This window comes from Canis lupus, chromosome 5 (genome assembly GCF_011100685.1).
Source record: "Canis lupus familiaris isolate Mischka breed German Shepherd chromosome 5, alternate assembly UU_Cfam_GSD_1.0, whole genome shotgun sequence".
NCBI lineage: Eukaryota > Metazoa > Chordata > Mammalia > Carnivora > Canidae > Canis > Canis lupus.
The window spans coordinates 43,529,288-43,640,859 of record NC_049226.1 but is presented as its reverse complement, the minus strand read 5'-3'; the positions used below and the strand labels follow the sequence as shown (position 1 = coordinate 43,640,859).

Here is a 111,572-nt window from a genome sequence, read left to right as displayed (position 1 = left end):
CCAGAATTGCTTTGGAAACACAATATATGGTAGATTCAACTTATCTTCATCACTTCAATGAAATGTTCATTTTCAAAAATGCTCTTTAAAACTCCTGTGGGGTTTTTTAAATTTCCATTTTGTTTCTTTTGTTTTGTTAAGCACTGGAAATCCTCATTTAGCAAAGAAATTGCAAAAAAGCTCATAGAACTACAAATATACCTGCTGTTGCAAGTAGGTGAACTAAACTTTCTTATTTTATTTTCCCTTTAAGATCTTGGATTAAGGTCAAACAACCAGGAGTTATCATTTCAGATCTACCCCATGCCAACTGTGTGACTTTGGGCAATCACTGGAGTTTCAGGTGTTCTCTCCTTGTCCTATTTTCTGTAACAGGGATTCTGACCTTGGTGTACCTTGCTAAAAGACTTGATTACCTGACCCTTTCTGCTTCCTTCAATACTTTCTTCACTTCACTCCACAGACACTACAAGCCATGACCTTTTTCTTTGACCACTCATTCTCAGCCTCTTTGTCTGCTTTCCCCTAGTGTCTCTGTCACATAAACATTGGAGACCCCAAAGCTCAGGCCTTCATTTCTCCTTTGGTGATGTCATCAATTCTTGTGGCTTTAAGTACTATCTATCTACACATCATGAAAACAGATTAGTCTGGCCTCTACCCTGAACTCCAGACTCACTCAACAGTCTGACATCCATTTGTATGTCCTCATGACCTATAACACCCAAATGAGATGATATGTTAAGCCTTCTGCTCTCACAGATATCCCTATCTCAGTAAATAGTATTGACATTTTTCAAGTGCTCACAAATCTAGGTATTATCCTTGACTCTTTTTGTTGCTGTTCTCATTCTTCATGTCTACTCTATCCGGAAATCCTATCCACCCTACCTTCAAAATATATCCAGAAATTAAATCACTTCTTACTACCTCAATTTGATCACCCTAGTTCAATCACTATTACCCCTTGCTTGGGTTATTGCAAAAGTCTCCTAAAGTCTATCTTCAACAGCACAATTGTATGTACCTAAAAGATCCTGCTAAAACAATACTTGTCTGTTTAAAACCTGGAACAGCTTCCTATCCCACAAGCAATAGCAGTGTAAGTCACTATGGTGACCTATGAGGCCCTACCTAGTTTACCACTGTCTGTCTCACTGGCCACCCAGTAAGTACCTCACGGCCTCTGCTCTTGCTATTCCTTCTTCCTGGAATGCTCTTCTCTAAGACTGTTGCAATGCTCATGAACACACTACCTTTAAGCCTTCCCTAGTCACTCTATCTAAAATTGCAACCCTCCAACCACAGCCCATACTTCCTACTCCTTTGCTTTTCCTTTGTCAAAACACTCATCACTATCTAAAATCAAGTATGCTGCATATTTTAGACATTAATCTGTTCACTCTCACCTACTACAATTAAAGATCCAGGAGGGCAGGAATTTTGTCTGCTTTTTCTTACCATAAATCTTTAATGCTTAGAAGAGTGCCTGCCACATAGTGGGGTGCTCCACAAATGTTTCTTGAAAGAATGAATGAATAAACAATGGTCCAATCTATTAATTCCATCTGCTTCATATGAGAAGGAGATCAATATTGCATGAAGGTATCCAATAGCTTTCAGACCTCAATGTATTTTCTGAGGCCCTATCATAACACTCTATTATTTTATCACTATCATTGTTGCTTCTCTGCCACTGAGTTAATTGATGAGAAAGCAATCATATGATATAAACAGAAGCATTTTTCTTTTCAACTGTGCAGTTTTCTTTTCCTTAGATCATTTCAACATGACAGGTTTTCCAACCACCTTTTTTACTTTTGACCAAAACCGTTACTTCAAAGGGATGATATGGTGGAGTTAACAATACTTCAGTACTCAAACAATATCTTTCAATTCTTCAAGAGGAAATGTTTTGAGCCACCGTGCTAATTAGATAGCTCTCTGGCTGATAACCAGGGCCAGGTGAATTACATAATGTATTAAAGAAAATGAGCAAACGGGGACTTCACCTTACAGAACATTAATTAAATAGCTTACTCAGAAAAACAACAGCTGAATTCTAAAAGACTGGGCATTCCCATAGTTGATAGGAACTTTGGCTTAAGGAAATGTCACTAAATTCTACCTAAAATAGCCAAGTAGAGATATTGCATAGAATGTGCTTATTTACTTGTTGTTTCAAATGTTTCAAATGTTGCCATCTAATTGTGTTTCAATTTAGAAAATCTTCATTTTCTAAATGAAGCTGCGGGTTGGTTTGGTGATATGTGCAGGGGGCAATTCCTACTTTCCTGACTCCTAGTCCAGATCTCTTACAACCTACACCAAATTGGCTGTTTAGAAATGGACCAGTGGTTCTCACTCACCTAAACATTAGAATCACCTGGAAAAAAATTACCAAAGCCTGCTCACCATGTCAGCCTCATTGATATTTTTTCATGTGGGTATTTTATGCATTGCTAGGGTTGAGAACCATCCATTTAATTGTTCCTCCTTGTGAAAAGAAACTTTTTGCCTTTGTTCACTATTTTTTAGCAGCAATTCTTCCATCACCTTCTCTTCTCAGAGACAACTGATGTGGATCAGTGGAAGCCCTTCCCCCTCACTCTACCCCATCTACAAACTTATGTTCACCTATCTTCTCCCCTTAGCTCCATAAAACAAAAGAGGTACACATTTTCCCTGTCAGGCTAACGTCTCCACCTGGTACTGGACTCTTCCCCTCATCTTGTGCCACCTTAGGGACACAAGGTGGACATCTTGTGCCACCTTTACATATCATATTTATTGTGTTCCCATTTACCAGTATCTGTCTCATAGTAAATATGATAGAGACTTCTAATTGTCTATTCAACATCTATTCTCACATTCTTACTTAACAGAGCTCCTCTAGCAATGAAGCAACAAGGCATCCCATTAAAAGATATTTTCTAGCCTCCTTTGCCATGAGGTGTGGCCATGTGACTGACTGAGTTCCACTCAATGAAATATACATAGAAGCTGTTAGAAGGATTTCCAGGAAGTTTTTTTAAAGAGGGAGTCAGACAAATGGATAAATCTTTTCCCCTCCTCTCTCCCCTCTTCCTCCTTCCTGACTGGAAATTGGGCATGATAGCTAGAGCTCCAGCAGCCATGTGGGACCATAAGGTGTCCTGGAGATAGAAGCTATGCACTGGGGATAGTGGAGCATAAAGATGGAAGAAGGCCATGTCCCAGATGATTTTGAGGAGCTTCCCTGGAGCACCTATCTCTTACTTTTAAGATGAGACTACTATTTTTATTTATTTGTTTAAAGATTTATTTAATCTCTACACTGAACATGGGGCTCAAACTCATGACCTCAAGGTCAAAAGTTCATGCTCCTCTGACTCAACGAGCCAAGTGCTCCAAGAATAATACTTTTAAATCACTGTTTAAATCACTGCTCGTCCTGCTATCTGTATCTGAATTAATCAAAATGAATGCAATAGGCCATCAGAAATTATTTTTTCAAAGAATGGATAGAGTACACCCTTATGGTGGTCATATATTGTCTCCCCACCTTCCCTTTTCTAAAAACTACCCCTTTCCTTCTCCACATGTTTCTTTGGTGTCACCCTGGTCAGCTGCAGTTGACTGTAGGAATGAGCTAGGGGCAGATGGAGCTAGGCAGGGAAAGAGCTCCCATAAATCTGTGGGCTCCTATAAATCCCAAGGACACTGGAGAGGTCCCAGAGTCAGGCTTCTACCCATCCCAAGGAAACAGAGATAAGACAATAAAAACAAAAATAAATAAATAAATTAGGCTCCCTAGCTCCAAAATACTAGAGAGTACCTCCCTTTGATGGTTAGCAAGCAATCACACAGATTCACCAGACCCCAAAAAAGCCATATGTCAATTACTCGAGACAGAACAAAGAAATCGAGGCAGAACAAAGAAATCTCAAGGCTGTGGGCTCCCTGGCTAGGTTCTCAATAAAAGGCCAGCCAAAAAGCCCTCAGTGGCAACCCTGTCCAGACCCCTCTCACTTTTTTTTTATAAATTTATTTTTTATTGGTGTTCAATTTGCCAACATATAGAATAACACCCAGTACTCATCCCATCAAGTGCCCCCCTCAGTGCCCGTCACCCAGTCACCCCCACCCCCCACCCACCTCCCTTTCTACCACCCCTTGTTCGTTTCCCAGAGTCTCTCATGTTCTGTCTCCCTTTCTGATATTTCCCACTCATTTTCTCTCCTTTCCCCTTTATTCCCTTTCACTATTTTTTATATTCCCCAAATAAATGAGACCATATAATGTTTGTCCTTCTCCAATTGACTTACTTCACTCAGCATAATACCCTCCAGTTCCATCCACGTCGAAGCAAATGGTGGGTATTTGTCGTTTCTAATGGCTGAGTAATATTCCATTGTATCATAGACTACATCTTCTTTATCCATTCATCTTTCGATGGACACCAAGGCTCCTTCTACAGTTTGGCTATTGTGGACATTGCTGCTAGAAACATCGGGGTGCAGGTGTCCTGGCGTTTCACTGCATCTGTATCTTTGGGGTAAATCCCCAGCAGTGCAATTGCTGGGTTGTCCCCTCTCACTTCTTAGAACTTTCTCTGTATCTTTGCTTAATAAACTTCTATCACTTTACTTATTCTCCGTTGTCCGCAAGATTCATTCTTCGACTCCATGAGACAAAAACTTAGCTCTCCCATATCAATGTGAGGTATCCTCATCCAATGTGGATGAGTCCTGCCCCAGGACTTGCCTCTGGTCATAACAATTGGGCTAGAGGTGCAACCTTGTCCTAAGCTGGGCCAAAGTCTCTCCCCAGGAGTTTTAGAAAAAAGAGACTCTCTTCAGTGACAGAATTTTAGATGCAAAGTTTAGAAGCTGTTGTCAATCATATTCTTCTCCATGTGACCAGAATAAAAGGAGGATGGTCTGCAAACATAGAGTGAAAAGAATAAACATGAGCAGAAAAGGCCAAAGAGGAGAAATGGAATGAGAATGCTAAATGCACCTGTATCCTTGGTCTTAATTATTAATAAAGTTCAATCACTTTCATGATTTACAGTATATGAAAAACCTTTATCATACAGTTTTTTGCTTAAGCTTCTTAAATTGCATTTATTTATGATTGAGAGTCCTATTATAGGGACACCAGGGTGGCTTAGCAGTTGAGTGTCTGACTTTGGCCAGGGCGTGATCCGGAGTCCTGGGATGGAGTTCTCTCTGCCTGTATCTCTGCCTCTCTCTCTATCTGTATCTCATAAATAAATAAATAAATAAATAAATATTTTTAAAAAAAGAGAGTCCTATTATAATCCCTTAGAATAAGAAAGAAAAAAGCTTTCTATTTTGCTCCCAGAATCTGTATCACTTTCTTTTAATAATGATTAGCAATGATGGTGTTTGTTTTATCGTGTACACTAATTTACCTCATATGAATAGGGACTATAACACAAAGATATATTTGATGTTATTTTCAGTAAATTACTGGAGTTAAATATCAAGCCATCCTGACAATTTCTCCCTACTTCAATTTCTTTGCAATTACAGAGAGCTTGGCAATAAATGCTTTTCAGCTGAAAGAAAACAACATAAATTTTAAAAGCCTGTGAAGGACCACTAGCTTTCATTATCAACTCATTGTGGGTCCTATTTGGAAGACTAAAATAGAAACCAAATTCTAATGTTTTTCTTTTTATAAATGCATATAATTATTATCTTTCCATCTCAATAATTCTGCCTGTATAAAGATATTGCACGTTATCTAAGAAGAGAAAAATCCCTTTAAATTACATGAATGAGCTTTAGAATGTAAGTATGGCTAGCCAAAATGTTCAAGTGAAGTGATGCAAATTTCTTTTCCTATGCCAACATAAACAAAAATCTTTTGCACAGAACGAAATTTTATGTGGTAAAACGTGTAAAAGAGAAAGCAGTTTATCTGTGTTTGCACAGGAATCAGGTAACTTTGTCATAAACTGGGGAAAAAATGACTTGAGTGTCACCTCCCACGTCTCCTGGTGTGAACAAGCTTAAAGGCTACTAGTTGCCATAACCTTTAGCACATACACTTGACAAACTAAATCTCAGTGCACAAATTGAAAAAAAGTATCTACTATAAATGAGTTCTACAAATTTATACTGGGCTCTTCTCATGCCTTATTTACCTTCCCAGCCTCTTGTCAGGCATTATAATCTCCATCTTATAGCTGAGGAGACTGAGTCAGAGAGATGTTGCATCTCTTACCTAGCTTCTGAAATAGGTCACCTCAGTCCCACCATGTCCCTCACTGTGTCCTACTGTGAATTCCTCATGGTATGGGAGTTGCTGCTTAAATTGTTCTTTAAATTAACATTTGCATGCAAGGCTGGAATCTTATTCTTGGTAATAATAATATGTACAGCACCAAGAATATAGCAATTACACCAAGAATAAAAGTCAGCAGGTATTTGTGAAAAGAGGAATTACATAGGGCACACCTGTAAAATAGTTACAGCTTTGGTAATAACAATCATTTAAAATCTAGGCTTGACCACCAAATGCATCACATGATCCTGAATTGAATCCCATACCAAGAGTAAGTAAGAGGGGAGATTTTCTGTCGAGATTATTATTAGAACAGTCAACAAAATAGTAATACAAACTGGATTGTTTTTAAAATGCTGTATTGATGTTAAATTTCCTGCATTTGATATCTGTAATGTGAATGCTTAAAAATGTATCTTTATCTATATGAACACATATTGTAGTATAGCTAAAAGACAATAATATATGCAAACAACTTCTCTTAGATGGCTTAGTAAAGAAATTTTGACAAACATGCTTCCAGATATGGAATGAATAAATCATGGGAATAAAAGGCACAGCACAGGGAATATAATCAGCGATGTAATAGAGTTGTATGGAAACACATAGTAGCTTCACTTGCGGTGACCATAGCATAAAGCACAGAGAAGGTGAATTACTATATTGTATACCTGAAACTAATGTAACATTCTGTGTCAACTATATTCAGATAATTTTTTTTTTAAAGAGAGAGAAATTTTATCAAAAGAAAGAAGAGGGAAGGAGAGAGGGAGAAAACAGTGATAAAATATTAAAAATAAACTGGTAAAAGATATAGGAATTCTTTGTATGTATTGTTTTCATGATTTTTCTGTTTGAAGTTATTTCTAAATATAAGGTTAATAAAAAAAAAAAAAAAAAAGAGTACTAGGTTTCAACCTAGAGTCCTGAGTACAGGTTCAGGTTTCCCATTAGGCACCTGAGTGGCATCTGTTTTTCACATAACCTCTCTGGACCATGTAAAACACAGAAGTTCTGTGTTAAATGTGGGTTGGCATTCCATTATAGGAAATAGCTCATGCATTCCCCTACATTGAGTAGTTTTGACTTTTTCACTATTACTAACAATGTCACAATGAGCAGCTATATACATGCTTCCTTGTGCTCATGTACAAGCTTGTTCTAGAGCTAATCCACATCTATCAATGGGAATAAATTCAAGAATATAAGAATGAGTGGGGGGAAAAGCACACTGCAGAAGGATACATTAATATGATTCCATTTATAAAATTTTTCAGACATTAAAATACATCATAAAAGTATAAATCATACACTGGGTTGATACACACCAACTTCACCATACAGCTTACCTAGAGGGGAGGGCAGAAAGAGAGAGAAGAGTAGGGCAGGCTTTAGTTGTATCTATAATGTTTTATTTCTAAAAGACAGACAGAAGGCAGGCAGGGAGGAAAAGGGAAAGAGAGAGGAAAGGAGGAAGGAAGGGAGATACAGAGGGAGAAACAGAGAGTGTAATAAAAGGGTTCAGCTAAAGAATCTCTCAGTCTCTTCCAGGTCTAATGATCTATATTCAAAGTTAGATTTGTTACCTTAACAAACATTATCAACTTTAGCCTGCTTATGAGTGTGTGTAGACATAATTTAACAGAATTCAGTAAACACATATTGAGAAAATACTTTATGCAAGGCATTGAGCTACCTACCAGGTAGTCAGAAATAAATAAAACTTAGTTTGGCATGTTTTGAAGGAAAAAAAAACCTCTGATATTGTATTAAAGAAAAAATGTTGGTTAATCATTTCCTTAAGATAATAGAACTTAAGCAACAATTAAAGGTCAAAAAGAATAAGGGTGTGAGGGGAAGGGCAGGCATTGGAGAAATGTCCAATTTCTGCTTGTCCTTCCTGCCCAAGGAAGTTACAGCCCAAAAGAAAACACGTTATTTACACATTAAAATTGACTGGTCATTCATTAATAACTACAACTGAAAGGCATGTTTTGAAATAGCAGAAAAACACAAGCAAAGAAAAAATATTTTTGATCCAGGACTGGTATCACTTAACGTAAAATGAAGGGGAAATTTGGTAATTATCCCCTGAATTTCTGTAACTTGATAACCAAACTGGATAGTTCAAGCAAAAAGTGCACCTACACTGATGTGCACATATGATTACAGTGAAACATATTTACCTATTTCTGAGAGTCACCTTATGTAGAAATGAACAGGAGTTTATCCATCAGGTCTCTTTGGGTACTAAAGAGTAGAAAACCTGACTCAATCGAACTTAAATGAAAATGGAAATTTATTGGATCAAGTAACTCAAAAGTTCAGGGGTAGATTTAACGTCAAGTACACTCTGACCCAGGTGCTAAGGCAATAGCATCAAGTCTCAGTTTCTCCCAATCTCTTAGCTTGTCTTTCCATAATGTTGATTTTATTTTTAGGCTTCATGCAGTAGCCACAACAACTCCAGACTCAGGTCACTCTTACTGCTAGCAGCCCCAGGGAAAAAGAGATGGTCTCAGCTGAGTAGTTCCTACATAAATTCCAATAGTGTGTTTGGCATTACATGCATCACGTGTGTATCTCTAAACCAATCACTATTGCCCAGGAATGCAATGCTCTTATTGGCCATGCCAAGTCACATGCCCACCAGAGGAGCTGAGGGGTTAGCTTTACTATCAGCACATATAGGGGACGAGGGGCACTCAAGGAACACTTCTCATACTTTAATGAGCATTAAATTGCCAGGGGAGCTATTAAAATACAGATTCTAATTCAGTAGTTCTGGAGTAGGCCCACAGAGTCTGCATCTACAACAACCTGGCCATATAAAACTCCTAAGGAATGTGCTAAACGGCTATAAGAATTGCAAGTGTAGTTAGCTGCAGGCTGGACCAGCCACCTAAACTAAGGGCCCTGTGCAAAATGAAAATGTGGGGCCCTTGGGATGCCTGGGTGGGTCAGTGGTTGAGCGTCTGCCTTCAGCTCAGGGCATGATCCCAGGTCAAGTCCCTGGGATCTTGAGTCCCTTGATCCCTTGATCTCAGGATCAAGTCCCACTTGGGGCTCCCTGCAAAGAGCCTGCGTCTTCCTCTGCCTATGTCTCTGCCTCTCATGAATAAATGAGTAAAATCTTAAAAAAAAGAAAGAAAGAAGAAAGAAAGAAAGAAAGAAAGAAAGAAAGAAAGAAAGAAAGAAAGGGAAAGAAAGAAAGAAAGAAAGAAAGAAAGAAAGAAAGAAAGAAAGAAAGAAAGAAGAAAGAAAGAAAGAAAGAAAGAAAGAAAGAAAGAAAGAAAGAAAGAAAGAAAGAAAGAAAGAAAATAAATGTGGGGCCTCTTATTTAAAAATTATTAAGAATTCCTAGAAGTCAATAGCAAAAATTAAACTAAGCACAGGTCTTTATTCAGTATGTGGCCTGTACAACTGTACAGGTCACACACCCATAAAGCCAGCCTTATTTGCACACTTCTGTTTTGATGAGTTTGAGGCTAGAGTGGGATTGCTGTGAATAGTAGGGGAGGGGTTGAGGCAGATCTTGTGATCTTCTCCGCTGTTCTTCCAAACAGATGTAGCCTCATCTCTGTATAAATGTTGAGCCTCTATTTTAAAACCATCTCCCTGAAGGAACACCAGTTGTTAGCCTATTTGTGGAACCCATATATCTCATTAGAAGAGCCCTGAATGCTTACCACATCCTTAATTTCCTTTCTCTACAACAGTGCCTGGGATAATGTTTTATAAATATCTATAAACTGAGCCAATAATTTTAGTAATAGTTAACACTTGGCACTATTAGACATTTAAATGGTAGCATCACACCGTGGTTTTAATTTGCTTTTCTCTGATGACTAATGAGGTAGAACTCCTTGTGTATTTTTGGCCTTGCAAATATCTTCTATATTAGTTAGCCAGGACTGTTATAACAAAGTACTACAGACTAGGTGGCTTAAACAACAGAAACTTATTGTCTCACAATTCTAGAGGCTAGAAGTGCAAAATCAAGGTGTCAATAGGGTTAGTTTCTTCTGAGGTCTCTCTCTTTGATTTGTAGCTGATGTCTGGTTCTCCCTGTTTTTACATCGTCTTCCCTCTGTGTGTGTCTGTGTTCCAATCTCCTCTTTTTATAAGGACACCAGTCATAATGGATCAGGGCCCATCCTAATGACCTCATTTGAACTTAATTACTTCTTCAAAGATTCTATATCCAAATACAGTCATATTCTGTGGTAATAGTGATTAAGAATTCAACATATCAATGGGAGGGCACAATTCAGCCCATAACACCCTTTTGTAGAAATGTCTTTCAAGTCTCTTGCCCATTTTTCTTTTGAGTTGTTTGCTGCTAGGAGCTTTTTACACATTCTGGATTTTGTCCTATTAACCCTCTTTTCTCTCTGGACTCCAGGTGGATGTATGTTAAACCTCTTTATTGTATCCCATATGTCCTTTACCTACATCTTTGATCTTTCCCTGCTTCAGTCAGAATATTTTATTCTGACCTACATTCCAATTTGCTTATTTTCTCTTTAGCCACATCTAATCTACTATTAAATCAATCCATTTAGTACTTACTTCGTATTTTTCAGTTCTAGAACGTCCACTTGATTTTTAGTTTTTAGCTCTCAGCCAAAATTCTCCATCTTGTCATTTAATCTCTTAAACATATTCTCCTAGTTATTTTTATTTTTTTAAGATTTTATTTATTTATGAGAGAGAGAGAGAGAGAGAGAGAGAGAGAGAGGTAGAGACACAGGCAGAGGGAGAAGCAGACTCCATGCAGGGAACCTAACATGGGACTCGATCCCAGGTCTCCAGGATCAGGCCCTGGGCTGAAGGCAGCACTAAACCACTGAGCCACCCGGGCTGCCCCTACCAGTTATTTTAAAATCATGTCTATAAGCTCCAATATTAAATAAAATAAAAACAAAAACTCCAATATTCGTATCTCCCTTGGCTCCCGTTTCCATTTTCTTTCTTATTTGGGTCAATCATTATATCTGTAAGCTTTGTTATTCTTTATTGAGTTCTAAACATTGTACATGAAGAATCACATGGCTCTCTAAAAGGCTGGAATACACACACCTAGGGACAAGTAAATCTTAAAAATATTTTTTTGGGGGCACCTGGGTGGCTCAGTTGGTTAAGCATCTGACTTCAGTTCGTGACCTCAGGATCCTGGGATAGGCCAGCTTTGGACTCCCTGCTCAGCAGGGAACCTGCTTCTTCCTCTCCCCATCCCTGTCCCCACGCATCCCGCTGGCATGTGCTGGCATGTTCTCTCTCAAATAAATAAATAAAATCTTTAAAACAAAAAATAGGGGCACCTGGGTGGCTCAGTGCGTGAGCATCTACCTTCGGCTCAAATCGTGATCCTGGGGTCCTGGGATCAAGTCCTGCATCAGGCTCACTGCAAGGAGCCTGCTTCTCCCCTTGCCTATATCTCTGCCTCTCTGTGTCTCTCATGAGTAAATAAATAAACTCTTAAAAAATTCTTTAGAGCATTACTGCTTTATTTTTTTATATTTTATTTAAGTTCAATTTGCCAACATATAGTATAACACCCAGTGCTCATCCCATCAAGTGCCTTCCTTAATGCCCATCAACCAGTTACCCCATTCCCCCACCCACCTCCCCTTCTGCAACCTTTATTTGTCTCCCAGAGTTAGAGTCTCTCATGGTTTGTCTTCCTCTCTAATTTTTCCCCACTCAGTTTCCCTCTTTTCCCTTATAGTCCCTTTCACTATTCCACATGAGTGGAACCATATCCTGATTGTCTTTCTCCAATTGACTTACTTATTTACTTACTTACTATCACTCAGCATAATACCCTCCAGTTCCATCTACATTGAGGCAAATGGTAGACATTCATCCTTTCTGATGGCTAATACTCCATTGTATGTATATATACCACATCTTCTTTATTCATTCATCTGGACATCCATTCATCGAAGGACATCATGGCTCCTTTTACAGTTTGGCTATTGTGGACATTGCTGCTGTGAACATTGGGGTGCAGGAGTCCCATTGTTTCACTACATCTGTAGAGAATTACTGCTTTAAAAACACTCATTTTCCACAACACCTCAGCCAAATCTGTATATATTTTAAATTATATAATAAACTTCATCATGAAGTTGGGCTTCAGATGTAAGTATAGCCAGCAGCATGAGCACTCTCTGTGAGCAGCCTGATGTGACAACTCTGCCTAATGGCAGTTTGGAGACTTTTTTTGTGGGGAGTGTGTGTGTTTGAAGAAATGGACAAATTTGACCAAGTTTAGAATTGGAATAGTTGGAATAATTTCAGTGGGCTGTGGACTATAAGGATAGTCTTTGGTTGTCTGTGCTGGAACATGGGATAGTTTAAGGCAGGGGAAATACTGGCTTGATGTGTGGGAATTAGGTAAAATTACATGTTTGTAGATACAAGCTTTGGATTATTTGGTGTTATGCACTGAATGTTTATCATCTTCCTCAAATCCATATATTGAAGCCCTAACCCCAGTGTGATGGTGTTTGGAAAATAATTAGATTTAGATTAAGTCAGAAAGGTGGGATCCTCATGATGGAATGAGTGCCCTCGTAAGAAGAGGAAGAGAAAGAGAGATTTCTCTCCACACACATGTACTGAGGAAAGGCCATGTGAGCACACAGTGAGAAGCCAGGAAGAGAGTTCTCACCAGGACTGGAATCTGCTGACACTTTGATCTTAAACTTCCAATCCTCTTGAACTCTGAGAAATAAATGTCTGGTTTTTTAGCCAGCTAGCCTGTGGTATTTTTGTTATAGCAGCCTGAGCTGATGAAGGCAGTTGGCTTTTACATGAAAGGAGTTTTTAGGCAAGGTGTTTACTATTTCAGGAATCAGTTCATTATGGGAGGGGCAGTCTCTCTTGGGGCCCTCAGGTCCCCAAATGTCAAAGCATCATAAGATACAGAAAATGAAAAGCAGATTAATACAGACAGACAGAAGTCCCCAGAAGCTGAAGCAGTAGAGAGAAGTTGAGAGAGAAGGAAATAGAATCTGAAATTTCTTTTTTTTCAGACCCAAGTTTATTGAAAGAATAACTTATATTTCTTGACTATTTCTCATTTATTCCTCACCAACTACAATTTGATTTTTTCCCTTACCTAAAATCTAAAAAAATTCCTTTCATGCAGATAACTGACTTCCTTGATGCCAAATCAATTGATACTTGATTATATCACAGCAGGTGATATAAATGATCACCTTCTTCTTTCCCCTTGCCTTCCACAGGTAGGCAGGTTTTGCTTGCCTTGGTACTCTTTTTGTACCTTATGGAAATTTTGATCAAGCACCCTAAAATTTCATCACACGCATTTGCTTATGTATATACTCACTCTATTAAAATGTAAGTTGCCTAACTATGAGTTTCTATCCTTTATGTTTACAACTGCTTCTCTTTTTTTAATGTTTAGAAGCTAACACAGACTAAGTTCCCAATTAAACTTTTACAAACAAATTTAATGACTAGAGGTATTCCTTTGAAGCAGAACTTAACATTTTGGACTGTTCCTTCCCTTCTTAAGCTAGCTCCTTCCTCAGTTTCCATGGCCTTATTCTCTGCCCCTACCTCTCACTGCTTCTTGTCTATCTCATATTTCATATCCTTTACTTCAAAAAATTATTTATTTGAGGGGAGGAGGGGCAGAGGGAGAAGGAAAGGATCCTCAGACTCCCCAGTGAGCATGGAGCCAGATGCTGGGTTCAATCCCAGAATCTCGAGATCATGACCTGAGGTGAAATCAAGAGTTGGACAATTGGGATGCCTAAGTAGCTCAGTGGTTGAGCGCCTGCCATTAGCCCAGGTTGTGATCCTGGAGTCCCAGGATCAAGTCCCACATGGGGCTCCCTGCATGGAGCCTGCTTCTCTCTCTGCCTATGTCTCTGCCTCTCTTTCTGTGTCTCTCATGAATAAATTTTATTTATGAAAAAAAAAAAAGAGTTGGACAATTAACCAACTGAGCCACCCACGCAGCCCATATTTTCACACCTTTTAAAAGCTGGTGTTCCTAAGGGTCCCAAGAACTTTATAAAACTTCCCTGGATGATCTCATATACTTTCATGTTTTCAATTACTACCTTCATGCTGATGCCTTTAATATCTTAAGCCTTAAATAGATGTATCTTCAACGTTTCAGGCTTACATAGCCAGCTGCCTACTAGACATGCTTCATACCCCCAAACTGCCTCAAACTCATCATGTCCAAAGTGGAACTCATCATCCTCTTTACCAGAAATGATGCTCCTCAGGTTTCTTTATCTCCCAAGCCATCCTAGACTCATTCTTTTCTGTAACATACCATAATCTCCAGGTCAAACCTTAGAGTATGTCCCTAAATGTCTCTTAATTCCATCCTCTCCGCATCTTTCTGCCCCATTTGCAGAGTACTCACTCTCCTTCCTCCAAGTCATTCTCCTCTCTATCTTAAAACTTAGTGACTTAAAAAGAGGATTGGGTCAACGTTTTCAGCCCCTCAAAAGCTCTCTATATCCTTCGAGATAATTATCCTTACCTAATCATAAAATGCTCTTCGTTTATCCTCTCCCTGGAAGACCCTTCCCATCTTATCAATCTGCAAGTCTCCTGTCCATATAATCCTCCAATCAACTTTAATGAGTGCTTTTCATGTGCAAAACACTGGGACCTGTCTCCCGATTGCACAAGATGGCCACTTTCATAGAATTTATCAGGCTCTATTGTGATTACTTATTTATAGGTCTCTTTTTTCCTCTGCTTTACTGAGGTATAATTGAGAAATAAAATGAGAAGATATTTAAAGTATACAACATGATGATTTGATATAAATATGCATTGTGAAAGGATCCCCCCACCATCAAGTTAATTAATACATATATCTTCTCATACATTTATCTTTTTGTGTAAGAACCTTTAAGTTTGCTCTCTAATCAAATTTCAGTGTGTCTCTTATTTGTTTCCTGTGAGTTTATCATAATCCTCAACCTATATCAGGCATTTCACAAATTGTTACTAATGAAATGAATAGCTGAATCTTTCATGGGTCCTCACAAAGGACAAATGAGTATCTTCCCAATCTGACTCACCCTATATTTCAGCTCATTTCCCAGTACTCTATCCCATGAATCTTGTTTCACAGAAATTACTCTAACCTTCCCAAGCTCAACCTGCACTTTGACTCATTTTTTTAAAGATTTTATTTATTTATTCATGAGAGACACAAAAAGAGAGAGAGAGGCAGAGACATAGGTAGAGAGAGAAGCAGGCTCCATTCAGGGAGCCTAATGTGGGACTCCATCCCAGGACTCCAGGACCACACCCCAGGCCGAAGGCAGGTGCTCAACCGCTGATCCACTCAGGCATCCCAACTCCTTACTCTAACCATACTATTCCACACTCCTTGGACCTGCAAAGTTCCTATTCATTCTTCTAGACCCATTTCAAGTGTTACATCATGTGCAACTCTATTTTTGATCCCTTCAGAATAAGTTAGATACTCTTCTGATTATTCCCATAGCAATGCATACATTCTAAAACTTACTCTTACACATATGTTGTGGGTTTTAAAAAATATATCTTTATATCTGTTTTCTTCACCAAAATGAGAAGACTACTGAGGAGGGCACTTGATGGGATGAGCACTGGATGTTATATTATATGTTGGCAAATTGAACTTAAATAAAAACAAATGTAAAAAAATATATCAGAAAGGGAAAAAATGAGAAAAAACTGAGGACATGAAATGTCTACATATTAGTAATTGGCACTGTAAACCAAATGAGTGGTTGAATGGCTAAACAAATGTTTAAATATAGACTTTAGGGAGGCTAAATTGGCAAAAGAGTAATTAGGAGTAAAATACAAAGACAATGGGGATGCTGGGGCGGCACTGTCAGTTAAGTGTCAGACTATTGGTTTCATCTCAGGTTGTGATCTCAGGATTATGAGATCAAGCCCAGTGTTAGACTCTGCACTGAGCTCAGAGCCTGCTTGAGATTCTCTCTCCTTCTCCTTCTGCCCTTCCAACTCATACTCTCTTTTTCCCTCTCAAATAAATAAATATTTTAAAAAATACAAAGACAATCGAGAGCTGAACTATGCTCTAGTATTGATAGAAATACTAAGAATATCAAGGTGGCAAGGTTAAAAGGATTTAACATTCAAGCAAAATTAAGGAGAAAGAACAAACACGGGCAGCCCAGGCGGCTCCACAGTTTTCGTTTAGTGCAGTTTAGTGCCGCCTTCAGCCCAGGGTGTGATCCTGGAGACCGGGGATCAAGTCCCACGTCTGGCTCCCTGCATAGAGCCCTGCTTCTCTCTCTACCTGTGTCTCTGCCTCTCTTTCTGTGTGTGTCTCTAGGGAATAAATAAATAAATAATCTTTAAAAAAAAAAAAAAAAGAACAAACAAAATTATTCTAGGTCAATTTTATTCAGTTATGCACCTCTGAAAATCTGAAGAAAGTTAAGGGCATTCACTCCTTTTAAAATGCACATATGCAGGGATCCTGGGTGGCTCAGCAGTTTAGCACCTGCCTTCCACCCAGGTCATGATCCTGGGGTCCTGGGATCAAGTCCTGGGGTCCTGGGATCAAGTCCTACGTTGGGCTGTCTGCAGGAAGCTTGCTTCTCCCTCTGCCTGTGTCTCTCATGAATAAATAAATAAGTAATCTCTTAAAAATGCATATATGCTCATTCACAAACTTTTTTGCACGTGAAATCAGGAGATACCCTTCCTAAACACCCCCCCGCCCCCGAAGTCCACACACAGCTACTCTAAAGTTGTGAGATTAGATAGATGGTTTGGAGGATGGTGACAAAATTAACCCTCTCCAAACACTTTGAGAGATAGCTGGTTTAGAGGAGTGGAGGGAAGTTGGGTTTTGAGAATACACAAGACCTTAGAGTGTGCATGGTTTTGACACCTTCGAGGAGACCTTTGGGGAGCATGTATAGTTTCTAAGAATGCTGAAGCATATTTGAATCCTGAGGCACTGCTATATAAGCAAGTCACTTAGAAGTTAGTCCAACCGAGCACCTCGCAAATAAAACTTAAATTCTTTATACACTTCCCCTAACAAAGTGAAAAAGATCAGCTTTGGAATGGGTAGATGCAAAAGAAAGTCATGACTTTAAAGGATAATTTAAATTATGAATCCAAACAAGGATTTCTTTATGAGAAAATTAGTAGATACATTCCTTCATCTTGAATATCAAGATTTACTGTGTTGAGTTTGAAATGCTATTGGGCTGCGGAGGCAGGGATGCTCATTAGATAGTTGAAATAATTATTGGAAAAGAAACTGAAATTAAGATATGGATTTGAGAGTCATTCCTGCTGAGAAGTGAATTTCACGTACCTATGTATGATATTACTAAGTATGATAAGTAGAATTCTGCAATGGCCCCATGATTCCTGCTCCCTCGTATTCACACTTTTGTGTAATCCTCTCTCCTTGGGTGGAGCTAGCAACCTATTTCTAACCAATAAAACATGGTAGAGATGATAGGCTATCGTTCCTATAATTATGTTACTTTATATGGCAAATGTGAAAATATTTTGCAGATATAATTAAGGTCCCAAATAAGTTAACTTTGAGTTAATCAAAAGGGAAATTATTTTGGATGAACCTGACCTTAGATAAGCCTTTTCAAAGAGAGACTGCAGCCCTTCCTGAGTTCAAAGAAATCCTCTCCTGCTGGCCTTGAAGAAGCAAGCCATCATGAGTTCTATCACTATATGGAAATGAATTCTGCCAACAACTCTAAGCTTGGAAGAAGACCCCAAGACTCAAATTATACCACAGCCCTGGTCAACACTTTGTAGCCTCTGAACCCTTGAGCAGAGAACTCGGCTGAGGTGTACCTAGACTCTCACTCACCACAACTGTAAGGCAATAAATATCTATTGTTTTAAACTGTTACATCGGTGGCAATTTGTGATGCAACAGTAGAATACTAACACTCCAAGGGAAGAAGAATATGGAGAGAACCAAAGAGGGCTAAAAAAAATTCTGACACATATACCTACATTTGAATGTCTAGGAAAAGAAACAGGGACAGTAGTGGGTATTAAAAGGGGGTGGTTGCTTTAGGTTGGGCTGCTATAATAAGAATATTGAAGACTGGGTGGCTTAATCATTTATTTCTCACAATTCCAGAGGCTGGAAGTTTGATATCAGGGTACCAGCGTTATCAGATGCTAGTAAGAGTCTTCTTGGTTTCATCACAGTATGAGAGAGCTTGGTCTCTTCAACCCTTTATAAGGGTACTAATCCCCACCCTGGAGGCCTCATCCCAACCTAATTACTTCTCAAAACCCCACCTCCAAATATGATCACATTGGGGATTAAAGGTTCAACATATGAATCTGGGGTGGGGAAACCCAAACATACCATCCATAGCAGGTGGAGACTTCTAGATAATAATATAGCAGCTGACACAAGAAGCTGTCTTTAACTCCAAACACACAGAAATTTGAAATATTTTTTTAATTGTTTAAAATACAGGGCCAAGGGGCGCCTGAGTGGCTCAGTCAGTTAAGTGCCCAACTCTTGATTTCAGCTCAAGTCATGATCTCAGGGTCATGAGATCAAACCCCACAACAGGCTCCATATTCAGCATGGAGCCTGCTTGGGATTTCCTCTCCCTCTCCTTCCGTGCCACCCTCCCCACCTCCCAATACCCCACTCATGCATATATACTCTCTCTCTTTCCCTCTAAAAGAAAATAAAATAGGGACTTAATCAAGATTAAAAACTTCTAAAAAAAAAAAAAACTTCTGCAAAGCAAACGAAACAGTCAACAAAACTAAAAGACAATGTACAGAATGGGAGAAGATATTTGCAAATGACATATAGAAAAGGGGCTAGGATCCAAGATCCATAAAGAACTTACCAAACTCAACACCCAAGAAACAAACTATCCACTCATGAAATGGGAAGAAGATATAAACAGACATTTCTCCAAAGAAGACCCACACGTAGCCAACAAGGACATGAAAAAATGTTCCACACCACTTGCCATCAGGGAAATACAAATCAAAAGCACAAGGAGATACCATCTCACACCAGTGAGAATGGCTAAAATTAACAAGACAGGAAACAACAAATGTTGGCGAGGATGTGGAAAAGGGGAACCTTCTTGCACTGTTGGTGGAAATGCAAGCTGGTGTAGCCACTCCGGAAAACAGTGTGGAGGTTCCTCAAGAAGTTAAAAATACAGCTACCCTATGACCTAGCAATTGCACTACTGGGTATTTACCTCAAAGATACAGATGTAATGAAACAACGGCACACTTGCACCCCAATGTTTATAGCAGCCATGTCCACAATAGCCAAACTGTGGAAGGAGCCAAGATGTCCTTCGACAAATGAAAACAAGATGTGAGATAGATAGATAGATAGATAGATAGATAGATAGATATAGAGATATAAAAAGATAAAAACTTTTAAAAACAATGAGGTAGAGAATATATTGAGAGAAAACAGCACTACATTGCTGGTGGGAAAGTGCATTAGTGCAACTTCTATGGAGGCCTATTTGGCTTATCTAAAAAAATTATAAATGCACATACCCTTCAACTTAACAACTCTTCTAGTAATTTGAACTTGAGATATCCTTACACATGAAATTGTGGAAAACAATTTAGGTACAGAGATTTTTCACAACCGTATTGTTTGTACCAACTTCCATTTGTATGGAATCAATTGTATAAATGAAATACAATGCTATGATAAATGATGTATATGATATATATCACAATGGAATATTACTCAGCCATCAGAAAGGATGAATACCTACCATTTACTTCGACATGGATGGACCTGGAGGGTATTATGCTGAGTGAAATAAGTCAATCAGAGAAAGACAATCATCATATGATTTCACTCATATGTGGAATATAAAAAATAGTGAAAGGGACTATAAGGGAAAGGAGGGAAACTGAGTGGGGAAAATTAGAGAGGAAGATAAATTGTGAGAGACTCCTAATTCTGGGAAATAAACAAAAGGTTGCAGAAGGGGAGGTAGATGGAGGAATGGGATAACTGGGAGATGGGTACTAAGGAGGGCACTTGATGAGATGAGCACTGGGTGTTATATGTTGGCAAATTGAATTTAAATAAAATATTTTAAAAGATAAAGGAAAATAGCATAACAACATAACATAACATAAATATAGAGCCAAACCAAAAGCAGGAAAGCACAGCCCCAACTGGCAAGAAATGAAGTGAGGCCAAAAGTAAAAGCATTAAGTAAGAGTTAAAATTCTTACTCAGTTCACAGGGTAAAGGAGATACTTATAAGAACTTTGGGATGAGAGTTTTACTACTCTGAGGAGGGTAAGTGGACAGCTTCAGACCCATGTTTGACGGAAAGCTTGAATAATCCTGTGGAAGACACAAGGCTGTCCTGTTAGTGAAAATGAGACAAGGAAAACTCTACCAAACTAACCATTACGACAATTAATACAAATTCGTAGAAGAATTAGAAGTGAAGATACAAAAGACTTCATTATATTTACTATTAAACTATTAAAAAAAGATAAACTATGATAGCTAATAAGATAAACTATGGCAAAAGGTTATTAGAATACTTTATCAAAGTAAGATCAGTACAAAGAAATCATTAGTGTCCCTTGGTTTCAGCAATATCCAATTGGAAAACACAGCCAAAAGATTTCATTTATAATAGCAAAAAACAACTAAGTAAGTTAGAATCAATGTAGTAACACCAGGCGTGTATATAGAAAATTTTAAGTAGAAATTATCTATAAAAAAACTATAGCATATGTATAGTTTGAAATTTTAAAATACAGAAAGAATGAAATATTATTTTAAAATTCCCTCCCACTCTTCCCTAACCACTCAACTTCCTTCTCCAGGGGCAACCATTCTTATTTTCTTATGCATTCTTTTGGAGATATCCTAGGCATACATAGGCAAATATATATTTTTGCTATTTTTTTGCAAAATGTCAGCATAGTAGAATGCTTGGCACTCCACTTTTCTTCACTTATCAATATATCTGGGGATAACTTCATACTCAGACATAGGAAACTGCCTAATTCTTTTTAAGTGTAGCATTGTATTTCATTTATACAATTGATTCTAGGGATCCCTGGGTGGCGCAGTGGTTTGGCGCCTGCCTTTGGCCCAGGGCGCGATCGTGGAGACCCGGGATCGAATCCCACATCGGGCTCCCGGTACATGGAGCCTGCTTCTCCCTCTGCCTATGTCTCTGCCTCTCTCTCTCTCTCTCTGTGACTATCATAAATAAATAAAAATTTAAAAAAAATTAAAAAAAAACAATTGATTCTATACAAATGGAAGTTGGTACAAACAATACAGTTGTGAAAAATCTCTGTACCTAAATTGTTTTCCACAATTTCATGTGTAAGGATATCTCAAGTTCAAATTACTAGAAGAGTTGTTAAGTTGGAGGGTATGTGCATTTATAATTTTGATAAATAACCAAATAGGCCTCCATAGAAGTTGCACTAATGCACTTTCCCACCAGCAATGTAGTGCTGTTTTCTCTCAATATATTCTCTACCTCATTGTTTTTAAAAAGTTTTTATCTTTGTCAATATGACAGGTGAAATGGTCTCATGCAAGTGGCAACCACAAAGAGATACCAGTTCACATACACTAGGATCTAGACTATAATCAGACAGATTATAAATTTCGGCAAAGAATCTTCATACACTGCTGATGGTAGACATTTTAAATGATCCAGCCACCTTAGAAAACACTTTGGCAGTTTCTCAAAAATTTAAACAATAGAGTTACTATTTGATCCAGAAATTTTGTCTCTAAAAATAAATAATTTTTTAAATAATTTAATATTTTAATATAATTTAATATTTTTAAAATAATTTTATCTCTAAAAATAATAATTTTTTTCATTTTTAAAAAATAAAGTTTATTAGATCATAACGTTGTCTGAATTTACCACCTTTGTCAAAAGTCAACTCAAAGCTTCCAATGTAGTCTATAATTCCTTAATCAAAGTCAGCAACTTAGGGACAGCTTCAGCATCTACAGTCGACCTTTCACTAGCCAGGCAAACTTCCCGAAATAATCGTAGTGATTGAGTCATCTTCTCAAATTCTCTTGCTTTTCTATGTCCCTTTTGAATAACCTCCTCTGGAAGATTAGCAAGCCTTGCTGCATTAAAGCCATAGCTTTTAGGACAAGCTCCCTTAATGAATACACCCAAGAAAAATGAAAACATATATCCCCACAAAAAAAAAAATTGTATAGGAAGGCTCATAGCAGCATCATTCCACCAAAAGATATAAACAACCAAGATGTCCGTCAGCTGATGAATGGATAAACAAAATGTAGTGTATCATTACAATAGTATTATTCAACCATAAAAAGGAATAAAGAAATACTACATTTCTACTAGATTGTAGAAATACTAGGAATAAAGAAAAACTACAACACAGATGAACTTTAAAAACATTATGCTAAGTAAAAGAGGCCAGTCACAAAAGACCACATTTGATTCTATTTATATGAAATCTCCAAAATAGGCAAATCCAGAGACACAGTAGATAAGTGGTTGCCCGGGGTCAGGAGGGATGCAGGGGTTGGAGGGGATAACTAAAGGTTACAGCATTTCTTTTGGAAGGTGATGAAAACAGTCTAAAGTTCATTGTGGTGATAGTTGCACAACTCTGTAAATACACTAAAACCACTGAATTATACACTTTAAATGATTAAATTATATGGTACATGAAATATCTGAATGTATCTCAAGTTGTTACAAAAAATGGTCTCATCGCAGTTTTAATATGTATTGTTATTATTAAGTGTGAAGTTGAGCATCTATATATTTATTTGCCTTTCAGATATTTTCTTCTGTGAAGTGTCTATTTATATCCATTACTGGCTTTCTATTCATTTTTTTGTTTACCAATTTATAGTTCTTTGTACATTTTAGCTACATTGAGATGCTTTACAGATGCAAAAAAATAGAAAATTGGTGTGATAGGCAGAAAAATAGCCCCCCAACCAAAAACAAAAACAAAAACAGAAAACAAAACAACAACAACAAAAAACCACCTACATTCTAGTCCTCAGAACCTGTGACTAGATTAGGTTAATGGCAAAAAAAAATTAAGGCTCCAGGTGGAATTAAGGTTGTTAATGGGCTGACCTTGAGAGAGGGAGATTATCCAGGCAAGTCCAATGTAATTATAGCATCCTTAAAGGTGAAAGAGGGAAGCAGAAGATGGAGGTTAGAGTGATACAATGTGAAAAACACTTGACTGGCCATTGCTATCTTTATGTGGGAGGGAGTCATGAGCTGAGGAAAGCAAGTAGACTATAGAAGCTGGAAAGGCAAGGAAATGGATTCTGCCTTAGAGTCTCCAGAAAAGAATGTGGCCCTGTCAACAATGTTTTAGCTCAGTAAGACCCATTTCGGACTTTTGACCTCCAGAGCTATAAAAATTTGTGTTGTTTTAAGCCACCAAGCATGTAGTAATTCATTGCAAAGCAATAGGAAAGTAATACAATTGAATAATATAAATCCTGAAAAGAATGAGGAGAAACAGCTTCATGTATCACTCAATGTGAATGGCAACTGGTACAGACAGTTTTGGAAAATAATATTTTAGGACTTGGTGCAAGTATAACCCAGCACTTCTATTTCTGGGTATACACCTCAGAGAAACATCCAAATACATGCACAAGAGACATATACAAGGATGTTTATTCATTGGGGTATTATTTGTGGTAGCAAGGAGTTGGAGGGAATCTAAAAGCCCATTAGTATGAGAATGGATGTAGAAATTTGGGTTATGCTTTTGATGGAATACCATGCAGCAAGCTGAAACAATGAACCAAAACTACTAACAACATGGATTGATCATAATTTTATTTCTCTTTAAAACATGCTTAAAGAGGGGGGATCCCCGGGCGGCTCAGTGGTTTAGCACCTGCCTTCGGCCCAGGGCATGATCCTGGAGTCCTGGGATCGAGTCCCACATCGGGCTCCCTACATGGAGCCTGCTTCTCCCTCTGCCTGTATCTCTGCCTCTCTCTCTCTCTTTCTCTGTGTCTCTCATGAATAAATAAATAAAATCTTTTAAAAAACCCAACATGTTTAAAGAAGAATAAAATTCTCTTTAAAACATTTAAGGAGAAAATTAAAATTTTAAATTTATAAAATAATACTATTCATTTAAATTTTAAAATATAAAAATGTTAGATATTTATCACAGATTCATATGTACATAAACACTAGGAATATGGAGTGGAAAGACTATATAAATGGGAACATCAATGGGGTGGGAGGGAGGATAGATCTGGAAATGGAGGTTAAGGGATGAAAAAAGAAGACAAAACAAGAAGTTAAAAGGGGATGTAAACCAGTCTCCCAAAAAGAAGAAAGAAGAAAAGAAAGAAAGAAAGAAAGAAAGAAAGAAAGAAAGAAAGAAAGAAAGAGGATTTAAATAAAATCAGAATGAAAGAGTAGATGTTGCAGCTGATACCAAAGAAATACAAAGGATTGTCAGACTATTATGAACAATTATATGCCAAAATCAGACAAAAGAAATAGATACATTCCTAGAGACATACAACCTAACAATACTGAATCACGAACCAATAGAAAATCTGAACAGACTGATTACTAGTAAGGAGAGTATGCCAGTAATCAAAAACCTGCCAACAAAGAGAAGTCTGGGATCAGCTGGTTTCACTGGTGAATTGTAACAAGTATTTATAAAGAACTAATGCCAGTCTTCAAACTCTTCCAGAAAATAGGAGAGGAAGCAGCACTGTCAAAACTCATTTTATGAGGCTAGAATTACCCTGATACCAAAATCAGACAAGGTCACTACAAGAAAATAAAATTACAGGCCAATATCCCTGATGAACATGGATGTAAAAATCCTCAAAACACTAGCAAACTAAATTCAACAATACATTAAAAGGACACCAATCAAGTTAGATTTATTCCAGGGATATGTGAATGGTTCAACATCTATGAATCAATCTATGTGATACACTACATTAACAAAATGAAGGATAAAAATCAGATGATAATTTCTCAATAGATTTGGGAAAAACATTTGACAAAATTCAAGATCTATTCGTGATAAAAAAAATAAACCTCTCAACAAAGTGGGTATAGAGGGAACATATCTCAACATAATAAAGGCCAATATATGACAAGCCCACAACTAATATCATACTCAATAATGAAAAGTAAAACCAACTTTACTCCTGAGTAAACAAAGGAAACAAAGCCAATAACTCAAAAAGATGTCTGCACCCCCATATTCACTGAAGCATTATTTATAATAGCCAAGATACAGAATCGCCAAGATATAGAAGCAAACTAAATGTCCATTGATGGATAAATGGTTAAAGTTGTGGTATATACACACATCCCAGAGTATTATTAAGTCACTTACAACATGGATGGATCTTGAGGGCATTATGCTAAGAAATAAGTCAGATAGAAAGACAAATTCTGTACGATCTCACTTAAATGTGAAATCTAAAAAACAAATACTGAACTCATAGCTACAGAGAACAGATTGCTAGTTGCCAGAAGCAGGGAGTGGGTGGTGGGTGAAATGAGTGAAGGGGTCAAGGGTATGAACTTCCAGTTATAAAATAAATATGTCCTAAGAATATAATAATAGCACAGACACTATAGTTAATCATACCGTACTATATATTTGAAGATTGCTAAGAGAGTAAATCTTAGAAGTTCTCCTCACAAGAAAAACAAATTTGCAACTATATGTGATGATAGATATTAACTAGACTTATTGTGGTGATCATTTTGCAATATATACATATATTTAAGCATTATCTTATACATCTAAAGTAAATATAATGTTATATGTCAATTATATATCTGAAAGTGCCGAATCCTAACCATTAGACCACCAGGGAGCAATTATAAATCTGAATAAAAAATTATAAACATGCACTTTCCCTGCTGCTGAAATTCTATTTCCAAAATCCTATGAAACAGCCACACATGTTCATAAACATATATGTAAGCTACATAAAGAGTGTTTCTTGCAATATCATGTGTAATAGAAAACTACAAATAAAATGTCCATTAGAATGGAAATAGTTCATGAATTGTGGCTTATATGTACTATAGATGAAATTAAATTGTTTAAGAAAAGTATGAGGTAAACTTATACACCTTGACGTGGAAAGAACTCTAGGATGAATAATGGTAATAAAGGAACAATACACATTCTATAGTCCCAAATACACTCACGCAAATAAAGGTGTATCTTTGATAATACAGTGAACAGAAGGTGGTGTAGAGATTAGAAATTGTTAACGTAGACCCCAAAGTTGTGTTTGCTTAAAACTTTGCATAAATTGAAAAAACGGTAAGCATCACTCTCAAAGTATGGGTGTAGGGGACTGATGGAGATGATGAAAGAACTCAAACCTCCCTAAACCAAAGGGTGACAATTGTTGAATTTGTGATGGAGGTGGGGAACAAAGGGATTGTTCATATTGTTTTTCACTCTTTTGTATTCTTAAATCTTAACCAAAAGGGGGGGGGGGCTGATGCAGTAAAAGGGGGGAGTAGGACTTTATTTTTTTTTAAGATTTTATTTATTCATGAGACACACACACACACACACACACACACACACACACACACACACACAGAGGCAGAGACACAGGCAGAGGGAGAAGCAGGGTCCATGCAGAGAGCCCGACATGGAACTCGATCCCGGGTCTCTAGGATCACGCCCTGGGCTGAAGGTGGCGCTAAACCACTGAGCCACCCGGACTGCCCAGGAGTAGGCCTTTAAAAGACAACTGCATGCTGTGTACTTCATACACTAACAATTATACTCAATACAATTCTGTACATCTAGGACAAGGTCACCAAATGTTTTCTATAAAGGACATGATAGCAAATGTTTTTAGCCTTGGTAGATCACATAACTTTTACAATCTCTAATATTTTAGTTTGGTAAACTAAAATATTAAATGGGCAAAGAAGCACAATTAATGTGATTCATAAGTAGGAGAAAAATCAGACAATAGAAATAAACCTAGAAATAGCAGAGATGACAGAAATAGAAGACAAAGACTTTACACAGCTATTATAAATGTAATCTAAGATTTAAATAAGAGATTTGGAAACTATAAAAAACAATCAAATGGGACCTGGAGCTGATAAATATTTTAACACCTTATATGAAACTAATTGGATGCATTTAAAAGATTTGACATTGAAGATAAAAGAGCAATAAACTTGAAAGACGTAGCAATAGAAACTATCCAAACTAAAAAAAGAGAGAGAGAAAAAAAGCTGAGGGAAAAAAAAGAACAAAGCCTCAGTGAACAATATGAAGCACTCTAAAATTGTATAATTAGAATCTAGAAGTGGGGACAAAAGAAATACTTGAAGAAATAATGTCTAAAAAACTTTCCAAAGTCAGCAGAAACTAAGAAAAAAAAAAGCAAAAAACAACCAAATAAACAAAAAAACCCACATTTCTAACAGCTCAACAAACACCAAGCAGAATAAACACAAAGGAAACCACACAAAAGCACATCAAAATATAATGCTGAAAATCAGTGATAAGAAGATCTTGAAGAGGTTGACAGAAAGAAAGACATTACATACAAGAGAACAAGATGAGAGTTCCATTGACTTCTCATCAGAAACAATGCAAGCCAGAAGACTGTGGAATAATATCTTTACTGTGCTAGGGAGAAGAAACCTGTCACTTCATATACAGTAAAAAATTTCTTCAGAAATGAAGATGAAATAAAACCATTTTTAGACAAAAACTGAGAAAATTTGTCACCAACATATCTGCATTATAGAAAATGTTAAAGGAATTTTTTTAGGCACAAGTGAAATGATACCTCATGGAAACTTTGATCTATACAAAGGAATGAAGGGTGCTAGTAATCATAGATATGTGGGAAATGTAGAAAACTCTTGTTTTCTATTTTTAAATTTCTTTTAAAAGATTAATAGTTAAAACAAGAGTAGTAACAATATGTTGTGGGTTTATATTATCTATGAAAGTCAAATGTACAGTGAAATAGCACAGAGGATATGAAAATAGAAGTGTATTGTAAAGTTCTTCAATTATATACCATTTGAAGATACACTGAGACAAACTGATAATACATATTTCATAAAAACTAACAGACATATGAAAAGATGTTTGTAGTGAAGGATATACAGTTTATAATAATGAGACCATTTCTCATCTATTAGATTGATAAAAATTACAGAAGATAGATAGCATTCACTATTAGTGATAATGTGTGCTAGTAGGAGGTGAATTGCTACAGTTTGAATAAAAATCTAGCATTATCCATTAAAGTGAAAAAGCTCATGCTCTTTGACTCAACAAACCATATGTGAGATTCTATTACAAATAGACTTCTAATACAAACAGAATCTATCTATTCTATTACAAATAAAATTTCCAAATATCTGTATATGTATATGTATAAAAATATTTTTATTTTGGTGAATATATTATATTTTGTTTGGGGGGAAAAGTAAAAAACAAACCCTGAAGACCTATAAATAAGAGAATAGTAACTAAATCTTAGTACATACATAATATGGAAAATTGTAGCTATTGAAAACATAATTAGATCAATCATGTATGTTATGGAATGAAGTTTATGCCATGTGGAAAAGAAAAATAAAACAAGGATAGATGAATAATAGTATGGCTCAGTTTTTGTTTCAATGTAGGGAGAAAAAGCGTGTTGTGTTTTTATACACCAATAAAGGCATGAAGAAAAATGTGGAAAGATTCTCACAAGACTATTACTTTTGGAGAAGAGATTGGGGGGGGGAGAGCAAATTATTAAAATTTGGTATTACTCTGTTGTGTTTGACTTGCAGAAAAGGACACTTAATCGAGATTCTTCCTGTCTCAGTTTTAGCAGAGATCCTATCAAAATAAAAAACCCTAGCACATGGCCCAGCAGATCAGATCAGTGACTTCTGGCATCTCGCATGTTTCTCCTTTCCAAAGGGGAGCCTTCTCTGGTCCTGTTCTACCATTTTACATTATGGGAGGAGTGTGGGGGATAGATAACATGTGTTTTGGGATTACAAGCAGAGGATTCATATCCCAGTAGGTAGCCACTGGTGTTCACTACCCAGAGAGCTTGGCTCTGAGTTGAATGCAGTGAGAGGACAGGATTTTTGCTATCTCACTTGGGAAATTAGAGACTATCTTCTATATATGGGAAGCACAGAGCAAAGGCATATTTGGAGCCTCAAATAATGAAATGCAGAAGAGAATGTTAATGCTCACTAAGCATCCATGTTCTAGAGTATTCTTTGTTAGGCTTTCATCAAGGAGCTCTATAACTAGCCAACTAACTAATGGAAAATATGTTTGGTTTTATGTAGAAATATTTGTAAGAAATTTGTTCTTTATGTGAAACACTCTCTTTTCTATAAAACACTTTCTCTTGGGTCATGAAGTCCTGCCTCTGATGAAGGATTACAAGCCATTATATTATGGAAACGGTTAATCCTCTACCTCATGTGTTTCTTAGATTTAGCTATTGAGAATAGCAGAGCCAGATTGTGAAACAAGTTTATATTGTGTGGAACCCCGTGGTCGTCAGTGTTTTAAATTTGCCTCATGTCTCACTTTACTCTTTAACCTTTATTTTAATTTAATAAGGCCTATGGCAACCTCGAAACCTCTTGAATATACATCGCTCTTATCCAAGACATGGCATTTTCCATGTGGTTTGTTCATCTGTAAACAACATCTGTCCTTGATAAATGCCAGTTATAGAAAAATAACAACTCTGTATTTTAAGAATCTTTGGGGATTAGTAATAATCTAAGAATCTGACAATATAGTATTTTATATAAGTCTTTCAACATATGACACTACAAGTATGTTTAGGAGCTATACTGGTATCTTATAAGTGTAACACTTTGGATAGATGAATAATTAAGTGAAAACTTTTAGAAATGAAACTTTTGCAAAGTGAAGCAGCAAGGATGAATAATTAATCTTGGATTCTGACTCCTTATTAAAGCAAAAGATTAAAAAATATGTCAAGACTTTCTTACCAAGTTTAACTGGTGCCAGCATTTGTCCAGTGCACTAAATCCCTCTGTTGGCAACCATCTCTTATTACTTATTCTGACAAATGACACACCATTGTCATAGCACCTTGTGAGTTAAGTATTTTTGGGGCTTTTGGTAACAACAATGAAATAAAACAGACATGTAAAGGAATGGAAAAGTACCAGAAATGGAAACTGAACTAGTATTTCCTAGAAAAGTCTTTGTCACTGACACTGTGGTTATTCACTTAATTGAGGTTTTGATTGCAAGTACATTCATCTAGCTACAGCTTTACAGAGGCCATTTCACACCCATAGACTGAATAATCATACTAGGTTGATATTTTGATTTGTATGTTAGGCTCTTGCTTCATTAGGTATTCTCCACTATTTAGAGCTTATTCTCAGAAACACAGAAGCAATTTTTTTTTTCTAACTACACAGGCAGCTGCTGACAATAGACATGCTTCTACTAGGGAAACTCCCAGATATTAAAAGAAAGAGGAGGAGGAAAGGAAGAGAAAGGAGAAAGAAAATATAAAGGCCTCTATAGTCTATCAAATAAAGAACTGTTTTTAAAATATGGGATGGTTAGATTCCCTATGGAAGGGTCACTGGCTTGCTAAGGAAAACTACATATAATTTTCCAACTACTTTTCTTTTAACTTGAAAGTTTTGAAGATTCAACATCACCTATAAATTTGGTTGACCAAAGAGAGTTAGATCTCTCTAGAACAAGTCAGTTTGGTTCAATAAATATTTGTTGAGTACCTGCCATGTGCCACTCATTGTGCCAGGTGCTGGAGATAAAAGAAAGCAAAACAGATGTGGTCCGCACTCATGGAACTTACAATACAGGGAGGGAGCATGAAGGATGAGAGAACTGCTGTTATCAAAACTATTAGCACAAACCTTCCCTCAAAATTTAACCCTAACTGAATGATATACTGATGGACTCAGATGATAACTTCTCTAATAATATTTATATAAGAACGGTCGTCTTGTTTATTTTCATCTAAGGAAGAGAATAACTAGGGCCATCATTGTTACCTGCATTTATTATATTCTTATAATTGTTTTTTGTTTGCTTAATAATCAGATTCAAGTCCTTTCTCCAGTACTTTCATCTATTCTCTTAAAGAAAATAGTTCAGGGTGCATTTGGAACACTATCCTGTATCTGACTTAGGAACACTATTCCTGTAACATGCTGGTATTGAAATGTTATAGATTGTGCACTCCTTAAGGGAAAAAGGGATTTGAGAATACATTGCCAATATATGTTTAGCTGTTTTTACGCTTCTTTATAAAATTTATATGTACATAAATAAATATGTGTTGCAAATATATACTTACTATATATAGTAAGATGTACACAAAAATATAAACTTTAAAATGAGATAAAGAGTACAATACATTTTGGAATAATTTATTAACTAAATAAAAGCCTTTATTTTTTACTAAAAAATATTGAAAAAGTAAGCCAATTCATGAATTGTACAAGCTTACTATTAACATTTGGCTGCCATAATTTTATTATTTCTGATATTGATTAGTGGTCCTTCCAGAAACTGCCACATTTTCCTATTTTTTAACAAATGGGTTTAACATTTGCTGAACTATTCTACTGAAACATTGAAATAAGATAGCAAATAGTTTCCAAGGTTTTTAAGCATTTATTTTTGTAGGTGACAAACATATAATTTTACCAACCCACCCCACCCACACCCAATAATGGTAACATTTTGAAATATTTGTTTTCAAATGTTCTCTTCCTAGCACTTTCTCACTCAGTGTTAAAATGTTTTCTTTACCTTGAAGTGACAGTGATTTTTTTTCAGAAAAAATCTTTTCAGTAACATACTGAGAGATGCACAACATTACAGAAAAGTTCAGCAAATTTACAATATTTGCCTTTTTTGGTGAAAAAGATAACAAAAAATAACTCACTTTTAACAAAGATAACTCTTTGACTTTGTTGCAAATGATTTTCACAATCATCACCATCTCACTGCACAGTTACGTTAAGCTTCTGTAATTTAAAAATCTTATTTTTATCAAATTATTTATGGAGACAAATTGCCAGAGTATGTAAACTACAATACGTCACATTCTCATAAAAGCAATCTGGCGTATGTTGCTGATTCTAAGACGCACATTTTAAAATATTTAACATATCCAAAAATTGAAAGTCTTACTGCCTAATGCCCAAACAGTATGTAGATGTGGTTGGTTCTGTGCATGCTCAACAAACTTGGGTTTGTTTTAGCCGGCTGGAAAAATATCCCAGAGGCAATATTGGGACACTCTTAAGAAAAGCTGCCTATTAGGGGTCCCCGGATGGCTCAGTGGTTGAGCGCCTGCATTCGGCCCAGGGCATGATCCTGGGGTCCTGGAATCGAGTTCCGCCTGGGGCTCCCCGCAAGGAACCTGCTTCTCCCTCTTCCTGTGTCTCTGCCTCTCTCTCTGTGTCTCTCATGAATAAATAAATTAAATCTTAAAAAAAGAAAAGAAATGCTGGCTATTAAAACTCTTAATGTCACTGAGGATGATACTGGGTGAAACAAAAAAGTGATCGGGAGTGTTGGACTCGTGAATGTATCTGAAGAATATTTTAACCGATTTATTCTATTTCCTTTTGTGAATGAATAAGTGTTAGATAATAATTGTGTTTCTAAATAAACTAAAAGGTACTTTCAATAAATGACATTTTCATCTTAAGTATATGAAGTGATAAGAATGCACCTGTCGGGATGCCTGGGTGGCTCAGCCGTTGAGCATCTCCCTTCGGCTCAGGGCGTGATCCTGGGGTTCCGGAATCGAGTCCCACGTCGGGCTCCCTGCATGGAGCCTGCTTCTCCCTCTGCCTGTGTCTCTGCCTCTCTCTCAGTGTCCCTCATGAATAAATAAATAAAATCTTAAGAAAAAAAAGAATGCTCATGTCAAAGTTCATGTGACTGCTCTTATTTCTTACTGGTACATAGAAAATGGTACGTCGTACAGTCAATGAACTCCTAGATTCAATGAAATAGTGTCGTAAGCTAAGGCACTGCTGTCAGCCCCCTCTGCATTTGGTGCAGTTTTCCCTCTTCCCTCAGAACTCCACTTACAAAGCCTCTTGAACCTGGGACCGCTCGGGGTCGGTGTCACGTCATCTATTAAACGTCCATTTCTTGGAGCCGCCCCTAACCCTGACCACGGCGCTAGTGTCTCGGCCCCGCGGCGGGAGCGCGTGGTGAGAGCCGGCACCGCGGAGCGCGCAGGGGGAGAACGTGCGAGCGAAGTTCTCGCCCGAACACACGCGTCTCCGGGGTGGCCGCGCACGCCGAGGCCCGGGACGGGTCGCGCTGGTCGTACCCGCGCCAGTCCAGTCGCTCCTCGCCCAGGGCTGCCCCCCGCACCCCCCCCCCCCGGCCGCCCTGGTGCAGGGCGAAGGCAGGTGCGGAGCCGTGACTCACCTTGCGGGAGGAGCCGCTGGAAGCCCCCGGGGCGCACGGGCGCCCGCAGCTTGGAGCGCGGCCAGGGAGGGACCCGCGGGGCGGGCGCGGGCGAGGCTGGGCGCCGGCCGCTGGAGCGCGCAGCCGGGGGTCGCCGCCGCGTCCCCTCGCCCTGCCCCGCCTCGGGGTCGCCCGCACCGGAGGGCGCGCGCTGGCAGCGGGAAGTCGGCGGCGCCGGGGGCGAGCGCGACACGTGCCCGGGAGCGCGGGGCCCGGGGATGCGCGCCTGCCCAAGCCGCCGCCCGGGGACCCGCGACGCGCAGTGAGTGACCGGGGGCTCAGGGGGGCGGGGGCACCGGTGACCCCGGGACCTGGCCCTGGCCGGGGGTCTACGCGCCCGGGCTTCTGTGCTCCTCTTCCCCCGGAGGCTGGGGCAGGAGGGGGGTGCGGTTGCTCTTCTTACCGAGGTCCTCGCTCTCTGGGTGCTCATGTGCCCTTGCGGGTGCCAGGTTGGAGTTTGGCCGATTGAAGGGGGAGAGAGACTCAGACTGAGCCTCCCGGGCGCTCCCTGGGGCAGGACGCAGGATGGAGGGTGCGTGGGGCAGGCAGGGCTGGCTCTGGGGAAGGGCTGAGGACATCACTGGGGTCCAGTGCTGGTCCGGGCCCTCAGGCGTGACTGGGGAGAGAAAACAGGCCTTCTCTGACTTGGATTTCCAGAAGTCTCAGTCTCGCCTGGGGAGTGTACTGTTCCATTATCAGCAGCACTTTCCTGTGTCCTCTGTAGACAAACCCAGAGTCCCTACCTGGCCAGTTAGTTATGCTAGTGGAATGTTCTGGGGCAGGCCGACTGGCTAGCCGCTGGCCGGATTCCATTTTCTCGCGGATGAGATGTCTTTAGGAAGGCGCTTCCCACTTGGTTAAAGGGCAGTACATATAAGCACTGTAAGAGATTAAGTATCTGCATGAGTAGATGGGCATCTTAAACATAGTGACCTAGAAGAATGCAAAAAGACTTTTCCCAGGTATGTCTGGAGAACAGGACAAAATTAATCTTTATCCCTTCACTCTGGATAATTGTTATAGTCCTTCACAGTGTATATCCTGTGTGTATAAAAGCCTTTGTTGAGCCTCCACTCTATACCTGGACTTTGGGTATATATTGTTATGAGATATAAATCTTTGAAAAGCTGAACAAGTTGTTATTAGTATTCTCGTTTTACAGATACGGAAATTTTCACACTTTTACAGAGCTGGTAAGTTACAGATTTCTGGCTCCAACTTCTGTGTTTCTTATCTTTGCTCATAAAATTCCACTTGGACAAACATTATATTCTCATTTCCCATTAATTAGAAACGGTACAGTGCGCTATTTCTCTGTCCAACGTATAACCAAGGGGGCCTTAGTGGCAAAGAGCTGACACTCTCCTCCGCCATGGTAATGTAAAATCCTCAGCCATTACCAGCACTTTGTTAGTCAGGAAAGGCTCTGCAACATTCTTTTTTGATATGCCTTGTTTCTTGAATGTCATGATGATTATGTGGGATGGTCAATTCCCAAATTTTGGTAAGCTCTGAATCCTGTGTTAGAATGAGTTCTAGGCTGAAAAAAACTCTAAAGCATATGTAGGATTTTTATGGAAGAAGGATCCTCTTAGTAGATGTTGTGCATCATTTCTCAAATGTGGAATTATTTATGTATTACTAAACCTGCTTTGTTCTCTGCCAAGTTATCTATCATCTTTGTAAATACACTAACAGCATTCCTCTTAACTTCTATGTGTAAATTTGTGCAGACCAACGTAAAAAGAAAGCCAAATCCCGCCCCCCAAAAAAAAAGAAAGAAAAGAAAAGAAAGCCAAATCCCAAAGAGAGCTTGTCCAGTGCCCTTTGCTCTTGGAATCTTGTGGTGGTCTTTGTTAATGGTAACAATGATTTTTTTTAAATACAAATACGTATTGAATAGCTATGTGTCCAAGACATTGTGCTGGTCACTGTAGTGAATATAAAAAAAAAAGTAAGACACAGTTCTTGTCCTCAAGAAATTAAAACTGTTTGGGAAGACAATAATTATGAGAACACTTAGTATGTCAAGGATAATAGTTGGCATAAAGTCACCTGTTATAAAGGAGGTATGGGATCTAGTTTTTTTAAAATCTAGTTTTAATTAAATTAATCTTTTAGTGATGAGCCAGAAAAATAGGCAAAGAGAAGTAAAAAAGCAGGACTATCCTTGAAAAGTAAGTGATATTATCCTTTTCCTTATAATAATAATAGCTGATAGTATTTATTGAGTTCTTGCTATATATCAGGCCTCTGATAAGAGCTTCTTATTACCCCCATAAGAATTCCGTGAGGGAGGTGTTATTTTTATTCTCATTTTACAGATGAGGAAACTCAAGTATGAAAAGTGGTTCTAATTTACCTAATTCTGAATTTACTTCTGGCTTTTCTGTATTATCTTGGTCAGCTTGCAGATTTTCATATGTATGGAATTGAGATACCAATAGTTACTTTATGTAGCAGATGACCAAATATTAACAACTCAACTATATGCTCTGTGTTGTGATAAATTGCTAAGTAAATGCCTATAAAGATGATTAAGATTAGAATCTTAATTTACATCTCTTTTACAGTGCTATGCAGAGGAAGAGATAAACATTGAGTAAAACATCAGGCACATATATTGAGCCATGGGGTTGTTTGTGTAGAGACTTCAACTGAATTCTTCATTTATATAAGAAATCTTGAGGAAGATTGTGGGATAATGATCACTAGTCTTAGTTCACGACCCCTCATTATCTTTAGTTGTGAAATTCCTAAAAAAATCCCCAAAGTAATTATAATATGCTTTAATATTTGTCATGCCTCATAGCACTTTATGAAACAACTAGGTGATTGATATTGCAAGGTGAAGCAAAACTTGCCAGGATTTCACAATACCCAAGATTCAGAGATAAACTCCCCACTCATGCCACTGTCCACAGATAGACTTTAAGATTGAGGATGTTCAAAGAGAGATCCTTCCAATAAACTAAGGAAGAAAATTTTAGTGAAAGAGATATAATTTTCTCAGTAAATATCAATTACCATTCTTCAAACAAGGAAAAGAGGCTTTGAAATGTGAAGTTACTTGCGACAGTGACACAGATAGAAGTGGAGGAAACAGGATGGCACACAGGTCCTCAGGCCCTAGACACCATGCTCTTTCCAGTACATTATCCTTCCCAGAAGTAAATGGCTTATGTTATTTATAGCTCTATAAGAATTCAGAAAATGAAAATAGAGAAGGTGTTTGATTGTTAAAACTTAATTGAACAAGTGCTATGAAAATTGTCGACTTGTAGAGCTAATCCAAGAAAGAAAAAAGGAAACATAACAACACCACTTGATTTGAAAGTACCTTGTTTCTTCGAGACTCCATCCATGTCCTGTTTCTCTTTTACTTCTTTTTTTGTAGTTCTCTTGTGGGAATGTTTGTTCAGTTTATAAGATAATTCATACTACAACTGATTCAAGGGTCAACTGATTAGGGATAAGATTCCCTAATGCATTTTGAATGTAATTTGTTTACATGCAACTTTTCAAAACCTGTCTATTACATCCAGTGTGATATACCTGAAATGGAAATAAAAGCAAATAGAATTGACAAAAGGACATTTCAGAAAAATATAAAAGAAAGGAGAAAAGTGTAAGCGAACTTTTAAGAAAAGTGATGAAATGGGGTGCCTGGGTTGCTCAGTTGGTTGAGCGTCCAACTCTTGATCTTGGTTCAGGTCTTGGTCTTGGGGTTGAGAGTTCAAGTTCCACATTGGGCTCCACACTGGGCATGGAGCCTGCTTAAGAAAAAAGAAAGAGGATCCCTAGGTGGCGCAGCGGTTTGGCGCCTGCCTTTGGCCTAGGGCGTGATCCTGGAGACCCAAGATCGAATCCCACATCGGGCTCCCGGTGCATGGAGCCTGCTTCTCCCTCTGCCTGTGTCTCTGCCTCTCTCTCTCTCTCTCTCTCTCTCTCTCTCTGTGACTATCATAAATAAATAAAAATTTAAAAAAAAAGAAAAAAGAAAAAAGAAAGAAAAATAAAATGATAAAGAGGTCATAAAGAGGGAAAGAAGACCCTCCAATAGAATTTTTTTTAAGTACCAAAACATGATTTCAAGCAAGAAAAGAATATTCCTATGTATGTTAACACATATAACTTAAGACTACAAATACTTACCAGTGAGATGAGAAAAAAAATCAAGAAAGCTTCAGCAGGTGTGTAAGAAAGGAAAACAGGTGTCTGTCCTGTCCATTTTGGCTCACATAAAGGGAGTTGGTACTATTGCATAGAAAGAAGAAAGAGCAGAAAGGGTTGAGATGATGTTACTTTCCTTGCCTGTCACACCACCTAACATGACATCACGGAGAGGCTGATTTGATAATCAGGGCCTACCAGGCCAGGATTTGTCCATGTTATGGCTTGTGAGATTTTTCACCAAATGATAGACTCAGAAGGAAAAAGGAAATAATGCTTCAGTCAGGATACTGTTCTTTTTTTATGACTTAGCTCATAAAAAGTTATGGAGAAGAAGGTTGGCTCCAATGGCTAAGTTGCAAATTAATTACTTGGTGGATTTGATTATCCTTTTCTATCCTCATAGTAGAATAGATCATTAGAGGTGGTTATATGTTGTATATATACAGTTTTTGTGTTTGTTTCATTCTCTTTTGAGAGAGGGAAGAGGGTATCAGAAATAATGATTCAAACTTCTGAAGATTAAAGCATCAGGCATCATAATTGCTTTACTAGTGTATATCACAAAGGTTGTATGTAATGTGCATTGTGTTTGGAATATAGTATGAGATCAACAAACTGTAGCGTTAGTATTAATGGTAAAATTAGCATTAGCACTATTTTTAGTATTATGCTGCTCCTGTTGCTACCGATCAGAAGCAGTCTCACGTACTAGAAGTAATGTTGGATTAGAAATCACAAAGCCTATGTTCTGATCTGGATTCTGCTCTTAATGACATTTGGCAAGGCCCGTCTTTTCTCTGAGCCTCTATTTATCCATCTGTAAAATGGGGAAGGTAGAAGAGATGACCTCCAAAGTGTTGTGTTTATACTGAACTGCTACCAGTAAGACATGTCTGTAAGCAGCTTTGCCAACAGAAGGGAAGGTTTTTATACTCTGCCTCATGGAGTCAAGTGGGTAAGTAAGAGCATTCATTTGTAAGACAGCCAGCCTTGATGCACATCTAGAACAATCACTTGATTGTTCTGCAGTGGCCCAGATTCAAATGTCAGCTGTTGAAAGGAGAAGACAGCAGTAGGACCAGGGCAATTAATAGCTAACTTTTGCAGTTCGCAGTTCCTTCCTCCTTTGATTTATTAAATTATTTGATAGCTAGAGTTAAGAATAAAGATAGCCTAACATATGATTTTTTTTTACCTCCCTTAACAAAACATATAATTCCAGTACAGTAAAAGTCATAAGTGATTTAAAAAAGAAATGCAAAAGCAGGACCCAGAAGGGAAGCTAGCCTCAGTGGAGTGACTACTTCGTTCTAGGTACTCTCATGGGTCCATGACACTATCATATTAATCTTATCAATAACTTTGTCTTGGTCTGTGTTACTGTGCCCATTGGAAGAAATGGCACACATTAGGACTGAGATTCACTAGTCTTTTTCTTTTCCATAATACCACATTGTCCCTTGAACTTAACACGGTGCTACAGGAGAGAAGTAATTTGGAAGTAGATAGTGTTCCTGCCTGAATGAAATTATCACTGTGGTAAAGATTTTTCCTTGCCTAGTAAAATATGATTTTGCAGTAGTGCATATTTTGTGTTTCTTCCTGAAGTAGTGGGGAAAGAGACTCACTGAAGGGTAATTCTGCCTTCCTGCTAGTTGTTATTTTTCTGGCTGGTCCTTGCCCCCCTCACTGAGACATTGTTTTTACTATCTGAAACTTTCATCATTTAAGTGATGAGTCAGTGACATAGCATAGCATACTCTTTGATTTTCTGATTCAGGATAGAGTTGTAGTTTTAATTTTCAATATCAACTCTCCAGGCAGACTATCTGAAAGATGTTTACAGTTGATAGGAGGTTTCATTTTATTGGAAGATACCTCATTTACTTGAAAGTCATTGGGGTTCTGAGTTTCTTATAAAAGGAGAAAGTATTCTATAGGGTATTCAGAGAAAATGAGCAAGTTCATGTTTGGATGAATGTACTATATATAAGCTCAACTTTATCCTCTATTTTGCCTATTTAATATATAGGTGTGTGTGTGTATTTCATACCTATGTATATTTCATATATATCTCTTATATGCATATTTCCTATGTATTTTATATGTACATATTTCATATGTACATATTTCATATTCATATACTTACAAATTCTTATAATAATTAATTAAGTATTTTGGTATTAAATATGTTACTTATTTGGAAAATATCATAGCTCCATAGATTGCAGTGGATATTGAAAGATACCCTGTAGATAGCCCTTGTAGTCAGGAAGCAGAAACTTATTTAATCCCTGTGTATGGGGCAGCCTGGTGGCTCAGCAGTTTGAGCGCCTGCCTTTGGAGAGCGCTGATCCTGGAGTTCTGGGATCGAGTCCCGCCTTATGATCCCTGCATGGAACTTGCTTCTCCCTCTGCCACACTCTGCCTCTCTCTCTCTCTCTCTCTCTCTCTGTCTATCATGAATAAATAAATAAAGTCTTTTTTAAAAATCCCTGTGTAACTGTTCCTTAATAATTCAGTTATCTTCTAGTTGAATTCATCATTTCCTTTATGCCAAAATATTCCAAATTTTAATGAAGCAATTAAAGTAGTGGTAATAGGGCAGCCCGGGTGGCTCAACGGTTTAGCACCGCCTTCAGCCCAGGATGTGATCCTGGAGACCCGGGATCGAGTCCCACGTCGGGCTCCCTGCATGGAGCCTGCTTGTCCCTCTGCCTGTGTCTCTGCCTCTCTCTCTTCTCTGTGTGTCTCTCATGAATAAATAAATAAAATCTTTAAAAAAATAAAGTAGTGGTAATAAAGAAAAGCTTACTATTAATGATGTCAACCACAATGTGGCAGAATCAGATTTTTTTATAATAAATTTATTTTTATTGGTGTTCAATTTACCAACATACAGAATAACACCCAGTGCTCATCCCGTCAAGTGCCCCCCTCAGTGCCCGTCATCCATTCACCCCTACCCCCGCCCTTCTCCCCTTCCACCACCCCTAGTTCGTTTCCCAGAGTTAGGAGTCTTTATGTTCTGTCTCCCTTTCTGATATTTCCCACACATGGCAGAATCAGATTTAATGTAGTTATAATGTAGTTACCTTAAATGAGAAATAAAATAGGTGAGCACAGAAAATAAATTTTGTGCAGTTCAGCACATACCTACAATGTACCATAAATTGTGACCTCTGCTCCTAAGAAATTTGGCAGCAAATGGAGGAGACAGGCAGATACCTAAATAAATTAGTCTTACTTAATAGTCAAGTACTAAGATATGAGGATGCCAGGATGCCATGAAGGAGGCTTCAGTCTGACCTAAAGATAAGTAAGGCTTCCTAAGGTTTGATGACTTTTTTCTTTTTTTTTTTTAATTTATTTTTTATTGGTGTTCAATTTACTAACATACAGAATAACCCCCAGTGCCCGTCACCCATTCACTCCCACCCCCCGCCCTCCTCCCCTTCTACCACCCCTAGTTTGTTTCCCAGAGTTAGCAGTCTTTATGATGACTTTTTTCCTTCTCTACTACTATAGCTGTAGTCCACATCATCATCTCTTACTGGGTGTCTGTGATTGCTTCCTAACTGGTCTGCTTGCTTCCACTCTGGTCCCCCTACACAAAGCCAAGACTAACTTTTTTGTTTGTTTTTTGCCTTTACATGTATATATTTAAGATAATTCATATCTTGTGACACCCCCAATTAAAACTCAGTTAAATGAATAAATAAAACCTTCAGTTAAACATCAGTGGTTTCCTATAGATTTGAGAGTAAAATCCCACCTCCCTTCTATGGCAAACAAGCCCATGGTAGATCTGGCTCCTAGATTCTTCTCCATTTCATGTCCTACCATTTTCCTCACAGTCACTTCCCAGGGTCAGTCACCCTGACCTTTTTTCTATGCCTCACCCATAGCCAGCTTGTTCCTCTGCCTCTAGGTTTCATTCTAAGTCTTCATTTGACCTGTGCCAGTCTCAGCTCAAGTTTTATCTCCTAGAAATACCTTCATTGACCAGCTTCTCTCCTCCCCAGGCTTTATGTCCCCTTAGCTTCTCTTATGCTTTTCTTTTATTGTTGTCTGAATTTGTTATTTCTTTGTTTTCTGTCTCCCTATTCCAGAATGTTGGTTCCATGAGAGCTGAAACCCTGTCTACTCTATCCCTAGCCCCTGGCACATAGCAACTGCTTAATATATATTGGTTGAATGAATGGCTGAATAAAATTTTCTGAGCTGAGTTGGGATGGATGAGTAGGACTTAGCCATTCTAAGAACAGTGGAAAAGTAGAGAATAGAATCGGCAAAGTTACAGAAGCATGCGTTTGCATGAGATGTGCAGGGAAACTGTTACTAGACAGTAGAGTGTCAGCAGAGAGTATGTGACTCACTATGTGAGGTAGATGTGGTTGGGGTACCTGGGTGGCTCAGTGGTTGAACATCTGCCTTTGGCTCAGGTCATGATCCTGGGATTCTGGAATGGAGTCTCACATCAGGCTCCCCACAGAGAGCCTGCTTCTCCCTCTGCCTATGTCTCTGCCTCTCTCTCTCTCTCTGTGTCTCTCATGATAAATAAATAAAATCTTTAAAAAAAATAAACAGGTAGATGCAGTTGGTAATAAAAGCAGGAATTAGCTCACGGAGGTCGTTATATGCCATGACCTTGAACTGTATGGTTTAGAGAAAGGAAAACTGTCAGATTTTGATTTAGATCAGTGTTTCTCAAATATTTTTAATCAAGAGACACAAGAAATACATTTTATATTTTCTGTAAACTAAGAACCACCCTTAGATTCTAGAGGCTGCTACATTCATTAGCTCATGGCCCCCTTCCTCCATTTTCAAAGCCAGCAGTGGCAGATCTAGTCTTTCTCATATCACAGCTCTCTGAGGGACATTTTTGCCTCCCTTATCCACTTTTAAGGACTCACTTGATTAGACTGGGCCCATTTAGAGAATATGGGATAACTTCCCCATGTCAGATCCTTAGCTGTAATGGCATCTCCAAGATCCCTTTGTCATGTAATGTAATATATTCACAGGTTCTAGGGATTAGGGCATGGACATCTTTGGTGGGCCACTATTCTGCCTACCATGGAGATGTTGTTGTGTTTTTTTTAAGATTTTATTAATTTATTAATGAGATATATATACACAGAGAGGCAGAGACAGGCAGAGGGAGAAGTAGGCTTCATGCAGGAAGCCCGGTGTGGGACTTGATCCCAGGACTCTGGGATCACACCCTGAGCCAAAGGCAGATGCCCAACCACTGGGCAACCCAGGCGTCCCAGCCATGTGGTTGTTTATAGGGAGTTTTTTATAGCTCATATTCCTTCCTCCCTTTTCCCCCCTTTATTTTAATGAACACTTATTAAGTACTCTTTCCTAGTGCTGGCATACAGCAGTGGGCAAGATAGCCAGTTTTCCTACTTTCATGGTGGCTTAAATTCTAGCCCAAAGATAGAGGACAAACAAGTAGTCAAGTAAATAAACACAGTAATTACATCTGTTCCATGAAGGCAATAGATAAGGTGATGAGTAGAAAGTAGCTGGGCAAGACCACTTTGGCTAGGTGGTCAGGGAGGGGCTCTCTGAGGAAGTGACACATGATCTGAGGTCTGAAGTGTTTAAGTCAGCCAGCTGCTAAGAAACAGAGGAAGAGGATTCTAGCAGAGGAAATGGAAAGTGCAGAGTCTCAGAGCAGCAAAAGATATGTCTTATTCAAGGAACAGTCTGAAAGCCAGTGCAAATGGAGCAGAGTAAGCAAGGCAGAAAAAGTAGAGCAAATGATGGTGGCAAGACAGGAGAAGTGAGGCCATGCAGTGCCTGAGAGATCATGTGCGGTAAGGATTTTGGATTTTAATCTAACAACAATGGACATATTGAAGAACTTTAAATAGTGATGGTATGAAACAGGTAATGTAATCTGATTTATACTTCTAAAAGATAGTCACTATGTGAAAATGACTTAGAAAGGGGTAAGGATGGTTTGGAGAGACAGACTGAGGGAGTCCTGTAGCCGTCTCGGGAAGAGATGACAGTCTTTTGAACTAGAGTGAGCATAGTAGGAATGGGGAGAAGCAGATCGATCTGTGATATATTTTGGAGGCAAAATTGATGGGACTTAGTGATGGTTTTGTTGTAGGGGATAAGAAAGAGAGTGGAATCAAAGATGACTTGTAGGTTTTTTTTTTTTTTTTGACTTGTAGGTTTTTGAGCAACTTCAATTAATTGCTGAAATTTAAAAAAACTAGGGGAAGAATCAATAAGGGGAAGGGAGACCAAGAGTTCCAACAGAACATGTGAATATTGAGCACTCTATCAGAACATGTAATGCAAGGGGACAGGTTGGAGCACAAAGCGATGTCTGAGTTGAAGATATGCACCTGGGAGTCATTAGCATACAAATAATTTCTAAAGCCAGGTGACCAGATGAGATCCTCTGGGGAGGGAGTAGAAATTAAAAAAAAAAAAAAATGTCTTGAGTGAGCGGACATCCTTCCAGAGTAGAAAGTTAGGAGGAGAAGGAGGAGCAACCAGCAAAGACTATTGAAAAGGTGCTAAATTTTTTGGAGCTTTCCTGAATAATGACTAGGCTAGAGGGAGAAGAGTCAAAGAAGCAAGTGGGCACATTTCTGTATATCCACTAGAGTAGTACTATTGTACCTCTAGCACTTACCATTGTACCTGGCGCAGGAAAGGTGGCCTATTGAATGAATAAGTGAGTTTTTTTGAGAATGGTCAGTGTGCTCTGGCATATCTCTAGGTATGAGAGTAGGAGGTGAACATTTGCATTGTCTGGTTCCCAGTAGCCTAACATCACAGAACTTTCCAGCCTACTTTATGGATTTTTGGCCCACCTTTAATAGAATCTAGACAATTTCCTAATATGTAGTAGAGCCATTCTTTAGGTTTAAATTTGAAAACAATCAGAAATCACCAAATTGCATTTTCTGAAGTATTCAAGATAGAAATACTTAGTAAAATGAATAAGTAATGAATAAAGAAGCAAATAAACAAGTAAAATTGAACTTCTAGAAGATTCCAGCAACTCCGTTTCTTATGACCAAAGAGATCAATCTTTTACTAAGTTCTAGGAGAGAGTTATGAGCCACTTTTTGGAAGAAAAAAAAAAGGCTTTATTGATTTGGCAGAGAGAGTCAGAGGGCGCAAGCAGGGAGAGCAGCAGAGGGAGAAGGAGAAGTTGGCTCCCCACTGAACAGGAGGCCTGACTCAGGGGCTCCATCTCAGGATCCTGGAAACATGACCTGAGCCAAAGGCAGATACTTAACCAACTGAGCCACCCAGGCGCCCCATGGACTGCTGTTTAATCTCCTGTTACTTCTAGAACCATGCAAATAGATTAGAAATTCTCATTACTCTTGGGATTCAACACTTACGCTTGAGTATGATAATGTAGCCCTGTCTGGAAGAAAAAAATTTTGTTTGCAACTGAGACTTAGAAGGTTAAGTAACTTGCCCACAGTCTCAAAGTTCTTTTTTATTTTTATTATTTTATTTTATTTTTTTAGGGATGGGGCAGAGGGAGAGGAAGAGAGAGAATCTTTTTTTTTTTTTTTTTTTTTTTTTTTGAGAATCTTAAGCAGGCTCCACACCCAACACGGGGCTCAGTCTCATAACCCTGAGATCATGACCTGAGCTAAAATCCAGAGGCAGATGCTCAACCTTAAAGGCCTGAGCCACTCAGGCACCCCACAGTCTCAAAGTTCTTAAACCCAGTTCTAAAGGACACCAAAGGCTGGGTCTCTTCTCTCACCCTTTGCTGACTCCAAGAAGCTTAAGTGAATGGGGGTTAGAACTGGCTAAGATTTTTAATTTACTAGTTTTAAAGGTATACTTCATTAAAAAAAAAATCTTAACAATATAGAGAAATTAAAGGGGCATTTTAAGCCCTTCTGGATGATGTTGGTTCTGGTATTTTCTGAATGTATTTAACATGGATGAATTTGTCTTCTTTTACAAGGAAAATACAGAGGTATATTCCAGAGTTGACTGTTCATGGCACATACAGTTGGAGGATGCTCATTGGCACTTATTTTTATCATTGTGTTATTGTTGGTTAAAGCAAATATAGGTAAGATTTCTATAATTGAATCTGTAGAAGGATTTGTGGTTTAAATTCTCGGTTACGGATGAAATAATGTGTTTATGAGAATCGTTCTGGTAGTCTTTTGTAGTCAATCTTCTCTCATTTTAAATGGGTAAGTCTGGTTCCATTATCTATAACTACAATGCATTTTCTTTAATTTATGCTGATTAATGTACAAGTCCAATCATGCAATTTCTCTTTAAAAAGTGGCTAGGTAACCACAAAACTGGAATTATGAATGAATGTTTTACTAAAATGAAAAATGATAGTGCTTTTTAACAGAGGATATTGGTGGGTGAATCCAACTATGCTAAAAATAATAATGGCTGACATTTTCCTTGCCTTTTCTTTATGGGAGCTTACTTTTTTACTTTCTAACTCATTACAATCAGTGAAAATCAAAGCAGGGAAAAAACATAGAATAGAATGGGAGAGGAGAAAAAGAGAGAGGGAGAGGGGCTTAGTTTTAGTTCTGAAAATAAAAAAGAATTTTTTATAAAAATGAATTTTTAGCATTTCCTTTATTTGATTTAAATAACTTTTTAACTAATTCCTGTTTAGGGTAGTTAATTAAAGCAATCTTGTAATTACAAAAAAAAAAAAAAAAAGACGTTCAGTGGAGGCTTTCTATCACATCTGAAAACTCAGGGTAAATCTATAGTTCTGAGATTCATTGGCAGTACCACCCCAAAACCTGTTCATTTCTGAATAGTTGTCATATTTATTTATATAAAAACTCCTAGTGAGTAAGAATGACCTCTCTTTTAATGAGTTTAATATGGTATGGTATCTGGCAATAAATAAGTAAATAAATAAATAAATAAACAAACAAACTTTTAAAAAGAAGGATACATTCATGTAATGTCATATTAGCTATATCGGGTTATGGTTCATCTAGCCCAGGGTCTTGCATCTTGAAGGAATACCAAAATGTGGCATGGAGGACCTCATTTTCATCCTTGATGCCAACCACAAATATACCAGAGCTACTGAATATTTTCTTTTGTTATAAAATAATGTTATAGATCATACATACTTTATATCACTAATATAGCAAGAGAAAGTATTAGTCCTAAATTGACCCCTAGGAGTATGTAATAACCTTTTAAACTGTCGTTTGTTTTGTATGTTTCCTTTTTGGTCTGTGTATTGAAATAAGCCTTATAAATCAGAAATGGGGATGGAAGCAAATGTGATTAATGTGGGAAGTACTTTTCAATAATTTGGTGAATAATTTCTATATAGGAGAGATTGGTTTTCTCCTGGTCCTCTGTTCCTGAATGTCTTCCAACCCTATTTTCTCAGCACTTTTAGTCTTACTGATTTGAGAACGATGCATCTTTTATTTAAAATACAGTTAGACTTTAATATGTGAGCCTTCTGTTCTCATTGTGCATCACCAATACAGCCAGAGCAAGGTGGGTTATTTATTTTTCCACAATTTGTTGGGATTAATTTTATCTTGCTCTTGATAATAACGCAAACCCACCATTTTGAAATGGATTTCTTATGTGCTGACTTGTGTCTTATTGCAGATGCATGCAAGAGAGGAGATGTGACTGTGGAGCCTTCTCATGTAATTTCACTTGGATCAGCTGTCAATATTTCATGCTCTTTGAAGCCCGAACAAGGCTGCTCACAATATCCCAGTTTTAACATGTTAATCCTCTACAAATTTAACAGAAGAATCAATTTTCTGCATGGTCACTTCCTCAGTTCTCAAGTCACAGGTCTTCCTCTGGGTACAACAGTGTTTCTCTGCAAATTGGCCTGTAGCAAAAACAAGGAATTACGAATATGTGGGGCAGAGATCTCAGTTGGTGGTGAGCATTCCATTCTGAACTTTTTAAAAACTAGTCATCTTTTGGTATTTGTCATGTGTTAGACAGAAGTCCAAATATAGGGTAGTGTTCTTTCTTCTCCTGCCATATGAATATATTTTATCTTAATAGCAATATGAGTACCTCAATGTGAGAAATCCAGAAATCAGTAGAATTGGGATCTCATTTAGAAGTGTTCTCTCTCTCTGCCCTGCCCCCCACCAGTTGTTTTTGTTTGTGTGTGTGTGTATGTGTGTGTGTGTGTGTGTGCCCATTAAGAGCAAGAACCTATTGTGCTTAGACTCTAGTGGCAGGAAGGAGAATCTCTGGAGCTGAATCTTCATGCCTTCTAGATTTGTGAGAATTTGTTCAAAGCTACAATCTCCTAAAAAGAAGAAAGAGATACATTTTTTGACTTATGAAGCCCAGGTTGGACTTTATACAAGGCTGAGCACTTCTTTCCCTAATTTAATCCTTACATCCACATTCACTCCTGACCACTGGTTATCATACTTAGCAGAAGTTAAAAAAGAACTCTTGGCACACTGTCTTTTCTTGAGTTTTCTAGAAAGCTCTATGAGGCAGAACTGATATGCTCATGCCATCAACAGAAAATATAGCTGGTTGCTTGGTTGCTAGGGACATTCCCAGAATAAAAACATATGGGAATACAATGACAAAGAAAGAAGAATTCAACTATCATTGGTCAAAGTGCACCCATCAGGGATCAACTCTCCTCCATGCCGGCTTACACTGCTGGTCTTTCCAGGCAGCTGCTGGAAGTAAGAATTAAGACATCAGGGATCCCTGGGTGGCGCAGCGGTTTGGTGCCTGCCTTCGGCCCAGGGCGCGATCCTGGAGACCCGGGATCGAATCCCACGTCAGGCTCCTGGTGCATGGAGCCTGCTTCTCCCTCTGCCTGTGTCTCTGCCTCATTCTCTCTCTCTCTGTGTGACTATCACAAATAAATAAAAATTAAAAAAAAAAGACATCAGAGTCGATATCTATGGCATGAACCACAGTGCCCAGAGTGAGCCAGCAGTCCACCTGCCTAAAGCTTGTAGCCAGCAGCCTAAACCTGTAGACTTGAAGGCCCAGCCAGGCAAGCCAGTGAGCATGCAGGGGCTCTGAGTCATCCCAGGTTCTGTGCCCCCATGGTTCCAGAGAACCTCTGGAGTGGGGAGAGTAGGAGGAATTGCTACAGCAGGCTGACTGACCAAGATGTCAGGATTGTCAGAGCCCCTGATATGAAGACACTGATACAGAGCTCAATGAGACTCTTTTCAGGAAAGTTGGAAACCACTTTTCTGTAACCTATAAGAATATGGTTGGTGCTGAGCAATCTTGCTGGAGAGCCACCAGAAGCACTGAGCAGAACACCAAACAAACAGCCAAAGAATCAGTGGAGGCTAACGAGACAGAAACCAGGTCCAGGCCTCCTCTCCCAGTTGTAGCCTCTTATTTATACCGCTTATGGATCATGTACTCTCAGCTCTGCCTGCCAGGGATGTCCTAAAAGGAATGTGGGCTTTGAAGCCCAGCCCTGTGACCTAACAGTGTACTGTTAGGCAGTTTCAATTCTCTGAGCCCCAGTTTCTTTCTCTGTGTTATGAAGATACTAACATCTACTTCATAAGATGGTTGTAGTGATTAGATGACACCTGGTATGCATAGTACTTAATCTCATACCAAACACGAAGAAGGAGCTGAGGTGATAAGCTCTAGGGTGGAAGTTTCATCCAGCTTGACTCTTCTTCCTGTGTGCATCATGTTGTGTAGGTGAATCCATTTCCCTTAAAAGAAAGTACAAGAAAGTGATAGACAAATGAAAATTTATCTAAAAAGCACCATTGGTCCTCACCTCTTTTGTCTTCAGAATACCTGAATGTTATACCCACGTAATTTACCATCTTAGTAGATAAATATTATGTATTTTTATTAGATATTCCCAGTCCTGTGATGTCCAGTTGCAGGTGTTCACAGTTCTGCTGTTTTCTACATATTAGGCCTTGGAAGTCAGTATCCTTGCACATGCCCTTAGCCATCCCATTCTATTTCCTACCTTTTCTCAGGTGTGTTAGAGTGCTGCAACCCCTTTTCACTTTTAAGGTTTTCCACCCAGTGGGGCACCTGAGTGGCTCATTTGGTTAAGCGTTAACTCTTGATATAGGCTCAGGTTTTAATCTCAGGGTCATGAGTTCAAGCCCCACGTTGGGCTCTGCATTGGATGTGCAGCCTACTTAAAAAATTTTTTTTCATATAGAGTATGCAGATGCATTCGTGACAGTTTGCAGCATCAGAAGACCTAGGGAGATGGTTAAGAGGATTTGTTATGGTGCAGCTCAGTTGGGTGGTACTGCTGGAATGTTGCTTATACAGTGTTCTCAAATGGTAACCACACCATCAAATGGCTGCTTTTTGAGCAAGTTTAGCACTTTGAGGTGAAGGACTGACTGGAAGCAACACTTATTTCTGATAATGGCTAGTCATTCCAAGAAAAGACACAATGAATTTTGGTTTCACCTAGTATAGTAAGCTTATTCCTATCTAGTGAGGGAGTAAACAGCCCCTCTTCCTTTTTATGATAAGTGGTTCCATAAGTGCCATTGTATATCCTGAGAATGCTATCATAAAGCTGGCTGGTTTTTCAGAACTGGAAATGGGTAATTTAGCCTTTTCTCCCCAGCACCTTCCTAGGCTTGGGCTGTTCTGCCACCAAGACCTCATTTAAGTTGTGTAGTAACTAAGCAATCAGTGCTCTAGCTTAAGCTCACAGGATTTGTCCACAAACTACTAAGAAAATCAAGGCAATAAATGAAAGACAGTGGGTCCTTGCTTGGTTGTTTTCAATATATGCTTGATTGCTGATGTTTCTGAAAGTTGTTTTTCTAAGACAATTTAATTTCCCATAGTAAGTAGGGCTTTTAAAAACAACAGCAGCCATGGGGCACCTGGGTGGCTCAGTCATTTGGGCATCCAGATCTTGATTTTGGCTCAGGTCATGATCTTGGGGTCATGGGATTGAGCCCCACATCAGGCTCCATGTGGAGCCTGCTTGGGAGTCTCTCTCCCTCTTCCTTTGTCCCTCTCCTCATTGTGCTCTCTAAAACATCCCAAAATATTAACAACCATAATACTTATAACAGTTTATTATATCGCAAGCTATTTTAACTTTCAGAGTCTTTGATTTCTGTCCTTTTTTTCTTGGTGTCAGTTATTATATACTTATATTGAAGAGAATGAAGATTGGTTTCCCCTGGGACAGGTTGTCTCTGCCAAAAACAAGTCCTGGATTGAAGTAGACACCTTGATTTCATGGTATGGGGACCTCATGTTGGGAAAGTTGACTTGATTTTTGAATAAAAGCTGTGCTCTTTTAAGATTTTATGTATTTATTCATGAGACACAGAGAGAGGCAGAAACATAGGCAGAGGGAGAAGCAGGCTCCCTGTGGAGAGCCTGTTACAGACTCAATCCCAGGACCCCAGGATCACAACCTGAGTCAAAGGCAGACTCATCCACGGAGCCATCCAGGTGCCTCTGTACTCTTTAAAATGAGTCTCTGCAAACTTTTAGGAGTAAAGGTATGAGTGAGAACTGTTTTCATTACTTAAAGGGGCCACATGCTCTATATCTCATTTGGTCATCAAAAGACCCTATGAAGGGTTAAGGTAATGATGGTGGTTTGAAAGCATGTATTTACATTGATCCCCCATGAAATTAATCTGTCAAGATTGAAATCTGTCAAGATGCAATATAGAAAGTTTTCTAGAGGTATAAATCCTAAAGGACAAAAGGAATTGGAGGGGAGACATATCAACAAACTTTTGGAAGCTAGAAAATAGGTAGACCAGTGATAATTGACTCAGGCAGCAGCTGGCAGTAGGAAACATCATGATGCAACATGATTGAATGTAGAACCTCCCAACCCAGAACGACTCGGAAATTGGTGATAACATGTCCTTCTGGGAGTGAGGGTAAGAATGGGAATAAAAATGAGCTATTTTAATTGAAAATCTATTTGAAAAACATATTCTCAGATCTCTTTCCCAATTCCATGTAGCTAAACATTCATTCTCCACTACTTTAGCATAAGACTGGAGGCTTAGCATGAAAGGATCACTAAACTATTTCCAACCAGTTCAGCTGAGATTGGTAGTACCATGCTGGAAAACAGGGATTAAAGGAACATTGACGTTCAGCTCCCTTCAGTCCTGTACCCTCCTCTACTCAAGTTAGAACATCCTTTTCTGGGAAATCTCAGATGAACTGAGAAAGAATAGTGGGAACAAAGAAAAGATTCTACAATCTTCTAAAAATTAAAAACAATGGTTCAAGAATCAGAACAATGGGCAGCCCCGGTGGTGCAGCGGTTTAGCACTGCCTGCAGCCCAGGGCGTGATCCTGGAGACCCTGGATCGAGTCCCACGTTAGGCTCTCTGTATGATGCCTGCTTCTCCCTCTGCCTGTGTCTCTGCCCCCCTCTCTCTCTCTCTCTCTGTCTCTCTGTCTCTATGAATAAATAAATAAAAATCTTTAAAAAAAAAAAGAATCAGACAGCATCAGGTTTTTCAATAACACCCTAGAATGTAGAAGACAACAGAGCCTCCAAAATCCTGGATGAAAATTCTTTTCAATTCAGAATTCAATACTCAGCCAAAGTATCAGTCACGTGTGAGGGTAGAATAAAGACATTTTTAATCATGTTCAAAATATTTCTTCCCCGTACCCGTTTCCAGGGAACTACTGAAGGATATACCCCACCAACACAAATAATTAAATCAGGGGAGAAGAAAGAATTGGATTTAAGAAACAAGAAGTCTAACACTGGAAAGTGAAGGAATTTCCATAATATTAAGGACTGGCAGTAACAGCTGTGTACCAGGCACAGGAGCAAACCTATCTTATTGGGCAGTTCCCAAGGCCCCAAGAAAGAGGTCTCAGGAAAATGAAATAGCATTTTAATATGTTGAACAGTGATTCAGATAACTGGCTTGAGAGTTTGGAATTATATTAGTAACAAGAAAACTCATAGAAAAACCAGACAGTTTTGTGTTGGCTCTGAGATAAACAGAAAGTACAGAAAGTAAGAAGTTAATGTAGTAGTCTAAGTGGATCAATCATAAGGAGTTACGTATACAGATATTATACAGTGTATATATAAACTTAACTAGGCTCAAAATATTTGCTTCTCTGTACCCTTTCCTGGGGAACTGTATACAGTGTATACAGAGTATGTATGTGTGTGTATATATATGTGTGTGTGTATATATATATATTTCATATGTATTTCAATATAAGATAAACATATTTCATATGTATGTGAAAAATTCTGTTCTTTCAGAAAATGAAAATTTATTATTCCACTAAACAAAACCATATGAGCTACATATTATCATATGCACTTTATAGATGAGGAAACTGAACCTGTGAAAAGTTAACCTGCCCACTACCACAGAGTGGGCAATTGTGTCCAGGTTTGTGATGTTGGCTAAGGACCAAAAAAAAAAAGTCATTTGTTCCATCAATTACAGCTTTTTTTTTTCTTTTCTTTTTTTTTTTTTTTTGGTGTAGACAACATCTGGGGCTTTAGTAGTATACTTGTTTAATCTCACCCAAAGGAAGCATCTCTTACATGTGAGTCTCAGTATTAGAGTAGAATGAGATGAATGAATAACAGAATATTTTCTCTTACCTCCATGTAATCTGAGAAACTCATAGCTTTGGGTTTACCTTTGACTATAAAATGGCTTAATTTACAAATATACACTTTTGGTAAAGGGACCTTGCCTGCCTTGTCCACCTTTGTATATCCATGGTTAGCACTATGCCCAGCCCATGGGAGGTACTCAGTGTCCATGTACATAAAGAATTAGTTCATAAATGTTTATGAAGTGTTCCAAGTGATGCTGCAGAAATTAGATTTTTCTGGTACAGCCTAGAAGGGCATGCTTAGGGCCAGTGGATGGAATTGGCTGTAAATATCAAGCCTATGGAAAGAAAGAGACCCTAATCTTTAGAGATATCTAATATTTGAATGGACTCTAAATCAGTAAGCTCATCATCACCAGTGGTAATAGATCTAGCACTGGATGTTCAGTTGTCAGGGACAATGGTGGAATGTGGTAGTAAAAGGCTTGGACTCAAGTCAGCCATGCCTGGGCAGGAGCTCTGACTCTGTCACTTCACAGTTTTGTAATTGGGGACAAGATACTGAACCTCTAAGTCTTAGGTTTCTCTTTGGTAAATTGAGGATAATAGTGATGGAGCTGCTCCAATGTCTAATTGAGAAAAACCTCATATAATGCATAGGACTTGGCGCGTAGTGTTTGATCCATATTCACTGTTGTTATTAGAAGATGTTCATGCCTTGGAAGCAAATTTGAACTTGACGGAATCTAGACGTAGGGGAAGTATTGTTATTTTATTGCCAAATAATAACAATGCAATTGTGATATCAACTGTGCTTTGCACTTTCTTTTTAAAGTTGTTCCAGAACAACCTCAAAACTTATCTTGTATACAGAAGGGAGCACATGGGACTGTGACCTGCATCTGGGACAGAGGACGAGACACCCATCTATATACTGCATATACTTTACAGTGAGTGAGAGATTGTATTTTTGCAGCTGTTTTGTAGGTGTTATCTTAGACTACACTTAGAAATATCTAATAGTTTTATTTTTACCAGAGAGAAGAAGCAATAGACACCTCTAGATAATTAGGTACTTAAAAAGAAAAAGTTTTGTTTTATCATTTCATCTAAAGTGTGAACTGAGGTCTTGGGTCTGAGATCTAACTTGGAATTCTCTTCAGGGCATCCAAGGCCCATGATATGGATGTTCTTCCTTGCTCTAATAGAGTTAAACTGGCTGCATTATATCCCTTCTCTGTTTTGCAGTTGCAGACTCTTGGGGTCATAATATATAAATAGACTCATCCTTGTGGTAGCTTTCCATTAGCTTTGGAGGAGTTTCTTTTTAAAGCACCTTTGCCTAACCTGAAACTCCACACAAAGGAGAGTCTGGGAGAGCCTGTTCCCTGGAGTTGATCCCATAATCTCATCCAGAGATCCAGCTTGTTTGCACTATGCCTAAGTGAGCAGGAAATGAGGGAAAGGAAGTGGACCCCAGGGTTCCAGTCTGTACTAGAAGCTGGCACTCTGTACAGAAAATGCCTCGATGGCCATGGGTCCTTTGGATAACAATTAGATCTGCCCTGAGGAGACAGGATGCTAGCCAGGGTTTTGGGAATTTAGGCAGTATATGTATGGCTACTTAGCTATATGAACATCAAAAAGGCTCAATCCTACCAAAAAAGGGTAGATGGGGGGGGGGGGGAAGGAGAGAAGGGAGAAAATATGGTCCTATTTATAAGCATATAATACAAATATTTCCATAGTGTATCCTCTAGTAATAAGACTGACCTTAACAAAATGTCTAGAATTTTAAATATTTGATTATTCTATTCTTCTGTAATAGAAGGAGCAAGTAGCTCATAAAGTATCATGCTAAACACAATTATCTTTTATTTACAGGTTAAATGGACCAAAAAATTTAACTTGGTGGAAGCAATGTGATCATTATTGTGACCATTTGGACCTTGGAGTCAACCTAACACCTGAATTGCCTGAATCCAGCTACACAGCCCAGGTTACTGCTATCAATAGCCTTGGAAGTGCTTCTTCACTCCCATCCACATTTACCTTCTTGGATATAGGTACATGTTATTTCACTTTTTGTAGGTGTCGTTCATTGGTACATGAACATTATCTTTAAAATCACTCGAATATTCTATGTGTGATTGTTTCAAGAGGGACAGTGGCACAAAGAATAGATATTACTTTGATGCAAGGAAAAGGGTGCAAATCCTAGAGCTTTATAGAGATGATCATACAAAATGGAATAGTCAGCATTATTCTCCCTGTTGGAGAAAAAAGAACCCAGTCCCATGGAGGCACTAGCTGCCAGTGATACCATTCGACTGAGGAAAGTGTCCTGCAAGGTTATTCATGAAGTTCAGTGTAAGCACTTCTCAGCAGAGGCATCTTCTTACCTCTACAGTTAATGCCACTGCTCTGAGATAGGCTACATGTGGGCCTGCTGGGCCAGAGCAGAGGTGCCAACTATCAATAGGGTGTGTCAAGGTACAAATGCATCTTGCTTTGAGAATACCTACTTCCATTCCTCTCATCACCTTGGGAGCTGGAGTGAACCAGTTCCGGCACATTTCTGAGCAAATATAATTAGCCCAGTTGAATCAGACACCAATCTCAAGCATCCTCAAGTTCTGAGCATCCCAGGTAGGATTGGGCTTCTGGCCTGCCTCAAGTTCTGGCCTTTCACTGTGTGTGTCTCTTCTTTCTTCCCACAACACCTCTTTGCGCGCATACTGCTATGAGTCTGGACATAGGCATTTACTATACCGTCTCCTGTCATACTTCTCCCCAACTTCTGTTCCATTTCTTTACATTGACTATTCCTCCTAGAAAGAATATTCCTCTTATTCTTTTCCTCTGCTCCTCTCTCCCTTCTGTATTTTTCCTGCTAGCATTTCTTCTCTGAGAGGTGATTCACTACTAGCCACCTCTGCCTTCTCAGCCATCAGAACTCTCAGGTTTGGCACATTGGTTTTCTTTATACGTTGGATTAAGTGCAGTTCACACTATTACTAATGTTGGAAGTAATTTATTTGGTAAAAATGAGGGTAGGTTAAGGAGAATTATTTAAATTACTTAGTAGTAAATCAAACTTTTTCTTCTCTGTAAAAGCCAGGGGTTTCTCTTTTATATATTTCACCAACTTTGGTGGTCACATATCTTAGAAATGCATTTTGTTCAATTCTTTCTAGCTCATGTAAAAATAAATGTTATTTCTGATTGGGGAGCCTGAATCACACTTTTTTTGTTTGTCCTGATTACCAGTGAGGCCTCTCCCTCCATGGGACATCAGATTCAAATGTGTAAATGCTTCTGTGAACAAATGTATCCTTCAGTGGAGAGATGAGGGGCTGGTGCTGCTTAATCGACTCAGATATCGCCCCAACAGCAGCAAGTCCTGGAAAATGGTAATGGTTTTTAGAGTTAAGGGGAAAACTAGGGAGGGGCTCTTAATATCACTGCACAGATCTCTGTCTTTTCATGCCACCAATGTATGTGATTTAAGAATAGTTAGTCCAAAAGTACACACTTGAGATAGATCAGATAGACATATACATTTTTATTTATTAAGAAATATCTTGAATTTTGATCATTGATTCTGAAATTTTTTAAGCCACAGGCTTCTGTAAACCTGAAATATTAATATTAATTAATATATTGTAATATTTAATATTAATATTAAAATATTAATTTTCTGCAATTTATTTCTAGTAAAGGATTCGTTTCACCTTGCTATGCTACCCCTCCCTCTGCATTACTTTTTAGTAGTTTTTTAACATATTAGAAAGAGGAGTATTAGGGAATGTGCATAGAGGCTTATATGGAATTGAATATTCCAAAGATAAAGACCCACACTTTGATCTAATATTAGACATCAATTTTTTTACAATTAAATTTTAAGATTATAATTTCTGCTAGTATTTTTGTAAAACATAGTGGCTTATAATAGCAAAAAATAAGTTTCACATATAGCTGAAACTCAGGAGAATTATAGTAATTAATTTTTTAATACAATTAAAGTTTTCTTTTTGAGGCCAGTTCTATGTCTATGTTAAAACATTTACACATTATAATTGTGACCAAATAAAAATAATCTCTAGAAAATTCTCCAAGGCTTTTCTGAAAATTGGTAATTTTTTTTTGAAAATTGGTATTTTTTAGCCTTTACTCATTTTTCAGCTGGTTTTAGGATCTCTCTTGGGGCCTTTAGAGATGAGTTCTTAGTCCCCAGAGTTTGTTTTTATTGAGAAGCTGATTCAGATAATGTCATGTGTTCAGTAACCCTGTCATTGATCTTTCTTCTCAATGAATGACAGATCTCAAAAAATAGAAAGGAATAAGTTATCCACTCAAGTTTCTTACCTATGTGTGTCAAAATCCTTTAATTTAATATTAATAGACCACCTTAAAAATTTTATCTGATTCAAGGTCCATGCTACAAATGCAAAAGGAAGATATGATGTACTGGATCTGAAACCATTTACAGAGTATGAATTTCAGATATCCTCTAAGCTACACCTACATAAAGGTATTTGGAGTGATTGGAGTGAATCGTTGAGAACACAAACACCAGAAGAAGGTATGTGTATTAAAGAGGAGAGTGAGGGATCCCTGGGTGGCGCAGCGGTTTGGCGCCTGCCTTTGGCCCAGGGCACGATCCTGGAGACCCGGGATCGAATCCCACGTCGGGCTCCCTGCATGGAGCCTGCTTCTCCCTCTGCCTGTGTCTCTGCCTCTCTGTCTCTCTCTCTCTGTGTGACTATCATGAATAAATAAATAAAATCAAAAAAAATAAAAAAATAAAAAAAAAATAAAGAGGAGAGTGAGAGGAGTGGAAGGAGAGGTAGGAGGGGGAGAGGAAGATATAGGGATTTCTTTGGATCAGGATCTCTAAAATACTGGTACTGAATCAACAAGTTCAGTACCAATAACTAACTAGTAAACGAGTGCATTGCTAACAAGTAAATGTACTCTTACTAACATTAGCGTTAACTAACAGGTAAATGAGTACATTAATTAACAAACTAATTTTTACATCAGTTTAAGTACTGTAATTGTCCAGGGTGAAGTGTTTATATTGCTAGGAAATTTTTAACATTATGTAAGTCCTACTCCTGCTTGCCACATGTTGTCATGTTGGTCGCAAGTTGATGCTTCAGTAATGTTTGATTATAACTTTATTTCTATTTCACTTCCTATCTCAGGAACTCTCTCATTCCACAAAACCATAACCAGTAATTTTATTCCTTTATAGTTAAAACTTGATACATTTTACCTTTTGGAGTCTATGAAAATTAAAAGCTTGAAAGAAGGTAGACTCTGGAGATATAACATTTTAAATAAAATTTAACATCCAGCAATCATCTCTCCTCCAAATATTATGGCACTGCACTGCATCATGCCTTTGATACTTACTGCTCAAATGATGGCCACCAGACTGCCGATAGCTATGGAAAGGATGTCAAATATAGTTCTCAGTCTGATGGGCTTTTCTTTCTGACAATTATAGGGAAGACAACTTACTAAGGTATAACCAAACATTTTATTGGAGCAAAATTACCCATATGAACTCTGTGTCAATATTGGCAGATCTTTGGATACACAAGAAGTAGCCATCTGAATATTAATTTTTAAAAGCACTCATTTAGTGACATACTATAATGTTTCTTAATCTATAAATTTAGCTCAGAAGAAAAATTATTGTAGTATAATCCATTGTTTTATTATGTGACTATTTTGAGGTATTAATGTGAGAAAATCTAAATATTTATTTATAAAACTTACAGATATATGTGCCTATTAGTCTCATAATAAGTTACATTCATTTTCTGTGAGCTGCTAATGGACTTTGACTGCTGATGACACTTATCAGTGATACTCCAATGACTGACTTTCAAGGACCCAAGGGCCTATTAATAAGATATAACATCTAATATATGTTATAGAATAATTGTATATTCTTCCTTTCTTATATTAACTGCATTTCTTTATTTTTAAAAACTATTTTAAAATAAATCCATCCAATACATTATAATTTATTCCTTCTCATTTTATCATACAAATCTCTTAAACTAATGTTGAGCCACTTGCTCTCTGTTTCAATATTTGTCATTTTTATAATCCAGAGCTTACTCTTTTTATTCTTTTATTATACATAGTCAAAGTAATGTATTTCTTTAAATACTTCATGGATTAGATTTTGTGCATATGTCTACAGATAAAATTTTTGAAAGTGGGCCATATTTTATGTCCAAGGCCAAGGTAGTAAATAGGCTGAGAAGTTTTCAGGTTCTGTCACATGAGGCTTAAATCTATAAACCAGGGAAGCTCTGAGCTTGTGAATTCTTGTAATTCTCACTAACATTTAATAATGACCGGTTTGGAGATGTGTGAAAAAGTTTTTTTTTTTTTAAATGTCTATCTCTTGACTTAAAAAGACTTCAAGGTAGGACAATAACTTTCTCATAGCCCCTAAGATAAACCACTATCGTAACAATGAATGCAGTACTAATTAGGGTTGTGAACTCATGGACAGTTATGAATTGAACCAAGGAACTGGCTCATTCAGAGTACTCACAGGCGTTTGTGAGGAAACCCATCCTCTGAGACACCACCTTTACCAAGCTCTGTGGGCTTCCTTTCAATGTCTGCATCTCCCTTGTCTGTGTTTGATCTTTCTGTGGGTTGATGCAAGACCTCTTCCCTCTTACTTTGAGTGGCATGGTTTTTGACCCTTACCGCTGTTTCTGTCATCAGTTTCTTTATGAAACACCAACTGATGTCAGCCAAAAAGGTGTGAATTTTTTTTAGCACTTCTTCCTTTACAACCCTTGAATGCGTACTCATATGTAACTTGGCATTTAAAAAAAATCACTAGTAAGCTTTTTTTTTTTTTTTTTTTTTTTTAGTTTTTAAAACTGTGAATGACTTTACGATAGAGCTCTTTGCAGCCTTTGCTGCTCAAAACTGAGAGCAATGTTATCTCCTGGTGGATTGGGCACAGTTATTTAGATCATATCAGCAGAGAATGAAGGCTTTATTTACTCCATATGGCCCTTTCCTATGTCATTAGATTCAACTCCTGTCATGGTCCTCCATGAAAAACACTTTTTAAATGGCCGCTAAGTATGGAGTAGGAAGGAACAAACTGCTTTCCTCTGTTTAGGGGGACAGCCCCTTCTTTGATATCTGTCAGAAGCAAGCCTGATACTGGGAACTGAGTAACCATATTTTGACTGTAGTGGAAAAACATTCTTGAGTTTGGGCTGCATGGCACCCAGACATGCCTGAGAATATGCCAAGGTGTTGGGGGAAGTTGATTCCCTCACCACTCAGAACACCCAGGAGGAGACTCCAAAATAAAGATGAACAAGCCATTTCTTAGAGCTATAATATGAATTAGGTGTTTCTGTCTGTTCATTCCCCATTTTTTAAAGTCTTATTTACATGTTTATGGAAAATTTAATAAAAGAAATGCTACATCCTCAAACTTATGCCGGAGCAGTAAAAGAGTAGTCCTCCCCCATCATAGGTGATGGCATGGGTGATTGGTTAGAGACCCCCAAAGAGGATGCAGACCAGTTGTAGCCACCTCTTCTCACATTGAGAAACTAGGCAATTCATTCATTCATTCATTCATTCATTCATTCATAATTCTGAAATATTGCTAAAATGGGTTAATTTAAATGAATAGAAAACACTGACCCATGGTAAGCACTCAGTAAATTTAGTTGTTGTTTCTTCATTTGGAAAATGAAGTTCTGAGAGCTGAAGGAGATTGTTCAAGGTTCTAGAACTAGTAAGCAGAGAAGCCAGGTTTTGAACACTGGTCTGTCTGTTAATCACATAGCCCAAGCTCTTTGCTCTGTACCCCAGTTACCTGGCTCTGAGAAGGCCAATTAAATACTAGAGGTTATTTTACCATTTTAGTTAGCAAGTACTTCATAACAATCTAGCTCGCGGGTCAGCAAACATTTTCTGTAAAGGTCCAGACAGTAAATATTGTCTGCTTTGCAGACCATATCTCTATCATAAGTACTAAAATTTCCTATTCTAGTGTACAAGCAGCCATTGATAGTATATAAATACATAGACAAACTATGTTCCAATAAAACCTTATTTATGGGCACTGAAATTTGAATTTTTTGTAATTTTCATATATCATGAAAAAATATTCTTTTATCTGTTTTCAGCCATTTAAAAATGTAAAAACCACTGTTAGTCTACAGGCTGTACCAAAACAGGGAGCAGATTTGGCCCTCAGGCCAGAATTTGCTGACTCCTAAGCTAGCAAAACTTGAAAATATCATATTTGTGTCTTTCTGCCTAAGGCTTAAGAAAATGAGAATGAAAGATTCTTAGCCTTCAAAAGAGAATTACATGCAAACATTTTCATTAGAAGGAAAATGTTAGGTTTGAAACCCAATGACAGGCCCTGCTCTCCTTTCTTCTTTTGGTGCCCTCTAAGCCCAATCCTTATCCTGGAAGAAGTCAATGTCTGGGCTCAATTATTTGATAAGATGGTGATTATCCCAATAAGAAGAAATGCTTTCCATGAAGCCTTCCAAACAAAAACAGATGAAAAAATATGCTCCTCTGGATGATCTTAGAGGAAAGTGTGTATCAGGAACTATGCCAGGTGCTGGGATACAGTGAAAAACAATCAGATCCTCAGACTCAGGGGCTTATCATCTATATTGAAACATTAGGGGAAGATTCCTGGAGGATACAATACCAAGAAGAAATTTGGAGTTTCAAGAGAATCTTGTGGCCTTCCCTTACCTGGAACATATGGCTTCCATGATCATTGCAGTAGAAGGGAGCTATTTCCTCCTTGAAGTACTAGATTCTTTTGAATTCTGTGAAATCTCATATTCCTGGATTTTATTCTGCTCTATTGGCCAGAATTGCTGGTAATTTTTCTCTTCTCAGTATCAGTCCTTATGGCTTTACCCAGGGCTTCCTTCTTTTCTGAGATGACCTTATCCAGAATTTGTGCTCCGGTATCCTGTTCCATATCTTCACCAAGATATCAACAGGCATTCTGAACCCCACATAGCCTAGACAAGAACTTTTTTCTCCAAAACAAAATGTCTCTAAAATACTTCAGTTTCAATATTTTCTATTTCAGTAAACACTGTCACCATCTTCCTACTTACTGAAGTCAAAAATTGAGAAATTTTCCTTAAATTCTCTTTTAAAAACATTCTCCTTTCCCCCCATTCCCCTATATCAGCACTTGACTCTCCTAAACATATTCAAAATCTGTTCATTCCTTCTGTTGCCACTATGATTATCCTAGTTTAAGCTACTTTCTACTTACAAAGGATAACAACAAAATGAACAGTTATGAACACACCATTCAACTTAAATACTATAACATTACCAATATATTCTTACCCTTGTCATGCCTCCCCAGAGGTAACTATTATCCTGTACATTTATCAGTACTTTTCTCATAGCTTTCAGAAATGTATCTATCTTTAAACAATTATTGGTTTTGGTTGTTTTTGAGCTTAATTAAAATTATATACTGTATATGTAACTTGCATTTTTCCCATCACCACTCTGGCACAATGCCTCCATTAATTTTAGTATAGGCGAAACATTCCTGCTTCTGTTGAGAAACAAGGTCTTCACTTGTGACCTGGATATTAAAAATGTTAAAAAGTTGGGTTGCCTGGGTGGTTCAGTTGCTTCAGTGTCCGACACTTGATTTCCAATCAGGTCATTATCTCAGGGTCATGAGATTGAGCCTCACATTAGGCTCCACATTAATCAGAGAGTCTGCTTGGTATTCTTTCCCTTTCCCTCTGCCCCTCCCTGGCTGTCTCTCAAATAAATAAATAAATCTTTTTAAAAAAAATGCTAAAAGGTTATGTTTCTTAAAAAAAAAAAAAAAAGGAGAGAGTCTTCATCTATATAAAAGGCTGCTGAGAAGTCCAATAACATAAGAATAAAGAAGTAACTATTAGACTTGGCAACACAAACTTCACTGCCAACCAGAGGCAGTGTCAGTAGAATGATGGGAAGACACTCTTAGGTGCTAAAGGTTGAGAGTGAGTGTGAGGTGAGGGTCAGTGACGGTTCACCTCTTCAAGAAGTTCTGTGAAGGAGAGCAGAGATGCAGGGCAGTAGCTGAAGCAGGATGAGGTATCAGGAAATGCTTTGCCTGGTTTTGTTTTTAGGATCAGAGGAAATATAGTATATTTTCAAGGTAATGATAAAGTCCCAGCAGAGAGGGAGAAATTAATGACACAGGAGAAGTGGGGGAGAAGTCCTTGATAAAGCAAGAAAATGAGATCCAGCATTCAGGTTAAGGGGTTGAAATATGATGGAAGTAGGGGTGCTATGTTTGGGAATTAATTAAAAATTTGGAGGTTTTCATGGTGGAAAGATGAGAGAATCCCTGTCTGATTACTTCCTTTTGCTCAGTGAAGTATGAAACAAGAACAGCAACTGAAGAGAAACATATCATTAGAAGTAGATACGTGGAAGGATTGACGGTACCAGCTCCAGGGCAGAAACAACCTATGGATGGTGGCCCTTCACATCATGACTAAAAAGAGTGGACAGAAAAAGGTGAAAAGAGAGAGTGAACCAAGTTTTAAATATTATTAATCAAGAAGGAAGAGGAATGTAGGAGTCTGTATAGGGCTTCCCATGCAGGCATAGCAGGTCAAAATGTCTCAATGTAAAACTTGTTTAACCAAGTAGATACCTGTAAGATCTGTTTGAATCAAATTGTTTAAAACTAGATTTTAGATAAATGTGTCATCCCCAAAAAGTGCACATCAAGGAACCAAGGCAGTGAATAACTTATCTCTGCCTTGCCATGCTGGGAGCATGACTTGGACCAAAAAAATTCTCGTGTGTTTCATTTAGTCCACTGCCTGAAACCTCCCAAGATAATATCTTTCCATATTCTCTTTGTGTTAAATTCTCCATTTTCACTGTTCTTGGAAATCTTTATACTCCTCCTTACTGCCTGCAAAAACTTCTCTCTTTTTGAGGGATTGCTTTTCACCTGCGATTCAGTTGCTGTTGTCCACGTTCCTGCACTTGCCTTGGCTTCAGATATGGATGCTCATTTCAGAAGCACATTGGTTGGCTCTGATTTGTTTGCCACACATACTGTTGCACAGAATCACAGAATCTTGGGCTTTTAGAATCGAAAGCACACTCAAGGTCATTTAGGCGAATCTCCTGCTTAATTTAGTATCTTTGCTTTTTTTCCCACACTGGTGACTCTATCCAACCCTATAGTTTCCCCATTTATTATATAGGAGGTAATTTCATCTCAGGAGACCTGACTTCCATTTCTCAATATTTGTATTTTTAATAATTTGTACCCACTTGCTTTGGATTCACTTGGATATCGGCCTTTGACTTTCCTTTTCTGGCCTACCTATAATAGTTTTACCTGCCTTTGTTAGATAACACTGAGGTTAGAACTTCAAGTGATTTTGTGTCAGTTGAATATCAAACATACTCTTTAATATCAGCTCTTATGTTGCTTTTAAGCAGCAGTGTTTGACACCCCTGGTCATGAAATTTTACGCTTTGAAACTCACACAGATTCAACTAATGATTTCTCTCCCATAGAGGCTAACACTGCAGGTGGGCACCATTAAAATTTCAGTTTCACTTGCAATTTTTCCTTTGAAGAGATTGTGATTCTAGAATTCAATTCTTAGCTCTGTAGTAATCTGGTAGGTTATAGATCTTTAATGAGGCAATGAATGTTCCTTTAAATTTCTTGCCAACATGTAATTAACTGGAGACATTAGCACTAACAGGTCAGCTGGCTTTGCCATTGAGCACACCCAAGTTTCCAAATCCTGATTACGTAATCAATGTCTGGATAATCTAGTTTGCTCAGATCTTTGCTCAATGTAGTGAACTGTAATAGAAGAGCAGGATCTTTGGAAACAGTGAAACCTGGGTTCAGCCCCTGGCTTTACCATTTACCAGCTCCACGTGTTCTGTAGATCATTTATCCTTCATCAGGCTCCTTGTCCTCAGCTCTAAAACAGGTGTAGTCACATGCACTTCCTGCATTGTGTGAGGATTAAGTAAGATAATGTACAGTATTTTAAAGTGTCCAAATATTTTCTGGCACATAGTACGTGGTTGATAATGGTCAGGTCCCTTTTCCTTCTCTTGCCTATGCTTTTTTTCCCTTTTGCATCTGGACTAGAGGGAAAAAAGTCATAGTCTTGATTTCTGGGTCACTATTCATAATCCTGAAGCAGCATGGAAAGCATTTTCAGAATGTCTTAGGTCCTCACTGCAAGGGTAGAAGCTATCACTAGTGGGAAGAGAAGGGAAGAAAATAAGTGAATATTTAGAAAAAAAAAAAAAACAGAAAGGGAAGAGAGTGAGAGAGGCAGGAAAAGGAAGTGACAAAGGAAGAGAGTAGAACATGAAAGGGAACCTGTTGGGGGTAGAAGTGTTGTAGAGAAATTTTAAGCTTTCTCAGAGCCAGGTAATTGCAAAGTGCAGAGCAAAGAGCTCGGGCTCTGGGATGAAACAGACTAGTGTTCAAAACCTGGCTTCTCCACTTTTAGTTCTGGAGCCTTGAACAAGCTCCTTTAGTTCTCAGCACTTCATTTTCCAAATGAAGAAAATAGCAACAGCTAAATTTACTGAGTGCTTACCATGGATCAGGATTCTTCTAGTCATTTAATTCTCACAACAGCTCCATGTAACAGAGAACTATGACACTCATTCAACAGATGAGGAAACTGGCTTAAGGACATGGTTAACATTTGTTCAAGATTGCAGAGCTGGGATTTGCCCATATAGTCCTGCTCTGGCGCTCACTCTTTAACTACTGCTCTTGACCTGTGTATGTCACAAGGTTGAGGAAGACATGGATGTAACTGTGAGTGGGCCCCCATAGGACCTGCACATATTATGTGTGGGTGCATGTGCTCCCTTCCTTTCCCTCTTTCTCTTCTCCTCTCTCTAACTTCTTGTCCTCTGCTTTCCCAGTGAGACTTAATGTTCTGGAAACTTCCATCTGGTTAAATGGAACTTGCCACTCCAGAAGGAACCTCTGTGTAGCCTCATCTCAATACACTCTAAGTGTCAGTGATAAACAAGTTACATTTATCACTGTTTTTCAGTGGCTGCTTCTATAGATTCCACCCCTGTCTGTAAATCAAAACAAATCTGATAATGGGAGAAATAAAACTATTTCACCCACTTACACGTGCACACAAACTCTCTCTTACACACAGGAGCTGATTATTCAGTTTCTTTTCAAGTCTATTTGATTGACTTTTTCAAATTAAAGTAGGTCGTATTTGACCATTGTCTTATAGATTGGTGGTCATTCCTTCTGTCAGTTCAGCCTGTGTTTTTGCATCAAGTAGCTAATATTGTCTGAATTTTCCATTTGTTCATTCATCACCTAACAAAGAGTTATCGGGAGCCTGTTACATTCTAGGCACTGTGTAGGTATGAAGGATATATTAAGATATATGAGATAGGTTTTCCTTTCAAGTAGATCATTGCCTAATGATCATAAAACCAAATAATTATGCCACAACATGATAAGTTCAGGAATAGATGTGAACACAGAGATTATCATTTGTTTTTTGCCTTTTTTACAGGATCAAAAAATGTGCTCCTTGTGATTTATGTTATCTTTCTGCTGAGAATTTTTTCTGCATTCCAACAAAAAAGAAATAACCACACATACCTTCTTTGAGTTATTTTATTAATACATATTTTAAGGGCAAGTTAGGAATCTAATTTCCTCCTCATCATTTTTTAAAATTTGTTTTTAAGTAACCTTGATTTTTCTATGACCAACAATATACATGTTCACTGTTTGACAGAAAGAAAACAATACTGGGGTACAAAGAAAATTAAAATTGTCCTAAATCCTACTCTCCTAGAATTATTTATTAAATAAGTAATTGACTTTGAAAGGTCTTATATTGTGCATATATATATATATATATCTGTGTGTGTGTGTGTATATATATATATATATTTTTTTTTCCCCTTCAAAACAGAACCTACAGGTACATTAGATGTCTGGTACATGAAAAAGCACATTGATTACAGTAGACAACAGATTTCTCTTTTCTGGAAGGTAAGTCTTCAGTGTCAATGTAAAATTTAAGAGAATTATATACTTGTTTGTGTTTTTTTGTCTTTGTTTTTATTGAGATATAATTGATATATAAAAAGAATTATATATTTGAACAATGTTTCAAGGCCAAAAATTAAGTTTTATTTCCATAATGGCTTTATATGAGGCTTCAGAGACTTGGTTGGAGCTCATTTTCTTACCAATATCCTCCTGACACTTGATTCGATGCCATTGACCTCTGCCAAAGAAGGGTGAGAGCTCTGAGTTCTGTCCCACACACAGCTATGTCTTTTCCTCATCCACTTCCATCCCTTCCCACCTCCAGGCATGTCCATCCTCTGACCCCACTGCATCATTTCTTCGGGCTCTTGCCCCTCCCAGCCACCCTTATGTCCCCTACCTACAAACTGCCCAGCAGTGACCATACCACCTTTTACTTATTCACTTTTTTGGGAAATTAAAGATGGGAAGTCTGTGTATATGGATATTCAGAAATATATTTTCTATAGTCACCAAAAAGGGAGAGGGTAGAAGGAAGGCTGCTCTGCCTCAAGAACTCAAGTAATAGTAGAAAATATTATGAACAGAAGGGAAAACAGCTCTTCCTCAGGAATAGCAGTAAAACAGTAGTCACTTGAACAACCTTCCAGAAAACGATGAGGCCTAATGTTATTACAGGATGTGAGAGTTTCACAAAATGCTGAAATCTGGTGTGGTTGTTTCACTTAATCCTTTAAAAACCCTGTGAGGTAAGTACTAGGTATCCCCATTTAACAAATGGAAAAACTAACGGTCAGAGAGAGGAGGATGTTCTTCCCACAGTCACCCAGCTACATAGTGCAGAATTGAGACTAAAACCCCATCCAGAATTCTTTCTGCTACATCGTGACTCATCTTTATGAAAAGAAAATACTATTTGAACTCCTGATTGACATGCTCATGATAAAAGGTTTTCAGGTGAGCTGTACTCCTTTTTACTTCTCCAAGCCTGCATTCCTCTTCCAGTTAAGGGTAAATCAACAGTTTTGCAATTATGAAGCTGATGAGCATGAAACCCCAACAGTCAGAGAAATGAATATAAAGTCCTCTGATGGGGTTAGCATGATAGATTTTGATAATTGCAATCTTCTTCAGTTTTAAGAAATGAGCCAGGCAAGAAATGAGCTCTTTCTCCCTCTTTTCCTTTCTCTCTCACATGCACACAAAATGTCTGGTATGAGACTACTATAAATAGCTTAGTGAGTCATAATCAAGCTCTTCACTTTGAAACTAAAACTGCAGCTTAAGATTTATTTTAAAATAAAGCCTTGTTTAAGAGCAAGATAATTCTCAAAGCAAGACATTTAGAGCAGCCATAATTTGTGAATATTATAGAAGAACCCAGCTTAGTTCCTGGCTGTTGGTTTTCATTTTCACAAGTAAGCAACTGGTCAAAACCAAAATTCCTCCTTCCATAAAGATTCCGTCTCCCAAAATGTCCTCAGCAGTGATCTGAAAAAATATATTGTTTTCATTCCAATAAACATTTGTTAGCCACAGGTAAGGCTCAGCCAAGGTGCATATGCAAATTCTTCTCTGGTTCTCATTTTAATCTTGTCCCTAATCCTCAAAAAGCCTAAATTCTAAAGTGAGGTCTTGGAATTCAAAAAGACTTTAACTCTCTTCTAGTCTATCCTTCCTGTCATAAACATTGCTCCCACTCCAGCCAGGACAGATGGATACCTCTGGTGGGACCATCTGGGACAGAGAGAATTCTCACTTTGTAAGCAATCCATGCTATGGTGAGCATCTCTTACTGTTAGAAAATTTTCCCTTTTGGGGCACCTGGGAAAGGTGCTCAGTTAAGCTGCTGACTCTTGATTTTGACTCAAGTCACAATCTCAGCATTCTGGGATCAAGCCCTGCATTGCACTCCATGCTCAGTGGGGAGTCGGCTTGAGGATTCTCCCCTCATCCCTCTGTCTCTCCTCCAACTTGCGTGATTGCTCACAAGCGCTCGTTCTCTCTCAAATCAATAAATAAAACTCTAAAAAAAAAAAAAAAGAAACAAAGAAAGTTTTCCCTTTTGCAGAGTCAGAATTATGAGTGCTTTGGACCAGAACTGGCTTAAGATCCTAAAAATGTAAATACTAGAAACTTCTACAAATTGGCACCTGATGGTGATCAAGACAGGGCATCTTCAAAACCTTAGAATCTCCTGAGTCCAGCCTGAGAATCTCCTTAAGGAGTGTTGGATCTAGTCTTCAGTTTTGCAGGTCTGATACAGGAGTAAGTCTTTTCCTGCAAAACCCTGGGTTTCTTTAGTGGCTTCAAGTAGGCCACTCACCTGGCAGTGAGACTGAAAGACTGACCAGAACTACTGAGACAAGCAGGCCTGCTTTGGACCACAGAACTACAGAGCCCAAGAGCTAGAGGGAATGTAAGCAGCATGCAGTCCTACCTCATGTTACAAACACAGACACAGGTCTAGGGAGCTGAGTGATTTCAGAGAAAGGATTTCAGGTACTATGATGCTTGCTGCTGGCAGAAATCACTGCCCTTCTGTCTGGAACCCTTCCTGTCCCACTCATCCAACTGAGGATTTCTTATGCTACTCTAAGGCAGGCGTGGGAATTTGTTGGGATGGTGCCATGACATAGGGACTCATCTGAATGTCAGACTAGAAAGAAATACTGCAGCCAGATCAGGTGCTTTGTGGTGGGACCAAAATCAGACCTCAGGAAAGAAAGCAAAGACGTATGTGTGGTGGTTTGTTGGTTTTTTTTGTTTGTTTTCACTTTGATCAATACTGGGAAACCCAATGAGAGGGACACCCTGCCACTGCAGAGAGGGGGATTTCAGGTCTTAGCACCAAGTAAAACCCCATTAGTCTATGAATAAAGTGAGAACATGTTTCTCCTGCAGCTGGGGAAATGTGAGATAACCTTTCATTTTTGTAGGATGTTTACATCAGAAGAGAGTAATTGGTGCTAAATGGAATCAGGACACCTTGAAGGAACAAGGTGTGGATGTAGGTGAGTGTGAGTATGCATGTTAGTGATGTGTGTGCATGTGCATTGTAGATGTGTGTGAGTACAATGGATAAGTGTGAATGTGTGTGTGAATGAGTGTGAGTTTTTAATATGTGTGTGGGGTTAGAGTATGAGTGTGGGTATGTAAATATACATGTCAGTGTGGGTGCATGTAGGTAAGTGCCTTAGTCCATTTGGCTGCTATAACAAAATACCACAGACTGGGTGGCTTATAAACAATAGGAATCTGTTTCTCACAGTTCTGGAGGCTAGAAGTCCAAGACCAGGTGTCATCAACGTTAGGTGAGGGGCCTTTTCTGGGCTGCAGACTTTTTTTTTTTTTTAATTTATTCATGATAGTCACACACACACAGAGAGAGAGAGAGAGAGAGAGAGAGGCAGAGACACAGGCAGAGGGAGAAGCAGGCTCCATGCACCAGGAGCCTGACGTGGGATTTGATCCCGGGTCTCCAGGATCGCGCCCTGGGCCAAAGGCAGGCGCCAAACCGCTGCGCCACCCAGGGATCCCGCTGCAGACTTCTTATTGTATCCTCACGTGGCAGAAGAGGCTAGTGAGCTCCTTATAAGGGCACTAATCCTATTCATTAAGCCTCCACCCTTCATGATCTAATCACCTCCCAGAGGCCTTACCTCCTAATACCATCACACTGGGCATTAGGACTCCAGCATATATGTGAATCTTGGACACAAACACACATTCAGACTATCGCAGTGAATATGAGTGTGTGGAAGGTGTGTGTGTGGGGGTATGAGTGTGGGTGTGTTTGTGAATGTGTGTGTGTGTATGAATGTGAGTGTGGGAATGTGTTGAAGATGAAGGAAACCTGTGCTTTCTTGTTCTGGTTCTTACCTACTTCAGGTTTCTCTCAAAAAGGTTTCTTCTGAAAGTTCTGTTTCCTAAAAAATATTTTGTATAATTTCTTGCCATAGCTATTTTTAAAACAAAAATTCTTTCTATATTTAAGCCAAAAAGTACAATTTAATCTATGAAATAAAACAAAAACACCTAGGTATTGTTAAAACAATAAATGCAATAATAAGTAGAAAGTGTTGCCCTGTAATGAACAGCCTCAGCGTCGTGTTAGAGCCTTTCACGGGGGCTTTTAGCATCCTCTCTCTCACATCCCCTGTATCTTCCTTTTGTGCAAAGTCTCATATGTTTCCTTTGCTTCGATTAAGCATTTCAACCCGTGATTCCAATACACCTTTCTTCCAGTTAACACATGTATTCTTTAAGAAGAAAATCACCTGATAGACAGTATATGAAAAGATATGACAAAGGGTTAAAACCACATTAACCTTTCCAGTTTCCTCTGTTAATTTTTTAATCATGGCAGATCATAAACTTTCGAAATTGTGGTTGAGGCCATGGATCGAGAAGAGATATATGTGTTTGTAAATGAAGGCAACTCCACTTTATTTATTTATTCATTCATTGATTTATTTCAACAAACATATTCAAGCCTCTCTTTAATACTGGACACTGTGCTGCATGCCAGGGATATGGAAGCGAATAAGACAAATGCAGTCCTCAGGTGCTTGAGCTCATAGACCAGCAGAAGGACAAAATGGGTCTGATTAGGGCGTTCAGGTGTTAAGGAATTTAAGATTCAGCTGGGGGAAAAATGATCAGGGTCAACCAGTAGAGCAGGGGAATGGGTGAGGAATCACAGAAGACGTCTTGAAAGGTAATGCTAGAACTGACCCCAGAAGAACAAATTAGTTGGGACAAAGATGGGAGAACATTTGGCAGGAAACTGGGGACTGTGGATTCAGCATATGAAGGATCACTATAGAAATATAAAACACACCTCAAATGAGAGCCTCATCTATAAGTTGAAATTTTCTTGCAGCTACTTTTAAAAATAAAAAAGAAACAGGCGGAATTAATTTTAATAATATATTTTATTTAGCCCAAGTATGTATGGAATGTTATCATTTCAACATGTAATCAATATTTACAAATTATTGATTAGCTATTTTACATTCTCCTTATCCTACTAAATCTTTGAAAACTAATGTGTCTACTAAGTGCCAGTGGGTATGGTGGCTAAGAGCTCACCCTCAGAGAGCAATACATCTTAGTCACAGTTCAAGAGCACCAAGGCTATGTGCGGCTGGTGGCTCCCTACTGTAATGAACAGCGCCCCTGTGGGGCCTTCACAAGCAGCAGGGAAGAGTGTTAGGCAAACTTGATTCCAAAAGTGGGGGAAAGATTCGGTGGGTTTTAATCATTTGCTAAATGAAGTAACTCATTCGGATAAACAGCTACCCTCAAACCACAGAAGGCTAAAAGAAAGAGAAAGTAACAAGACCCGTACACCAGTTTACAGCAGAGCCTCAAAAGAAGCTTCTTTAGTACATTTCCTTTGTCTTTTTCTCCCTGTATCTCTCTATGTTGTATGAAGAATTTTCCAATCCATATCACATTGCACTGAGGGGTTGTGTCCTTTGGCCTCCTCATATGAAAGAAATCCTGTAAACGAGGGAAAGTATTGTTTGTAATCTGATTTATATTGATGTAGAACAAAGATCTTTCATAAATCCACAGGGAAGATTGGTTATCAGGAGCCTGAGGCCTTTATATGATTAGAGGAAGCATCCAATCTCAAAAAATGATATTTAAATACAAAAGCAGCAAATGGGAAGCTTTTGATAGTTTTGTTGTAATATTCAGCTCTGTCTCCTTCCCTTTCCCAACAGGCTGGCACAGCATTTCTGAAGGCATTTTTGGAAAGAATGGGGTTGTTTTGCCTTGCTTACTAGTCGTACATATTATACTAACTGTAATGTAGGGAATTTCAGTTGAGTAACAGAATGTGGTCAATGATGAAGATAAAGTGGGTAGCAGAGCATTAACAAGATAGAAAACAGATGGAAGGGAGGTTCAAGTTTTGCTCTAACAAATTTTCTATTATTTTGCTGTTTTTCTGCTGCAAAGCAAGGTAGAAATCATTATGTCAGGATAATTAACATGAGGTATTAGTATCAATTAAATAAGTTCAGGGTAGCAAAACACCTGCAGGTATCTACTGAGCACTAACACAGATGAAATTCAGAGTTCATCCTCTAGGTAGAGCTGTGCTACTTGGGTTCAAGTTGCAGCTTCACCACTTACTGGCTGTGTGTTCTTAAGCAAGGTGCTTATCCTCTCTGTGCCTTCCTTTCCTTACAAATAAAGTGCAGATAGTAATAGCGTACACCACCTGAGGTTGTTGCAAAGATTAATGAGAGAATCATGAAAAGTGTTGGCTGAGTCACTAGGAGGCAAACATTGTACAGGACTCTGAGACACAAAGATGGGCTGATAGACAAGTGGGAGGACAGATCCACAGATGGATCATTTCAATACAGCGATTTTAAAAACTTCCAGATGAGCTTGTCTTTTGAGCTGCTCCCTCACTTTGGACTGGGGTTGCTGAAAGCAATCATGAGTTCTGAAATCAAGGTACCTAGGCTTACCTCACAAATTATATGTCCTTTGTAATCAACTGTATGACATCGATGAGACTTCCATACAGACCCATGGTGGGAGCCGAGTCAAGATGGCCTGTCTTTCCATACACTGGTAGAAGAGTCATATGAATACAATGGGAAAAGTGCCAACTATGAAGATTTTTATATTTGAGTAACAGAGAGCAGGAAACTCATCAAGTGTCTGACATCTACCATATCCCAAGTACTCGTTGAAACCGTTGCCTCCCTCAACCCATTGTATCTTCCTGTAAGTCTGTGCCGTACATAGAATTATCTCATTTTACAGATAAGTAAATTGAGCCTCAGAGAAGTAAAATAATTTGCCCAAAGTCACAGAGCTACTATGTGGTGGAGCAGGAAAGCAAAGGATCTGCTCTAATAAAACTAACCTCATCCCCCCAAAAGTCTGTGACATATTCGAATTCCCCAGCTTTCAAAGAGGTCTTGATTATAACTTCTCTTATTTGATGTAGGCTTAGCTCTGACATACTGGTGTGTGTTTGCTTGTTTGCATCGGGGGAGTTCAGAATAAAATATCAGTTTATGACAAGTACAGTAGCTTTTTCTTTAAGTCCTAAGAAGAAATGATTTGTCAATTCACAGAAACACCCTTCTTCCCATATACTTAAAAACAAAACAGGGGTGTCAGGCTGACTTTGTTGGTGGAGCATGAGGCTCTTGATCTCAGACTTGTGAGTCTGAGCCCCATGTTGGGTCTAAGATTACCTAAAAAAATAAAATAAAATCTTAAAAACAAAACACAGAGGTCTTGCATTCTAAGATGGACCAGACTTTTGTTCTGTCATGGATATATTCACCAGGTAATTTTTGGTGCTGAAAGCCTTTTCAGCCACTAGAACTCTCACAATAGTTTTATAAGGCAGCAGGCTACATTCCCGCTTCTCTCATAAACCTAAGTCAGAAAAGCTAAGTTTATTAAGTTTAGATCATTTCTCACACACAGAGGAAAAAAAAAAACTGAAGGAGGCAATAAGACAGCTTTTCCTGTTTAGCACACTCTTACCAGTAGGAGAGGGTGACAATGACAGGAACACTGGCTTGACACCCCTTTCAGCACTGCCCATAAAGGTACAAGAAGTACCAGGACACCACACACATCCCGGACATTGCCTTCCTCTCTCATGCCCACCAGGGGGCACACTAAGATCTCACCTTACTTTTCTGTGGGGATTAATTGAGTCAGTTTCTTAACCTTTCCAAGCTCCCTCAGGTCAAGGAGATATGAGGACTAAATGCGACAATAGATGTAAAGCTTCTGGCTCATGATATGTTCCAATAAGTGATAGTTTCTCCCTATCTCCCACCCAAATATGTAAACATTAGAGCAAAAGTAAGTTCATCTGAAAAGACCCAGCTGGCTCTTCAGGTGACAGTTTTGGGTTCAAAGCCAGAGACCCAAGGCCTGTTGATTCTGGGAACAAAGAATTCTGGATCTCCACCATCCCAAAATTGCTGACCTGATGTCTTCTGTTGATGCTCCACATTAAAATGTACCACAACCTCACAATTAGACAAGCTGCTTTCCAACTTTGGGCCAGAAGGGTAACTGGGGATTCCAGCATGAAACATAGTGTCCTGTGGTGACCAGTTCATTGTCTCAGGCTTGCCAACATAAGGAGTAGCACATCAGAGGAGAGGGATTGCTAGTCTAAAAGTCAGGAGCCCTGGATTCCACTCTCAGCTCCTCCATCTATTCCTTGAGTGGCCTTAAGTATGTCATTTCATGTCCTGGACTTATTTCCTATTGATAGAATGAAATGTTGAATTAATTACTAATCCTTAAAAAAATAAAAAATAAAAAATAAAAAATAAATAAATAAAAAAAAATAATTACTAATCCTTCCTGGCTCTGTAGTTTTGTGATGATATTCCATTACATCAGGGCCAAATATAATCCAGATATATGCATTATTTGCAAATTTTATATTGCTATTTTTTTAAAACCAAATTAAACTTTTCAGTTGCTTCAGGAGACTACGTGCCAGCTGGAAAAATACCTACTTCCCTATTGTCTTATTAGGTTTTTTGTTCCATGGACCATGTTGGACAAGTGAGGCCCATTTTCAAATTGGTGAAAGAGACCAATTGCCTGAGAGATGTTAATGTTTATCCCAAAACTTGAGCCTGATATTTTATACAAGCATAATTCATGGGATACCATATTTATTTCTCTAATTACCTTAACTCCACCATTACCTTCTCAATGAGATTTTCAACTCTAAAATATGGGATATTGAAGGGGAGATGTAAGGGTTTAGGCCCAGGCCTTTCACTACCCTCTAGGAACCTTTACTCATCTTTCAGATCCACATCTTTCTTTACAAGATGACTGTAGTGTGTAGTGCATGGACCTCAGTTAGATTTCCACAGCAGTCATGAGGCAAGTTCATTGACTCTTCCTGTAAGATGATTTGACATTTCCCTCTTCTTTCAGTGCTCTACCATAGGATTAAATGAGATTGCTGAGATGTCTATGATGGACAATGAAAGGAAGGTAGTAAGAGCTGATTTACAAGGTGTTATTTTTCAATTAGAGCTCTGGTCCTTCAGTTGTCAGAGTAAGACTGAAGCCCCTTGGGTTCCTGACAAGACTGAGGAACTTTGTGAGCTTAGTTAACTCTTGAGGAGTGCCTTAGGGAAGGGTGCATGATGTGGAGGTGAAATAATAGTCCTACCTCTGAACCTACAGAGGAGACAGGGAAGGATAGAGAGTTGAGGGAATGGTCTTCTCCAGCCAGCTTTTGCTTTAATTTATCCTGCTTTACTCCTGTGACAAAGGACTTGTTTATTAATAACAGTTCAGAACATCACAATTTCAAAAGCAGTCACTTACTTTAATCCACACAACAGGCCTACAAGATTGACTGTGATGGACAATGAAAATGCTAACTTTCTTGGTTCCTGCCAGAAAACAAAGGTGTCTTCTAGGGAAAGGCTGAAAGTGCACCCAAAAGAGCTCTCAGCAACATGACATTCACCCGGTGCATTGACCATGGTTTAAGATCCAGTCCTGGACTTTGTGGATCCAGAAGGGCACCCAGGGTAGGACCTGCTTTAATCAAGTTCCCAGAGACTGAAATATAAAAAGCTAGATGTTCATGGATTAATTTACAATGAGGAATGCAGCTGTTGGGCTACCCAGAAGGCTTGAGTCAGCAGATAGGAACATTCTTTCTCAGCATGCTAATTATTTCAGAAGCCAAATTATCATCAGTAGGCCAATTTATTCACTTAAAGTGAAAAATACAAATTTTAAGTGAACCAGATGTTCATGTTACCCCAGCCTCTCCTGACAGATAAATACACAGGAAACCAAATTATTAAAAGAATGCTTAAGGGGTAGGAACCAGAGAAAGGGGCATTTGCCAGTCCTAATATGTGTCTTTTAGCACCTGAACCCATAGAAGGAATAGCCTTGCCAAGAAAACCATCATGCTTAAGTCTAGTGAACTCAACCTCTCTCTCCATGCACTAAGCATGGATAGGCACTGCCCGCGCTGCACTTGGTGGCTCTTCATATTCATTGCTTCTGTTTCCCATGGTCCTTATCCAAACAGGGTTATAATACAAATAATTAGTTTTCTGCTTACTTTCTGGGATTGCTCCCAAATGATCTCAATTGGAATTTTTGCAATTTCAAAACTCATTAGCCACACATTTATAAACAGTGTCTTACTTTCCTAGCACAGATGGTTAATCCAGTTCACTAAGTGTGAATTTTACTAGTTTAGCTCTTGAAAATCTCATTTTTGATTTAATGAGCAGCATTACACTTTCTATATAAAAAGTTGTGTGTGTGTGTGTTTCACAGATTTAAAAATGGAGATTCAGAGGGGCTGAGTACCTTGCTCTGGATCACACAGCTAGTGATGATTAGTATAGGTGGAACTGAAACCCAGATCATTGGAATTCAGATTCCACTCTTGTTCCATTGGATGTACTTGAGTTTTCTACTATTAGGAAGTTTCATTTTGAAGCAAGAAAAGAAACTCAATGTGTTTTTAAGAATTAGCTTTTAAAAATATAAATTCACTTTTCCCCCTAAATGGTAAGTTTGGGTGGAGACGTAGAGATACGCAGCGGAGAAGATGATAAGATGTAAATAAAAAGGTCACTCATATGTAACCTGCTGTTGCGGAGGCCATCAGGTTCAGCCACAAAGCATCCAGTGACCTTGTCTGGGAGTACACAAGTAAGTGGATATGTTTTGTTGCAGAATATGAGTATGTCCAAGGCAAGAGGAAAAATCCTCCACTATCGAGTGACCTTGCAGGAGGTGGCAGGGGTGAAAGTCACACTACAGAACATCACAGAACACACCTCCTGGACCTGGGTCATTCCCAGAACTGGGAATTGGGTTGTGACTGTGTCTGCAGCTAACTCAAAAGGCAGTACCCTGCCTACTTATATTAACATAACGGACCTGTGTGGGGCAGGTAAGTACCAACTTTCCTTTCATATTACCTATGGGAAACTGTTTCTTACTTATCTCTCATGTCCCACAGGCTCAGCTTAGGGCCTGGCATAAATAGCATAGGAGTTTCAACTTTGGAGCTGACAGCCTACAGGAATTCTTTTGCACTTAGAGTATGAGTGGCCTTAGACAAGTGAATTAACACCTCTGAGCTTCAATTTCTCCCTCTCTAAAGTAGGAATTATATTATCTGTCTTGCAGGTCATTGTGAGATTAAATACAGAGACTAACATAGCAGGTGCTTAAAAATGTTATTAAGAAAATGTTAGTTACATTAAATTGAACACTAATGTCTAGCTAATTTTTCTAGGTGTAAAACTACTATGTGATGTCAAGATCTAGGAAACATTCTGCTCTTATAGTCAAAACATTTTATTTTATTTTTTTAATTTATTTTTTATTGGTGTTTAATTTGCCAACATATAGAATCACACCCAGTGCTCACCCCATCAAGTGCCCCCCTCAGTGCCCATCACCCAGTCACCCCCACCCCCCGCCCACCTCCCTTTCTACCACCCCTTCCTTGTTTGTTTCCCAGAGTTAGGAGTCTCTCATGTTCTGTCTCCCTTTCTGATATTTCCCACTAATTTTCTCTCCTTCCCCCTTTATTCCCTTTCACTATTATTTATATTCCCCAAATGAATGAGAACATATAATGTTTGTCCTTCTCTGATGGACTTATTTCACTCAGAATAATACCCTCCAGTTCCATCCATGTCGAAGCAAATGGTGGGTATTTGTCATTTCTAATGGGTGAGTAATATTCCATTGTATACATAGACCACATCTTCTTTATCCATTCATCTTTCGATGGACACCGAGGCTCCTTCCACAGCAAAACATATTTTAAAACCAATAATACTAAAATGAAATTCTGGCTGTAATTAAACTACAGTAAAAATTTTCTATACTACAGCACTTTATTACACAAATGTAGACATTTATCAAATTATCTATATTGAAATCTCCCAGCTAGTGATACACATTTTAGAGTTGCATGCTTAGAAAACTCATTTTTCAAGATAAAAGCCTATGATTAGTCAATAAAATGGATATAAATGCTGTTTCTCAATGTCAAGATCATTGGCCTAACTTTTCCAAAAATATCTAATAAAACTATAATTAAATCCTTTTTTAAAATTCGGTGGAACATTTTATCTACATATGAGCCTAGCAATCATCATTTGAAAGAAGCTTCTACCCAAATATGATTATTTTATATACACTGTTAAATTCTAGTTATATATCTTTTCAGTCATATATTCCATAAACATAGAGATGATAGAGTAGATAAAAAATAACTAAAAGAAAGTACAAGTAAATATTAATGTAACTTCTAATTGGTATATGAGTTAGGAATTGCTCTTAGGAGTAAGGGTTGCTCTTACTAGAGGCCTGACTACAGTGGCTTATTAATTCTCTCACATAAAAGAAGTCCAGAGGTATACAGTTCAGGGCTGGTGTGACAGCTTGGTGACATCATTAGGATTCCAAACTCCTTCTTTCTGTTTCCTCTGCCAAACTGGCTTCTATCCTCAAGATGGAAATGGTCGAAGATGGCTGCCAGAGCTCTATCTACTTCCTTCTAGGAAAAGGAGGAGAGAAGGGCCCACCCCTCACCCTTGAGGAGCTTTGCTCCAGGTCACACAACACATTTATGGTCATTGTCTCTAACTGGTCATCTGGTCACACCTAGCTGCAAAGGAGGCTTAGAAATATATTTCAGGCAGCAATGTTCCCTTGCTAAAAAAGGACAAAATGTTTGGTAGGCAAGTGGTAATTTCTGCCTATTTTTGGTAGGTATGTAGGGCAGAAACGTGAAAAGATGAATTAGTTGGGGGGGGGGGGGCGGAGAAAGCTCAAACTCTATGCATAGTTAAATAAAAATGTTAAAAACACCATAAACAAAGCTTTAGAAGTGTAAATAGCAATTTAAGAAAAGTATATGTCACATTTTTTGGCCAAAGGAGATGGATTATCTATCTACTTTTTCAAATAAATAAGAGATTGGAGCCATGAACAAGCAACTCAAAAACTAAATAGAAGAGTAGCAATAAAGATATGAAAATATGCGTAGCCTAACTAGCAATCAGTCAGATGCAAATCTTGAGAAAACATGAGAAACCAAATCAGACTGAGAAAGAGTAAGTAGAATTAGTATAACCCATGTGGGTGTGTAGGGAAAAGATATGCTGTACCCTGCTGGTGGGTATGTAAATTGGTATAACTTTCTGGAGACGATTTGGCCATATGTAACAAACTTTAAATACTAATGTATCTTTGACCAAAAATTTTATCATTATGAATGTATCCTCAGTAAATGGTAAGTGCTTAGAAGTGTAGGCGCAAAGATGATCGTGGAAAATTTTGAAATAGTGAAACACTATGAACAACCTAAATGTAAAATAATAGAGAGACTGGTTTAATATATCATGACTCTCACCTGCCTTAACCGCACACTAGCATTAAAGCCATGTTGTAGCTATGCTTTTATTGACAAGGAGTGATGTACATAATAAGTGAAAAGATAGGCTTTCAATAGTATATATGGGATGATGCTGTTTAAAATATGTATTTACATGAGTACCCATTTTTTGCCTGATAAAAAATCTAGTAGAATGTATGTAGAAATGTTAATAGAGACCATGACTGCATCATGGGATTACAAGTGATTTTCCTTCCCTTTTGTGCTTTATATTTTTATAATTTTTCTTCTGTGGCTAAGTTCTGCATATATAGTTTTTAAAGTGAATTCTGTGGAGGAAATTGAACTCTTACCACTATTTAGTATCCTGCTATTGTTAAAATGTAGTATTTCAGAATACCTTACTTCTTCAAATGTCACTGCAGATGGGTCTTGAAACTATAAACTTTATGAATTTTCTGAGTCTGTGCTTTATTTGGATTTGGTAACAACTTCTTAAAATGACACATTCATTATGTTAGAGCTAGCCGCTTCTTTATTCATTCAACAGTTATTTACTGAGGATATACTACATAAGGCAGCTAGCATCCAGCAATAGGTTAGAAGTACTGTTGAGGTCCTCCAGTTATATTTAGTCACATGAGAGGGACAGACATAAATGAGTAAACTGTGGTGCAGTATAAGTGTGAGATTAGAGGGATGCCCAGGTAATTCTAGGAACAGACAAAAGATGAAGCATGGGCTTGAAGGATGCCAGGGAGGGAGGCAATATGTGACTGGGGTATGAAGAGACAAGTTGGTGGGAGCCAGGTGAGGGAGTGGAGATATGTGGGCATGAGGGTTTGCTTTAAAGTGAGATCTGAGCAAGCATGGAAGTTGGGGAAAAGAATTGGGTAGAGAAGAATTTAGAGATAAAGGGGACAGAGGGCTAGTTAGTGGAATGAGGACCTCATGGAATGAGGTCCATGGGAAGTGGGAAGATGATGGAAACCAATGGCAAAGAAAGAGGAAACCTGTTCTTCCCAGATTGGACAGGTGTTGCATAAGGATAAGACTCAATAAGAATGAACATGTAGAGGAGGTAAGATAGGACAGTACTTGAACTGAGCTGTAACTAAGAGGGTCCTGGTCCTGGAAATCTTGGAATATCAAGGGTCTGTTGTCTCTTCTAAGACCGCATCTGAACCACCCAATACAACTACCCAATACTCTTTGTATCCCAGAGTGACATGGAGGACACATTGGCAAATTACACAGTCCCATCCTTGAGTACTTTTGTCTCACCCATATTCTGAATGATCTGTAGGAATAGCATACCATGATTTTGTCTTTGTCTCTTTGAGTATATGTTCACACTACTCACATATATAGCTTTCCTTTTAGGAAGGAAAAATAGCACCTCCCTCCACCCCTGGGGGGGCGCAGAATTATGTTGATTTTGAGGAAGTAGGGACAACTTTGTCATAAAAAGCACCTGCCACAGCATTGCCTATAAAGAAGCATAAGAATGATTTTGTTGATTTACAATGAAAATTGAATGTGTGCTAAACCCATCGGTCAACAAGTAAAAACGTATTTAATATTTCAGACCAGTCCCTGTGCTCAAGAATTCTTGAAACCACACGGAGAGTCAGAAGCCAAAACAATCATAAACAGAGACCCACACAGATGTCAGAGACTGAGGCCTCAGGAGGTGAAATAACCTAGACAAGACCACACATCCAATTAGTGGCAGAGCTGGACTGAAAAACCAAGCCACCTGTCTCTTAGGTGGACACTTATTCTAAATACCTTATGAATTTCATAACTCTGCTCAGAGGCTCTCAGGGAAAAAGGAGATGGGAATGACTGAGCTAAAGAAATAATTTTCAAAGGTGATAGAAATAAGGTGAGTTGTTAGCAGAGTTCTAAAGGAGAGTATGTGCCCTGAAAATTCAGGCTGGTTCCTGGTAAATATGATGACTGATGACTCAGGCAGGGCAATGCCAAGTTGATTTGCTTGGCTAATTTCTCTTTCCAGAGAAAGCAGTGGTCAGAAGGGTTCTTTGGCTATTTTAGTCCATCACCTGGCAAAGTGTACTGGAACCTATAGGTGCTCAATAAATATTTACTTAATGAATGCATTTCATTCTCAAAAAAAAAAAATCTTATGGCATAGCCAGGACATACAATTCCAAGACAAATGAATGTAAGGGAACCCCTAATAGGGAATTCCATTCCCTGGCAAAATAGACAGTACACAGGTTATAGGTTCTCACCACCAACCAAGCACAGTTCTGAGGATGCCACAGGAGGGACAGGATAGATGGCTGAGTGCAGTGGTGAATAGTGATAAGGGGGAGCACTGAGGTAGCACTTTCTGGTTTTAGTCCTCCTCCTTGCTCTTGTTGCCCTGATACAAACATTGCTTGGACATTTCTACAATGGAGCAGGGAAGTCCAGAGAGCAGAACACAGTAACTTCAAAGAAGCCCCGACACCTAACTATGGAGGGGGGCTGAGAGCAAAGATTCTGATAAACTGATTCTAAAAGCTATATGGAATAAAAACGTGTCATGAATATCCAGGACCACTTTGAAAAATGAAGGACAGAATAAGGAGAGGATTTACAAACCACATAATTAGATATCACAAGGCCTAATGAGAGCAGTGTGTTCTGGCAAAGAAGGGACTCCAGACACAAACCCATGAATAAGTGGAACTTGGTATATGGTAGGGATAGTATCACATTTGGAAAAATTGACTCACAATATGGAAAAAAGAATAAAATTTATTACCCTTTAAAAAGCCTTTTAGCTAGATTTGGATTAAAAACTTAACTGGGGGGATGTCTGGGTGGCTCAGCAGTTGAGCATCTGCCTTTGGCTCAGGGCGTGATCCCGGGGTATGGGATCGAGTCCCACATCAGGCTCCTTTCAGGTAGCCTGCTTCCCTTCTGCCCGTGTCTCTGCTTCTGTCTCTCTCATGAATAATAAATAAAATCTTTTTTTAAAAAATTAAGGGGATTCCTGGGTGGCTCGGTGTTTTAGCACCTGCTTTTGGCCCAGGGCATGATCCGGGAGACCCGGGATTGAGTTCCACGTCAGGCTCTCTGCATGGAGCCTGCTTCTCCCTCTCCCTGTGTCTCTGCCTCTGTGTGTGTGTGTGTGTGTGTGTGTGTGTGTCTTTCATGAATAAATAAATAAAATCTTTTAAAAAACTTAACTGGGGAAGGTAAAACCAAAAGCCAATAGGAGAACATGTAATTGAGTATCTTTGTGATCCCAGGATGGAAGAATTTCAAAAACAAGACTCAAAATGCACAAACCACAGATAAATAAGTTTACATATGTCAAAGTGAATAATTATGTGCAGCAAACACATCATGAAGTTATCAGAGGGTTGAAAGACTGGAGTATAATATTTCTAGTGTTGAAAACTACAAATGATATCTAGAGTATAAAACCTATTTTTGTAAATCAGAGAAAAGACAAAAAATGAGTTAAGAATGTCAGCAGGGATTTTACAAAGGGGGAAGTCAGATAGCTAATAATACATAAAGAAAAGCTCAGCTTCATAAGAAATTTAAAAGCAACTTATTAAAAATAAATAAATCAGAGATGCCTGGGTGGCTCAGTGGTTGGGCATCTGCCTTCAGCTCAGGGTGTGATCCCGGGATCGGGGATCGAGTCCTGCATCCAGCTCCTTGCAGGGAGCCTGCTTCTCCCTCTGTCTATGTCTCTGCCTCTCTCTGTGTGTCTCTCATGAATAAATAAATAAAATCTTTAAAAATAAATAAATAAATCAGACAATGAAAATAAAACCACAGTTAAATGCCACTTTGCAGGTACCAGGTTGGCCAAAATTTGAAAGAGGATACCAAGTGCTGATGGGGAAATAAGAATCCTCATGCTTTTCTTGTTGGAATATCAACTGATTGGCCACTTTAGAGATCACTCTGGCTGTGTTTAATGAAATAATATGTGGACTGATTCTATAATTGAGCAGCTCTGTACAGATATATTCAGAAACACTCTTGCACAAGCACAGTTGAGGACATGCAAGAGAATGTTCATTGCATCTTTGTTTATGTTAGCAAAGAGTTGGAAAGAACCTCCTGATCATCAGCTGGGACTGGACAGAAAATGTTTGAGGTAGCAGTTGGAGGGAATGAGCTGGATTTACATATAGAAGGATGGACATGTTCCAGAAATATAATACTGAGTAGGAAAGAAAAAGTAAGAAAAAGCATTAAATTTACTCTCAGCACATTTCATGAAAATACAAAACACAAGCACAAAGCAACATTAACTTTCAAGGATACACAAATACCTAAATAAACATGTGGGAGGTGGATTAGAAGGATGCATGTATCAATAAAGCAGGTACCTTTGGGGACACAGAAGTGGAAGGTGCAGGGGAAAATAACTCTACAACTAACCTTACACGGGTCCTTACACTAATTAAGAACAAATCTGAAATTCTTAACAGGAAATTGGTTCTTCCTAAAACTTTGCTGGGATGAATTGTTTTTTACATCTTTTCCACCTGTGATTTTGTTTTTGTGCTTCCCCCTTTTTCTTCAAAAAGGGTTGCTGGCTCCTCGCCAGGTCTCTGCAAACTCGAAGGGTGTGGACGACATTATGGTGACATGGGAGCATCCCGGGAAAGCTGCTCCTGCTGTCCAGGAGTATGTGGTGGAATGGAGGGAGCTCCATCCCAGGGGTGACACGCCCCCTCTAAACTGGCTGCGGAGTACCCCCTACAACGTGTCTGCTCTGATTTCAGGTATTTAATTGTTCACCTTCGTTTTGGGGAGTTACTAAGTTCACTTTTATTTTTTTAAGAAGTCACAGGTGGGAACCCAGAACCTTCTTCAATTATAGGAAACTGCGTAAGAGGGACAGTGATGACGTAGTATTCTTCAGGACAGATCCTCAGAATACACCGCTGCAGCCATAGAAGACCAACTGATTGACTAAAAACTCTAGAAAAGTCAAGTGCCTGGCACAGAGCCATATAAGACAAATGCATCATTAAATCCAACAAGCATGGCTAAAAGCTAAGTAGTAACCAGTCAGTGTGATGGGCACCTTTCACTTGGGAGTGTAGGTCATTCTCAGAACAATCATGTGTAGCGAGTGTTTGATTATACCCATTATACAGATGAGAAGACCAGGAGATCTTTCATTCCTAGTTCTGCTGCATATTGTTTGTGTGATAATAAATCCAGAATTATCTATGGAATAATTGACATCTCAGGCCTCAAATCTAAATCTGTCAGAGGTTTCTATCAAGCGATAGAAAGCATCTGAAAAGATATTAAAATGATTGGACAGAACTTAGTCAATGTCACTTTTAGAATAAGTTCAGCATAGTAGAAAGCGCAGGTTCTGCAGCCAGACTATCTGGGTTTAAGTCCTGGCTCTGCCACTTACTAGGTTGTGTAACCTCGGGCAAATTATTTAACTTCTTACTGCCTCAGTTTCCTTATCTGTAAAAGGGGGAAAATAATACCTACCTCATTGGGTTATTGTGAGGACTAACTGAATTAATGTAGAGAAAACACAGTATAAGTACTTGATAATTTAGCTGTTACTGTTATTATTATTATATGTGACATGGCTAAGCTTCTCACAGGATTTCAGACTCTAAATTCTATATTTTTATTACACCATGGCAATCATTACACCTGTCCAAGAGGATGGAGACAAGACAAATTAAATAAGCATACATACTACATGGCAATATGCGATCTAGTCCTAAACTGTGGGTCTCTTTTATAGTTTAGCTGCTCAAACTTCTAGTGGATTGCATTCAGTTGTAATCACTACACTTAAAGATAATGTCGTCTAGATAACCCAGTGAACATCAGAAAAGATGAACAAGTCATTTGGGGTCTGGAACTTTTAATTGGAATTGAAACCATTTAGGGGTGCTGGATGGCTCAGATGGTTAAGCATCTGACTCTTGATCTCATCTCAGGTCTTAATCTCAGGGTCGTTGAGTTCAAGCTCTACACTGGGCTCCATGCTGGGCTCCATAATAATGTGGGAACCATTTAGCCTGTAGAAGAGAATTCTAGATGTGGGTGGGCAGTTTAATGGCTGTTGCTAGCTTTGATGTATATGTGAGAAAGACTATGTGTCCTTTGTTACTGTGGGCAACAAAACTAAGTCCTCTACATGGAAATTATAAGGCAGATTCAGCTCAATTTTCCTTACATGTGATAGTCTGCAATAGGACAATCGATTGGTCCTCAAGGTAGTGCATTCCCTGTCCCTAGAATTGTTGCAGTAGAACCAATTTCCCTTTAGGGCTGTTATGCCCATCAAATCAAATGAAACAGTGGGTAGAAAAGGCATTTACTGAACTCTAAACTGCTACAAAGTTGTAACACTTATTATAAACTACACTAGGATTTACCTCTCTGGGATAGTTTGGACCCAGTGATCCCTATACTTTCCTCCTTTTAGAAATTCTATAACACTATCCAAATACCATAAAAGAGAGAGAATGTTTTGCATATTTAGGGAACTAAAATATTTTTAAGTACTTTAGAAATACTCATTTGAATGAAATCAGTATAATACTGGGGTAAAATAACAAAGCTGCTCCCCTGCTTGAAGACACTTGGTTAGCTATTAGTGTTGATGTTATACTCTGGGGGAAAAAAACACTTAAAAAATTAGGTAATCCATACTTACAAATTCAATATGGTGCTCTTCAGTAAGTGAGGTAACTCATTGCTATCAGATCTTTTTAAGTCATTTCCTAGAACCTGGCTGGGGCAGAGTTGGGTGTTTTGGAGTATATTCAGGAGGCCAGAATATAATTCAACTCCTGCTTATAGTTTGGTGGGTCTAGGCTAAAGACCATCAGTACTGTCTTATTTAGGTAAAAATTATTCTGACCATTTAGAGCCACTCCTTTTAGTATGTAGAAATCTGTAGGTGTCTAGAAATGCCTTCCCCAATGCCTTGGTTCTTTGGGTCCCTCTTCTGCATTCTCTCACTGTACTTCCTCTAGGATCTCTCCTCATTATTGATCGTTTATTGTTTGTCTTCTCCCATACTTAATAGATGAAAACAGCTTTCTGCAAAAAATCCACCAAAGGGTTGGTTTATAAATGTAAGGTCAGAGCCTTTGCCCAAGGGTGCCAGGTATATGTATATGCACAAAAGTAGTGGGAAACGAGCCTGGAAGTTGGGGCCAGACTGTAGAAAGAAATGAAAATCTTAGGAATGTGGATGTTGTGCAGTGGACAACAAAGCTAAGGAATTTTTGAGATGAGGAATTAGATATGATTAGGGTGTGTTTGTGTAAGAATTAGCCAATAAAACAGGAGTCCTTATGGTCAGAACCAGGGAACAAGTTTGTTAGGTCTCTCCCTTCTTGCAAAGGGAAGTGTCAGCTAGGTTATGGTGCCACACTTTCTTCCCTCCCCCACTAAGGAGGAGGCTGTTCACAAGAAGAATCCCACAGCTTCTGATATAGCAGTCCCAAGGCCTCCACCCTGAACTCATATTTTGCATGGCAAAATGCAATGATAGCATTTGCCTAATGAGCTTATCTAGAATTCCCACACCTATACACAGCATGGTAGTTGGTCAGCTGCTTCCAGGACTAGAGGTAGCAGCCAGACCCTACTCTCTCCCAAATGAAATATGATTCCATATTCCGTGTTGCCCTTTTGGCTTCTAGGTCTGCATGCCACTACAAAGAATCTTTGGATGACTGGACTAAACTGACTGTGTCCTTTTGTCCATATCACTTGGTTCATGAATACAAATAGGAACTCACCACAGTGTGAGTTTGGATCTCCTCATGGTCTCTTCTGACAGTACTGGTTGCACATCTGAGCTTTATGTAGGGTACTTGCTGATGTGGGAAACAAAGGCAGAAATAAAGTTATTAAATTTCCTCACTGCCTACAGCCCACTGACAAGTCCTTGAAACAGACAGAGTGACATTCCTCTAGGGACTCAACTGCCTTGATGTTAACACTTTGTTTGTCAAGGCCTAAAGTCAATCTTAGCCCAACCCCAAGGATCCTGTAAATCTACTTTAACATATAAAAATTCCTTTAGAAATTTCCTTTATCTCTGAACTTGAAGATACGTGTTGGCAATCATCCCCCAAGCATGTGACCCACCGATATACATCAGGTTTTATTAGACGGTAATAAATGACCTTTTCCTAACAATAGGTATCCCCTCATAGTCCTGGAAACCTTGCTTCCAAAATTCCTCAGAGCCTTACGCTCTCCCTAACTCCCTCCCAACTTGAAAGCATATAATGGGCCACTCCTCATGACCCTGGCACAGCTCTTTCTGCCCATGGGTCCTGTCCCCGTGCTTTCTTTAATAAAATCACTTTTTTGCACCAAAGACATTTCAAGAATTCTTTCTTGGCTATTGGCTTTGAACTCTAACATTCTTTTCCTATGCCATTTACTGGAATATTTAAGAGACAATGGATTTTCATAGAAAATACACATTATTTAGTAAATTATTCTGTGATATAAAATTCCTCTCCCTCAAAAATAAAATGTTAAACCCTAATCAATTGTCAGTGGAGGGGACCAGATCTGCCTGTGGCTGGGTGTTAAACACTATGGGAAGGAGTCCTTACTCTGACCATGTGATCCTATAGTTGCCTCATAGGGATTCTTTCTCTTTTCCCTTTAAATTTCCTTGGGAATTTAAAGACATGTCACAGTATCTATGAGAAGGCCCTTTTCTTTACAGGAAGTAGAATCTGAAATTCATGCAAATAAGGAGTTTTGATAGGAAAGAGCCAATTACCAAAAAACTTCATGACTGACAAAACATAGCAAAATGTGGCATTTTAAAAGCTAGGGAGGTCACATTACCATTCCCAGGTATTCTCCTCATCTCCACGCTGTGAAGCAAGTGAAATCTGACTGGAGCATGGAGGGGAACATGAGGAAGGAGGGGCAGAAAGAGAGGTTGGATTGCGCTGAGCTGAGCGTGCCCTGGTTAAGTCACACCTGAATGTATCACCCTGCTGCCATGTCAGATCCCGATAAGCACCAATGGAGTTAGAAGATCTGTCCAGGTTCTATGCCTGCAAAACACCAGCCATACTTCTCTGTAAAGAGCAAATGATTTGTTTGTAGAAGTCAGTGGTTTTTTTCTTGAAAGTGAGTTGTGTTTCAAAAGCAGTCTCTATGGTTATATTTAAGTCTTTGTTGGAAATGGAACAGCTTTGTCTCCTTAATCATGATGACCCTGGAAAGAAACTTCAGATTTGCCTGTCTGTTCACCATGAGGCAAACTTGGGAGGTGGGAACAGTGGCTTCCAGAAGCCCAACGTGGCAAACAGGCTGCTGAGATCTCGTGACTTAGGTCATCCCTTCACCCTCATTCCAGACTGTACTTGAGCTGTCTTCAAACTAAGGAGAGCAAAGAAATGCCTTGAATGCATCCATATCAAACATTTAAATGTCTCCCTTTAGTGACTCACATGTGATGCCAAACCTGTTATAAGAACTCCCTTTTCCTTGCAGAGAACATAAAACCCTACAGTTGTTATGAAATCAATGTGTATGCACTGTCAGGGGACCAGAGAGGATGTAGCTCCACCTGGGGTAACTCTAAGCACAAAGGTGAGTCTTGTGACCTTTTGTCAAATTTTGCTTTAGTTCAACAGTTTGGATTTGGAGGATGACAAAAGCCTCCTGTGTTCTACTTTGCAGCACCACGGAGGGGCCCCTATATTAATGCCATCTCAGAGGAAAAGGGGAGCGTGTTAATTTCATGGAACGAAATTCCAGCCCAAGAACAAATGGGCTGCATCCTCCATTACAGGATATATTGGAAGGAACAGGACTCCAATTCCCAGCCTCAACTTTGTGGTATGTGTGAGAAACAAATGCAGTGGGATCTTTCTTACTTAGCTGTTGGGGAACCATAAGTATGTCCATGCACATACATACACACAGGTGCTAGCACGGTGAGTGGCACACAGTAGGTGCTCAATAAATATTTGTGAAATTAATTGAATGAAGAAAAATACAAAAAAAAAGAAAGAAAAATACAAGATATCTAAACACACACACAGAGTTAATGAATATGATTTGTGCAAAGCAAATTGAAGAAATGAAGATAATGGACTAGGCTCTCAGGAGCCGCTCACGTGGGCACATGGCATTTCAGAAAGCAGTAATAGCACTTCAGTACTATTATATATACCCCTGAGGTTTGCAAGGGATGAGTTTAGAGAAATTTTGAACTCCCACATCTATAAATACTATCAGAGCATATTATTTTCTCCTTAAAATGGGTAAAATACAATACAGTTTAAGTAACTTCTTATGACCCATAATTATTCTATAACTATAAAATGAAAGCAATTAAATTCTGGCTAGAACATTATCCCAAATGATTTCATCTCTCATTTATGTAGCAGCTCCTAGTCATTTGCCAGATTTGATGTTCTAATCTTTGATTTATTCAGAATCATGGTTTTTGTTTTTTTGTTTTTTTCCTGGATTGACCTTCTTTTTATTTCATAAACAACTGGCTTTCTTTCAGGAGCATTTATCATGAAGAAGCAATATTTTTATCCCTTCATGAGAGCTGTTAGGTCCAGGAAGAATGCAACAAAGCCACCCTGAGATGTGGGTGCCAGAGAGCTGCCTGCAAGAGCAACTTTTACCTGGGAAACTTTACAGGATGGTCCTTTCTCTTAACCTTAGAAGATCTTCATTATTGCTATTCTGAAAGTTATGACTTTTAATTCTAGTTAATTTTTATTCTATAAATAACACCTGCACATGGTAACAAATATTCAAATAGTTCAGAGAGATTTACAATAGAAATTATCTCTTTCTCCATTTTAAGCAATAGCAGTTCTTCACATGTCTTCCAGGAAAAAACTTAATGCACATACAAGCATATATTTGGGATAATCATCTGTATTCTGAGCTACACCTTGCTCTTACCTCTCAATAATACATCAGTTCACATCATTCCATATGGATTTACATCATTTTTTAAAACAGCTCTATAGAATTCTATCATAAGTCCTTGCAATCAGTCTCTTCACTAATCTGCCATCGATAAATAGAACATATCATTGAACAGAACTGCTTCCTAATGGGCCTGTCAAGGTAAGTCAGTTCTGAAATGCGCCCCAGAACCTGATGACTTCATTGACCTCTTTGTGGGCCTTTTGGAATTCTCCGTGTGAAATTTGCTTCTTCTCCCCCCACCCTCCTACTGTCATTTTAGCAGAATTTAAACCATGATGCCTATTTACAATCAACATGGCCATTTGGTTCTTAAAGCTGATCTTATATATATTGAAGAAAACCTCGACCTTATTTTATCACAAATCTGATCATCTAAAGTCTATGTAAGGGCATTTTAAGTTTTATTTATTTTTTTAGTAATCTCTACACTCAACTCAAACCGCAAGATCAGGAGTCGCACCTTTCATGGACTGAGCCAGCCAGGCACCCCCTATGTAAGAGCATTTTAAAATACATTGAAGGAAGGTGCAGATTCAAAGTCCTATTTCACACCAATTTAAATTAAGTTTTCCTTTTACTCAGTAAACACTTGATGAATTAGACTTGTCCCCCATCTTCAGAGAGCTCTCAGTCTACCGAGAAAGATGGGAAAGTACGTGGAAGTGATATAGCCACTTTACTCAGGGACTGACAACAACCTATTGTATTTGGCAACCAGAAATCATTGACAAATCCACAAGTACAGTTTTTAGAGAGTGGTAGAGGGCATTAGGTTGAAGACAAGGGAAAGAGACAGCGGAGAGAAGCATTGCAAATGGAAGAGGAGGACGGAGTGCCAAGGAAGGAGGGGTCCTGTTCTCTGTGTCCTCTGTCCAGCAGGCAGCAGCACTAATGGCCCATGGGGAGTGCAGTGGGAACACTTAGTCCTGCCTGTACAGAAAGGCGGTGTACAGCTAGAGTGGGGTGTCTGCCTTTTAGTACCTTGCACAGGTGATTCTGGTGAACAGCCACTCCTCTGCCATGTGCACCAGGAGTGCATTTCTCTACTGTCACACACATTGTGTTTTGTTACCACTTGGCTGTCTTTGTCAACAGACTCTAAGCATCATGAAGGCAGAAGGTATCTCCCCATACTTACAATACAGCCAGGAATACAGGAGGTGCTTAATAAAAACGGTATTTGTTGACTAACACATGAGTGAATATTGCCCTACACTTTGTTAAACCAAGTGGATTGTTAGGTTATAACTAGTTCCCAGTAATTTCAGCTGTTTTGTCTGGTAGCGCTTGACCTTCCGACCTGCAGCCTTTCAAATGATTGGCAACTATCCGATCTTCCTAAACTGGTACCTCCTTGTTTCACCACCCTGAGCCTAAAATTTCAGACCCCCACGGATTGGATGCCCCCCTTGATCTCTGTCCAGACCAAGCAGCAGAACCAGTATTTCTGGCACGCCTTCTCCCATTACTATTTTGCTAGCCAAACTGCTGGCGCCATCACCTGCCTGACTGCTCCCTCCACAGAGTTACTATTTTTGATCTTCAAATATACATATGTGTATGTGTTTGTTTGCATATAAACTTCTTTGGCCCAGCGAACAATTCAAATCCCTTCTAAAGTCTAAAGTCTCATTTCTAAAGTCTCATTTCACTCTTAGAGCTAAGGATGCCTTCACACAGTTGGACAGTTGACTCTGATGCTCACTGATGCTTCGCTGCAGCAAGATGAGTAGACGGTCTCTCCAAAATTAATTTTTTAATCTCCTGCCTTAGAAATAAAGAGATTTTGAGTTTAATCACACCACTTAAGTCTGTGCAAGCAATTTCATCAGGTTAAAGTCAGCTTGCAATTTTCCACATGGTACATTTTCTCAATAGGATGTTGAATATAGAAATTGCTCTGATAGTCACAGCTGTTAAGTGATCTGCTCAGGCCTCAGTCCCTTTGGGTGGAAAGGCCATGATATTGCAGGACTCCTCGCTGCTTACCCATAGTAAGCCTGGGTGTGGAAGTATGAGGGGTCTGTTTTCCCCACTAGATGGTGAACTTTTTGAGGCAGATTCTGTGCCTTTATATACTTGGTGACTTGTCCAGAGCACAAGCTCAATAAATATTTGTGGCTGTTAAAATAAATATAGCGAACAGAAGCATTGTCTGACCTGCCCTGAGGTTTGTGAGCTGGTAACTGATGTTGAGGTTCAAAGTGCTGGGTCCCAGTTTCTACTTTGATCACCAGCACAGGCGTGTCTGCTGAGGGAGCCAGCAGGCTACTCCTGCCAGAGTTCTGCTGTGGATCTTGTAGTATTCTGCCCCTGCATCCCCAGCTTTTGAGAAGACACTCCAAAGCTCACACCCAGCAGATCACTAGAGAAGAATGCCTCTGTACTAATGGAGGAGGAAAACAACATCAGTGCATTGCTCAAAAAACCCCAAATCTTCCCTGCTGAGACTCCCCAGGAGTGTCAACAGCAAAAGAGTCTGATAATCTAGGCTTAAACAGCCAAGTAAATCCAATCTAAGTACCATTGCTCCTATTTTTAGATTTTATGTCAAATTAAAGCAGATCATCATATTAAACCCATTAAGACTTGTATCCAGAACCTACCCCAAAAAAGCAGAAAATCAAAATTAATGTTACTTAAATGTCTATTTCATTAACTGCTAAACTTAGCTTGCTTAAAAATTCCATTGAAAACAACTTGTGTATTTGACTTCTTCCCCAAGAGTTCTCAACTATATCTAAAAATGTTGGAAACATTATAGTCATAGAAAATAAAAGGAGTTACTACAGCTACATAATTTCAAAAGCAGAAAGATAGGGGCACCTGGGTAGTTCAGTCAGTTAAGCGTCTGCCTTTGGCTCAGGCTGCGGTCTTGGAGTCCTGGGATTGAGCCCCACATTGGGCTCCCTGCTCAGTGAGAAGTCTGCTTCTCCACCTCCCTCTGCCCCTTCCCCCAAATATGCTCCTGGACATGTTCTCTCTCTCCCAAATAAATAAAATCTTTTTTTTAAAGCAGAATAATAAAAGTTCTTTCAAAAGATTTTACCACAGGAAATACATTTAATTATTTTGGTATGCTGTCAAGTGGGACCACCATAAATGACATTGTCTAGGGCCTAGTAAAGTATGTACTAATGAATCAGGACTGTTTTAAAACAGCAATGTGCCTTTCTCTTTCAAATTAATTACAGGATTAACAACAAGAACAAAATAAGTAAAATCATACATTCAAATACTTCCTTTAATAGATGCCTTTCTTCTTTTTTATCTTTATCCTCCTTTCAGAAATTCCCTATAGAGTATCACCAAATTCACATTCAATAGACAGCCTGCAGCCCAGAGTGACATATGTCCTGTGGATGACAGCTCTGACAGCTGCTGGTGAAAGCCCCCCAGGAAACAAGAGGGAATTTTGTCTGCCAGGTAAGAAACAACTTTAAAGATGGTGCGTCCATCCTGGATTCGTACACAGGCCTACATTCCCACTGTGTCTGGCATAGAGATGATCAAATGTTCTGTAATTCATTAGCTACTTTCTTGCTGCTACACCTTTGCACTTGCTGTTTCCTTTAACTGGAGTATCCTATCACTTCATGTCTCCTTGAAGATAGTACCTACTTATTTTTCAAAACTCAGCCTAAATGTTTCCTCCTACAGGAAGCCTTCCCAAATGCATCTCCATAATTCCTTCATAATGCACTACATTTGACCCCTATTAAAACCTCTGAATCCTGGGGCATGTGGGTTTCTCAGTCAGTTAAGCATCTGCCTTCAGCTCAGGTCATGATCTCAGGGTCCTGGGATTGAGGCCTGCATCTGAGCAGGGAGCCTGCTTCTCCCTCTTCCCCATGTGCTCACTTCTGTTCTTTATCTCTCAAATAAATAAATCTTTAAAAAGAAACAAAAACAAAAACGAAACTCTGAATCCAATAGGCAGAAAGTGTTACCTGTTTATCTTCAAGGTCTAGTATGGTACCCGGCACATAGTACTTGTTCACTAAATCTCTGTTCCAATGACCAATGAAAATAATCTCAACAATAATAATAGCAGCTATTACATATACCATGCACCAGTCTTTGAGTGCTTTGCATACTGCATTAGTTTGCTGGGGCTCTTGTAACAACGTGCCACAAACAACAGAAAATAATCTTCACACAGTTGTGGGAGGTGGAAGTCTCGAGTTCAAGGTATCAGCAGAGTTGGTTTCTTCCGAGACCTATGAGAGCATCAGTTCCCTGCTTCTCCTCCTCAAGTCTAGTGACAGTCTTTGGTGTTCCTTGGCTTATAGATCTCTGCCTTCATCTTCACGTGGAGTTCTCCTTGTGTGTGTCTCCATTCAAATCTCCTGTCTTTTAATAAGGACACCAGTCATACTGGAGTAGGGTCACCCTATCCAGTCTGACCCTGTCTTTTTTTTTAAATTTTTTTTAATTTTTATTTATTTATGATAGTCACAGAGAGAGAGAGAGAGGCAGAGACATAGGCAGAGGGAGAAGCAGGCTCCATGCACTGGGAGCCCGACGTGGGATTCGATCCCTGGTCTCCAGGATTGCGCCCTGGGCCAAAGGCAGGCACTAAACTGCTGCGCCACCCAGGGATCCAGTCTGACCCTGTCTTAACTAATTACATCTGCAATGATTCTATTTCCAAATAATGGTTACTTTCTGAGGTACTGGAAGTTAGAATTTCAATATGGATTTTTGGGGGTGGGAGGACACAATTCAACCTGCATAACACTACTTTTACTCATTTAATCCTTGACCATGGCCACACGAAGTCCTTGCTTTACATGATTTACCTGGCCACAGTACCAGGCACTCAATTCAAGATGAATAAAGGAATAAAAAGGGATTCAGATAACTTTTATAATAAGGTCCAGAAGGTACAGAAAGATTACCCAAAGTCATAGAAGTGGTAAGTGGCAAAACTACAAATCAAACTCAGATCATAGTGACTTCAGTTAAATTGGAGTATATAAAGAAGTGACTAGCTAACATGGGCTTCCCTCCATTGCTTAAATGGTGCTGTGTTCTCTGGCAGCACCTGTCTGCATCTGCTCCAAGTATGAAACAAGCTGTTCTTGCTTTGCAACATGGAGTATCAAGTTGATCATCCAGGACTTTGTTGTTCTATGCCAGGTACCTCTCCACTGGGAAAGCTGGCAAGCCCTCTTCTCATCCCCTAGTACTCCCATGAAAGTTAACTTGTGGGCAAGCAATTGGATTAACAACTCCACATCTTCCTGTTTGTAGTACTCCAGACTTGTCCCATCTGCCCAGGAAGGAAGGCAGATGCTAAAGAAATGTCAGTTTGTGCCAGGTGGTAGCAAAGCTGCCTGCGTCAACTCCCCTGTTCAGCCCTGGTGACACATTTCTCATGGGGGCTGGCAGGTCTGTGGCTTCTTGTCCCTCCCTACTCACTCTCCTCCCTCCACCTGCACCTATCCTGACACTATCAGAAGAATCTTTCTGCAAGACACCTTGATCCCTGCTGGCATTCCACCTCCTGTGGCAACTCATCAGTGGTTCCCCAAAGGCCTTCAAGCTGGAATTCAAACTGCTCCGTTCTCAAACCCTGCATGATCTGCTCCTGATCACTCATCTAGCTTCATCCTCTGCCACAGGTTCATCATTCATACTCAAAAGCAAGACCAGACTACCTGTAGTCCCCTGAAAGTCCGCCCTGTTTGCTCTCTCTGTGCCTTTGCCTTGTTCTGTGTAGTCCGCTTCCCTAAATTTGTCTGCTTTGCTAGCTCCATCCTTCAAATCTGTGACTTTTGACATGCCTTTGGGAGAACATCCTGGGTTGCCTTTGATGTCATTTCCCATGCTGGTCCCAGCCTACACTGCCTTGTACATGCCTTTTTTAAATGTGTATCCCATGGCATCATGGGCTTACATGTTTACACATCTGTCTCCTGGACTAGCTTCATGACTAGTCCAAGACAGCAGAGCCCATGTCCTTTCATCTTTGCATCCCAGCTCCTACAAGGGCCTGATACATTAATAACTCAATAAATGGATGAATTAGTGAAGAATCCTGATGCAGAGCAAAACACTTATTCATAGCAAGGAATTAGAACAATTTCAAAGACCCTAGTTAGACAGAAGGCTTATCCAGTGGTTTGGGAAAATCAGTACTACCATTTCTCAAGGGCTCTCTATGTTCAGGTACATCACCACATGCTTTATATACACCATCTCTACTCTTCACAACAACCTGCAAGGTAGACGTCATCGTTCCTCTTTTATAGATCAAGAATCTGAAGTCCACTGATCACATAGCAGTCAGTGGCAAAACCAGGACTAGAATTCAGGGCTCCCAGTTCACAGCCAGTGCTTTGTATACCACACCCCCTTCTCCTTTTGCCTTTGTTGGAGGACAGAGCCCTAGGGCTGGCCCCCTTAGGGCCCTTTCTCTGGAACTGAAGGGACAAAAACAAGTTGGCCTCATTCCTGAGCCCAGCTACCTAGTTGCTGTGGGCAGGTGCCAGAGGGTTCACACAATAGTATTTTTAGATATTCATTGCAGATAACTCAGTCACAGGGTTTGCTAACTTTTCAGGTAAAGCCAGTTGGAGTGTGTTTGTGGCACCAAGCATTTGCGTTGCTGTCGTCATAGTGGGCATTTTCTCAATGCGTTACTTCCGGCAAAAGTGAGTTGGTTACATTTTCCAATTTCAGTAAATTTACTTTTTTTAAACGGTAATAGCTGTTGCCATTATGGGTCAAAGAAATGGGCTTCCTCAAACATTGCTGGTAGCAGACTAAATTTATTCAACTTTCTTGGACAACAGTATATGATAATTTTTTTAAAATATTTTTTCCTTATTCAGTCCTTTTTTTGTTTTCTTAAAGATTTTATTTATTCATGAAAGATACACAGAGAGAGAGGCAGAAATATAGGCAGAGGGAGAAACAGGGTTCCTGAGGGGAGCCTGATACGGGACTCGATCCCGGAACCCCGGGATCATGCCTTGAGCTGAAGGCATCAAAATATATCTCATGCTGTATGGCATATTATATCCATTAAAGAGGCAGAAGAAAATTAAATGGTATACTATTTGCAATATTACATTTTAAAAATGTTACAAAGAGGTACAAACTTTCTCTTTTTAAAAAGTACATATAAACACCCTCATATGCAAGATGTATCTTAGCATTAAATTTGGCTCTATATAACATAAAAAGCCAAAATAATATAACTTAAACTAGCTGACAGTTTCTCATCCAAGTCAAGGAAGTAAACTGAGGCTGAAGACTGGTGTAGTAGCTCTATGGTCAGGGATCTAGGCTCCTTCTATCTTTTTGTGCCAATATCCTCTTTTAGCTTCCATCCTCAAGCTCACTTGGTCCAATGACTGCAGGAACTATAGCCATCATACCTGCATTCTACAACTACAGAGAGAAGGAAGGAAGGTGCCCACACCTCCCTGTTCAAGAGCCTTTACATGAAGAAGTCAGACATGACACTTTGGGTCACACCTCATTGGCCAGAACTTGGCAAGGCAAGGGAGACTTAAAATTGTGGTCTTATATTTGGCTGATTGTCATCCCAGTAAATCAGGGTCCTCTTCCTAAAGAAGAGAGTGGTTATAATAATGGTGGTTATATCAAGGGATAGAATAAGAGGTGATTTTAGTTCTATTTAACTAATGTTCTACAATTTCTTTAAACAGGTATTATAAAGAGAATTTTATAATGAGTTATTCAACACAGAGTTTTCATCGTGTTGTGTAAAGTAAGAGAAGAGGCCAAAATAAAACTAGCTCAGAGTCATCCTACTAGTCATTGAACTTGTCTAAAAGGCTTTACATGTATTGGAGCTCTCATATGTGAAAGATACTTCAAAGCAGACCTCTCTTTAGGTAGACTTTGAAAAAGTTTAATTCAAATAGTCAAGTAGGATCACATTTATCCTCTTCCGGGAAATATTATCAGTTAGAGTGAAAGCTTTTTTGTTTAAAAAAAAAAAAGTCCCCAGATATATGGCTTTTATGATAGTTTATTTCTCTCCCATAGAGTAGTCCTGAGGTAAGTCATCCAGGTTGGTTGGCACGCTGTGCTCCACACAGTCATTAGGGACCCAGTTTTCTTCCACTTTACTGACATTTCTTCCATTCCTTGGGCATTGTCCTCATCTGCATGATCTGCTCACATTCATTTGGAGAAAAACTAGTCACATGGGCACATCTCTTGCTTCAAAGGGTTGAACATCCTGGAAGCCTTCCATTCTTATTAAACATCAAAGCTTATTAAAGCCAATTCTTCAAAAATATTTACTAGTTTTGAGTTTTTTATAAATAATCAAAACATTTAAGTCACATGCACGTATAAGAGACATTTTTAGGACTTTTTTCCTTCCAGTAATACAAACACATTTTAAAATATTTTCAAAAACCCAGAAATGATAAAGGAAAAAAAAAAGACCAGTGTTTCTTCTGATCATCAAATACAACTACGGTTAACAGTTTGAATTATTTTCCTTTGTTGTTTTTTTTTCTCAGCATTATTTTTTTAAAAGATTTATTTATTTATTTATTCATGATAGAGAGAGAGAAGTAGAGACACAGGCAGAGGGAGAAGCAGGCTCCATGCAGGGAGCCCGCACAGGACTTGATCCTGGGTCTCCCGGACCGTGCCCCAGGCCAAAGGCAGGCGCCAAACCGCTAAGCCACCCAGGGATCCCCTCTCAGCATTCTTTTAAAACATGGTTATGTTCAAGCTACTTGTGCCATTTGTATCCTGTTTTGTTTTTTTTGGTTTTTTTTTTTTTGAAGATTTTATTTTTTTATTCACGAGAGACACACACAGAGAGGCAGAGACACAGGCAGAGGGAGAAGCAGGTTCCTTGCAGGAAGCCCAATGCAGGACTCGATCCCTAGGACTCTGGGATCACACCCTGAGCCAAGGGCAGATGCTCAACCACTGAGCCACCCAGGTGTCCTTGTATCCTGTTTTGCTCTTTACAAGGATTTTCGGTTTGTTTTGTTTCTTTACCTTTAGCATAATAGTTTACCTGCTAATACAAACTCTTTATAAACATTCTAAACTAAATAGTAAGCTCTCCACAGATAGGAACTATGTCTTCTTGTTTGCTAGTCCATCCCCAGTTTGTGGCACATACTCATCATAGATTAGGGGTTTAGTCAATGTTTGCGGAATGAATGCATTGCTGGATAGTGACATCTAAACATTACATTGAGTAAAAGTTTCATAGTTTATTTAGCAAATCCCAAATGGCTGCATCATAACTCTATCATCAATCCAAACTTCACAGAAAACTAGTCTAGCCTTGCATGATACATCATCTTTCTCCTTCAGGATTTTTATTTTATTCATTTGCATTCCCCTATGCTGAACCACCTCTACAATGAAATCAGTGCACTAAGACCAACACTTCCATGCCACCATATACACACTTAATCAGCTGTCATTGTTTTATCTACAGGGTATTTGTTCTTCTTTCGGCCCTCAGACCTCAGTGGTGTAGTAAAGAAATTCCAGACCCAGCGAACAGCACTTGGGCCAAGAAATACCCCATCATGGAGGTAAGGTGATAAGGCCTTAGTGGTAAGTTGATAGGATTCCAGCGAACTCCCCATTGTAGTTACAAGGAGACCTAGGTACTTACTTCCTATGGATGAGCTGAAGCCTCCTTTGCTAGGTTACTGAGTCACCCCCTTCCATGCACAGGAATTTTCTGAAGCTTATGACCAAAAGACAGACCCATAGCTTTTCATTCCTCTTTATGCCTTATGTTCCCTTCCTTACCTCAACTACTTCAAAAGAAATTTAAAAAGCAAGTATTTTTGCCATTTTCTGAGCACTAGCCTGACTTATCCAAATTCAAGAGAATTGGAGCTTTATAACGTGACATTTCCTGTCCTGAGCATAGAACAGATAAATAGAGCTCAGACTATTTTGGTGTTGGCAGGAAGCCAGTAAGTTATTCCATTGTGTAAGGAAAGGATTTTAAAGGAGAGGCTGCTCGGCTGGCAGATGGGAGAGCAGAGACTAAAGGATGAGAAGGTCATTGCTGCACAGCCCGAGGAGGTGAGAATAGCTCACGGTGGGCAAGATGGTCATCTAGGGTGAGAGGTCTGGGAGTTGGAGGCATCTGCACATGGAGCACGACTGTGCATTTCAGGGGGACAAAGTGGAGGAAGGAGGTATGAGTGTTCTTCCCTGGCAGCCCTGCACTCTTCCTCACACCTTAGAGCTTCTCTTCCAAGATTCTTTTCCTCAGTTACACTGTGCATCCTCTCATCCACACCCTTCCTCAGGCCACAAGCCAGTGGTACCAGCCACTGCTCAGGGAGAGAGCAGGTTTCAGCCACGTCTGCCTCAGTGGGCACCTGAGTCACTGGTGTCAGTGCCTTTGAAATCGAAAGGTGGGGCATAAACTTCACCTCTATCACTCACTATGTGGATGGCCCTTGGGCAACTTCCCTGATGATCTGAGCCCCAGTTTCACCCTTTGTGAAACAGGAATTGACAGTATCTCTAGTGTAAACTGTTGTGAGGATTAAGTAAGAGGCCATGTAAGGCATGTGGGTCGGACAAGGCACAGGTGGTTCACTTTCTTCCCAGGAAGACTCACATTTGACATCTCCTTTCAATATTGAGGGACTGCCTCCCTGTTAAGTTACAATAGCAAGAACAATAACAACAACAGTAGCCTTATATTTAATTATATATTTTTTACATCATGTCATATACATGATACAATTGTATTATTTAATATATTCATGTTTATATATACATATATACAGGTATACTTCAGATTTATTGCAGGTTTGGTTTTGAACCACAGCAGCAAAGCAAGTATTGCAATAAAATCAAATGAATTTTTAGGTTTCCCAGTACATATAAAGTTATGTTTATACTACACTGCAGTCTATTAAGTGTGCAATGCATTTGGTTGCAATCTTCTGATGACCTATGGGCATGCACTCGATAAGGATGCCGTTGCTGGTGTCAGAGGGGATTCAGGTACCAGAAGCTGAATCAGCTGAGCTTTAAGATCTCTCTCTTCCAATGCTGAGATTCCACAGTCCCATGTCCTAAGAGCCTGAAATAGCACAGTGGGAAGCATCTCTCTGGGTCAGTCCCGGACACCTGGCTCCCAAACTTGCAGCTTTGGCATCATGGTCTCTGTTTGCCTCTGCCTGGGCATGAGGAGATACAGAGGCATGCAGGGCCTATGAAGGGCCCATAGAAACCTAGAAGAAATGCTGAAAAAGACACACAACGGGTTAAAGATAGTAACACAGGGAGAAGATAACAGAAATTGGCATACATGTGTCCAAAGCTATATAGTATGTTCATTGTAGAAGCCAAAAAATTGGGCATAATATAACCTGCCACCAGAGGAGGTTAAACATGTGGGTACATCCATACAACAGAATAATGTGCAACTACTAAAAAAAAGAGATCTCTATGTGCATCTAAAAATCCCTAAGATAATTTAAAGGTGAAAAAAACAGTTTGTAACAGTTGTCTAAAATGGGTTCTCATTTGTATAAAGAGGAGGGCGATTTTATATACATATACAACTGCAGTATATGAACAGGATATTTCTGGAAGCCTACATATGAAACTGATGTTTGTTGCCTTTAAGTGGTAGACTGGAGGTAAGAGGGCCACTTAATTTTCATTACAAAGTCCCTTCAAACTTTTAAATTCTTTTTGCAAAACTGTGTGCATGTATATCTCTTGTAAAAATAACTGGTAAATTAGAAAATAAAATTTAGCTTAAACATGGCATCTGTGATGATGGCCTTGAGGCTGCCTCAGAACCCCATGTCACTTGAACCCCAAAGTGGGTAGACTATTTTAAAAGAACCAAACTGCTCTCCTGGTGACAGGCTGAGGTAGACATTAGAAACACAATATTCTTTCACCTCCAACAAAATTCTCAGAATTCTTTTGAGTTCTCAGGCCTTAGATTCCCCCTTACCACTTTTAAGATGGGCTAAAATAGAACAGGTCTTCAAGCTTTTGAGAAAAAGGCCAAATCATAAAGGGGGATCACTGGGGTATTCTCCATTTTGAACTTATAGAAACCAAACCATGTCTGAAGCACCTGAACTAACAGTGGTCTCAGAGGCCCTCCTTGCCCCGGGACTCGTTAGCCAGAAGGCCTGCCTTGTACAAGCTCGGAGGAGCAGGCTCTATCGATACTGCCAAAGCCTTCAAGAAGGCAGAGCAGATGCCTCACCTTATGAAAACAAAAACAAAAACAAACCATTTCTGCATCTGTATAGTCTTTCCCACATCTAGGGTAACAATGCTTGATTAGCTCTGCTTTCCAGAGCTGAAGGCCATCTACCAAACCAGACCACTATGCCAGGGCCAGTATGGGTAATGATCAGAAAAGAGCACACACTTACCTCTAGTTTGTCAGTGTCCTTTACAGAAGGCTGTCCTGAGACAGCACCACCATTCATTTGTTGGATGCTTGCCGTGCTCAAGGAAAGCAGCAGACATCAGAGGCCAATCCAAACCAAACCACTCTTACACAACTTGGCATTTGACAGATGAGGGAACCAAAGGCCAGAGGTTGATGGAGTTTCCCCAAGCTGTAGAGTATCAGAGTTGAGACTAGTCCTCAGGTTTTTCCTGTCCCAAGGGTATTTTTTGTCATCCTACTTCTCTCATGAATGATCCCCATTTGTAGATGGTTTATGAACATGTTTAAAAAAAAAAGTGACAGTATAAATCATCATGTGCCAAGAACCTGATGGTGGTTTCTTTGCTGCTCTAGGAGTCCAGGGTAGGAAACAATCAGTCGTGGCTTCATGAGGGAGGAAGAGCATCAAGCAGGAAATGGTGCAGCAAACAGAGCAGGGTGGAGGCTAGCAGTGGAAGCACACTGAGGTGTACCTGAAATCGTTTCTGAATGGAAACTTGGAGAGGTAGAGGAAGGTGCAGGAACCTGACTACCAAACTAAGGGCTAGTGGCTTCACTGCAGTTGTGAGTCTGAATTGATAAAGGCTTTGGAACTCTGCTTTAGAATTATCAGTGTGATAGTTTTTAGGGTGTAGGTAGAGCCCAATAAAGCCTAGAAAGAGAAATGTTATCAAAGTGCTTGGGCTTGGACTCAGGAATCCGCAGTTAGTTTGGAAAGGAGAGGACACTGAAGAGCTGATAACTGATGTGATGCTGACAAAGAGAAGACAGAAGACAGACAAAATTAGCCATGCAGGAAAAAAGAATGAACATTTTTCCAAAAGTTACTCTGGGTTCTTAAGAGCAGAACTGATAGAGTATTACCCTCAACCTTTCATCAAAGCCCATACTCATTAACAACCCTAAAAACCCTAAAAAAAATTCATCACGTGACCTCAGATTTCCTATCCTAGCCTCAGTTTGCCTATCAAAAGAACTAGCAGGTTCCAGAGCAGATCAGTCCTTGCCCATTACCTCCATACCTGGGAAGTATCTTTTAAGATTCAGCTCTAGTGTGACTCTGAAAGTCTTCCCTGCTGCCTGCCCCAGACAGGAGCAAGCTCAGCCTTCCTTTGCACCCACCCTGCCCTCTATCCTAGATAAAGAGCTAGTGCAGTTGGACTCATCAGTCTGGTTGAAGGTTGAGCTGGGTAGTGAGTCACTCATTGGCTTGAGGGGTGGGTGGTGGGTTTGAGGAGTTCATGGCTCCTGTCTTCCTCAATGTTAACGTCTTCAAACCTGTCACAAAGTCAAGGGCCCACAGTGTCCCTTCTCAAGCCAACTAGGCAGTGCAGGCAGCAAGGCCTTTCAGAACCCTGGAGAAGTCAGTTGTCAAGGGCTACTTACATAATGTATGAGCCTCTTCTTCCCCTTTCTCAGAAGACACAGCTACCCTCGGACAGGCTCCTGACAGACTGGTCCAATCCTGAAGAACCTGAACTCCTGGTCATCAATGAAGTCCTTCAAGTGACCCCAGTCTTCAGACATCCCCATCACCCCAACTGGCCAGACAAGGGACGAGGAGTCCAAGGTCACTATACCTCTGAGGAAGACGCAGCATATAGTGCCCCAAGCCTACCACCTCCAAAAGCTCTCATAGCAGAGACAGGACAACTAGTGGATCTGTACAAGATGCTGGGGAGCAGGGGCCCTGACTCAAAGCCAGAACACCTAACCAGCCCCTTGACAGTCCTCTCAGTGGACTACCTTCCCACACATGAGGGATACTTACCCTCTAACATAGAGTATCTCCCTTCACATGAGGATCCTGTAACTGACTCTCTGGAAGAATTGGAGCCTCAGCACATCTGTCTTTCTGTTTTCCCTTCAAGTTCCCTTCACCCACTCACCTTCTCCTGTGACAAGAAGCTGACTCTGGATCGGTTAAAGATGGGGTGCAGCTCCCTCATGCTCTGAGTGGTGAAGCCTGCAGTGTCCCCCACCTCCCCAGTCATCACCTCTGGGTGCTGCCATCAGGCATGTTTGCAACTAGAGGGCAGACAGGCAGCTCGGGGTGAAATCTTGGGGACTGAGAATTGGCTGTAGCCCAGATACCTCAACTTGCCTTCTCCAGAGCCTTAGGATCATAGTTAACCATTGAACAATGTGAGGGTTAGGGGCACAGGCTTAAATCAGCATATCTTTTTGACTTCTCAAAAAGTTAACTACTGTTGGCCTTTTGACCACTCTTACTGATGACATATTTTGTATATGTATTATATACTGTATTCATACAATAAAGCTAGAGAAAATGTTAAGAAAATCATATTCCTTATGTATAGTACTTAAGTATTCCTTTAGTACTCTATTATATTCACTGAAGAAAATCCACCTAAATAGACCCACACAGTTCAAATCTATGTTGTTCAAGGGTCACCTGTACACCATGTGCATCTACAATCTGAGTTCCTACAACTTTCTTGGCTATGTTGGCCAGTAAAGGGAAAGGATAAAGTAGAAACCAAGGCTCTTACTAGCAATCACTAACAGTCCAGGGGACAGGTTCATGTACAACTATTCATAAAGTAGCTCTATAACAGGTCATATACCTAGGTCAGTAGCACCCAACAGAACTAAGATAGAAATGTTTTCTATAGTTCTTCACTGTTCAGTGCAGTAGACATGAACCACATTGGCTACTGACCACTTTGTAATGTGTGTAGTAGTATGACTGAGGAATTGGATTTTGATTGTAATTAGTCACACTTGGCTAGTGGCTACTGTATTGGAGGGCACAGATCTAAATGACAGAATATAAAGAATATGAATTTTCAAAACAGATCAACCCAATTTTACAGATGAGGACATAAAAAACGCTGGTGAACACCAATATAAAAGGCCTCCCACAATAGCCAGGACTTCTTCAAATACCTACACAAATGTACCTTTTTCCTATTTTATTTTGTCTTCACTCTATTTCAGTGAATCAAGAGTAGCTTGATGGTGGAGAGTTAAACAAAGCCGCTGTAAAGAACCTGGGCCAACAGCTTCCCTTCTCTGAAATCCAGTGTCTTGGAAAGTAGTGGCCCAAAGGCTGACACCTTGTTTCCTCTTCCTTCTGCTGCAGCAGCTGTTGCCTTCAGAATGAGGGCTGTCTTGGGGTCTAAGACCCAAACCACCAAGGTTACTTAAACTCGTGTCATCCCCTTCTCTCCAAGGCATCCTGTTTTCCTTCCTCAGGAAGACTGAGCTGGTCCTCAGACAGCTGAAGTTGAGCCCAGAAGATACTTCTCTTTTTCCCAGCATGAACTTGGAACATGATACATGTTTTACTCATTTAAAGCTGTGGCCCCTTCCCCTATCCCATCACTGCCTCTATCCCTTCACTACAGGCCCTTCTGCAAGATGGTAGGGAAGTCTTTTAAAATGCTAATAGTACCCTTCCCAAAATAACAAGATGAAAGTCCAAGAACCTTTTTCTTAAATCCCTGTTAAGCCCTGGACCTTGACCCCAACCCAAACACTGGCACCAAGACAGCGGTGGTTTACCAGATGTCCCTCAGAGCTCTAGAAATTGAACTCCTGAATATTTGCTTATTCATGTTTATCTAGGCTTCCTGCCATTCCAGATATAATATAGTTTCCTCAGGCTTTCTTTGAAAAGCAGATCCTTCTTTCCATCTCTATTCTATTTAGGTGTTGAGGAGCACCCTTGCACATCGTTCCTTGCATCTCAGCAGTTTCAGAGTTGGTTTGTCTATACCCACGATGTGGTCCCTGTTGTTTACAATGAGTCATACAACAAGGCCACCCCCTCAGAAGCTGGTTAACCTATCACCTCTTGACAATGGGAGGCAACTTCTTTTACAATTCCTGCTTTACCTATCTCTGATTTTCTGATTGCCTGGTACCCATTCTTAGTCATTCATCCCCTCCCCGCTTGGACCCAACACCCAGCTCCCATCTCATTACCCCCTAGGCGCTTTTCCTTTCCCAAGAGGATATTGCATTTGTTTTCCTAAAAAATACAAAAAAAAAAAAAAATTTAAAAGAAAATTCCTTGACTCCTAGAGGATCCTTCTAAGACCACAGAGCTCTCATTCCCTCAATGCTTTCGTAATTATGATGTCCATACCATTTACTTTCTCTACTGGACTAAATAACTTGAAGGCAAGAATGATGGTAATTTGCTTCCCCAGCACACCTGGTTCATAGTAGGCTATCGATAAAAAGAACCATCATCTGCTACTGCTTTCACCTTGTTCCTTCAATTCCAGAAGCCAGTCTCATTGTGCCTGCTTCCTCTTTACCGGGGCTACTGAGTTTGTTCTTCATTCCCAACACTCTACACAACTGTTCACTAACGACATTGCTATATAATACATGTAGCAGTGGTTTTTTTAAAAAGCCCTCTTTGACCATGCCTTTGGCTGCTCACTCTACCAGATAAAGTAACCTTTTCACAAACAAGAGGACCGGTAACTGTTCCAACCTTGCCAGGTAGTAGTCTTCACAATCCCCTTATCCTGCAGATGCAGTCAAAATACCAAATCAGGTTGCCTCCTTTAACCAGGACTAGGTGGGGCTCATGTATATTCATATACCCAGTTTTCATTACTCAGGAAAATTAGCTTTGATCTTAATCCTCACTCCTGTACATTCGCAAAGCCAACCCAAAAATCTCTACTCTTTTGAAACACACCAAATTCCTTAATTCTCTGAGACCTAACTACTACAAATAGAGTCCAAGTTCTCTTAGTGCATTCATGGGAATCTCCACCACTAATTCTTGTGTAGAGATCCTTCTCTTAAATTGCTCCTCGAAAGGGCCCTCCTTGCCAAAAGTCAGAGATTCTACTTCCTGGACCTCTACCATTCTTTTTGGCAATAAAGTCGAACTAGTGTTAGCTAGTTCTTTCCCTTTTACTGACTTTTCCCTTCCATTCTGTCCTAATTTCTCAGCTGCCATTAATAGCCCACAGCTGCAATTCACCAATGCCCTGAGGCCAGTGAAAGACAAGCCAAGCTAGGCACATTCTATTCTAGTCAATCTCTTTATGTTTGATTCTTGGTTTTTCTCCACTCACTAGGCTTTTTCCTTCATCTGATACAGTTGTGATCTGTTCCAATATTGCAGCTAAACCCTCCAAAGAGACCCATTTTTCTTTTCCTAACCTGCAGAACTCCTGGACATTCACATTATCCACTATGAAAGGCTTATAAGTGAACTCTGAAATAAATCACTTCTCTAGAATAAGAGATGAGGAAAGGTCTCTTCTTTCCACTAATAACAGATAGCAATTCAGTCAATTTGGCTGTCAGTGGAAAGAAGTTAGATCGTTACATCACAACCTAGATTAATTAGAATAAATCTCCAGTAATTAAAACGTTTGCAAAACACATACACTAAAGAAAAATGGACTGAGCAAACTCCATTGCCCAAGAAACATGAAAAAAAAAATTACCTGTAATCAAAGAAATGAAAGTTAAATACCGTTTTTCACTTATCAAACTAGCAAAATCAAGAGAAAAATCAAGCCAGTATTAATCAGAGAAACTGGTGCTCACACCAGGAATGTTAGCTGGCTCCTATCTGGAGGCAGTTGGGCAGTAATATTCAGCAAAATTTGAATAAGTAACTCCAACTCCTAGCACTGTAGACCAAAGAACAGTATAAATATCATTAAGTGGGATAAACGATTGATCACACCACAGATTAAAATGGAGAGAGGCCCTAAATGTCCTTCAGGAAGGACCTGATTATATCATAATCTATATAATAAAACACTCAATTTCATGGAATCTAAGATTCCACCAGTTTTAGGACACACCATTACTTTATGTTCTGAGAAGAAAAATTTGCTAATTAAACTGTCATATGCCGTCAATTTCTATGGTGGACGATCCCGTCCCCACCATTTTAACATGGCAGAAACTGGAATGGATTTTAGAATTGCTGACAAGTATACTATACAATCTTTCCTAGAAGTTTAACAAAATTTGACATGGAAATAGTTAAAAAAGGTTAAATAGAATCATCTTTTATAAACCAATGCCAACCCCCCCCCCCCCAAAAAAAAACCTGGAACAATATACACCCAAATGCTATAGTGGTTATCTCCAGCCACAGGTTTTTTAAATTACATTTTTTTGCATTTTTTTCATAAATACTCATTACTCTTAAAATTGGATAAAGTCAATAAATATGAAGTATTACCAATTTCTTTCCGAAGACTTGAAACAGTAGATCTAGAGACAGACCCTACTGAGCACTTTCTTTAAGCCCATGCCACTTTCATCCTCCACCATGTCTGGCACGTTCACTGACCATTAGTACTCCTGTCAGAGGGTATAGCAGAAGAGTAATAAAGGCAAAGTAAAGGACACACTCAAGGAGGGTGGGGTTTGGAAATTTTAGGGTAGTAACTTAATGATTTTGGAAATAGTTTATATCACAAGCCAATTTTTCCCAAATCCCCAGATCTAAAAGAGGGATAATAATCAATACATCTAACACAGTCCTTAGTACATGCAGTTTTGAAGGACGTAATACAATGCTCACTCTGGTTAAGGTATTTTACCACTACAGAGGTGGGGAAACAGATACAAATTAACTCAATTGGTACCTGATACTGGACAGTCTTGTTTCAGAGCATAACCTTTAGAATTTATATCAACCAAGGTCCTGACTCTAGGTGCCTATTAATTCCATAAAAATCTTTGATGCCTATTTTTACTAGGTAGCCAAAAAGTGCATTCCCATACTTCTAAAGTTCTAGATGATTATTGGTTCTTGAGAAATCTAACCTAAAACTCGTAAATCTAAATGATCAGAAAAAAATCGAGCACTCCTGAATTTACAAATTTATCTACCCAGCTAATCTAAATCTTCTCATAGAAGGCACAGGTAGGCCACAGAAAGGAAGTAACACTCCCAGTAAAGTCCATTATTTTAAGGAATTTAGTATTTAAGGCTGTAAGTGCATTATGCCTTTTAAATAGAAAATTAACCACAGCATCGGATTTTCTCTTTA

At 39.1% G+C, this 111,572-nt stretch overlaps 1 protein-coding gene and 1 long non-coding RNA gene across 2 annotated transcripts; one reads left to right on the top strand and one right to left on the bottom strand.

Moving 5' to 3' along the window:
* Nucleotides 1-43,716: 43,716 nt before the first annotated feature.
* IL12RB2 (interleukin 12 receptor subunit beta 2) lies at nucleotides 43,717-106,846 on the top strand. Its single transcript, NM_001025399.2, is given in 16 exon segments — nucleotides 43,717-43,883; nucleotides 46,025-46,135; nucleotides 47,686-47,973; nucleotides 54,458-54,572; nucleotides 55,507-55,688; nucleotides 56,893-57,035; nucleotides 58,057-58,207; nucleotides 67,656-67,735; nucleotides 78,482-78,701; nucleotides 85,733-85,930; nucleotides 90,675-90,773; nucleotides 90,864-91,022; nucleotides 95,430-95,567; nucleotides 98,710-98,800; nucleotides 101,596-101,695; nucleotides 105,979-106,846. Coding segments are annotated over 15 exon segments (2,577 nt in total). The 5' UTR covers nucleotides 43,717-43,883; nucleotides 46,025-46,059; the 3' UTR covers nucleotides 106,516-106,846.
* LOC102154658 lies at nucleotides 102,828-110,676 on the bottom strand. The gene is made up of 2 exons (XR_005359622.1): nucleotides 104,540-110,676; nucleotides 102,828-103,381 (listed from the first exon to the last, which is right to left on the bottom strand). It is a non-coding gene; the product is annotated as an uncharacterized LOC102154658 (long non-coding RNA).
* Nucleotides 110,677-111,572: the final 896 nt, after the last annotated feature.